Source organism: Eleginops maclovinus, chromosome 12 (assembly GCF_036324505.1).
Source record: "Eleginops maclovinus isolate JMC-PN-2008 ecotype Puerto Natales chromosome 12, JC_Emac_rtc_rv5, whole genome shotgun sequence".
Lineage (NCBI taxonomy): Eukaryota > Metazoa > Chordata > Actinopteri > Perciformes > Eleginopidae > Eleginops > Eleginops maclovinus.
In genome coordinates, this window is record NC_086360.1 from 20,787,084 (window position 1) to 20,907,867 (window position 120,784).

General features: G+C 39.9%; 9 protein-coding genes and 1 long non-coding RNA gene across 17 annotated transcripts; 7 read left to right on the forward strand and 3 right to left on the reverse strand.

Annotated features, from left to right (window-relative positions):
- The first annotated feature begins 9,146 nt into the window (after nucleotides 1–9,146).
- LOC134874279 (arrestin domain-containing protein 3-like) lies at nucleotides 9,147–14,032 on the forward strand. The gene is made up of 6 exons (XM_063898355.1): nucleotides 9,147–9,528; nucleotides 11,335–11,392; nucleotides 11,577–11,724; nucleotides 12,123–12,219; nucleotides 12,616–12,872; nucleotides 12,971–14,032. Exons 1-6 carry the CDS (start codon nucleotides 9,273–9,275, stop codon nucleotides 13,616–13,618), a joined length of 1,464 nt encoding a protein of 487 aa, XP_063754425.1. The 5' UTR covers nucleotides 9,147–9,272; the 3' UTR covers nucleotides 13,619–14,032.
- A 916-nt stretch (nucleotides 14,033–14,948) lies between these two features.
- Nucleotides 14,949–18,535, forward strand: LOC134872998 (arrestin domain-containing protein 3-like). The gene is made up of 6 exons (XM_063896379.1): nucleotides 14,949–15,298; nucleotides 15,882–15,932; nucleotides 16,014–16,161; nucleotides 16,598–16,679; nucleotides 16,788–17,044; nucleotides 17,365–18,535. The coding sequence occupies exons 1-6, from the start codon at nucleotides 15,039–15,041 to the stop codon at nucleotides 17,800–17,802; spliced, it is 1,236 nt and encodes a 411-aa protein (XP_063752449.1). The 5' UTR covers nucleotides 14,949–15,038; the 3' UTR covers nucleotides 17,803–18,535.
- A 1,492-nt stretch (nucleotides 18,536–20,027) lies between these two features.
- si:dkey-245n4.2 (uncharacterized) lies at nucleotides 20,028–27,403 on the forward strand. Its single transcript, XM_063898375.1, has 6 exons — nucleotides 20,028–20,158; nucleotides 21,227–21,630; nucleotides 21,770–21,926; nucleotides 24,496–24,615; nucleotides 25,639–25,729; nucleotides 26,298–27,403. Exons 1-6 carry the CDS (start codon nucleotides 20,104–20,106, stop codon nucleotides 26,494–26,496), a joined length of 1,026 nt encoding a protein of 341 aa, XP_063754445.1. The 5' UTR covers nucleotides 20,028–20,103; the 3' UTR covers nucleotides 26,497–27,403.
- A 5,921-nt stretch (nucleotides 27,404–33,324) lies between these two features.
- On the reverse strand, nucleotides 33,325–39,330 carry aqp3a (aquaporin 3a). The gene is made up of 6 exons (XM_063897701.1): nucleotides 39,095–39,330; nucleotides 35,573–35,699; nucleotides 35,209–35,346; nucleotides 34,921–35,036; nucleotides 34,586–34,803; nucleotides 33,325–34,444 (listed from the first exon to the last, which is right to left on the reverse strand). The coding sequence occupies exons 1-6, from the start codon at nucleotides 39,200–39,202 to the stop codon at nucleotides 34,243–34,245; spliced, it is 909 nt and encodes a 302-aa protein (XP_063753771.1). The 5' UTR covers nucleotides 39,203–39,330; the 3' UTR covers nucleotides 33,325–34,242.
- Nucleotides 39,331–43,160: 3,830 nt separating this feature from the next.
- Nucleotides 43,161–57,693, reverse strand: nol6 (nucleolar protein 6 (RNA-associated)). Its single transcript, XM_063897782.1, has 26 exons — nucleotides 57,562–57,693; nucleotides 57,009–57,218; nucleotides 56,770–56,886; nucleotides 56,487–56,666; nucleotides 56,166–56,334; nucleotides 55,904–56,038; nucleotides 55,623–55,786; nucleotides 55,389–55,509; nucleotides 55,203–55,261; nucleotides 55,004–55,105; nucleotides 54,797–54,912; nucleotides 54,337–54,514; nucleotides 53,946–54,068; nucleotides 53,473–53,621; nucleotides 49,713–49,788; nucleotides 49,237–49,377; nucleotides 48,973–49,090; nucleotides 48,519–48,673; nucleotides 48,210–48,373; nucleotides 47,804–47,956; nucleotides 47,582–47,679; nucleotides 47,308–47,432; nucleotides 44,813–44,902; nucleotides 44,499–44,699; nucleotides 43,674–43,775; nucleotides 43,161–43,521 (listed from the first exon to the last, which is right to left on the reverse strand). Exons 1-26 carry the CDS (start codon nucleotides 57,598–57,600, stop codon nucleotides 43,372–43,374), a joined length of 3,435 nt encoding a protein of 1,144 aa, XP_063753852.1. The 5' UTR covers nucleotides 57,601–57,693; the 3' UTR covers nucleotides 43,161–43,371.
- On the forward strand, nucleotides 46,597–48,652 carry LOC134873882 (uncharacterized). Its single transcript, XR_010166998.1, has 3 exons — nucleotides 46,597–46,652; nucleotides 46,785–46,868; nucleotides 47,791–48,652. It is a non-coding gene; the product is annotated as an uncharacterized LOC134873882 (long non-coding RNA).
- On the forward strand, nucleotides 49,618–53,697 carry LOC134873881 (E3 SUMO-protein ligase ZBED1-like). Its single transcript, XM_063897783.1, has 2 exons — nucleotides 49,618–51,529; nucleotides 51,675–53,697. Exons 1-2 carry the CDS (start codon nucleotides 50,027–50,029, stop codon nucleotides 52,224–52,226), a joined length of 2,055 nt encoding a protein of 684 aa, XP_063753853.1. The 5' UTR covers nucleotides 49,618–50,026; the 3' UTR covers nucleotides 52,227–53,697.
- A 119-nt stretch (nucleotides 57,694–57,812) lies between the features above and the next one.
- wdr54 (WD repeat domain 54) lies at nucleotides 57,813–65,452 on the forward strand. 4 transcript variants are annotated; one of them, XM_063896463.1, is made up of 11 exons: nucleotides 57,813–58,033; nucleotides 61,266–61,465; nucleotides 61,709–61,933; nucleotides 62,376–62,438; nucleotides 62,610–62,676; nucleotides 63,096–63,152; nucleotides 63,752–63,879; nucleotides 64,070–64,170; nucleotides 64,475–64,637; nucleotides 64,822–64,896; nucleotides 65,036–65,452. In XM_063896463.1, the coding sequence occupies exons 3-11, from the start codon at nucleotides 61,709–61,711 to the stop codon at nucleotides 65,165–65,167; spliced, it is 1,011 nt and encodes a 336-aa protein (XP_063752533.1). In that variant the 5' UTR covers nucleotides 57,813–58,033; nucleotides 61,266–61,465; the 3' UTR covers nucleotides 65,168–65,452. The 4 variants fall into 4 exon arrangements, with proteins under 4 accessions (XP_063752533.1, XP_063752532.1, XP_063752534.1 ...); XM_063896462.1 differs by having other exon boundaries at nucleotides 61,266–61,369; nucleotides 61,663–61,933; XM_063896464.1 differs by having other exon boundaries at nucleotides 61,266–61,369.
- Nucleotides 58,724–61,253, reverse strand: LOC134873067 (uncharacterized). The gene is given in 5 exon segments (XM_063896460.1): nucleotides 58,724–59,178; nucleotides 59,180–59,722; nucleotides 59,801–59,968; nucleotides 60,127–60,552; nucleotides 61,234–61,253. Coding segments are annotated over 4 exon segments (1,239 nt in total). The 5' UTR covers nucleotides 60,340–60,552; nucleotides 61,234–61,253; the 3' UTR covers nucleotides 58,724–58,863.
- A 3,681-nt stretch (nucleotides 65,453–69,133) lies between the features above and the next one.
- rhobtb4 (Rho related BTB domain containing 4) lies at nucleotides 69,134–115,247 on the forward strand. Of its 5 annotated transcripts, none has more exons than XM_063897065.1 (12): nucleotides 69,134–69,231; nucleotides 76,340–76,475; nucleotides 97,600–97,801; nucleotides 98,100–98,203; nucleotides 102,313–102,498; nucleotides 102,906–103,725; nucleotides 103,871–104,090; nucleotides 105,109–105,227; nucleotides 108,430–108,580; nucleotides 108,831–108,919; nucleotides 109,048–109,153; nucleotides 109,686–115,247. In XM_063897065.1, the coding sequence occupies exons 3-12, from the start codon at nucleotides 97,610–97,612 to the stop codon at nucleotides 109,862–109,864; spliced, it is 2,166 nt and encodes a 721-aa protein (XP_063753135.1). In that variant the 5' UTR covers nucleotides 69,134–69,231; nucleotides 76,340–76,475; nucleotides 97,600–97,609; the 3' UTR covers nucleotides 109,865–115,247. The 5 variants fall into 5 exon arrangements, with proteins under 5 accessions (XP_063753135.1, XP_063753133.1, XP_063753134.1 ...); XM_063897063.1 differs by lacking the exon at nucleotides 69,134–69,231 and adding an exon at nucleotides 75,519–75,642; XM_063897064.1 differs by lacking the exon at nucleotides 69,134–69,231 and adding an exon at nucleotides 76,063–76,269.
- Nucleotides 115,248–120,784: the final 5,537 nt, after the last annotated feature.

The following is a 120,784-nucleotide window of genomic DNA, read 5'->3' on the forward strand; positions in this document are numbered from 1 at the left end:
GGACAACCCCTTGGAAAGTTAATTAGAAGGAAACAAGCACAGGAAAAAGCAGGAAACGAGAAATGACCCAGCTGCCAAAAGTAATAACGTTTTCATTATTTATTTCATTATTCATTTGTGGATGTGTTCAGACAGAATTAATAATAGAAATCCCCCAGAGAAAATGTTTGTGCTGGAACCCTATTACGAGCAGGCCAAGTCCGGTGGCACAGTTAGTTAACATGCACAGATGTACTGCCCCTGACAAATAACATATCAAGTGGAGTCCTGGATTATTTTGTTCTCCCAAACCTCTCTTTCAATTTTCAGCTTTTCATTTAATTGTTTCAGTCAGGGTTAAGGTTGCTACTCCTTGCATGGAAAAATAATGCAATTAAAGAAAAAGCTACAGCCAGCAAGCATTCATCTGCTGCCAAATAGTGTGAGACCTGTATTGCCATAATCACAACGACATCCATTTAAATGTGTATTGCTCTGTTTTTTATAATAAGATAAGCTGTCCATTTCCCCCGCAGAACACTAGTAATGAAGAACAGAATCAATTAGCAGTCCCTTTGGAGAGTGGAATATGTGATGTTCCATTACACAACTCGTCTTTTTAGTCCAAACATTTCTCTGCATGGTATTCCCTGATCTGGCCTGTGTTTGCTTTCTCTCACTGTTTACTGCAACACTTCCAGGCCAACTCACATTTGATTTTCCCCACTGAGATTCCAAATGCACTCCCAATACACGCTCTGGAGAAAATGAGGCCGGAAAAGAGTAGTGGCGAATCATTCAAGGCTGTCCAAAGATCTATATTACAAACACAGATTTTATGTTCACTTCCAACAAGGACATGTCTGATAAAAAGCATGTCAAAGGCAACTGGGATGACTGGCTTTTCTCTTGGCAAATTATTTTTTCACTTATCAAATGTGTTTTCCTTACCAGCCTCCCAACCACAACCTACCCACCCAGTTCCTGGCTTTACTATATTAAGGAAAATTGAGAACGGATGGGACAGAGTGTCTCATTGGATTAATCTATCTATAGAAGATTAGGTTGAGTTAGTGTGTGCAGAGGCAGGAAGGGAGGGAAAATAAAATATATATATAAGAAAAAGAGCCTTGGCCATGTGTCAGTTGAGCATTTTACATTAGCCATACGTAAGGCATTTCTTTCTTCCTCTCCTATTTGACGCTCAAAGCACCAGGGCCACAGCCATGTGTGAATAATCACACAGAGGGCCTCAGAGGTGCCCTCGCCGCCTTACAAGAGGCTGAGTGCAAGGGCAGATGGGGGAGGCGCAGGTTGAAGGAGTCGAGAGATGGGGGGGACGTAAACGTTAACACGTTGAGGATTTGGATATCCTCACAAGCTTGTCTCATTAGCTGCTAATTGGCAAGACTTTCCCCCATCTTTTGTTCTGCATAACGTTTGTGTTTTTTCGGGGGGGGGGGAGGCTTTAGGCAAAGCAAAAAGAGGATGGTGAACTACATATTTTAAGTGCTGCATGCTTTGCTGAGAGTTAAGCCCATATTACAGCAACATAAACACTCCTGTCCTACGGTTAACCTTAAAAAGCAACCGAGTGCAAAACTAAACGCTCAACCGTATTAGCCCAGCGATCAAGGCGGAGAGCGAGAGAGCAACAATAGAGTGAGAAAACAGTATGTGAGAAAGAGGGCAAGAAAAGGATAGGGGTTATTTTTCTGCTCATTTAACTTTTCCAACTGGGAAATCTTAGAAACACATCAACACAGCTAACAGCAAATTATTACCAAAGCTCTCCTCTTTGCCGGGTCCAAAGCAGACATATTGGAGTTGTCATGCAGGGGGATGGCCAATACTTTCTAGAATTATTCTGAGGATTGCACTCTTTGACAAACATTAAACAAGACAATAAAATATATAGGTGAAGGTGTATCTGCCTACAGGCCAGGATGGTTTGAAAAACAGACAGGAAGAGAAAATGGGAAAATAGTTCTCCGTATTAACAGCGCAGCTTACAGACAGTCCAAGTGAATTATACATTTACAGAAGTAGCCACTCAAGTCTTCATGAACCCTATCCTCAAGGCAGAACCTGGCTGATTTGAATGGGAGAGTCATGTGTGCCCCTTGAGGATTTTTTTTCTGCTATTGTGACTGACTTTGTCTACATCTTTCCCTCTCTCTCTGCCTGCCTATATATTTCACGTTCCCTACTCCTTTGATTCTACAGAGATGTAAGTGTGCCCTGAATGCCAATAAAAAACAGGTAGCTGGTATGTAAATTGTCCATTCCTGTTTCTTTAGAAGATCTTTTTTTATTTTTAAAAGATATTGGATTTCAGGACAAAGTAATTTAAATTAAACAATGCCTGCTGTAATCTATTTTAATGGACATCATTAAACTGAACAGACAGGGCTATACGTCTCTGTTTGCCGAAGGATTTTTATGAGTCGTTGAAGAAAAGAGGATGTATCAGTACTTACTGACAAGAGGTTTAATATTATGCACTTTAAAAATACCTGGCGGTGTTCTTTATTATTACCAGGTGCATGTTGTCATTGTAGTACAACAATTTATGTTTTTAAAGATGTTTTGAGTTGAGGAAGGAATGATGTGTTCACAGTTAAAGAATGACGGTAGCATCCAAGGAATGCTTTGCTCATGAATGGGTAAATGCTGAACGAAAGCATGCCGTTGGAAAAACTGTGGAAATGTAGCATGATGTTTATAATTATGGAGAGAGTGAAGGCTTTGTTTTATGTTAAGAGAGATGTCAGAGAGGAAGGAGGGTGAGAAAACCGGGTCATAGCCCTCATATGCTGTTTAACACCTGACACCAAGGCCTAACCAAGGTTCATATCTCATAAGCAAAGAGGAGAACATAAACAGGGACATAAAAAAGAAAAAAGCCCCCAGCTCAGTCTTTTTTTTGGCATAGTATACAAACTTTCTCTCAAAACTCCTTAACAGTCTTATCAATTCAAAGTTTAAGAACCATTATATATACAAAAAGGAATATTTAGCATCTTCTTAAACACTTCCAAAAACCTAAATCAAACTAACCATGTATGACCAAAGACTTCTAACAATCCATGGGAATACAAAAGCAAGGCCTGCAATTGAAAATCAGGGTAGGTCACAAACGGCTAGCACACGAGTCTTTGGCTTCATCCAACATCCAGCAGATCAAGGGCCTCGAACTAAAGCAGGACTGACACTGACCTCACTGAGACCCAGCAACTGGAACAGCCCTAACAAGGTATTAGCAGGCACCTCTGTATACCCTCGAACTCTCGGCCCGGGTCTAAAGAAACACAGCTGCACGGGGTGTTTTCCAGGGCGGAGGGCAAACCTGCAAGCAACGTGGTGCTCCTGGCTAAGCTCAAAAGGTGCAGCTGGAAGGTCAAGAATTCAAAGCAATGGGGGCAAAGTTTACAGAGATTATTATTTTTTTAAAGGCACTTTTTTTTCTCTCTAGACAAAGCTCAGTTGCTACATTCAATTTTTATATCAATTTATAATCATCGCCACCACACACAGGTAATCATGCCCGTTTCTCCATGATATCTATTTAATGTATACACTTAAAATACATGCATTTCCTGCTGTAATGGAAAGAGTTTAGTTTGTCCTCTATAGCCGTGTGGGTTTTTGTGTGTATGCATGTGCAAGCACGTATGGCGGTCGTCTCTGTGTGACTGTGGGCGTCTGGAGGAGAGAGAAGCCTCATCTGTTACCAGCCCCAGCCCGGCCGGCCCGCCGCGTGAAGTAGAACGACAGGGTGTCACCGCCGACGACATTGATGGATGCCCTAAATTCTGTAGGCAACTTGGGCAATTGGACACATTAACAACAGGCACCTGCTTTCCCCCGTACAAATCTATTAAAAGATAACAGCAATGGCGGCTCCCACACTATTAGTAAATTATAGCTCTGTCTGAGTGTGGGGTAAGTGTGGACCTCCTTTCTCCCACCTACCCCCCCTACTCTCCTCTGCAACAGTCTTATTGCCAGTCTAATAGTGCCACCGTGTGGCAGCAAATTGATAGTGCTTTTCAGAAATTTAGAGCAATTCTTGGATACGAACAAAGAAGTCAGTGGAAGACTAAATTAACTCAAAGATATCCATTTCACCCTTACCCAAGGGTGTTAATCACAATCGATAATTTGCATATAATAAACAATTAGATTAGTGAAATGTATGATCAAAAATACATAATAGACTATAATATATCAAATCCATCGTGTTTGCATCAAGTGCACGTGTTTAGTTGTTTTTCACCCTTTTGTGCAACTTATCAATGTTTCTTAGCAAGCTATTTTTCCATTAACAACCCTTCCCTTAGAGAGGCCAAATGGCCCGATATCGGGGAAAATGTAGATGATATAAAACCATTATGACCTACTCAAAACCTCCTCTATTAAAACATTAACAGCAGATGACACTATTATGACATGTGTTGGACTAGAGCTCAGGTACACCACATAAACGTGTGTCACATAAATTTGCTGTGGGTAAATATTTCTCTGTCTGTAAGGGGGGTATGTGCTGGCCAAGAATAAAGGGAGGACAAGACCAGTAAATACTTTTACAGCAGGCAATTTGTCAGGATGTGTAAATGTCTCCAATTCCCAACAGCACTGGAGTAAAATTTACAGTCACTCGGGAAGTGACAATGCAGAAAAAAGGACCACTTTTTACTCTCTCTCATACCACTAAAACCTTCCCATAAATCTCCTCTGGTCTCCCCAGATGTCTGCAGTTGTCAGATATCATGCCTTGACAATGCCTTCCACCATCATTGTCTTGACAGAAATATGATATGTGAAACTGCAATGTCACATCACTTAACATGATTTAGCCTAAGCTAGCCTGCACCATTTTAATCAATCAAAAATGTCACCTTTTTCCCTGTAATGATGGTAGAGGTATAGGATCTCTGTGTTGGGGTGATCTATAAGACTTATCCAGGCTACTGATTTATGACTACTGCCAGCTAATGTACAAAAGGATCCTCCTCCATTCCTGCCATCAGGGTTTCTATCAAATTGGCAAATAAGTAGGCCAGTTTTACCTCATAGGCAGGGGGGCAAAACACTTCATGTTGTGTATAAATCCAAGGTGTATGACATGAAAAGAAAAAGGTTAACTGCACCAACAGATCAAATATTTTCCACATCCAGTGGCTGCGGCTGATTTCTGAGTCAGTGAAACAGCAAACTAAGTGAACATGCATACAAGGAATTTGACTCCAGTATTTTGTTGATTTCAATGTAAATAAACTGAAGTAAAATAAATGTGGATATACTCTTGGTACTGCAACCTAGTTCGGACTTTGGACAAATCATACAGCACATGTACATGCAAAGCCGTTTGTTTTTGTTTTAAAATACATTTTTACGCAGCTATGCGATAGATTTTTATGCTTGTAAAAATAATGAAAGTGGAAAAAAAAGGTCACGTAATTATAAGTATAACCATTGATGGGTGAATAAATAAGACAGGGTTCTGTGGACATTCCCTACCAGTCATAACTGAATAAAAACTGAAGCTATAGATCAAAGTATTCCTCATTTAGCAGCTTTGGTTCCTCCGTCTTTGCATCTCTTGCTCGCACTTACCAAAATAACAAGCATTGTCTGTAGATGCATTTCAGACTAAAGTAAACAATAATTATTCTACTACGACTATAACAACATGAAAAATGAGGGAACTGGGACCTGTACCTGTAACACGATGGTGTGACTGGATCCACACATTAGCTTCACTCTGCCCAGCCTTGCCTTTGTGAACTTTGTGGGGTGGGCCTTCTCTGGCTCGATGTCCTCTGGTCTTGTAGTCTGCCCAAGCTCCCAGGACCCCGTACGGCAGATGCATATCTCACACACACTGTATGTCAAGGGAACACAGAGAGAGAAGAAGCATGAGTTTTAGCAACATACGAAAGTGAAACAAACTTTCCTTGGTATTTTTTTCAACTTTAAACAAATATTTGTAGGTTCATAAGTGATACTGGAGTTATAATCAGCAGCTAAACTTGCATACTGTGTGGTGAACATAGTTTGAATTGTTACCTTTCAAAAAATATGTTTACAAATACTGGTCTGCTGGTGAGCATTAAGCTTGCATAAAACCAAACTGAATTTCCCAGCCTCATTCCTACTGAACTGATCTGATGCAGATCACCAATATTCTCAACATGTCTATTTACAATCTGTCCTCTGTGCTAATTAGAATGTAACCCTGCACACACATGCAAACACACATGGAGGCTTGATGCATGGATTTATACACACACCTCACAGCAATATTACCAGCACAATCCCATCCGACTGCTATCGGAATTTTCCGAAAGAGCAAACCAATAGATAACGTATTACAAAACTATAAGAGATCAATAGCTAATTTCTTTGCATTGATTAGCACTTGGACATTTAACATGCGCCCTGCGGCCACAATGTGTGTTCCACAAGCTTAGATCCCCATTGGCCCTCATGAGTATTAAAATTATCGATTCAGACAGAGGACTAAAAATGTCAAGCTGTTCATTAATCTTAATAAAGACTGGACTTGACCAAGGCACCCTTTTTCCCAATGCAGGGATACAACCTATCCAACTAGGGGCATATACACGGCATAGATTAATGAGCTTCTACTGAGGGATGGGATTTAAGTTTTTGCCATTAATAGATCAATTACCAAAGAACAAGTATTTATAGGTTGCTTATTTTGAACCTTATGTGCAGCTAAACACATTTCAAATTGTATATTGACTCAAAAAAGTTATTTACTGAGAATAATAACAAACGTTTAAAAAGAAGCCTGTAATGGAGAGATATTAAAGACCAATGTTATCCACTTTTATCTCTATCTAATGTAGATGAGTTTCAAAGCATGCAGAGCTGTCCTTAACTTAGTAAGGGCCCAAAGCATGCTTTGATTTGCAATCTATGAAACCCCAGGCAGAGTTGAAGAACTTGTATTCTGAGTTTTGACATGACATGTAATGTCATTTCTATTATGCTCCACAAACAGTAAAATGAGAAATGTAGCTGATACGCATTTATGGTAAATTCATTTGGAAAGATCTCCAGACATATTCCACTTACAAAGAAAACTCTTCGACTTAAAGCCAAAGGGGTATAACAGGCTTTCAGCCTCAAGTTGTACTTAAAGTAAACAATACAAATTCACACTGGACACGCATACACATCTTTTTTAGGCAAACACCGCAAAGTATTTGCTGGCCAACAGTTATTTGAGTTTGTCCACTACAAATGAGGTGACTAGTTGTAAAAAAAATAAAACGTTTAAATTGAGATTGTGAAGACCAGTGTCGGCTTGCACTTCTGAATGCCAAACATACACAATAACAATGACACAATAAAAAAGAAACCCACTTAGTAGCACAATGCTACCATAAACTAACCTGTGTCAATGGTTAAAAGACAAGAGCTTTTCATTTCATCATCCTCTTTTCTGTTGTTGTTCCCTTTTGTTTTTGCACATTGGGATACATTATGTTATCTATGGCCCCCTTCCCACCTCTCTTCATTGCCCTCACCACAACTGTGTCTAAACCACATTGGAGCTTTCAAAAACAGAGTTTTCTTATTTATTGAAAACGGAGCGACCGTGCAGGAATCCAGAAGGCACAGAGCTTTACCCAAATAAGTATCCAGACATAACACTTCTCTAACGCGGGCAAGTCGTTAACCTAGGAATTTTGACCGTCAATCTATTTATGTGTTAAACGAAGCATTTACCAAAGTAATGGTTACACTTCCGGTAAAGAGTTTCCCGTGCCACTCTACCAGGCACCGGTGGATGTACAGGTCGGAGTTCAACTTCAACCAAGTGTTTATTAGCCTTAGCTCGCCAGTCTGACCTTTTTGCCGCTTTCACCATAAACGCGGCGTGCGAGGCCCTCACGCACCTGCATGCTAGAGTTTAATTGCTACTCACTAACTTATACGCCCAAAACATTTTCGGATAGCATATAGTCAACACCACATGTTCAAGTTTTAAAGCATTAAATTCAGCTATAGACTTGTCAAATCTCAAGTGCTATCTATGGTGTCAATGTCTAAAGGATTTAACTAATATTAACAAGTTGATTTCCAGAGGCTTAGCTAGCTGGGTTGACAAACTATAAGGGTAAAATGGTATGGCTATGTGTGTCTACAAAAGGGTACCTCAAATTATAAAACTACTGAAAATAAAATAGCTTAATAAGACTCACTGAAGCCGGTTATAAATTGTTGGACAGACACTGACTACAGTTGGTTCTGTAATATCGCTGCACGCGGCGAAAAGGGCCCTCCATCTTGATCGTGGTCTCTGACACGCGAATTAGCTACCAATCAAATCTCTTCAGCCAGGGATTTCTTCGTATTATAATTATCTGATTATGCATTTGTAAATTATGTAGAATCATCACGAGCACAGAATAATTCTAAATAAAATGTAACTGTTGCAAATAAAACGTTTAATTAATTTACTGGTAAATGTAATAAAAGTAACATCCAATAAAAGTAATCAACGTTAGAAGTACGCATATTTCTTATCATTTATTTCCAAGCAATACTTCCGGAATAGGCGTTGTGCTTTCAGAATAAAAGCAGGAGGTTGTAATAATGTTTCTTTTTTGAGTGACAATGGAATTTTGCTAGCTGGTTTGAAAGTGTGTAACATTTAAGATAATCTATATAATGTATGTGCTTGTAGTAATTAAGATAGGAAAACAATATTTAATTAGTTTTTTTAACAGATTGGCAAAATTTCATAAATTGCTAAATTGGTAATAATGTAAAGATTAATACATGTGTACTTATGGGATAGATACCAATAACTGTAATACTCCTTGGCTTGTTCACAGGTAGTGATATTGTTGTGTTTATATGACAATTGTTGTGCCACCCTTTTATTGTAAAGAAAGACATTTAATTTGTTTAACTTTTTTTCCATTGTGATTTGACAAAATACCTGACAAAGACCCCATTATTTCCTGTGATTGACCTCCAGGGGGCTCTATATGGTTATTTTTTGAAGGATTTCAATGCACTTTTCCCATAGTGGTCTTCACTGGTTTACTTTGAGTCGACATTATCTCCTTTGTACATTGGATGGCGATAGAGATCTTTAAGACTGACGAAGGGCGGGTCTTCCACAGACCGGACGCCATCAGTCCCCCACATCATACCGTTCAGAGAAAGTGTTTGGAAACGAGAAGTTGGATCGATCATATGGTTTTATTTATTGTACTTGTTTAATCTTACTGACGCTCGCAACGACAATGCCTTCGATTCAAAGTTTAACTTTGACTTATGACGCGCTGAATGAGCACAGGACGTTTTCGGAGGGTGACACTATCTCCGGGAAAGTAACACTGGCCTTGTTAAAGCAAGTCACAGTAGATAGCTTTTTTATTAAAGCAACAGGAGACGCTGACGTACATTGGACGCAAAAGAGCGGCGATAAGACCCATTCATACTCTGCACATAAGAGATATTTCAAACTAAAGCAGTTTTTCATCCCAGAGGCCTCCAAGGGTAGGCACTATATTTCTTGTCAGTTATGCATGCCTTAACCCAGTGTTTTCTATAACGGGGGTTCTAGGACGCCTATGGGATACTTGGAGTCCTGCAGGGGGGACTACGCCTCTTAGATGAGGCCTGCCTCTGTATGAATGTGTGTGAATGATGACTTGCGCTTTGATGAGTCGTAAAGACTGGTTAAATGATAAATGAACTTCTTCACCGTTTATCCGTTTATCCATATGTATATATGTTCTCTGAAGTCCTTAATTCCGTTTTTTGTCTAAACAGATACTTACCTGTACATCATTTAAATCATTTTATTTTTGTTTTATTATCCTGTGTGAACCACACGGTCCTGTTTTTCACTCTTATTCTGTTGCTGCTTAAACCACTGAATTTCCCCACGGGGATTAATAAAGGTATCTCTTATCTTATCTTATCAGCGGTGGGAGAAGTACTCAGATCTTGTACTTAAGTAAAAGAAGAAGTACTAGAGTGTAAGAAATAGTCTTGTTACTCAACTAAAAGTTAAAAAGTATTAACATCAAAATATACTTAAAGTACAAAAATGTAAAGTATGTGTTCTGAAAATTGGTCAATTTCAGAATAATATATATTATATGTTTTGATTATAATTATTGTTGTATTAAATTGTCATCAAACCTGGTAAAGGTGCAGCTAGTTTGAATGATTTTGTATACTGCAGGGTAGATTGTGGATTTACCCTAGGTGTAACTAAAATCTTATTTAAGTGTTGTTTATCTTTCATATCATTAATTCAAATCTACAAAGTAACTAAATGTACAAAATAAATGTAGTAGAGTAAAAGTACACAATTTACTTCTGAATAGAATAGAATTACTTTATTGATCCCAATTTGGGAAATGTGTACGTTGCAGCAGCCTGAAAACAAGGCAATGTAGTTACAATACAATAAAATTAAATACGTTAAAATTTAAAAATAATAATATTTTAAAAATAAATATATGTTTGTGACAAAAAATGAACAGAAAATATTAACAAAAACAAAATAGAAAGCAGGATGTAATATGAACTATAAGTATGAGAGGTGTGGAATATTAATTGTAGTGGAGTAGAAGTACAAAGTAGCATAAAAAGGAAATACTAAAGTAAAGTTTGTCAAAATTGTACTGTAAAAAGTACAGTACTTGAGTAAATGTAATAGTTACTTCCCACCTCTGCGTTTATGTTTTACAATAACATGTATTTAAAGGTTGTTGTTGTTGTTGTTGTTTGTAAAGGGGGTCTTTTTCTTCAAATGTTGTTATATGCTCTATTGTAACTATTTATGCTTGTTTTTTTTTCTCAAAATGTTTTAGTTGATCGGGGCTACAAAATAAAGGTGGGAAACATGTTGAGAAAAGTTTAGGATAGTCTGCCGTATGCAGTTTGCTCTTTCTTTTTGTCCATTGATATTCATGGTCGATAGTTCAGTGATGTTAAAATATTCATAGCTATAAAAATAAAAAAGTTCGTCAAAATTAAAGCAAGTTAATCAAAGTTAGTTTAGCTACATTTTAAAACATGGAATATGTAAAATAACGTAGTTGGTTGATTGGGATCTCATTTTAACTATGACGATTGCATAATAGGGCAAAGTGACAACTTAGCTAAATGAAATAATGAAGTACTCAATAGAAATAAAACGTATTTGAGTACAAGTATTTAATGGCAGTTCTAAGATAAAGTTCATGTGTTATTTTCCAACAATCTGTTCATTACTAACACATTTATATTAGCTACGAATGGCAGGATTACCATTGTAAATATTAACGCTTAAATCCATTTTCCTTTTAGACACTATAATTCCCAAAGGAATCCATGTCTACAGATTCAGTTTGAGCATTCCACAAGGGTAAGTACACAGGACAGTCAACCAAAACCGGATGTTTGCACTTAAACAGTGTTTTTATTTTTGCAAAGAGGAACAAATAGCCAATCTCTGCACATTGTGTTGACCGAATTTAATTCAATTTATATTATTGTTGTTAATTCATTTCAGATTATATAACAATTACTCAGCTGGTTCTCTATTTCAGAAACTTCCCTTCATCCTTCAAGGGAACTCATGGAAAGATTGTCTACAAGCTGGAAGCCAAGCTGTCCAGGAGTTGGAGGATGGACCAATCAGTGGAACAGAAAATACTGTTTGTCTCCAGGTGTTATCCTAACCTTCATTCTCTGATGGTGTGTAACATATTAATACATAGCTACACAAATATCAGGTATTCTTATTGGCGTCGAAACTGAAAAGATGTCACAGTGAACAAAAATGTTCTCAAACACAGCACTTGTCATGTGGGGGTTGAAACCGAGATAAAACAAATGTATAGGTATTACACAACATTCAATTTGTCCTGCTTCAATTTAAATTAAAAGAAAATGTTTTTGGAACGTTTTTACGTAAGTTCTTTGTGCGTGTACAGCAAACAAATAAGATCCACAGGAAAGGTGAGTGATACACCGTCCAGTTCCCAAGGACTTACTGTAGGATTCTTATTCTGCCCCACAACTGAAACACTAAGTCATTCACTGTATTGGAAGTGGATAAAACATTTACATCTTCTCTGTTTATTGTGTTCTAGTTGCCCCAAATTGGTGCAACAAAGAAAGAGCTTGGACTTTTCTCCAAAGGAAAAGCAGACATGGAGGTCAAGATCGACAGGATGGCCTATGCCCCAGGTAATAAACAATCCTCTTCAAACATGGCAGGTTCAAATCATGGAAAGTATTCCTCTGCTGAAGGAAGATGCCAAAAACCATTCATCACAGTCTTGAAAAACTAGAATACAGGTGATATTATAGTTTAATTGACATATCCTATGTATTACTATTGCCAACAAGAACAATATTCAGGGTTTTGTACATGCTTGTTTCATAACAGACATGTTGACATGTAATTCCAGGAGTGGGATGGGTTTAACCTTTGAACGCTGATGATATAAAATGGATAAGTTGTGTCTGAAAGGAATAACAATAAACTGCCTTCATATGAAACACACTCTTTAGCCTACTGCACTGTTCTATTTGGCAATGAATACAAAATTAACAATACATGATATGTTGTTTTCCTCATAGGTGAAACTATCACAGTTTTTGCCAAAATTAACAATGCTTCATCCAGTGAGATGACACCAAAGTTCAGTTTAGGCAAGAAGGTGCTTTTCCGTGCCAGAGGTAGTACCAAACATGAGGAGTGCACTATCATCAAAGTGGTGGAAAACCGTGTTAAAGCCTATACACAGCTGGAAATCAGGTGTGGAATGAAGATTCCTCTCGATCAGGTAACAACTATCCAGAACTGTGACATCCTCTCAGTGGAATATCATTTAAAGGTATGCAACAGTGTATCTTTATTTTAAAGCATAGCAAGCTGCCTCAAGAAATACTGTATGCAATGAAGTCCTAATGAAGCTGTCATATTTTTTCATAGGCTTATCTGGACATCAGCTTTTCCTTCGATCCAAAGGTCCTCTTCCCAGTGGTCATTGTTCCTTTAGACTTTGTTCCTGCCCCTCAGCCTGTTGTGGCTACAAGTCCCTATCCAGCAAGGGCTGCTGGGGGCCCGAGCAACAGCGACTTCCCTCCCCCTGCGGTGTCAAGTCATCCTTATCCTGTATTCCCATCCTCAGGCAGTTATGGAGACCCAGGAGCCCAAATGTATTCAGCACCACCACCTGTGTACCCCGGTTACCCAACAGTGTTTCCTTGTCCACCAGCTGTTTACCCTGCTCAGTCCGCAAATGTGAGTGGGGGATACAACAACCAAGTGCCTCAGGTGCCTTTTCCATATGGTACTCCATTTTCATGTTCATCATCGTCTTCTGTGCTTCACCCTCCACCTACTGCCCCAACATTACAAACATCCCAATCTGCCCCAGCGATCCAGCCACCCCCATCTCTCCCAGCGACCCACCAAACCCCTCCTTATTCATCGTTCAATGTGTCCCCAAGTGCTCCACCGTCCACGCTGCCTTCTGCACCAATGATGAATACAGACTTCCTGGGTCAACAGGATGAAGCTCCTCCAGCATATACATTCCTTTTCCCCTCCTCTGCTTCTAACTCAGATGCAAACTAATAGTCTGATTACTCAATGACTGGATTGGTTTATTAATCATGATGTAAGAAAAAAAGCATGGATATGAAATTTAAAAGGCATTGTGTGGAACATTCACTTTTTGCATGTAGAAAAGTATACCCAAAGTATCACATATGCATTGTATGTGATAGTGGTGTTGTGGCCAATACAGATTGATCATTAGTTTTGTTCAGCTGTTAACATACTCAAACTCCTGCCTTCAGTACACACTGTGTATTTCACGTGTTTAACTCAGGTGTCTTTAACTGATCAATGTTTCAGTTTTGTTAATAGGCTACATACTATCTACCTCACTTATGTTTGAAAGCTATTTGAAGAGACTGGATAGCTGAGAGGTAAAATATACTGCCATTTTTTCCCCTGTAGATTTCAATAAAGACTTTTACATATTCAGTGTGAACAGTTCTGTTCTATGTTTTCAAGTCTAAGCCACAAGGCAGCACAACTCTTCGCAGATGATCTCCTGCATCAGCATTTCTTAACAAGACATACCTAGTTTTGGATGTATAAATACATCATTTGAAATATCGCTTGTTCTCATTTTCAAACATCATTTATTTGTATTTAGTAATAGTGTACAGTGCTCTATAAACCTTTAGACACTACTACAACAGCAAATTGAACTATAAATGCAATAACTTAAAAATGGGTTGATTAAAATCAGCTCTTTTCTCTCTTTTTGACCTCAAACACATTGCCCTTGTCTGCCCATCACTTTTAATATAATTTAATCTTAACATTCTCTCAGGACCACATCAAAACATATTACATGGCAATGTGCAATGCAATGCGCCCGGCATCACAAAAAGCACCTCATTATGTGTAACAACCCTTATATCCAAATAGCAATATTTGAAATCAATCAGTAGAGAATATGAAATATAGCTTGTATGCCTTCCAAGAATAGGAAGGGTAAAAAGGGGAGGATAATGGAAGCCTCAGTACTATGTTCCTTGCTACTATAGCTACTCCGTTTTTTCTTAAGGTCTAGACCCAAAGGATCCTCTTAACTCCTTTGAGTATCATGCAATTGAAGTTATCTATATGAGGTTGCCTGAATCTATGGATTTTTTCTTCTTGTTTTTTTCAATTCCAGTTTTGTAATTTCACGAATACTATTTAAATAGCCTAATCATTATAACGATACTAATATTTGTTTACCTATATGTTAAGATAACGTTATTTATAAGCCACTTACGTGGTGCAAAACCTGAATATCTGGTTGTATGTTGTAATATCTTGTTTGCTTAACAGTATGTTGCATTAAAGGTTTTAACGTCATATCCTGTGTGTGGAGCCGCACCTTTAAAGCACCTGTAGAGTTTAAACCAAGGGAACACTATACAATCCATCCTGCAGCTACACTTGGGGAAAGCAGAGCGCGTCGGACCGATCAAAAATGTCTCCAATAAAGGACTTTCATGTGTCTTACGAAGCTCTCAACCAAAAAGGCATTTTTTCTCAAGGGGATACTATCGCAGGCACAGTCACTTTCACTTTGACAAAAGAAACCCAAGTGAAGGTGCTGGTGGTGAAAGCCAAAGGGAACGCTCATGTACACTGGACAGAAGGCACCGGAGATCGACGGAAATCTCACAGTGCGCACAGGAGATACCTCAAACTCAAAGAGTACTTAGTGCCAGAGAATGACAAAGGTAAGCAAAAGAAATGACTTTGCCCTTTCATTTTCGGAACTTATCTTAACACTTGGATGTAATTTATATTATTTTAATATTATCGGTGTTAGGTTGATAAGATGGATCTATGTGTTAGGGTTGGTATGCTGGCCTACCTGTATTGCTTTCAATATCGGTACTCTCTGCACTTATTGCGTCTTGTATGACTTATTTACCTGCAAAACACACGCCTTTTACTTAAATAGATAGGCCAAAGCTGTTTAAGAAAATATAAAAAACTGCTCATAGCCCTACTTTTTCTTTCATTGAAATGACAGGTAGGCTGAAAACACGTAAACTGCATCTTGAATGAATGTTGTCTTCTTATATGTGCACCATATATTATGCTATATATTTTATACATGTATAAACACATTTGGACCTACTGCAAATAAAATGTAAATGATAGGGCTTCACAGGAACTACCTGGTACCACCCAAATCTCCCAATCTAATGAGCATGTAACACAAAGTAAATATGCTCAGCTGAGAAAATAAAGCCTCTGTCTTTTGTCAGGTCTCTACAAAAACTTTAAATCAATCTCACTTATTTTGCAGGCACTGTAGCCTCCCTTTTGGAGCCAATTGTTTTAAGTTCCGGTTCACAATCCCACAGGAGTGAGTACACATTACTAGCATCTAACATACTGTGTCATTGTTTGCTTTTAACCAATTACTGCATCTGGTTCTGTCTTTAAGGGACATGCCGTCATCCTTCAAGGGGTTTCATGGAAATATTGTCTACATGCTTGAAGCAAAGATGTCCAGGAGCTGGCGGCCATCTTCTGTAGTACAGAAAGAGCTCAAGTTTGTGTCAAAGTCCTTATCACACCCTGGCCATGTAATGGTAATTTGAACACGAATAAAACGTGTTGTAAATTTGATCCACTATATACACTTTCTAGATTAATATAAATTTGGATTTCTTTAGCACGCTATATAGTTGCTTAAACCTTTTAATAAAAAAAAACAAACGTACAAAAGCAGTCGGCCTTAACCAAAAGAATATAATAGAGGGTCGTGGGAAAAGGAAACAAGAGTAACATGTAAATTATGTTTTCTACAGAATATTTCAAACGTAGTTTAATGAAGTCTGGAATGGAGAAAATTCAGTTTAATATATTATGGAGAGTTTAAACAATATGGTGTGTAACATTTGAGGAATCAGAATGGCCTAATTTAAAGGGAAACAGCAAGATGACCTTCCTCCTGAACTTTGAATTTCCACCGTATGAGCCATTCAGTTGATATGATATCATGTTTGTTTGTATTATTTGTTCCAGTGTCCCCAGTCTGGTTCAGTTGATAAAGACAAAGGAAAGGTGCAAATGTCTGCTACTGTTAACATGAAGGTTTGCTCTCCAGGTAAAATCACCCAGCTTAATATAATATGTGTGTAATTGTTATTATGTGGTCATCTTATTTCAGAAAGGAACATTTGCATAATCAGATGTTATGATTTGTTTTCGAAAGGTGACACTATAACTGTTGTTGCCGAAATTTGCAACTCTTCTTCCAAAAAATTGAAGCCCAAAGTCGGTTTACAGCAGAAAACCGTTTACCGAGCCGGAGCCTCCTTTGATATCAGAGAGCAAAATCTGTACAAAATGGAGGGGAATACTATAACACCGTGCTCAAAGGAAACCTTTTCCTGCCAATTGAAGATTCCTGCCGATGCAAATTGCACCATCCAAAACTGTGAAATCCTCTCAGTTGAGCATTACGTCAAGGTGTGTAAAATGTAAGAGTTGTACTTAACTGAATTGCTGTTGTTTGCAAATATCGGTGGTTAAGTAAGTCGAGCACTATCAATTCCTGTCTAACATCAGACTCTCCAACAACATTAGAAATGTTAAACAACACAACAGCACAACAGCTAAAAACAGTATACAGTAAGATGCTATACATATTTATAGTATAATCCAATAATAATGATTTTTGTCAGTCAGACTGCATGATCAACTTAATTAATAGTTCCATAAACCGCTTTTTTATTCAAAAACTCTCTGATCTCTCATACTTTACTTCTTGTTGTGTTTCCGTTACCAAGGTGTACTTGGACATCAGTTTTGCCATTGACCCAACGATTAAGTTTCCACTGGTCATCATTCCTTCAAGCTTGGCTGCCCTTCAATCTGATCAGACTGTGGAGCCTTACCCAGCTGGAGCTTTTGGGGCCCCAACTTACACCGACTTCCCTCCCACTGCCTTCCCTCCCCCTGCCTTTCCTCCCCCTGCCTTCCCACTGGGACCCTACCCTGTACTTGCAGGTTCAGGTGCTTATGTGTACCAAGCCCCAGATCCCAGTCAATATGCAAACATGACAAGTGGATATAATAACCAGTGGCCACAACCGGCTGCTCCATACGGTTTTCTAAGTGCTGCTCCACCCTCGTTTCAGCAGGGAATAGAACCTCCACCAGACATGTCCCTTTTCCCCCCTCCTCAGGACGCCATTCGTAGGACTGTCTCCGATTATAAAAGCTAAGCTTCAAAAAGAAAACAACAAAACTAGTCAAACAATACTGACATCTCAGTATATCTATTCTTTAGAGTTGTAGATGTAAAAAATGGGATGGAAAGTTCTGAAGCAATGGAGTCAAAACAATGAGAACACAGGAGAGCTGGAGCTTGATGGCAAACACTGAAGGTTTCTTATGAAGTTCACAGCCGGAGAATTGACAAGACATTTGCTGAACACAATGGTTGCCCGACCAATTCTGAAGATCTCTTCTCCAGTCAGAGGTTTTAAATAGTTCAGAGTGTAGAGTATAATCAACATTCCTCATTAGCTAGATTAAACAAGTATGGATCCTAAATCTAGCTAAAGCTGTCATCGATGGCAAAAGAATGTACGTTAGAGAACCTACGTTCGAGATAACAAAGGCTCTAGATGTCCCTAAACAATAGATTATCTTATGTCAGCTTGTGCTCGGTCAGAAACAAGGACCCAGTCAACAACAAAGCGCACAAGCTGCCCCTCAAAGGAGATTACAGCACCCCAAGGCCGTTAGCCTATGCCATGGGAAAACAGTCAGAAGAAGGAGAAAATGATGAACGGTGTCAAAGGTTAAATAATATTCATTAACAAAAAACTATATCATTTGTAGAATTTGTTCTAATGTACAGTAGAACCAGAATAACCTGTGTTTTGAATAGCTCGAATGTATTCCTGCACTAAATGTAATGCTCATAGCAACAATAAAGCTTTCTAACTTTAACCATTGTGGGACTACAGTATCTGTGAATTGTCCAGTCATGGATGGTGATTTTCCATGTGTTGCATGCAAAAAGGGAAGTATTGTATGTGTGTTGGCCTTTGATTTGCTTTGTCATATGAACAGTAGACACTTCGTCCAAATCAATTATTTCTATGCTGTTTAAAAATGTGGTTATTGTTTTCTTCTGCATTTGACTACAAGTAAGTACAATACCAGGAATGAGAAGTTTTGTTTTGAAACAGAATTTTCAACTGAGCAATGTTGGTGTTCAAAACACTGACTTACAGGCAAACAGGAAACTCCAGTTTTATGCTGGCATTTCAATGGCCTTGAACTGTTTAATGTTATTTACTTCCTTTTTGATGTATTTAATATTTATTGCATAATAATAAATATTGTTAGTTATTTTATTTTTATGATTCTAAGTTCACTGAATGTGTTTATTTGGATTAAGGTTTACCACATGCTCTGTGGTGCATCATTATAGAGAAAAACATCATGTGACCATGCCGCCCTGAAAGCTGTCCCATTCCACACAGTGACAAATGGGCAATCCTATTCAGCCTGGGACAATGTTTTCTTCTTATAACAGATTTATGCTCTTAAATCTAATTGGTAGTCCATGGAGTCGTACCACACTGGTTTAAACACATTTCTTTCCTGCCATAGTGGAAAACAAGGAATTTCTATGAGTTGTGTATGTTAGTTGTTGATCTAAAAAAAAGACAGTAACGGAATATGCAAAACAGCAAAATGATTTGCACAAACTGTGGAGCCGAGGAATGTATTTTTCAAAACCATGTACAGGTGAAAAGTAGAAATAAAAGTTATGTTTTGTATACATTTTTTAAAATAAGAATACATTCAAAGTAAAAGTATTTGGTAAAATATTATTTAAAAGTACATAAGTTCTATCATCTTAGTGTACACAAGTATCAAAAGTAAAAATACAGATCTTGCAGGATGGTTCTATAGAATGTTGTATCATTCTGTTTTTATTATTAGAACAAATTTGAAAAATACTACTGTAATTTGTTGGATACTTTGTGTACTACTGATTGGACTAGTGGTGTGTATATATAAGACTTCAGTTACACCCTGAATATATCCACAATTCACCCTGCAGTATACAAAGTCATTAAGACTAGCTGCACCTCTACTTCTTCCACCTCTGGCCTACTTCAACACAATTTTCCCCATGTATTTAAGTAGCGATAAATCCACTCACTATACATATATACACATTTTCCCCCACACTATACTTCTGTACAGTACTTGAGTAAATGTACTTCTACATTCCACCACTGAATATTAACAATGCATTCTCCCTGGACAATAACAGACTATTTCAAAGGAATTCTCCATGTCCCCCAAAGACTGTGATGTCCCTCTGAAGAGTTATGAGGAGGAAGGCACGGATCCTCTATGCATCTATCCAAGTGATGGACGCATAGAGGGAGGTTGCACAAACCTTTGTTCCCGCCCACTTGCACTTGCTACTGTTGCTGAATATGTGAAGGCTGTATTGCCACTGGAGACCTGTGAGATCTGTTCCTGTGATCGCCATCATGGAAAGAATGCTGCTGATGTGTGTCTATTTGCTCGTCTTTGTCATTAACAAAGGTAATGTTAAGATAGTTAACCTTTAGCTTGCAGCTATTACTGAACTTTTTAGCGCAGTTGGTTGTGTGATTTCTACATTTCTAAAACTGAGTAGAACGCGATTCCAATCCAAGGAATACGGCCCTTTTCATCAGCAGTCGAAATAGTTGCGTAGTGTTTATCGTGTCAACACTTTCCAAGTCTAAGCTAACGTAAATTAGCTAGAGTTATCTTTGTTGACGCTAAAAAAATACAACAAACTTAAGCGGTTCAGCCTAACTTTAAATCGTGTGTCCTGTATCTTTCACAAGAATAATATAGTTGTGACGTTGGTGAGCTAAGAGTGGATTTGTCGCTACTTAAATACATGGGGACAAGTTGTGTTGAAGTAGGCCAGAGGTGGAAGAAGTTCTCAATCTCCACTACTAATGTGTTTATCACAGCTCGTAAAAGTGCAGCTATCCTTAATCACTTTGTATACTGTAGGGTGGCATGTGGATTTATTCAGGGTGTGACTAAAGTGTTATTTAATTCTTCTAATTATATTTCATATCATTAATCCAAATCTGCAAAGTAACTAAAGGTTTAACGATAACATAGGGGAGTACAAGTGCATCATTTACCTCTTAATTGTAGTGGGATAGAAATATGAAGTATCAAGAAACTGAAATACTCAAGTCAAGTACTAGTATCTACAAATTCTACTTAAGTAAAATGTTTTAGTAAATGTACTTAGTTATTTCCCACCACTGAATTAGGCCTATAGAAAATCATTTTTTCTTTTCAAACTTAAGTATTGGAAAACTCACTAGCATATTATGCGCAATATAAACACATATCTTATCTTAGAAATGTTATGCCAATTTAAGATATTACCTGTGAGATACTAGGCTAGATATGCACAAAAATAAAATATCTGATAAATGTTGCCAAAGAGCTATAATTGTGTGATTGTTTTATTAATTTAAATTGTAAAATGTAGCCTAAGTTAATTTTACAATCCATCCCCAGAGAAATCAGCTGAGAGGAAGCCGATAGAGTTATGATACAAGTTTAAACAATGCCCTTGTTTTAATGTCCCTTCCACAGAAGCGTCTGGATTGAAAATTCAGAACAAGCTGCTCAGTAAATGTCTGCAAGTTCAGGAAGGATCTTCGGGAGGGAGAGTATCCCTGGGTGAATGTAGCCCATCTTCAGCCTTACAGGAATGGCGCTGGCTCCCAGAGAGCCAGGCTCTAAGTAATCACCACACCGGGGAGTGTCTGACTGCACCGGGAGAGCAGTATGAAGGGGTGAGCTTGCAGTTGTGCGTCCTTCACGCTGAAGGTGGCAAAACTTCTACTGGACAGGAAGTGGAGGATATAGGGAGAGTGGCAAGCCGCCAGTCATGGTCCTGTTCCAAGAAGGGCCACCTCACTTTAATGGGGAGGGGGCTGCACTTGAGTGCCCGACAAGAATCCACTTTGGTCTTTCTTTCAAGGGAACATAAGCAGGTAAGAAGTAGTACATTAATCAGATTACTTATTGCAAACTGGGAAAACATGTTTATATCTTATTTAAATAAAACTCTTTATACCAAGAGAGTAAACTAATGCTAGCTCGATTTATCTCCTACCTAATCTTATTTACAAGACAGGCAGCAGGTGGCGGACACTTGACAACCAGACATTGTGCAAAGGTAGAGACAGCATACACGACCAACACCAATCTCACCACAACCTGGGGAAATCATTGGAAGCTGGGATCGTTCCAAGCGCCATGTCTGATATACGCAGACAGGCTGAACCATGTAAGGACCTAATAGTATTTCACTAACAGTAGTTTAGAGAACATATGTGACTAATTAAACTAGCAGAAATGTCCTTAATGAGATGACCAGTGGCTAGATAATACCCTCCTTTGTTACTAATTTTGTAAATAAACTACTTGACACTATTGTCAACCATTTTCAATGATATGAGTTCAGAGTGTTAGGGAATATTCTGCTTAGGTGTTTAACCTTTGACACAGTTCATCATCTTCTCCTTCCTCTGTCTGCTTTTCCCATGGCATAGGTTTTCAGCCTTGGGGTTGCTGTAAACCCCCTTTAAGGAGGGGCAGCTTGGGCGCTTTGTTGTTGACAATTTCTGACCAAGCACAAGCTGACAGGAGATAGTTTATTGTTTAGGGACATCTAGAGCCCTTCTTATCTGGAACGTAGGTTCTCGCACGTACATTCTTTTGCCATGGACGACAGCTGTAGTTGAATTTAGGATCCGTATTTGTTTAGTCTCGCTAATGAGGAATGTTGATTATACACTCTGAAGTAGTTGAAACTAGGGCTGAACGATTAATTGCATTTGCGATAATATCGCAATATGACAAAACGAGATTTTCCAACCGCAAAGGCTACGATTTGACTGGTCACGTGATCTGGTCACGTGACTTGCGAGCGAGCCGAGCTGAGCAGAGCAGGCAGGGAAAGAAGTCAACGCTGCGCTTGAACCTGTTGCACAATGGCCTCAGGCTCGTCAGAAGAGTGCACGGCTGGAAGGTTGGTACCAAAGAGGGGCGGCACGTCAGTTGTGTGGAATTATTTTGGCTTTAAAAAGGAAGATGCTGCGCAAAGTCAGGTATTGTGCAGAACGTGCCTCGCTACTGTTGCTACCTCACGAGGTTCACGATTGTAATCACGATTGATTTATTGCTTGTGTTTGTTGAAAAATACATGAGAAGAGGACCTTGAAAAAATAATCGCATATTAAATCGCAATTGCAATATTGAGGAAAAAAATCGCAATTAGATTATTTTCCAAAATCGTTCAGCCCTAGTTGAAACCTTGGACTACAGAAGAGATCTTCAGAATTGGTCAGGCAACCGCTGTGTCAACTCGTGGCTGCAGCAAATGTCTGGTTTGCAATCAAGTTCCAGCTCTCCCCGTGTCTCTCTGAGTTTCGTCTCTATCTAAGTTTCCATCACACAGAGGTCAGGAATACTTTGCAGCTAGAAATTGTAATCAGTCATGCCAGTATGATTTATATTGATGGTCTATTTTTTAAATTAATTAATAGTAAAAAACAGTACATTTGTTTTGTTTGTCTGGTTGCAAAATCATTGACCATTTCCAAGCTTAGTGGTGCTTTCATGGACCCGTTGGCATCAAAGCATTTACACTTAAAAGGTATTTTTTGACAAATTGTAATGTCAAAACTCAAACAAAGAAAACACTAAATTGAAAGGGATAATGAATTTGGTAATTGTTCTTACATCGGAAAGGTTGTTGTTCATCAAAGCTTTTTTCACTTTATTTATTCAGCAAGGGCTTTCACTTAATGAGGGCAGTGCTCTCTTTTTCAGCAACACCCTGATCACATTTGTATAACACACATACACACCTGGAAGCAGTCCAGTACAAGCTGGCCATTGAGTGGAAGCCTTTCGCGGATAGCCCTCTTCCCAGTTCTTTTGATGTGTTAATTCTGTCAAAAGTTTTGAAATATTTGCAAGTGTAAACCTTTTTGAGCAATGATTAGCATTTAAAAGAATGTGTGCAAACAGTAGTCCATGGGCAAAACATTCAAACTACACATACCTTTTTGTCACTGGGGGGTAAGGAAGACAGGACCCAAACGTAGTATAAAACGGGATGGAGGTATAAGCGTGTAACAAAAGGCAAGCTTAAACACTAACTGGCAGAGCAGGCAAGGGCAAACAAAAACTAGCATGACTTAGAAGACACAGGATGGGAGACAAGGGACATCTAGAACATGCAGACCAGGAACCAAACCAAGGACACAAAGAACTGACAGAGAACACTTGGGAATACCGGTCTAAATACAGACAATCACCAAGACAAGACACAGCTGGGGAGGGGAGGTCAAACACAAAGGGCAGCAGGTGAACACAATCAGGCACATGAGTGAAAACACAGGATGTAAAACCAGACAAGACACAAAGAGGAAATACACATCAAAATAAAACAGAAATCTATGAGCACAAAAACTAAGATCATGACACTTTTTTCAAGATATTCCATGTTCTATATCTGATGTATTTTGCAAAGGCCTGCAGATTGTATTACAACATGCCTACTTGTAGCCTAAGGATCAGATTTATTCACATGCATTCTTGACCGATCAATATTTCCCTAATGAAAGGCAGCTAGGCAGGCCATGAAATAGCGTCATTGAAATGTGATCCATCTTGTCTCTACATCGAGCTAGTCCTGGATTGACTGATTTCTGTCTCCCTACTAAAGATGGACAAAAGCTTCTTTGGTCAAAAGGCATATCAATTCAACCCTAGGATGTTCATTTTTAGTTCTTGCTTTTAATTGAGTTGATTGGTTGTAACTCATTCCTTTTTTTCTCCACTTCCAGTTGAAGGTTTAATGGCTGTTGAGGTTTCGCAAACATATCCTGTAATGGATGTGCCTCATTCGTCCCTTAGCACCAAATCTCCCAAAGATCCCACCATGATCTTCTTCAGTATGGATTATGGTAAGTTTAGTAAACAGAAATTAATACAATATAATGAATCCCCCATATGTCCAATCTTATCAGTGGAAAGATTTGAAAACACATCATTTAATGTAGGGTGACATAGAGGCATATAAGACGCTGAGGTCATTAGTCCATTTAGCTTAGGAAGATTTCCTAACTGGGTGAAATGCCCCAGGAGTGGTAACCATGATAAAAACCCTATCAAATGAACTAAATGTCAAGAAAAGGTCCATCAATGCTGCCTTTCTTATCTCCTTTAGCATAGGGAACTCTGGACCAAAGAAAATAACATAATGCCGACTTTGATTACACCACGACTCAATTGAATCATACTTCTTAGATGTGATTTTATTTTGGACAGGAATCAGAATCAAGTTTATTGCCAGGTACGTTTACACATACAAGGAATATGCTTGTGGTGCGAACATAAACAATCAAAAAAAAAAGTTGCAATAGTAGGTCAAACATATAATGATAATTAAAACAAGTATTTTTAAGTCACTAGTTAACACTACAAAAATAACAAAGACGAGTGTTTACACCAAATTGAAATGTAAACATACAAAAAGCTTAAAAGGATAATAAATATATGACAACATCTGGCCAACTACATTGTATTATATTTGAGGGCTGTGCAGACATGTGTGCAGAAGTATGCAAAATAGAGAGCTGAGCATGACCATGGCTCACAGTACTAAGAAAAAAAAGAAAAAGATCTGTGTTATAAAAAAACTTGCCCAAAAACATAGGCTGTCACATAATGTTAGTGCGGTCTGATTCTCTTTGCACTGAGGTTGTAATTTCCTTATTCAGTAAAGATGTAGTTGTTTTTCACCTCTAGGTGGAGATGGATGACTGTTAAATGGAGAGCAAAGTTTATAGTGGATGTGTTGCAGTCTTTGTAAAGGAGTTTCAATGGGCCTTTATTTGCAGTTTTGACAGAAATGTTAACAAATGCATTAACAATGCAATGTGGGTTGTGTAAAATGAGTGATGTGTGGTCTTTGTAAATGTTTATAGGAATGGGCTGGAAGATAACCATGTTGGTACTAAGCTCTTTGGCTCTGGTGCTTGGGACTGTCATTCTTATCCTTAATGTTTACTCCAATAGGTGAGTTCTAAACACACACACACACACACACACACACACACACACACACACACACACACACACACACACACACACACTTACAAACACACACCACACTTACAATGGATTTTCTCAAATGTATGTTGATTCACTTTGGAAATACTGTGTGGATTAATTAACCAGTTAACCATCATAACATAAATGTATTATATTTTTGCATATCCATTATAATTAAATGGTAAATTAGAAAAACATTTGACCTGTAACAGTTTCTCTGAAGCTTAAAATGCTTCTCTTTCTACTTTCACATCATTGAGATACATTTGAGTTGAATTGGTCCAAGTCAGAAGTAAGCAACTATAGGACACTTTGGTCTCTGGTAATGTTTCAGTAGACATTTTAGGGTAATGCATATAAAATAAAGATGATAATACTCAATAATTAATCATATAATATACTGTATATGCCAAAAAAAGACATAGGAAAAAATGTTGATTAATATAGGGCAACATATTCGAAAGAGCTCTGGTACAAAGCATCATGTTGTACCACTGACAACTTTCTGTCTGCTTCTATCTTGCTGTGCCAGAAGGAAGAAGGTGGTGTGTGTTTTGAAGTCATACACACCGAGGCCAGAGGCGAGTGTCCCTGGGTCCCCGGTGCTCAGTGAAAGAGCCCCGCTCACACAGCATGCCAGTCGCCTCCCACACTCCACCCCCAATTTAACACGTGGAGAAATCCTGATTGAGTGGAAGGATGGCACTGTTACTCCACTGTACGAAGCCTGAAGGTTGTCTGTGAAGTATGTTTCAGCATGGTTCTGTCTGTGCAAGCATTGTTTCTCATGTGAGTTTATTATCTTCCGAATGTTTCTGAAAGGGTTCAAAGAAAAGAGAACATTTTCTCACAATGTTGACATCAAAATGGAATCAAACAAAATGTTTAATAAAATGAAAGTTCAAGGTTCAGTATCTGCCATTTCTGTGATGCTTGCCAAAAGGAAGATAAAAGCCGTTGTGAAGCTGCCAGAAAAGAGTTGAATAACTAACTTCTCCTGTGTGAGATTAAGGAGATAGCTTATTGGATGAAATAAATGTACAATTTGTTTTTAAGAAAACCATTGTTTGCAAGCTTAATAAAACTACAATTCAAGCACTCAACAAAGTAACCAATAGCTTCGACCTTTAGTTGGAATAATGCTATGGAAACTTATGTTTGTTCTGCATATATTTGCTTGAGGTTCATTGCTCCTGAGACTCAAACCCTTCATTTTCGGAATTAGCTTGTACTCTTTATCCTTAATATATAGAGTTATTGAGATATTTCAGAAGAAAATCATAACCTAGTTTACATAAGTAATGTCAATAGTCTGGCAGCCTAATCCTGTACTGTAATGCACTAAAGTGTTAAAGGAGGAGTACTTAATACTAAAATTGCATTTGAGCTAATACTTGCCATTATTCTGAGCACTTTTGGGATTTGCATCCTTAAAAGTTCCCTGTGAAGATCCTATGAAAGGGGTGAAAGCTCCAGAACAGCTTTTGGGTGGAGATTGTTTCTTCAACTATCATTTACCTTTTGCATTTGATATGGCTACCTGGCAGACCGATAATTAGTGGCAAATATATTGGTTATTTTTTTACTAAAAATTATTTTCATATTGTAAACTATCTAATAAAATCATATGTACATATACAGATGACTTGTGTTGTTTTTTATGAATACATAGTATTGTGATAGCATGTTCTTCTGTGTTTGTTGTTTATCAGACAACTCATTCCCATAGTAGTTTATTTTATCCTGAGTTAGGGGGAATGGGAATGGGCTCTGGCAAAAGCACCACTTTGTAATCATTTCTTCAGAAAGTCTAGGAGTGGCAGTATTCGCAGATATTTCATTTAAGTTAATGACGTTGATGATGCTTCCAGAGAACATGGAATCCCCTGTGGCATGGAAACTGCCCAGCAGGAGGAGTGTGTTTACAGCCGTAAACCAAAGGCTGTTGTACTGTTGTTTTCCTTGGAGGCCTTGGTGTTGTTTGCTAGGTGAATATTATCGCTCCAATTTAATTTAAAATGAACTAAACGTGTTTGGACAAAACTGCCTGAAGAACTTGTTCTGCATATTAACATGATTCTCTGTTAAAAGTGCATTAGCAATCAGTACACTTTTCCTCTGGTGTATGTGCTTTTAATGGACATTTTTGTACACCAAACCTAGAGCTTGACACCCGTCTCCCCTGCTGGTAGTGTTTGGACTAATGAGAGGGCACAACGTTTAATGAACAGCACGCAGCACCCTGGAAATGAAATGGCGTCCCACACCCTCACAAACCACATCCACATGCCTGATGCCTGGAAAAAAACCAGCTTACTTTGTTTTTTTGATTTAATTTTGCAAACAAATCATTTAGCTTTCACACATCATATTTATGGTTGATTGGCCAGTACATTTGATCATCAGACAATAGGTTCATCATACTCTAAACTTTTTACTTGAAAGTAAAACATTTTATTTTATGTTTTGTTTCATTGGATTTAAAATGAAATGCCTATGAGGGTACCTTTAAGCTCCAATATAATTTCACTGTTTGGTGTTTACATACACATTGGATGAAGAGTGTAAGCACTGTAACCCTATCATTGACCTCCTCTGCAATGGACTGCAGTGTCAAAACAACACCCTTTGACCCATTTGCTGTGCGTGTCAGAACAAAATAGAGCCGGTTTCCCTTTCCAAGTACTGAAGCTGCTGTGTATGTGCACTAACATGTTTGGGTTGCAGGTGAGGCAGAAGGGGATGGGAGTGATACCTGTATGAATAAGGGGTGTGTATGAAAGGACTGACTCAGCACTATGTATACCTGTCAAATCATATTTCCTGTTTCACAGTCTCCTTACAGTGGTTTGCTCAAATTTACAATACTATTCTTATACAACTTTTAATTATGTTTCTGCTTGCTTATTTATATTTCAAGTACCGTGATTCAAGCTTTGAAGTTATTCAATAGCACTCTATTGTCTGTATTGCTGTCCTTTTAGGGCGGCAGTGGCTTAGTCTGTAAGGGCTTGGACTGGGATCCAAAGGGTCGCCAGTTCACGTCCTGACTGGACCAAAAAAAAATGGAGTGAGCTGGAGAGGTGCCAGCTCTCCTCCTGAGCCACTGCCAAAGTGCCCTTGAGCAAGGCACCAAACCCTAAAACTGCTCACTGGCGCCTGGTACCTGGCAGCCTCCTTGCTCTGCATGTTTGTGCATGTATATCATCTTCTTCTTCTCTTTTGTTTTTGTTTACCTCAAGTTCATGTTTTTGTTCGCAGAACAATCGTTTCTTAGAAACTGGAGACTAACCACAGGTATATCCTGCTCATCCCTAAAGATCATACCACGAGAGTTACCATGTGAAGCAGTTGAACATATGACCAGAAAGTACATTGTTTTCTATATAAATACCAGCCAACCAACTTTAGGAAAAACAAGCTATTTACATTGTGAAGTGGTGTGGACAACATTTTAATTTGAGACTCAGATGAAAGGGGATCAACAGGAGGAAGGCACAGAAGCAACTTTAAACAGATGTGTTCTAAGGACTCTGAGATTTCAGAGCTTCCTCTACTTCCTCCTAAACATTGCATGATGGATAATCTTCAATTCATTTCCAAATTCCAGAACAAAAAATGGTAACATCTTTGGAGCATGTGTTATGTGTTTTTGTTGAATCAGTTTTAAACACATACATAGGTTGACACTCACTGCATACAACACATTTCACCCACACATGAGCATTCTTTCTGTTACACAGTAGCAATGGTTGTTACTGCACATTTTTCGCTTTTAGCAAGCTTTTTGGAAGTCTTGTCTGAAATGAGTAAAAACATTTTAGAACCCAATTATAACTGAAATCTGCTAATGAGATGCATACCTTCTTTTCCACTAATGAACGAATAAAATGCAGTCTCATTTTGTAGGTTTGTTGGACAGAGTTTGGCTTCAATTACACATTGCATTCGATAATGATGGCAGTTTATGTCATATAATAAGAACCAATTACAACATTTGGTGAATAAACATTCTGGATTAATTAATGTTGGTTAAAAAAATCAGGAAAAAAATAATTGTATTTAGTTTGGAAGTTATGAGTTATGAATGGTGTGTGCTTGTCATGTGGAAAATGGAGACTATTCATGCCATAAGGACATTTTTTATTAAATACTGCTAACAGACACGAAAATTGACCAAAAACAAAACATTCTTTGTGTAGGTTTAATATAAGATGTTGCATTCTTCATGCACCAGCTACTAAACAACAGCCTAAAAGAAAGACAATTGATACTTTAAAACCTTAACTGCATGCATCTATCTAAGTAAGGATGTGTTTATTTTGTTATGTGTGAATGTGAAACATATAGTTGAAACAATTCAAAGAATTTATAGTATTTTCTACCATGTTTAACAACAAAGCATTTAACAATAAAGTCTCCATGTGTATGTCCATGCATGTATCCATAATATCATTGTTGGCAGAGGTAGGAAGGGTCCATTCACTGCCTCTCAGGTTGTGTCAATCTATTGTAAATCTGGCTGACACAAGGTTGGATTTTCCCAAAAAGATTCTAAATGGATAGGAATAAATCAAGTCCCTCATAGTTTCCGTTTTGATGTAGCTGTCTATTTTCTGGATTCACTGCAGCTTCTCAAAACTGTCCACACATGGCCTACACATGGTACTAACTCTTCCCTCAGGTGTTTTATGTGATGCATAAAAGAAACAGGCCATTAGAGTGCCAGCCTGAACCAGACACACAACTGTGTGATATACATTTTATTGGTCTGTAAAAATACATGTCGAAAGTTCTTTGAAGTTCTTACAGCCTTTCACCTTATTGAGTAACATTTTTTCCTGTCTTTTTCCGTTCTTTCTTTGTAGGACAGCTGATGTTTTCCTCATAACTATCAGCTTGTTTTTCCTGTGAAAGTGTTTTATGCAATGCTGAAATATTGCCAGTCGCAAATACTTTGATAAGACTCTGGCAAGAGGAACCATGCCTTTGGGGATTTAATGGAGATTTTTTTAGGTGTACCAGGTAGCAGACACTCTAAAAAGGAATATACTTGGTATGCGGGATGCTATATTGAGCGCATAATACAGGTTTAACATGAAAGCATTCTCTTATGGGGGCCTTTTTGTAAACCCGGTATGCCTCTTGCAACAGGATATAATGTTAAAAGCTTTGCGTTCCAGATTGCTATGAACCTCCGCATACATTTTTATTGTAAAGCTGTGTGCCCTTTTAAACAAGCATTTCATTTAATTGCATTACATTTTTGTGTCTGGGTACAACATGTTGTCTTATAATTGTTAGATTGTTGCCAAACGTTGGATATCATATTTTAAAGCTTTGATTCCCCAGCATGTCTGTGCAATTAAAATAATCGGTATGCACCAATGCGAATGATCAATACTTAACAAATGTTTTTATGCGGTTAAATAAGGTGAGATAAATATGGCAAAGGCTGGGTGCTACATCTGGAGCTAAGTGAATCCTGTGAACCTCAAAATAATGATTCAATAATATAAAGGGCACAGATTTATTGAAACAATATCTTACAGAGCCATAATACATCAAACCTGGTCCAATGTTAAAATTCCATCATAGCCTCTGGCGGGATACTGTGGGCTACCTTGCAAGGCAGTTGAAGATAGAAAACACATGTCCACAGCCACAAGGTTGGTGAGTGCTGCTCGTATCAGCTTTCAACCATGCTGGCAGGTTTGCACGTTTTAGTCTATTGACTGCAAATTGTGTACTATAATCCTTACATGATTCCATGGCCCATTTAAGATATTTTCGAAGAATTCCTTAATTCAAGGAAACCATTAGGTCTTGTTTATTTCATTGTGGCTTTTGGTTTCACTGCTATCTCGTTGCAGAAACTTGAAACTTCTATATCATTCCCTTTTACGAGGAGAGTCAATATCACTGTGAAGTGCCTTTGGTGTCCTCATCAGCATCACTCAGTCATCATGAAAATGTAGCAGAATAATGAAACTCTGAGGTCTTATTATAAATTGTCAAACATTTACACACATATTAGTACAATGATAAGTCTCTTGAAATGTGTTTCCTTCATTTTATACCATTTTTTTCATTGGATGTATGTGATTTTGGCATATCCCACACACTGCTCTGCGAACTACACTGTGTGTAATAAGTGGTTAAATGAGAGTACATTTTTTTAAATGGTATTGTTTTATTGTCCACAACAAGTTATTTGATAAAAGGAAAAGTCATTTTGATCATGTATATTCTATTTTCGTAATCATATTGAACATGTTGCATGTGTCCCTGAAATTCCTGTCCACCCTGTCATTATGGGGTAACTGCCACTTTAAGTAACCCCCTGATGTCTTCAGTGACATTACTACCATTGTGTTGTCTTTCTTCATTGGAGGCTGAAACAGTGGCTAGTTGCAAAGTATTTACACTTATATTTCGTAATTTTCATCATATTATGTGTGTAGTCGGATGTTGTCAAGCTTGACATGTCCACTCTGTCATAGTGAAATATCAATTCATATAAAAACCTTTCAGAAATTCAAAATATATTTGTAAAACAGTACACAGTCACCTTGCTAACTGAATCATGGACATATTCTGCTGTTTGCATGAACATTGTTCATTTATAAAAAGTGTTGGAGCTTGACCAACATGCATTTCTAACAGCATAACATCTACTTAATAAAATGAATATGAATGTCACTGGAAAATCTCAGCTTTGTTTTTGGAAATGGGTAAGTCTGTTTTGAATATTCTTCCTCCTGTGTTCTAAGATGATCTAAGAGTTTCAATTAAAGATTTATACCACTCTTATTTCTGTGTGGTATGGTTGTGGGATCAGGGTTTGAATAGCTTTGCATAACATCAAGACTGGGATCAGGGGAAAGTAGCCTTCCAAACCTTCACTGCTGAATTTTGGCAAACCTGTCAATAGCAGTGACAACAGCCGTCCTTTTAACAACCTATTGAACCTTAGTACGTTTTCCCTCTTAATACCTTTTGGTTACTCTCAAAGCCAACAGCATTAACAATATCTTTACATTTCCAATAATATTTGACTTGTAATAATACGGGAGATTATGTTTTGCCCTCTGGCTAAGGCTTGGTTATGCACTGCAAGGAGTGGAGATTTGATCATTTCTGGGAATCATTCCTGTTGTTTTTATACACAAAAGCATTTTTAAAAGCAAAAGCACTGGATTAGCACCGTATTAGTCATTTGGATTCACTGTGATTTCAATGAACATTATTGTTTTGAAATGAACTGCTTTTAATCTACTTTACTCATGCAAGTGACCTGTTCAGACCAGTTCTGGTTTTTGGATACTGAGGTTTGCTTGGAAATAAAGTGAAGCCTTTAAATAGCTGTGCAAAGTACTGCTTTGCAGTGCATAATAAGGGAGCAGTTCTCCTTTGGGAAACTTGAAATCATTATTAGAGCACAGCTGAGTGACCGCTGTGTTTCCTGCTTTGCTCCTAACTGTCGACCCGGCTGGTTCATTCACCTAACTGTCATTTTTGTTGTAAATGCACGACACAAGAACGTAACATGATCCACATTCATGCAACAATCAAAAACATAACTTTATTGTATCAGTTCAAAGGCATATCCCCTTAACCTACATAGAATCTACCAAGGTGCTCCCAGTCATTTTAAGGAATATCAAGGAAGAAAGATGTCAATAGGTAAAAACTTCATAAGAATGTAGTGACAGTCATTTGTTAATACATATATTTTCAAGCATGAGATTAGAAAGCTAAACTGATTCTTGTGATTACATTTAAGCCATACAACAGTTAATGTTTTCTAGCTGATGTATCACAATAAGTCTAAGCTTGTTTAACAATTCCTGGTTATGCCTTTTACAGTGAAAAGAGAGTGCCAATTAAATAAGGCTGCTATAGTGTGAAGAATTTCGTGGGAAGGTTTTATGACTATCATATGTAAATGTAAACAAAAAAATGACTTTGAAGTAGCACAGGGAGTCTTTCACTAGCTTTTTTCCCCAAAAAATAATGACTATGAGTCATCTATTAACTTTTAGGTTGAAGTTTGAAAAATGTTATTTCCCAATTTCCTGACAACTTCCCTGAATTCAAATGTTAACATTGAAAGGTTATGGACGGAAAAATGTCTATAAAAAAAAATTGTTATAATGCATACAATACTGTTAAAACTGGAGAGCTATAGACGATAAGATTCAAAAGTTCATCTCCTTAAAGAATTAATGTAATTCTGTATTTGTGAAGTTGTGTTTCTCTCCTCTACCCTCGCACACAATGGTTCTCTGCAATATAATACAATAAAAAGACAATGAAAAGAGAATGACCTGTTTGCCCAAACACAGCTAATTTGAGAAATACCTAATCAGCTGTTAAGAGTGTTTTTAAAAGAACAATTGTGGTCAGAAAGAAAGATTGTGGTGTGTTGGTATTTACAGAATGCGCATAGTTAGCTGTGTAGCTCTCTCAAACGCTCAGAGAACTTCTTTGCTAGTGTTTTTTGTTTTGTCATTGGTGTTGATATTGGTGAGTCGGACATTCTCCTCTTCCCGCTCTTTCCGATCACGAACTTCTCCCTCCGTATGAAAGCCGACCATTGTCTGGTAGATTATCACTCCAACAATGGTGCCGATGAAAGGGGCAAAAACAGGCACAAGAAACCAGCCGTTTCTAACCCTATGGAGTGACAAAGAAAGAGTTAATTATTTTTAAAATCCCTCTGTGCTGAAATAACAAGGTCAATGGTTAGTGAGTACTGGGTCATAAGTTTACATAAAGATGAACAATTGTAAAAAAAAAAAACCTCTTTGCACTTACGTGAAAACCTCACTTCCCCAGCCAGCCATAGCGGTGAAAAGACGCGGTCCAAGATCTCTGGCAGGATTTACAGCATAGCCAGAGTTGAAGCCCATGGACAATCCAATGACCAGAACCACAAATCCCACAGTGAAGGCCTCCAGCCCCTGGGGGATGGGGTTGTTGTATGGATCCACAATAGCCAGAATGCAAACAATCAGCGCTGCTGTGCCGATTATCTATGTAGCGGGAGGGGAACATGTAAGAGGAAATTGTTAGTTGGACGTCTGAGTTGTATAACCTATATTTGTAAAGTTTCCGTGTATTAGAGCTGTTTTCACATTTTAAATGGGTACCTGATCAAAGAAGCCATTGACAAGGGTGAGATGTTTCCCAGGGTATGTAGCAAAAATACCAGCAGTGGCTTTAGGTCCAGTCACATTAAAACATCCAGGAATGTCCCACAGGGCATCTAAAATTATACAGACAACAAAACAAAGCAGAACGTTTTTTTAATTGGACTGCTGTTTAAATGTCGTAGATGTTACATAACCTGAAACACTCATATGTTTATACTGTATATATATGGTCGTAACAAGAGTTATATATTGAAATGACACTCCATCTCTAAAGTCAGCACTTACCGTAGTACATGCCGAATATGATAGCAGCACCAAAGTAAGCACCGATTGTCTGAAAGAGGAAGTACATGGGGAACTTTCTCCAGCGCTCTCTTCCGAGCAGGCACAGGGCAAAGGTCACTGCTGGATTCAAATGGCCCCCTGCAAATGAACATTATGACAGTAAGTCAGTGCATATTATAAACCAGTAATATATAAGGCAACAACATTACCTAAATATAAAACAAATTCCCCAAACTGGTTGAAAAAGGTTACATTTTTCTGAGAAATGTTCTGATTTGGAGTGTTCTTGCCATGCAACAAGAACTAGACCAATTGAGACAAGCAATTTAACTTCAATCATTTTTTTTCATTTTATTGTGTGTACCTGATATCTGGCCACAGATCAGAATGCCTAACATGGCAGCAAAGCCGAAGGCAAAGTTGACTGTGAGGAACATGCCATGGGAACCATCGCTCAACACCTGCTGGGCCAAAGCACCACAGCCGAACATCTGAAAGAGAGGAAAAAAAAAAAAGTGGTTTATGTTGGTGTCTTGTGCACATAACAGCGGTTTCCAAAGTGCTTTCCTTTGTAGGGACTTGTAATCTGATGATGTGTGTGATATTGAGGTGTTATTTGGAAGAAAAACAAAGGGTGAATATCTAGTCCACATTTTCCTCAAACACACACCAACCATGACCAATAAAAAAAACCATAAATACTGTACATTTAGTGCTTAGTCAGGTCATCAAGGTCAAGCCAAGAAGTAAAATTAGACAATGTGATGTTAATCAGTGAAACCTTTAGAACAAAGACCCAATAAATCAGCTCTTCTTAGAATTAAATGAGCTCCATTGTGTTTGTAATGGCACACAAGAGTATAGTATGTCGTTGCCACTGCTACTGCCCAGCTGATTTTTCTTGGAAGCGGAAAATACAGTTCTGTTTCTAGTTGAGGGATAAGGGAAAAGAGAAAAACATATGTTTAAGGGCAACGGGACTAATTCTGTCAGAATGAAGAAGGATTTAAGAACATGTTGCCTTTAGATGTAGGAACAGTACTGCCAAACAGGTGCCATACTGTTTATTCTGCACATTGTGTGATTATGTGTGTGTGTGTGTGTGTGTGTGTGTGTGTGTGTGTGTGTGTGTGTGTGTGTGTGTGTGTGTGTGTGTGTGTGTGTGTGTGTGTGTGTGTGTGTGTGTGTGTGTGTGTGTGTGTGTGTGTGTGTGTGTGTGTGTGTGTGTGTCATCATATGTGTTTAGCAAGAGTAATATGTGTGGTCCATGTCTAGGCTTCTGCTCTGCCCCCTGATGAGGATGCTTTTCCGTCAAACCGCAGGACTCAAATGTTGAGGTTGGTTGAGGGGAACCACACTCAGAAGGACTGGCGCCTGAGGGGAGATCATCATCACTGGGCTCAGTCTAAACTCTTTTCCAACCCTTATGAAGCCAGACATTACTTCATAAATATTAAAATGTGCTTAGCTTAGTTTTTGGGGAGCGTGGAGGAAATTCGTCACGATGTTTTGCCTTGATAGGCTCGTGGGATGTGACAATAACAATTAAAATACTCAGGGCTTTCACTTCAGAGGATTTTTTTTATGTCAAAGACATCTGATTAGAAGATGGTCCATTAGCTTGCAAGAGCCAGCTTACTTTCTTAGATCACATTCCTCTAAAAAGGTCTGAAGGAAATCTCTGAATCTGTGAGCCAACAGTATTATCTTAACTCTGCAGTGCTCATTCACTAATGTGTGTTCCCTCTGTTGAATTATTCCAACAACTTGCTGTGTTGCTGTTATAATGCTATAGTTAGTTAACTGCACCCCAGCGCCTCCTCAGCTTGCACGCATCCATGCAGCTACTCCCAGCTTTTATCACAGCGGGGAGCTTATAAAAGAAAACCCCACAGCGGCCAGTCTACTCAAACACATATTTGGCAATTGTTTAGGAGTTGAAGTCAAAACAAAAAGAATTTGCTAGCCTGGAACCAATCTCTAAAACTGTGTGATGCTGAAGAGCCTAAGAACCCCCCAACGGCTACTCAAGGCAGGGACATTGGTTTGAAGTGAAAAATGAAGCACATGTTGTGAGAGTGCATTGAGGGGTTAACAAAACAGTCACAGCAAGATAACCAAAGACAATAACTGCCTATAGGTGACCTTCAAGGACATGCTTTCAAAGCCCCTTTATAGTGACCTATACCGAACTAGACAAACCACTATACTGACATCAGCCTGTAGGCACACGATGTCTTCAGCATGAGCCGAGTCAGAGACATCCTGTTTAATGCACCCAACGAGTTGCTAGGAGATAGTGACACATGCCAAGAATGCCAAATCAATGCTTTCAAAGAGTTGAACAGAGCTACTGTACACACACTCTCACACGCCATCTATCCGTGAACACCATCCTACACTAGTAGCTGATTTCCAAATTAGCAGTTGGATTAGTTTAGTGTGTCCCTAGTAAAACAAATATTTTGACACGCTGATATTTTGGAGAGAGAGGATATTCAACATTTCATTTCAAAGTGAGAGAAGGAGAATCGTGTCAGTCATGCCTGTGATATGCTGCCTTTTGTTCTGCCATTGACTCACCCAGTACTGCCATCAACATGTGTCACCATTAAATTACTAGGCCACACCTTTCTGTCACAGCATTCATAATACATGCTAAATGTCTGACTAACAACATTTAAAAACAAATGGCAGTCCTTAGCTCTTATAAAGTAAGAAGTTGAACTTTACACATCTGTGTTCACTGTGTTTATGTATCCATTTATATAACATATCGTGCTAATTGAAAATGTGTCCAAGGTGCACTGGAGGGGAAATGACATACTGTATCTTTTAAAGAAATTGTTAACATTCACTTTCATTTAAAAGTACTACGCCTTTAGAAATGGCTTTGTTTATCCCTGAAAATGAGTCACTAAATTCACCACAGACGCACTTTAATGTTAAACCATTACAAGAGCCTTTAGGTTGACCACTAACCTGGTGTATTTAAAGTATTTATATTAAATGATACGTTTCTTCCAACCCAGGGTTAGTAAAAAATAATTGTAATCGAAGAGCAGCCTTTGTTTATCAGTGTAGATTACCCTGCCTCTGGATCTGTTTACTTCATTAACAAAGCAGGTGTCTGTTTATGCTACAGTGCACCAATGTTCATATGATATGATCCAACACAAATGGCTTTTATACTGTATACAAATATGGCTAACAAGCAATTACTGATGATACTGAATATTATTTTTCTTTGACATGAATATGCACTTTGACAACACACAAAAACTTAAAAAATAATAGGATGTCATGAGGTCTTGGCTCCGGGATCAAATCTTCCAGGCAAATATTGTGGGTTCATCTTAACCTTTTTTTGTCAACAAAGCGACAAGTCCTGATCAACCTGTTACTTACTTTGTTTGTTCTGAATTCAGTTTGTCAATTTAAGTAACACTCCATGTACACTCTGTCTCTGTTTGAAGTCTATCAATGTTTTATAAATTCCATGTTTCTTTTGCAATCATTAATCACTCTTCAAACACGATGCATAAGAATGCGGTCATGTGAAGTGTTATTGATCATATTGCAACATCAGAAGAACATTGAAATGGTGAAGGTACCTAAAGAAAAGAAAGCACTCAAAGAGCGGACAAAGTTCAGCTATTATAAACATACGTATACAGAATGTTGATAGTATAACCATTGTAACCACTTCATTAAAGCTTAATAGCTTTCTAAAAGTGTCAGTTTTTCATAACAATCTATTTAAGTCATGCACACACACACACACACACACACACACACACACACACACACACACACACACACACACACACACACACACACACACACACACACACACACACACACACACACACACACACATACTTACCACAAGGATGAGGGTTCCAAGACACTCGGCCAGGGCCTGGCGCAGCAGCTTGTTACGGATCTGAAAGAACCGGGATAGTTTTTCCAAATAGAACTTTTGTCTGCCCATGTTTTCTTGCTGGAGGCTGATAGGACTTTGAGAAGCGGTAGGTGGATGTTGTGTCTGTGTGACTGTGAAGCTGGGAGGACTTGGCTCCTCTTATAGAGGCAAGACAGGCTTGGATTAGGGGCCCCACCCTCTGCCCTACACCTCCCTTTTTGTCACAGGGTGATTCAAACTGGTATTCTCACTGGTACACTTTCTCCCTCTCTTTCCTGCACGCACGTACGTACGCACGTACGCACACACATGTGTACACACACACACACACACACACACACACACACACACACACACACACACACACACACACACACACACACACACACACACACACACACACACACACACACACACACACACAGGATATTTCAGCTTCTTTCCAAAACATCCCTTTTCAAAACCCTATAGCTTCCCTAAGTGTAATCTGATTATCAGCAGCTGCAGAAACAGAAATCAGATTATTTCTGATGTTTCTTCTTTCTCACTCGAATATTAGATTTGTTTTTAAAAATCTCTTTATAATAGGTGCTCTTTGTGTATAAGTGCATTTGATTATGATGATATACAATAAAGATCAAGTTTACTTGTGTTATTTTTGCATACTGTTAGCATTAGATACTCTAAATCCTAAATGTAACTTTTCTATATCAGGTCAGTACCTAAGATCAGTCTCTCATTATGCAAATGAGTAATATAGTAAAAGATAAGGAGAACCGCCTGCATAGCAAAATCCTGTAAACACTAAATGGAGCTTTGATCAACCTTAATCCGACAAACTGCCTTTACATATGTTTTTATCATAATACTCATAATCACTAGTCTAACTTTAACCCAAATTCCAGTCTTAAAATACCCCCTTTGAAATATGCCAGAGGCCCAATTTCACATCATTATGAATATATTTTGGTCTTCATAAGAGTAGAAAAGAACACATACAGTAAGTATAATGCATATTTGTTTGACCAGGTTTATTCCCACCCGCTCACATACATCTTTATCTTTTCCAGTTCACTCCCTCACCTCATTTTCTCTGTCCTCTTCTTTTGTCCCCGCGTGAAACTTCATCACTACATATTATACCTTCTTTGTCTGCTTTCAAAAGAGGTGTGAGAACATGTCCAGTTTTAAAATCCCACAGAAATCCCTTTTCTACCGTAGCGGTTCCTGGGCCAATTCGAGGCCAGTGCACGATTGGGGACCAGTTTTTCCTGTTTCCACTGCAGCGAGTCCAGCTCTCGGCCCTTAAACCTGGTTTGCATATGGAACCAAAAATCTGCTGGGTAAGTAAAAATACCTATTTTGTTGTGATGGTTACATTATCAACGTTCATTACCTTAACATTAACCCTCTGTGAGCACATCTGTATATATACACATGCCACAGAGCTTTATTTATTTGAAGTTTTCAATTGAAAGAATATCCCTGCTACCTATTAAAACTGTCAAAATTGCTAAGTAAATGAATATAGTTTGAATATCTGTGAGAATATTCCAGTTCCCAGGCATGCAGAATGTTTTATTATGAGAGCATGGTCAGACTCATGCTTCATAAACCTAAGGCCATTGTATGCAACATATTTCATCATTTAAGGACCCTGAGGCATTCTGAGTCAAGCGTCAAACCTACATGCGTAATGGATGTTGCACAACTTTCTGGGTAAAACTGGGTCAATGCAGTCTGGATAGAGAAGGGAGGGGCTGAAGGAGGTGACAGGTTCATCAAAAATATTATTCCCATATGTATCATACAGGGATGTTTACTGGAATTTGGATACAAATAATGGATGCGGTCCAAGTCGACGACAGTAATACATTTGAAAATTTAACAAGAATTAGACGAAACTTTGTGGTGCTTTAGAGTTTCTCAGTTTGACAGGGGTTATCACTGCATACCAGTGCATAACCATGAATAAGCATTATTTTCTATTAAACTTTTTTCAGTTATACTTCATTATCCCATTATCCTGGGGTTCATATTTGTTGTCAACCCCTAAATTCCTCTGGTATTGGCTCAAAAATGTACTCGTCATTTTCACGTAGAATTTTTAACCTGGCCAGTGCTTCCATGTTCTACAAAGATAGATTGAGGAGAGTGCTTTTTTTTTATTCTACTTTGCTTTTTTGTTTTTGATTCAGTCAACCTACTCAGGCCTCCAGAAGGAATCACATCTCAAATGCCAGAGAAGCTGCATTTTTGGGCCACATGGTTTTGAATCACTTTTCCTGGAATGGTTTGGCTCAGAGGCAGGACAGTAAATTGGAAAGTAAAAGAAATGATGGTACCCACAAACACAAGGGAAAGCTATAAAACCAAGATGAATATCTATCCATTTTCTCAAATAACAATTCTTTTTTTTGTTTGAAAAATGTCTGTTTTTACAAGTCCGAAGTCCTTAGGAAATTGCACTGATCACTGTTTTTGCTGTTTGTGAGTGATGTCCTTATGTCAACCAGATGTGTTTGTCTTCAGTAGGAGTGCCAGTTGTTTTCCATTAGATGCTGGAAGACAGCTCAAGCACAGACAGGTGAAGAAAGATTTATATCTCTCAGCCAGATTGAGCAGGGGGCATTGCGGGCAAAGATGATGTTAGCAACAACTGCACACTGAAATTAAAGGTAATAGCACATGAAAATCTCCAGTTCATGGTAGAGCAAAAACCCCCATGGCATCAATCACAAGTGTGTGATAGACAAATCTCTAGTCATGTCAGGTCATGAAATAAATACCTGACTAACGCCTAAGTTTCTTGGTATCTTGGTATCCGGTATGGTTTCGTATCTTGTCTCAAATCATATTCCCAAGAAAATTTAGACAAATGATCGGTGAATCACTCCATGGAGTTTATGCAAATTTTGGTTTGCTTACGGACAATACCAAAGAAGTGGCAACATTTAATGATACTGAGAAAAGCATATTATTTATCATTTGATTGTCAAGAATACGCAACTTGATTTATAGCACACTCCTTGTTTTTCAAAGAGTCCTGTGTGTGTGAAAGTTGTCACTGGTATATTGCTACTTCCTCTATAATCACGATAGACAGCAATTGAAACAACATGCTTTGTCTTTCAACAGCTGTAGACATAAAACTCATACACATCCTATGACAGCTGAATGTGTCATCTTGGCATTTTAGAAAGTTGATATGCTGTGCAATTCACAGCTATACTTTGACAGTGAAGTGACAAACAGAATGTGTATCCATACTGTACTTTTGACTTTTCAATAGAACATTATTCCTGAATGTATTCATTTAAAGACAAATGGTTAGGTCATTCTTTTCAGTAAGAAAGTCGCTCAGGTTAAATGAAACCTTTTGCATACTGGATTACATTAAGGACTCATTTGTTCCAAACATAATGTTTCAGGGACATCGCTTCTGTCCCTCTTTGACCACATTTTATAGCTGTGTTAAACAGCTCCCTCACCTGCATCTCAGATTGTATTGCCTTTCAGTGACAGGAGCTATTATAACCTGAAATCTTAGACAAACCTTGCAGAGGGAGTAAGGGATTAGCACGCAACGAGCAGACTTTAAGTAACAAAAGGCCTACCTGCAGCCAGGTTATTACAGATTTTAACACACAAGTCCCTTAACATGACTTACGGTCAAACCAAGGAATAAAATCAGTTTAACTGAATATGAATGTAACTATTGTGTTCTGTACATATATTCTATAGTCACAGGCTGCGAATAACCAGCAAAAATGTTATTGTTGCATCAATGTTGGGAAGGCTAACAACATCTGTTTCATGATCGTAATAAACAGAAACGACAAGCACAGACATAATGCAGTCTAGTCTACCAAATAAACAGATGGAGTGCTCCAATTTCTGGAACATAAGAGGAGCTTGCAAATTTCCAGAACAAATTTTGAGAGCTAAAAGTCAGTCCGATCTGTTATCAATACCTTCTATCAAATGTCAACTACTTTAATTTAAAAAAAGGCAAAGGGATCAAATATGAATCAAAAGGTGTAGAGAAGCATTTATTAGACATGATATTGCATCACCAGAACAATCACGTGGCTCATCTTTAACAGCAAACGTATTAACATATCATATTGTTAACAAAATGTCCAAGATGTCTTTATGTTTCCATTCTTTGAAGTTTTAAAGCACAAACAAAACAAAGATATTGTAATTTGTTCATGTACCTGGAGAAAATGGTGTGCCTAAAATGACCATTTTTCAGTCCTGGCTTCCATTGATTTGATCAAACCCTTTCCCATGACCTGGAAGTCCTCCAGTATTGCGTCGATGTTAGGAATGGTTTTTGCCTCATCTCCAGTCACTTCCACGCTCCTTGCTGATAGCTGTGATGTCTTTGAGAAAGGGAAAAGTAAAACATCATTTTAGAGTGGTTGATGCTGATGTGCGTGAGACGAGGAGGATGGCGGCATAAGAGACACTTGATGCAACAAAGCAAGCTGTTGGCAGGCAAACATTAGTTTACTTTGACATATCTGAGGCTTACCTTAAAGGGTGTTGGCATGAAGGCCTTTGGTTTCCATAAAACTGCAATCACTGTTCCACCATGGGGGTCACAGAAGAAGAGGGCTAGGTCTTCGAAAGCTTCCTGAAATAAATTAGGTAAGCTGATAGAGTAGACATTCAGGACAAAAGTGAGACAGAAACTCATTTGTTGCGATAGCCAAAGGTCTATTGATGACATCAGTTGAGGTTTTTTCAAAACAGAACCAAAAAAACATGAGAAAAATCAACTCCTCAGTTAAGTTTAAAGTTTACTTTCTCCACAAGTTGTAACACTTTTACTTCTTCTGGATAAACTAGGCCATCATCTACGGTCATGACTCCTCATAATTGGCTAAGTGTAGACTTTTTCATACACTGCAAAAAATAAGACATGTATTAGCTTCACAACATAGCCTGTGTCCTATTTATCACACTAGCATAGGAGAAATAAAGAAAGAGAAAGGCCATATTTATTCAGATTGGTTAACAACAAGGCAAGACCCTGGCCATGAAACATCCTTAGTGGGTTATGTGAACCAGAGTGTAAGGAGAAGTTGAAGGACATGATCATTAACTGCAGTTGAGACTAATGTTGACTTTGTTTCTAAGAAATCCATAACTTTTGTGAACAATGCAAGCCTGGGTATTTCGCTTCACTCTATTTGATTTTTAATGTCAGGAAGCTGCTGGACGTCACATAGAATTTAACTTTGTTCTTAAATAGCCTAGGTGCGACTTGCGTGCACAAATTCTGCTGCACAGCTTCCACATCCTGTGTCAACAAGGTATCATTAACACAAGATTATCCCCAATAGACAACACTCACTCTGAGCTCTGCCAAGTAGAGGGACACAGGGTTGTAATCAACAACAGGCAGGGCTCCTCCAGACTGGGACATACTGCCAGCCACGGCGCCCCTGCGGAAAGTGACAGTGGGGGGGTCCACTGCCTGAACGAGTAAGGGAACCTGCTTGGGGTTCAGGTGAATCAGCACGTCGTAGGCATCCAGCGGTGGACGCATGACCACCTGCACAATCACAGACAAATGCATCAAAAGGCTTAAATATGTAATCCTAATTAGATAGTAGGATTTTTATGAAGATAACAGTAAATGAGACATTTAAACTGCTCTCTACTAACCCTGACATCTTGTATCTCGTTGCTGTCCATCAACTGATGTTCCAGCAATTTAAGACTCTCTGCTGCCACCATCACCACACGCTGCAGCATCTGAAGACAAACACACACAAATTACAGCCCTTTAATGGTTATTCTCGGAAGCACTTTAGATATTCTGAAAGGTGATTTAATATATAACCCCTTTATTTGTGGTTTTACAGCAATCTTTCCGGGTGTTATGAGCACTTTACAATTACATATTACCGTATTAGACATTCAACACATTCATATTGCAATTTCAGGCCCAAGGACACAACGGCGGTCAAGGCGGGGTTTGACCTGGTGTTCAACGCATTAGACCACTGCACTACAGCCGCCCCTATATATAGATATATAGAGCGATATCCAGCAATTGTTGTATTACAAAGAGCCGCCTACTGTATTTTGTCAAAACGTTTGATGAAAGCACAGCCATATGTTTTTTGTATTAGTGCAAACACTTACTTACATATACAGCTGGAACAAAACAAGGTGGTATATGGTCATGTGCCAGTGATTGTGACTTGAAGAAGTAAATGAATGTAGGTAAAGGGCTAAACTGAATACTGGCTACACACAGTGCACATTAATCTGTGCCTTACATGGATCTAATGTTTAAGGCTTTCCATTATACAGCAAGAGACCCCTGAGCATTAGCAGTTTTTCTGGTTTTACTATTTGTAGGTAAAACTTTGAGTTAAATTATTTATTTATTTTACACATGATTGTATTCTATAAACTACTGAAAGCATTTCTCTGTGTTGGAATTCAACAAACACTGGAATGGCTGCCATGCATGTAGAGATAGAGATTTAAGAAAAATGTGGGGAGTTTTTGTTATTTTTGACAATATAAAATCAATGCACGAGTTGTACAATTATTGTTCCTTATGAAATTCAACCTCGTTCCTATTCCATTTGCAGTATTTTAAGCTACTTTTGGGTCTCAATCTCCTTAGGCTTTGGTTAAAAGGTACTTAAGTAGTTAAAGCGACTTTCTTCCTACTGAAAGGTTTTCCTAAAATCCATTTTTCCCCCAACGATTTAAACTAGTTAGACTCTTACGCTAAGAACTTTTACAAAATAGTTGTTTTTTGGTTTACAGTTACGAGAATAAAACCCATTATCGTTCATCATGGAAATGTTAAATGCAATTTTTAAAACCTACTATGATCTATTTGTGGTTCAGTTATAAAGCATGATATGTGCAGAGCTAAGAAACATATCTGAAGTCATTGTCATGCAAGTTCTTTTCTTGGTAGAAATCATATTGTGTGTTTAAGAAGGAACCCAAATGTTGTGTTTTCCAACTCCGTCTGCTCCCTAGTGGCCGTTCAGAGGTATTGAGACAACAATAATAACACACTGAGCCAGGATCATTCACTCACCTCAGCTATTTGTTTTAAAAACATTTTTGGTAGTCCTTGAAGTTTTTTTGTGTATTCAAAAAGAACTGATATATGCATCCTGAGCAACCAGATCAATTACAATTGAAATGATCCTGAAAATTGAGAGTAAATATTGATGTCTCTGGGAGGACGTCACAGACCACAAAGTTCCTGTTCCCCGCCGCCGGTATAAAGGAGGCTGCTGGGGAAGGCTCAGAGTTAAAGTCGGGCTTGCAGAGCGAGTGAGGTGGTATACCACAGGAAGTTTATCTGGGTCAACTACGCAAGATGGGAAGCTGCCGTGTTCACCTTTTCTGTACACTACTGTGTGCCACAGGACTCTTCTACAGCCATGGTCTCATCCAAACAGGGGGCTACAAATCCAAACACTTAACTTATTTCACTACGACAGGGGACAACAATGAAAGGGAACTGGTGAGCTACCTCCCGCTAGTCTCCCAAAGCACAACTGATAGTCAAAATTCTTCAAAATGCTGTTTTTTATGTGATGTTCTGGTGGTATTCTCAAATTCCTTCAAGTAATTCATACCATTTCTGCCTTTTCAGATCAGTGATTTACATGGAGTTTTGGAAAGACTACAGAACAATCAATTTCCAACTCTAAGAAAAAAGCATGGCGATCTGCCTGTGGTATGTAATGCAACAACTCAGTCCATTTCCAATTATCTAAATCACTTTTTAAAAAAAAATTTAATCAACCTATTCAGTCCGTTTAGGTGCTTATTATCTTTCAGTTAAACAATATCTTTTGGTGTCATATATTTTCAGTGTGATCCAGGAGACCAGTGTGCACTCAGAAAAGGCTCCAGGATAGGGAAACTATGTGACTGCTATCTGCCGAGAACATGCAACTCTTTTTTACTCCGTTGTTTGTGATTCTCTTTGTGTTACTCCATGAAACAAACAGGGTAAAATAAATCTATAAACTTGTGATTTATTTGATGGCATATTAGTATTGGATTTGATCTTTTCTTCTGCAATATGCATTTTTTCAAATTCAGTAGAAAGTCCTTTTATCTATTAAATGTGTTGTCGTGTGAGTTGTGTGTTTGTGTTTAGTTCCACTGACCTGTACAGTGGGTCCTTTCTTGGTCCACATGGATTGTTTTTTCTCTTTAGGCGTAGCTATAAACATGACAGGCAGAGACTCCCTGGAGGCCAAGAAGTCATTCTTGACCTCTGTGTAGTCGCTGACTGCACGTAACAGATGTGTACAACAATTTAACATTGCATTAAAGTATTTCGGGTGTGTATATAAAAATAAGTCAGATGGGTATTTGTTTGCGCCACACCGAGGGAAAGGAGGTTTGTGTGTGTGTGTGTGTGTGTGTGTAAGAGCTTGCCTGCAAGCTGATTGTTGAGGTTGACTATCAGCGGGTTGTTCCTCCAGTCAAAAGAGGCGAGCAGATGAAGGAAACGAAGGAAGCCAACCTGGGGAGAACTGAGAGACAGAAAATATATTTACATGACCTACTGAACGAACAAAGGGAGGGGAAAAAAACCTTGTGTCCACAAATGAGACTAATGAGTTTGACTGTTTGTTAAAAAGTAGAACTGGTAGTTACCCAGGAGGAGTAAAGGGTGCTGGCTGCAGGAAGAGCGACGCCACCAGCAGGTCTGCTGTGTCCTCCGTGATGTCTTCACTGAAGAGCTGAGCCCCCAGCCAACGCTTGGCCAAGCGACAAACTGCCCCGAAAGACGGGTGCTCCTGCTGGAGACTAACAACACCAACATGATATGTATAAGTTGGAGCAAGAAAGATGCGTGCAGCGCAAGCTAAATAGAACAGGAAAGAGGCAAAAATATATTGACAAAGGTTGAATGAAGTGAAAATATAGAACCAATAAAAATGTATTATTATATCAGCAACATGGAAGGTTAAAAATACTGTGGTAACCTGTAAGAGCACAACAACCCTGCTTTCCAAAACAAACAGACAGATATTACTTTGTGTTACTGTTTTAGTTTTACCCATGCAATGTGCTGGTGAGTAGAGGCTTGTGAATGGTGGTCATCTCCAGAGCCTGAGCCTCCTCACTGTCCCTTACAACCAGCAGCCCCTCTGCATTTACACTCTCCCTCAGCACTTGAGGCTCCCGATGGTAAGCAACCTGGATGCGGAACACCAAGCCATCCTGGATGCATAAAAATAATGGGATTAGCTAGCATAAATAAATGAATGCGTAAAAATACACTATGACAGCAACTTTCCTAGACTAAAAAAAACACAGTCAAGTTTACAAACAAGTTTGCAACCTGTACACAAACTCAAAAATATACCTTCCAGACATCTAGGTGTGTAGGGCAGGGCTTGCATGTATAATTATGGTGCTTCTTGAGTAACTCTCCCATGCGGATGTGGAAGGCAGTTCGGATGTAGCGAATGGCTAAGCGGTCATGTGGCCACTTTCCACTCCCCTCCATGTGACAGATCACTGCAAAAGCAGAGTTACCAATATTAGTTTGTATAGCAACATGAGTTCCAACAGCTTAATATCTATCGTTAAGGAGCAATGGGTATTCCTACATTGAATACATGGGGTGTCATTTAGGAATTTTGAAATCAGCAGGTAAAAAAAAAAAAAGAAATGAAAGAAAGTTTGAGTGAAAATTTCCTTAAACTTTTTCAATTGCAGACAATGCAGCAATTACTTTAAAGTAAAGATGAAGACTTAAACTGATTCAACAAGAGTTAAAACTCCTAAAGAAGTTGATAGTAGTGGTAGGTCTTTACCTTTGATAGGGGTGATATAAGCAGGACAGGGTTTGCCTTCTTTTGGCATCAATGATCTTGAAGTCTTTTCTCTGTCAAAGAAGGAATAGTCCAGCTTGAGTGGCACAGGAGGAAATACCTGCAAGGCACAAATGAAATGTTAGATCAGTCCAAACGTCAAAATCATAATTGGCTATATTAATTCAAATGATGAAAAATTGCTTTTATTTCAATACTACTACCATAAGAGCAGTATATGTAGATGTTAAGAAACAAGAACTTTACCTGTGTGTATCTGAGTGCAGGGTGGGCTCCTTGCACTGCTGTGACGGACAGAGGCAGACCTTCCAGCCTCCACAGTTTTCTGCTCAGGTCATCATAGGACTGAACAACCAGTAAACTCTCCTCCTCTCCAGTACTAGGCACCTGAAGAACACAATACACGTCAGTAACTTGATGTATGACACATGATTATTACTATATCATGAAACAGCAACAACAATATCCCTTCTGGTGGACTATACCATTAAAAAAATAATCAAGAAACTCCATAATATACATGTAGTATACAATATATAAAATATACTCCATCAAAAACAAAAACATTAATTAACAATACTTAATTAAATACAAATAAAATACATTTAAAAAAAGATGCAGGATATCCTTTTGGATAGACACAGCACAACAAATGAAAAACTGCATTCAGCATGTGTTTAATGAATAACAATGTTTTCTAAGCCGAAGCGATTTGGCATTACCTCACTTCCCGTTTTAATGACGTCATCCAACAGCGCCCCCAAATACCGAATAGCGCTTTCGGGGATATCTGCATGCCTGGTGGATAATAAGTATATTATTTTCTTTAAAAAAAACGAGGTTGCAGGAAATGCATACACACACTCGCATCACTTTAAATCTGTTAGGACGATGCCGTAGTGAAACTGGTCGCATGTTGGGTTATTATTAGCCCAAAGACCGATATTTGCGAGTAGAGGTGGTGCTAAAATTAGCTAACGCTAGCTTGCTAACGTAATATGCATTTTCAGACATTAGACCTCTGACTGAATAAACAATGAAGCGTGCAAACAGGAGACGGAGCTCTGTGTGGGACTGCTTTGAACAAGAGGGAAACTTTGTCCGCTGCATGAAATGTGACGCTAAATTGAAGTACTGCGGCGGAGCCACCAGCACCATGATGAGCCACATGAGCAGGCACCATGCGTCCACCGCATCACCGGACGAAGACGAGAAACCGGTCATATGCAGTGTTCAGAGCATCGAGGAGGAGAGCACTGCTAATTCGGACATAATGCAGGTTGCCATTATGTCACCCAACATAAATATCATGACTGCCAACCCAACGGAGCGTGACTATGGAGAGAGGAAGCGCCTGAAGAGGAGCTCTGTGTGGGACATTTTCGTCAGAGTAAACGACGAGGTTCACTGCACGATGTGCGAAACGAAGCTAAAGTACAGGAGCAGCACCACCAACATGATGTACCACATCAGAAACAAGCACCCGGACACTCTGTCCAATGATGGTGGGTCAGTCGCAGCACACACAGAGGTAACTGAGCTCATCTCCAGAATGATTGAGAAGGACATGCTTCCCATCAGCGTGCTAAGTGGTGATGGTTTCCGTGAGCTACTTGCATACACTGTGCAAAACTATAAAATGCCATGTGCTGGAGATATCACACGCCTTATAGAAGGACATTTCCAGGAGAAGGCGGAGGAGCTTCTGGTGCAGCTGGGTAAAGTTGAGAAAGTGGCTCTCACTGCTGACTTCTGGACAGCCCTCCCATTTCAGAGATACATTACAGTTTTCTGTTCATTCATAACTGAAGACTGGCAGGGCAGGTCAGTTGTACTGCAGACACAGAAGCTATCATCTGACAGCCACACTACTACAGACAGTGTCACAGAAAGGCTTTTTAACACTGTGCAGTCCTGGGGTATTGCTGGGAAAGTGACTGCATGTGTTCATAACAACACACAAGGCATTTTGTCAGCCCATGCGTGTCCCCGTGTCACATGGGATTATGCTACTTGCTTTGCTACTACATTGCAGCTGGCAGTCAGTGAAGGGCTGAGTGAGGATCTGGTCCGCATCATCGTTGCTGCCGGGAAGCTTGTCAAACACTTCAATCACAACTTGCAGGCATATGAAGCCTTGGAGCAAAAGCAAGTTCAGATGTGCCTGCCACAGCACAAGCTTATTCAGTCAAGCAAGGCTAGATGGGACTCAATCTGTGATATGTTTGAACGATTACTCGAGCAACGGTGGGCAATCAAAGCGGTGCTCTCTGATCGTGCTGTCACCAACAGACAGGAAGCCCAGATGCTTGAGATTGAAGATGATTGCTGGCAAATAATTGAAAATTTCACACCTGTGCTTGCAACTCTAAAATGGGCGACAACAGTGATATCTGCTGAGACAGAAGTGTCCATTTCAAACATTTATCCGATCACATTCAGCCTTATTCAGACCCATCTGGTGCCAAAAGAAAACGATGTGGAACAAGTCTCAGAGTTCAAGCTGAAGGTTCAAAAGTTACTTCAAGATCACATGGAGGTAGGCATACACTAATCATATTTTACTGACTGAAATATATTTTGCAATAACTTTAGCATAACAGGTGCTGAATAACAACAACATTATGATAAACTATTTGCATTCCATCTAAATAACTAGATACATTTCATTGTATTGTTCGCAGGTTGACTCTAACGGCCTCGCCTCCAAACCAGCTCTGATTGCCTCTATGCTGGACCCTCGTCACAAACATCTCAGCTTTCTGACGCCAACAGGGAGACTGTCGGCAAAGGTGAAGCTGCACGAACTTGTTTCAAACTTAGATGTGATAACTACTACTGTGGGCCTAAAGGATGAACAGCAAGACATCCTGGTCACACCCAATATTAGCCAGGTGGCAGCTATGCCCTCCCAACAGAGAAGTGACACCAAAAACACCATGATGTTGCTCCTTGGAGACAACTACAGTTCCTCCTATGCCACAGACTCTGAGGCTCAGGTAGATTACTATTTGAGAGACATTGCGCCCTCATTGGACATAAACCCTCTTGACTGGTGGAGGGTAAATGGACCAAGATTCCCCAAACTGGCTACTCTGGCGAGACACTATTTGTGCGTACCTGGGGTATCACTGCCGTCTTTATTGTCCGAGTCTGGGCAAACATTTGCAGAAATGCGTACAAGACTGGGCCCAGAGCATATTGACATGATGATCTTTGTAAACAGAAATGCATAACTTTATGACAGCCTATATAAATGATAGAGTATGGTTACTGTATGGCAGTGTTAGGTTGACTCCTTGATTACCGTATTTTCCGGACTATAAGGCGCACTTAAAAGCCTTACATTTTCTCAAAAAACAACAGTGCGTCTTATAATCCAGTGCGCCTTATATATGGATTACGGTAATTCTGGTTGTGCTTACTGACCTCGAAGTGATTTTGTGTGGTACACAGCTCTCACGGCGCTCTGTCAAAATGTTTTAGTACGACTTTGGTAAACTACAAAGCCGCACCGCTTGCAGCATTACGGCTACCGTAGTCAGGAGCGTCGTGGAGTTGCACCAAATGGCACCCGTCAAGAGACACGCTTACGACGCGGACTTCAAACTCGAGGCTATCAGTCACGCAGTAGAACATGGGAATAGAGCAGCTGGGAGAGAATTCAACATTAATGAATCAATGATACGTATTTTACGTGTTATAACTGAACTCATTACTGACTTATCTGACTGTTTTGTTTCTGTTATATAATTAATAATTATATAATATGTATCCGTTTTACGGCATGTAGAAAAGGAGTGTGTAGGAGAGCGACATGCGGGGTGGGCGTGTGTGTGCGGAAGAAGTAGTTTTGGGAAAGTGAAGATGTTGCCAGGTTGGCTGCGTTGTCGGCGAAGACAATAAAAAAGGATTACTCCAGCTCCGCTGTTTCCCCCTCCTCTTTGCTCAGAGTGTCACATACCCAGCTGCTCTTCACTACGGTATAGAGCATAACAACGCTGGAGGTAACAACATTTCGCTTAATGCGCCTTATAGTCCGGTGCGCCTTATATATGAAAACATTTCGAAAATAGACCATTCATTGACAGTGCGCCTTATAATCCAGTGCGCCCTATAGTCCGGAAAATACGGTAGATATTTCATGAGTATGTCAGAAGGAGCTGGTAGGTACTTTTCCACTGTTGATGTGTTATATTGTAGGTGTAAAAGACATGAATGTTCTTGAGTCGACAAGTAGCGGGTAATATGTTTTGTACATTGCCGTTAAGAACACATATTTCAAATATATTGCCTGACAATAGCTTACAAATCAAGTTGAACTTCAATTAAAAAACAAATGAAGAATGAAAAGCACTGGTACCTTCCTTTGTACCAACATAATATGTGCAAGCTAGAAACTGACTGACCAAACTAACCACTATTATTAACAGAACAAATGTGTCTATTGTGTCTCATGTTAAGAAAAAATAAAATACATACAGCTGTAGCAGGTGTGTAATGATCTGTCTGGGGACCAGTCGTTTTTGGCACATGCTCTCTCCATCCCACAGCACCGCTTCAGTGATGGCACCGTCCTGGAATCGACGCAGCTCGGAGCGAGAACCCCACAGCTGACGGAACTCGGCCGACTAGCAGAAGAAGCACTGTTATTGTTAACCATAAAAGAAGCCTTGCAACAAAAAAAATGATAAAACACGATAGAGAAAGTTTATATTCTAGCCACATCAAACAATTGCAAGTTGTAAATGAAAAGTACAATAGTATTGCATTTATAAACTTTTCGAACAACCATGCTAGATTAAGCATATGTGAAAACTTTAATCCAAGGTATTCAGTAATCAAATACACTGTATGGTCAGCACAATGTAGCACAGAGTACAGATACAATACAGATGGACTTTGCAGCATCTCTGATAATAAGACATGCACAAAAAAAAGACAGGTGAGGATACCTTAGGGCTGTCTGCAGGTGGGCCTCTTTCCAGGACAGAGGCTGCCAGCTCTGGCCTTAAGAGCAAACCGAAGCAGAGGGGAGGTTGGGCTTTGTGTTTTGGGGCTTCACTTTCCACAGACCACTGTGATAAAACAAAAACAAAGCATGCTAAATTCAGTCATTTATGATTTTAAGTTATGTTTACATGTTTTTTTTTACTGCCTTTTGTAAGGCATGTTCAAACAGCTTGAGTTAAAAACCTTAGTGTTAAACTAGTAGTATTAGTGCTGATTCAATCAACAAGTGTGCCTGTTCTGCCAGTCGAGTAGGGATCAGAATCTTTTAAGTTCCCATCCCTACAAGTGGATTAAGCCAGAATTTGGTAAACACTGAATGAAAAGGTTTCGTACCTCAGGGTCAGGAGAGAGGGAGTGGGTGAGGAGGCTGATCCTTTGGCCCAGTCCTTGCTGCAGCAGTGACAGAATAAAGGGGAGCGCAGTGTGGACATAATTCCCACTGTGGTCCATCAACTCACTGAGGAGGTCCAGTTTCTTACAGCTGGACTGAAGCTTTACCAGCTCACACAACCTGAGTAAAAGATGAAAAACACAAAACAGATGATGTGACCGGAAAACTAACTTTGGTAATGAAAGCAAGCAGTATTTGTCCAAAACGACATTATTACCCAACATTGAGGTGATAGCAGGGTTTGAACTATCTTTACACAGATACAACAAAGGAGTAGTTAACACATGATAAACAGTGGCTAATGAAGTCTGCGTGTGAGAATGTGTAAAATAAAAAAAACTTCTCATTTAGTAAATAGAATAGTAACTGGATTTAAATTGGAGTTATTTTAAAGATCCATACTGGAACACATGGTCGCTTGTCCTTATCATGGGTTTGGGGGTCATGAGGAGGCCGTGGAACCCATCCACCGTGGGGTTGTCCCAGAACTGCATCGACACAGATGCCTCGTGCTGCAGCTGAAAACCAAATTATAAATAGTCAATAAAGTGCTGTTTAATCTCACTAGGGTTAAAATGATCTAAACCCATTTGTTTTTACAGTACTTACCTGTTTGTAGGTACAAGCGGTCATGTCAGCACACATGTTGAGATGTCCTGAAGGGTCCACAAACACCACTTGGAAAACATTGTGGAAATCTGCCATAGATGGCTGTAGGGAAAAGAATAATAAGAGGGGGAAATTATGATTAATTGAGGATGTTAACAAAAGTGTGGAAAAACTACATGCAATGGTTTATAAGCCTTACAGCAGAAGAGTCAGGATCTTTGGCGAGGCTAATTCCATTCACTGTCAGGTCCGTAGTAGCTGAGGGTTAGAATTAGGAGTTGGGTAAGTTGAAAGATAGTCCAAAGAGTAATAAGCTAATTGCTCTAGGTTGAACTACTGAATATCATAACGTGTATCATGTTTAGCTGGTTTTAAATCGTCTTACCCAGGAAGTTCAAGGTGTTTCGAAGCAGCTGATAGGCTGTCATGGAGTTACTGATTCTGTGAGAGTTCAGCAGATAAGCCAACAACATTGAAGCCAGGAATCCATTGAAACAACCAGTGCCCTACAAGTCATTAAGAGAGTAATACACAGGTGAGGTCAGAGCATTGGTGTCAGAATACATATAATAATGTAAAAAGATCTCAACAGGTCAGAGAACCCTTTCAAGCCTCCTACCTGGTCGAGCTCTCTTTGTCGAAGCCAGACTTTGAGCAAGGCCACCCCATCTGTGAATGCAGAGCACTGGGAGCCAACAGCAGAAAGAAACTGGAGGTGAGGCCTGGGCAGTAAATCCCCCAAAACAGAGCTATTGTAATGTGGAGTGGGAGGTTCGGTGCCCTCTGCAACAAAGAGGACAAATATTTTTTAATTTGGATTGTTGCTGAAAATGCAATCCTGAATAAACGTATGACCATTATGATTGAAGGGGACGATTACATTTAGATGAACAATCTTACCAGACTGAGAGGTCTGCAGTCCAGTGTACCACTCTGTCCGGATATTGTTCCTCTGCGGGTGGAAACGGCTGGGCTTGAAGAATCCAGGAGGTGGACAGGCATGAACATGTACAGTGAAGCTGGAGGAGTCTTTACCTGAAATATCAAACACCAAACAACATATATCATCACAACTCCAACTTTAAAATACTCTAAGCAAAGAAAATGTACTCCTGGTTAAATCGACACAATAAAAAACTAAATTGAGATAAAAGATAAATACCTGGAGGTGTCAGCAGCAAAACAGGTCGGAGTCGATTGCCATGGAGACAGGAATAACGCATGCTTCCAATTTCTGAGGAAGATGCAAGATACTGTGCCAGGCCTGCCAGGTAGAGAGCCCTTTTCCTCGGATACCTCTGGTTCACAACATCCTTTGGATGGAGGACATCCTAATAACAGAAAGACGAGGCGCCAGAAAACATCAGTCTCTCTTTCATTATAATGACTTTATTGTTATATTGCATTCAGTACTTGGTAAGAGCACATTGCTTTCAAGGCTTCAAGTGATGTATTAAAATAAAAAAGGGGGCAGGAGACTTACAGCTGGGATTGTGACAGCCAGGTCTACCCTGATGCGTGGTTTGGTGCAGGTGCCCAAGGGGTAGCTGCCGATCAGATCCACAGAAGCAGGAGGCACCATGTGGAACTTGCCCTTCGTTGCTTTGGGCACCAGAAGGAAAGGGACCTTAACTTCACTGGACAGCCATGACAGGTCACTTACCTGAACACATAGGGAGATTAAGTAATAAATAAGGTTACATGTTTATGTGTGGGAAGTTTTGCCTTTTCACTAAGCTTTGTTTTTAAGTTGAAATACTACATACCTCAACCTCTGGTGATTCTGGTACAGTCTGGATCAGCATGGTGACTGTCTGAATGAAGGAATCTATTTGCTGTTTCTTGCGCTCACTCAGGGCGACCTCTTTCAGCAACTCTTCCATCTGTTATTGGTGATAGATTAAAGACACAAGAGTGAGAAACATTGTGTGTTATTGGTTGACATGAGGGACAACAGGCTTCACTTTAGTCATAACCTCATCCCTTTCCATGTCAGAGGTCTTACCTGCATCTTAAGCAGGCTGCAGTGAAACAGGCTTTCTGCCTCTTTCAGCTGGTTCAGTTCCTCTGCTGAGGGAGGTCTGTACAGATCACTCCGGGACAGCTTAACCGGGTGATAGACCATCTCCTCCCCTCCAGCGTCTTCAGGTTTGCTCCTTTTAGCTTTACAGGGAGCATCGTTTTCCTCCTCCTCATGACTCTCTGAGGGAACCATCTGTAAAACAACAACATGCAGTGGCATCAACACCAGCTCGATTTTATCCAACTTTTAATTTTATAACCAGTAAGGAATAATAATCAGGGTATAACATAAGAACTGGGCCTATTAACTAGTCGTTATTGGAGCGTTAATCCTGTTGTTTCCAACTTCCAGAAGCACTGAATTTCTATTATTAGAAAGTGCATATTTTAGTCTCAACAATAGAACGTAGTTGCCAATATGTAGGCAAAGCATGCAAGCAACACCCGTGTAGCCCTAGGTAAAATGCCTCGTTTGTTAACCAAACGGTAGTTAGCCACCTAGCAGCTAAAATCATGGCACATGTCGGCAGTCTTACCTCTGCTGGCTCGTCGGCAACTGTAAGCTTCTTTTTCATGTCTGACCTGATTCCAATGTGAAGAAAAATCCGGTATTTTGAAGTTTTGATCAACACTGCTTTCCCTTCATAGCGCTCTCACATGTGCACAGGGTCAGTCATACATGCTACAAAGAAAAATATTTCCCTGATTGGTGGAAGAGTGGCGGGGGTGAATTGTGATTGGCTCGCTGTACGGCAAGCGTGGTTCAACGTCTTTCCGGCCTCAACAAGATAGGTTGCACGAACAGTCTTCTTGTGGCACTGATGTACAAAAAATGTCGTACGCAGAAAATCACTTATTTATTTATATTTATATCCTAAATTAAGTTGCTTTTTTCTGAGTCAAATACCTACAGATCCATGGCAGATGTTTGCGGCCGCAGAAGACTATGATTGGTGTGCATGCATGTAATGTAAATAAGCCTACAATCAATCCTGACCCACCATTAAGGTTAGTTGAGTGTTTGTTGGATCTGTTGATTCAAAGCATGGTCTTTTTTGAGAAAGTTTTCGGTAATGCTGTTGAACTGTATTGTATTATACAAAGAAGTGTTTCTCTTATACCTTCATTGATAAAAATGTGATGAACCAAATAGTAGAAACCTCTGTAATATGTGGTATCTGCAGTAATGAACAACAGATGTTTATGAAGGCACAACAAATGAATTAGTAATTACACATGCACAAAACATATTTAATGTATTCATTGTTTGGAGTTTTAGATAACAGTAAAAAAAAAAAGTGGTTAAAAGACAATATGGATCCACACTAAGTGTTTATCTGCATATGACGAGATGCACACGAGTGAAAAAAGGAAGCCTGCAGTCTTAATTATTAAAACTAAAAAGAAGCCTACTTGCATCACAGTGTTGCAGTTTTAATTTTGAGGAACGTATATTTAACTTAATCTGAGGCAATTATAGAACTCAAAGCTTTCCTTTGATAGATACAACTATCATACAAATGTCAATGGATATATTGTATAAAGTGTGTTTTGGTACTAAAAAAATAAGAATATAAATATAAATAAATAAAATACATTATTATTTTAATACTTTAGTTTTTACTGTAGCTTCCATGTGCACAGCGCATTTCACCACTGAATTGCAAACAAATACAGACAGGGAAATGTATATTGAGTCAGAATCTTTACCACATGTAAAAAAATGTCCCACCTAAGCCTACAACAGCAATAACATACAGTGTTCTTGTGATACAAGTAACTTTTTTCCATTTATATATGCTCTTAATACAACTACAAACATTTATCACTTAGTTTTTCTATGAGTTGTCAGGGCTCTTGGACTTCAGCAATGGTATAACCCGAGCTGGTTGACCTGTTGTAAACTGATCAACTGAAAACATTGGCGTAGCTGCAACACTTTGTATCGGCCTCAGCTTGGTGGAATAAGTAGGAGGGTTACATCTGGGGTGGTTTCCTCCAGCGGCCTGGGGATCCACGAGGAAAACTCCTTTGGCCAAAACCATTGTGTCCAGCCTCAGAGGCCTAGAGGAGACCATCCTTTCCTTTCCTTGTATAGGGGGAGGCAGTTTCTTCAGCCAGACCTCTGCTGCCTCATTTCGCCCCTTAGCTGGCCTGATCCTTGGAACTGTTTAGTTGCCTTGGTACTGTTTTTGTGCACTCACTCTGCTGCTTGACATATCTTGGTTCAAGTTTGGATAGTCCACTTGTTTTCTTGCCGTTGGGTTTTGTATCATTGTCGTCAATAATCTCATACTTAGGAATGATGCAATGTCGAGGCAGGCTGATTTGATCAAGTTTTGTTACGGGTTTCTTGTTATTATGCTGATATAATGATTCAGTCGAGTAGTTACAAATAGAATGTGTCCAGTCTTTCCGCTCTTTACTCACTTCCTTTTTTTCTGCAGAATAGGGCAGGGGTGGCAGTATTTTGGCCGGAACAGGCTTAGAAATCAAATTAACCTGCTGCTTTTTCTTTAGATCAATTGTTGGTGGGGGGTGAGGACTAAGCACTTCATAGCACTTGTTACTGACAGGTTTCCTGGGAGTTGTTTCTTTTTCAGATAGCTTTGGCGAAGTGTTGGTTTGGGCCACAACATTACACACCTGGTTGACTCTTGGCTCTGTTTGTACTGGAATCTGGTCAATGTCAGCCTCCTAATAGAAACAAATAAAGAGATATAGATTTACAACTAACTCTGTGGTTAGGCGGGGTAAAGTTGAGGGGGTACTTACAACTGGCACACATCCTTGAACCCAGGCATCTAGAGTTGCTGGTATAGGCTCAGAGTCTTCTGTTCTCACTGATTCCTCTGGTTCTTCTCCGTCATCTGGGCACAGAATTTGACTCTCTAGAATCTGTGTGAGGTAGCTTTTGGCCCAGGATGCTGTGAAAGGTACTAGCTTAAGGGCAGAAACATGCAACATCATAAATGCTATAAGTACGTGTGGATGAAATTGATGACAGCTCAATAAATATTTTCATTAGTTTCTCCATTGGTTTAGCTCAGTAAGCAGATGTTCACATTTGTGGGGAATCAAAATAAAAAGTGCTGTTTTACCTGTCTTTCAATGTCCACTTTCAAACAGCCTTCCATGACCTTGCTCATCAGCTCCACCATGCTTTCTGCCACTGTCTCGTCTGCATGCTCCTTGCTCAACATTTCCATCAATTGGGACTGAGCTGGAGTTGGAGGTGGCAAGCAACCTTCCATGACCTTGCTCTTCAGCTCTTCCACTGTCTCATCTGCATCCTCCTTGCTCAACATGTCCATCAATGGTGACTGAGCTGGAGGTGGAGTTATTGGAGGGGTGTTCACTTGGATACACAGCCTACGCACTCGCTTATCAGCTTGGGACTTGACTGCAGAGCGGGGTATTGCGGCTCAGATGCTGGTGTGAGACATGATACACAAATTCTAGGGGGAAAAACTTTGATGAGAAAATCAAAAACCCAATTGGTTTAGGATGGTGAGGAGTTTATTTACCTGGGGGAAAAAAATCAACAAATTAACAGTGAACAACCAACAACATTAGAACGTCAGTTGGCATGTTGCTGTGAAATGTCAGTTGGTAAAAAATTAGCGCCATCCGGTGGTGGTAGTCAAACATGACAGGTTTAATTTAATCTTGGGAATTTTGATGTAAAAATATAATACTATCAATCATAACTTAACTACTATTTGCAAAGCATCACTAGTATTTAAAAAGCATCACAATGCTCCTGATTACTTACTTACAATAATTTCGTGCATTTTAAATTTTAAACAAACACATTTGGACAACAATGTCTGAGAGCTATAATCTAAAGATGTGTTATAAGTAAATAGCTTGTGTAAATCTATAGTTATATTTAAATGACATGTTCTGCCGTGATTCCCCTATTAAATCAACAAAATCTTAATTGTCATGTCAAATATGTTGACCATTTCCTAATACTATTTATTTTACTCTATCAGAAATAAGTCATACACAATCAAGCTAGCTAACATTATTATCAGTTAGTTCTGACAGTACTGGGCGGTAAAGTGTCATTTTATTAAAGGTAAGTTATTTGATAGCTAGACGGATACAATGATTAACGATACATCGCTGCATATAGCTTGCTGCTTACGAATCATCCAAATGATAACGTTACGATGTAAAGTCTGTTTAGTAGCTCACCATACCTTCTTCTTTTTTGTACCCCTTTTCCGTGTAGTGTACGGTTGCTCGGCAACCGAGGACGCAGAGATGACGTTTTACGTAGAGGTGTATCTATGGCTGCGGACGACGCGTTGGTAATCCTGTTGCGATCAAGAAGAGGTAGAGAAGTGCTTCGTTTATGATAACTTAACGTAATGGTGGATTACAAAATACCCAAAGACTGCTGGGCCCACTGTAACGTAATCTAAAGGAAGAGTAAGTGCAGCACAGAAAGCAAACAGCGTCCTTTAATTACCCTGCGATGTTTTGTATGGTTTTTAGCTAACACAGATTAGCTTGCTGCTAATGTTAAGTGCTTAGTGCTGCCAATTGCTACCAAATAAAGCTGCATTTTAAATGAAACTGCTTATCTAATTAAAGCACACTCTGATCCCCTTTTTTTATTATGTTAGATTTATACCGGATCGCCTACTCATTTGTTTAAACTTCGCTGCTAAGATGTATCACAAAGAGAAGAGCATCCAGATCAAAAACAGCGCCTCAGCACTGTACAACAACCTCGGCGTGCTACGTATCGCCCCGAGGAGCCTCACCTACTTCACGGTGGTCCATGCTAACGTGGTTAACATGGTCAGTGCGTCCTGGGACGGCCTCAACTATTCACACCGCCAGCTGCAGTCCAAGGAGCCAAATGTTGCCACAAGCACATCGCTCATCATGCAGGTCAGGCAGCTCATCATGCATCATCTGCAGCGAGGCATAATACTAATAATGAATTGATATCCCATTTGTTTAGTTCCTCAATTTTAGGGGACAGAAATTGATTGCTAAATGAGGGAACCACATACATCTGCAGACTGATACTGCTTGAGGGAATCACTAGTCTTAACAAAGTATTGTTTGTCTTCTATGTATATTTAAGATCATTGCTCTACTGCATGTCCTAGGACTTTGTGTAAAGAGGGGAAAACATATTGTACTGTTTGCCATTAAGGATCAATATACATCCTCAATGTGAAATCTCTGAAATGCATTATTCCATAGGTTGCTGGCAAACATAACACTATGTAGTTTTTTACATTGGCTCATTTTATCTTTTGCTCTGGCATATTATGCATTTGACTGTATCATAAACATAAACAAATCCTGTGTTTTTTGTTTTCAGGCTGCGTTTTGTGCTCTGCCCTCTCGTGATCTGCTGGTGGTGACCTCTCAGAAAGGCATCCAGGTGAGTTTTCTTTTCTCTGCTCTTTGGTGAAAATCTGTCATTGGGAGACTCTATGTCGGGACTGAAGTCTGTCATTGAGTGTTTGTTTTTTTTATTTACGTCTAAACATAAACACAAGTATTAATGTATGTGTTTTACAGCCTTTTATTTGAATATATATCCACTTTTTAGATTTATGAATCTGATGGCTCCACCATGGTGTACTGGCATGCACTGGATACTCCGGAAACACCTACAGGTACATTTCATCTAAACTGTGGATTTGGATGCAGATGCATTCACTCAGTATGTCAGCTATTTGCATTAACACTTTGAAAAGATTCAATAAATATGATGTAGTTTAATAGTGTGAGATAAGGTATGTAAACAAATGTACTTTGTTGTTCTGTGGAAATGTGTCAGTGTATGGGATCCATCCTCACAACACAAACATAATTAAAAACATCAGTGAGAGGACCTGATTATTATAATTAAATTAACATTTTCCAGACATCTACAGCTACCTAATTATATCGGAACAATCACAAATGGCAGGGTCTGCTTGTCAGGGTTACCTATGATACCACTTAACACACATCCACACATAAGTTCATGCATATTTGTGCACAATCATGTGTGGAATATAAAGCGTTAATCCAGAACTTAATTGTATTCCAGATCAGGCAGTGTTTGCTCGGGGGATATCAGCAGTGGGCAAAAGTTATATATGTGTGGGTAAGTAACAGAAATGGAAGTCATTGTTTTGCAAGTCACAAGTAAGTCTCAAGTCATTGACCTCATGTACCATGCCAAATCTCAAGTCCAGACAGGCAAGTCCAAAGTGAAGACTGCGTAAAGTCCCAAGTCATTAACTATGTTTTTAAATCTTAAACAGCTCAAAATGCACTCTTTAATGTAATTTCCAACCAGCAGGATTTGCATATTGCAGTCTGTTTTTGTTGAACACTAACACCAACACACAAAGACTAAGTTTGTTTTTCTCTCGGCAGTACAGTAAAGTAAACTTGGTTCTTAAGTGGCAACTTGTTTGGAATGACGTGTGAAAACATAAAATGAATGAAATTTATAAATTAATTCGATGGACATGCAATTTAATATTTGGGCTTTGGAAGTGTCAAGTATTTTCAAGTCAAAGTGCTCAAGTCCTAATCAGGTTGCAAGTCCATTTTGATTTTGTTGTGCCTAAACTAATGAAATTTGTGACTTTGTGATACGCAAGTCCACACCGCTATTTTGTACAGAGTGAAAAATATTTATACACCGTTTATTCAAACTCAGGGCCAACTCTCCATCTTCTCTTTCACTCTCTCTAGGTGATTCATGTGGTGCAATTCTAGTATTTGATGTTCCCAGTAAAGGCAGTAATATTACTCTGTCAGATGTACTGAAGGGGCACAAGAAGTCCATCACTGACATTGCCTCAGAGTGCTCAGGCAGCCAGGTATGGTGTGTGTGTGTGTGTGTGTGTGTGTGTGTGTGTGTGTGTGTGTGTGTGTGTGTGTGTGCTAGTTTTTTGGTTGAATTGGAACATCTCTCTTTTGCCATGAATGACAGACAAACAGTACATACAACTAATTGACCTGTTTTAGTTCATGATCCTATCCATTCTGTTGCTGTCTTTATTGCCTCAGGAGTGCATAGCTGATCTCATCAGTGCGGATGATGGGGGCAACCTGTGTGTGTGGAAGTCTGGGGAGACATTTCAGCGGTTCAACAACATCCCTGGCTTTGAGTAAGCACTTAATTGCATTAAATTATTATTATATTATAATATTGCATATTATATTGTCGTTTGAGTGGTAAAAGATCGAGCTTTGATAAGGTGATCTACGGTAAAACTCCATCATCACTCGTCTCCTACTCTTTCCTTCTCATCTTTTTTTATGCATTGTTGTATTTGTCTACTCCACATTATGTTCTGTTGCACTGTCCATTGTTTCTTATTAATTTTCCCTCCTGGCTCTAATCTAATGTCCATTATCTTTTCCCTGAACTCCCTAATTGCAATCATCCTCTATCCACCTCACTGTTCTCAGTATAAGCTGCACATCGGTCAAATTATGGAAAGGTACAGCCGTGGCAGGTTATGGCACAGGCCAGATTCGTCTCTATGAAGCAGTGACGGGAATCCTGCACGCTGAGGTCAATGCCCACGCTCGCTGGATATACTCTCTGGACATTGCACCTTTTTCCGGGCTGGTGAGTTGTATAAATCAAATGTATAAAGGTTTTAAAGTAGTTTAGGGATAATAAGAAAAAGCTTTTATGCTTTTTAGATGTGTTAGTTAAAAAGAATAATTACTTAAATGACCAACATTATTTAGATCGTAAGCGCTTAAGTGTTTGGGCATATCGCCTGACACTTGCTTTTCTTTTGCTCTAGCTTCTGTCTGCGGCTGAGGACTCTCTGGTCAGGGTGTGGCACCTGTCAATAAAACCAGAGTCCCTAAGCGTAGAGGTAACTGGACTTGACACAGAATACCAACATTTTTTTTTGAATACATTCACAATCAAGACACACATTTATGGTCGATCTCTCCATGTTTAAGCAAAACATACTCTCAAAACAACCCTGTGTTTTCTTCATTTCCTTTTAGGTGGCCCATTTGCACAATGAGTGTGTGACGGACACACAAATCTGTGGCGCCAAGTTCTGTGACGGCGATGGTTACGCCTTTGCAGTGACGGGGTATGACCTAAGTGAGATTATTCGGTACACCCAGTCGTAGGACTTTGCTGTAGTTGACGTATATGAATGTGAATTTGGTAAATTGGAGAATTTCCTGAAAGAAATCATGACCTAGAAGAGACTTAAGCTTAAGGTCAGGTAGACATTCTGCAAGGATTGTGGTAAAATCTTGTTTCATGATATTTTTGTCTATAAAGGTTTAGAGAAAATTACAAATAATGTGTACATGTGAAGCTATAAAAGTTATAAAATATTATATTGTTCTTTCTGAAAAAAAGTATGTTTTAAATAACTGTACCCATTAAACATTTTTATAAAGAAGAAATGTTATTCGGTTGATTTAATTCTGCACTTCACAAATGTCCCACTAGATGGGGCTGTTGTTTTTTTTGTTGTTTTTAACAGGCCAACGACAGTTTAGTGCAAACAGACTTCACTTTAGGACAAGGTGGAGTGGCCTAAAATTTGTCCACTAAAGTGAACTATCTGAAAAACCATAACAGTGTGATTTTATTCTGTGTGCGGCCCCACAGGCCACTCGTACCCAGCAGGGCACTTTGCAGAGGGAGGTCATCTGTTTGAGACGTTTGTCTTCTCTCTTTCTCTATGCAACATTTCTTCTCTTCCAGTCATGTTCAAAGACTAACATGTGGCAGACTCAATTTTATAATTAAGGTTGTATTCCATTTTTTCCCCTTCCATTATTGTTATTTACTTTTAAGGGGCAAGACATCTACATTTACGGCAAGTGCACTTTTTCTCCAATCATGTCTATGATCTCTATGATGTAAAGTATATGTTTACCTTGCTTTCTTGTTTTAATAGGTCACAGACATTTACATTTTCTACATTTTCACTAGTTACAGTGAAAAGAAGGTCTTTCTGTTTCCTACTAAATGACATGAAAAACTAGAACAGCTTTTATTCAAAAAGCAACCTACTTCCTACCATAATCAATGTTTCAGAATTACTGTGCAGAACCAACTCAAGACACAACATCCAAAGTACAACAGATATATTGTGTTTCTAGGATCTGTTAAGATAAGCTTAAAAATGACTTAACTGAAAACACATATTGCTATCTCAGCTTTAAAACCTGGTCTTGTTCATCACATATCATGGGAGTTTTAAAAAAAGTTCACATCAGGCAACCAAATAATCCTACCAACCTTATCGTGACAAGATAAGAGTGAATCAGGTCAACGAGGAATTGAGTGCTGTTTGTCAGTTTATGGCAACGTGTATAGAATCCTCATACTAGTGTTATCTGGTTTGCAGTCAACACCGGTCTCATAACATCAACTGACAAGAGTGTTTTGAACCCACACACAAGGCATGTGATGTCACTCAAAGTTGGTAGGTACCAACTGACTGTCAGGTAATGCTGATGACTGTACACCAGTAACACGAAAACACAGTCCTCATGAAATCAATCATTTTCAGTATGTTGTGTCATGCTTCCCAGGTCCCTGAACTGGGCTAACTAACTATACTGGCTGGAGAACTAAGTTGTCGATATTCGGTCACTAATGACACTATAGTGAGATTACATAACTAACTGGAACAAAAGAAAGGGAGGTTTGGTCAAAAGTGATACATGGAATAAGCAAAGGATTTAAAAAACATTCTAATATAAATGGTTGTGAGTATAGAGGCAGAAATGTTTTACAGAAATGTCAAAAGAAACATGGATTCAAACAACAGCATTCATCTATTTCTTGTTAACTAAGTCAATAGTTCTGTGTGACGCTCTAGTCCCATACACAGCCCCGGGGCCGCTCATGCTGTGTACTGCTACAATACTTGTCAATAGTCAGATCTTAGGTGATACACACAGCTGAGCACACAATGTTGGGGGGATCAGACCTCAACATGAACTGATCTCAGATATGATGTGATTCTGCTGTGTATTCATGCGTGTATGTGTGTCAAGAATCAATTGTAGTACAGCAACATCCTTCTAGTCATATTCCCCGGTAGATGCGTATATTCTATTAATGTGAGGCGCAAGTCAGAAATGTATTTTGCGAGGCCCCCCAGTGGTCAGAGGTGTCTTTCTTTTATAAATCAAAGATAAACGCACTATGCATATAATATCCGTGAGATGTCATTATGGCACTTTAATGGTACTGGCTTCTTTTTCAGCTGTGCAGCTATTAAGAGATAACAAAGTTTTACATTCTTATTAAATATCGTTAATTGAACAACAAGAAAAGCTTGTCCAGCAAACAACTGTACATTAGGTATCGGCCAAGCCCAGTTTGTCAAATTCCAGTTACAATACAAGTCCATCCACCAAGGCCAGTTATGACCTTACACGTTTGTGGGTGTGAAAGGTATCTATATGTGAAACCACAGCATGCGTATCTTTAAGGCTGTTTCTTTGTGTGTTTCTTCATTATTGTGGTGGAGAAAGAGCATTTTATCCCATGCCCAGACAGCCTTGTGGCAGCTGCCTAGGCCTGTGCTAAGCCTACGGGGATTGAGACTCACCGGGGGGGGGGTGAAGAGTCTAAAGCCTCTCCAGGCTGCTGCCACAGACAGCCCAGCTCTCTGATGAAGCAACCACCAAACCAGCCCCAATAAATATGCTGTATAAATAGATATTTAATTTTAAACACACTGAAATGGAAAGGGTAGAGGGGTACTACACACTGACAGAGCAGAAAGGCTGTCAATGCTGACTGACAGATGATTAGACATTTGGGTGCAAACCACAAACAAGTCAAATTACAATCACAAATGATCAGAAAATATCTTTATATATACCATCAAAGTAAAGCAAAGTGACAATGTCTTGTATGTTGTTCAAAACACTGAACATGTTACAGTACTAATATCTTCCCTTTATTTGTTCCATATGTAGGACTGGGTTTTACTGGGTTTTACTGGATTTCTGTATTTTCTTTTCAACTGGCTGGAATATATCAGCAGCATTGAAAAATGGCACAACATTGAAAAAGAACAACAAGCTGGTAATAAAGGCTTCATGAAATTCTTATTGCTGTTAAACTTTAGCAGTTTGACACAAATTGTGGATCAATTGATAAATCTTTACTTTTAAAGTTGATTTGGTGAACTTGTTAGCAAACTATTGTTTATCACAGATCTAGTGGAGCAACATGATCGTTTATCTGGGGTTGGGTTTCGGGCCATCTGGCAAAGATGTCCCATTATCATACTCTTTGGCTCTGTCTTGACTCTCTTTCAATCCCTGAGGAAAATACTTGGTTATTTGTCTGCTAATTGCTCCACTATATTATTAAATAAGGAAGTTTAGAGTGAAGTTTAAGTACTTTCATGCTGAAGCTGCAGCAAAAAATTGCATTATTAGAGCATTGACCATAGAGTTACAGACGAGGCAAATTGGTTAAGTATTGCTTTAAAGGTCTGTCAGCTAAGTGGACCTGCAGATCTACGTTTCAGTTCTTGAAAGGTTCATAACTCTGAGCCAGCCTGTAAGTATTGCCTAATCGTTTCACTCTGTGATTTGATTTGGTTACATAAAAAATATGGATTATAGGTACTTCAAATCATAATTTTGATCATTTAAACTGTTTTAGTTGCAGCCAACCTTGTAAGATTTGCAGTTAAGGATGGTTACATTCAATGATTTGTTTCGTATGAACTTTAATGGTTTTGTTCGACTGAATTTCGATGGAACAGGTTAGGGAGAATAAGAAAGGGCGTTTAAATGACTACTATCTTGTAATGGTTATAATGATAATTGGAATGTGGAGTGACTAAACAGGCCTGACTAGTTGGGCAACTCACCCTGTCTGCAAACATGCACAAATTGCAGAAATGAGATGATTGTGGTTTAGATATGTTTCAACCAACTACCATTATTACCAACTGCATTATACTTAAACAATGCCAACCCACTGCCACGGCCACAGCGCCTGTAAATCATTAAGCAGTACCATGGAAAACCACACCCACGCATGTCATGGCAGGACAATCCACCCCTTCTGTTATAAAATGGCCTCTGATTTAGGGGCAAAATGTCTGAAAATACAGAATTGACTGACTCAGTGTTGCAAAACTTCTCTGGTAATCTCGGCTCATGAGAACACACGTTCAGGCTCCTCTGATGAAAGAAAGGTAAGGGCCCATCTACTATGTTGAGAGATTTGTTTGGCAGTAAAATCATTGAGAATTTTTGGTTTGCAACACATTTGGGTGCAAGCAAAGTCTTAAAAGTTGTGAATACAGGGGAAAGTGAACACTGACTCTTTAGCTGACTACAAGCTAACACTAACATAACCCCAGTAACGTCATTTAGAAGGCATGGGTAGGCATTGGGACTTCACTAGATTAGAGTAAAATAAACATGATCAGAGCCATCTGCACAGGGATGGCACAGTTGCCTAGCACTGGGCACTGTTTGAATTGTCTGACGTTGATGTGCTGACTGTGAAGTGTGTGCCCATGTGTGTGTGCCCGTGTGTGTGCGTGTGTGTTCATGTATATATGTGTATGTGGCCTTATGTGCAGATGGTACCAGTAAAATCATGATGAATGATGGATTTATTTTCTTGACAGGCTCCCAAATTAATTCATCCCTAATTTGAATCAGTGTGTCAGTGCACGACTGTGTGTGTGTTCTTTACTTCTCATTAGTTTTCAGATTTGTTGTTTTATAATTGTTCATATGTTCAGTGATAATTTGTTTTCACACACTTCCTTGTTCTGTTCTGTGTTGATTATTCCAGTACGACAGTAAATAATGTAATATAGCCTAATATAATATCATATAAGGGATCACTGGTAACGCTCTATCCAACTGAACAAAATATATTTTTTCATTCCCATCAACTCTTTTTATCACACTTAAATACCCCTGTCATTAACTAATAGAGTTATTGAGTCTCAAAATAGAGTCACAGTAATAACAACAACAGCAATATCCTGGCAACCCATATCAGTGTGCTCTGTCAGTGAGCCTGCTAATAGGGTTAATGTGAAGGAGATGAATGGGTGTCTTCAGGGCAAAACCTTAATTTGAAATACATAAACATTCCGTCAAGAGTCCGTTCTTTTCTTTTCTCTGCATGGGCTCATACAGATGAACTGAGTAAGAGAAATGCAGAGTTGACCAACTTGGAATTTACTTAAGTGAACATGCATCATTTCTCATTGGCAGCCTTGGAGAAAACCCAACTAACACTGCAGAACCAACATATAGAAGTTATCTGCTATTCATCAATAGAAAGAGATACTGAACAAATAATCATTTTTACTATCTCATCATCAAGATCAATTATCTATCCATCTAAATATGTGGTAAAAAAAATCACTAAAATTGCTTTTCAAAGGTTATTTTTAATGCAATTGAAAAAAGAATTGATTTCTTTTGTAGCATAAAAGCATTACCACGGTGAGGGCAGCTTCTTATAGCACCTGCTGTGTTTCCACAGAGGGTCTTCAGTTCAACTCTAGTATGCATGTGTTGTGTGTGAGTGCATCTGCTTGTTAGTGGTAGCATTGGAGTTGATTAGTAATCAAGGCAGCATTTGTTCTGAAAAGTCGAGCTAAGCTCATCTATGAAACTACAGTCCAATGAAGAAAGACTATATTGTAGCAGAAATAGATATTATTCATCAGAGATTATTGTTTATAATGGTCAAGTAAGCTCTAGTTGAATAGCAAACTAGAAGTAACCTTTTCCTTTCTAGTGGTATAGTAACTCAGCTCATTTCTAGCAACGCTCTGCCACACATTCACAAAAGACTGCATCTTAGTTTGAGTTTGAGCTTCATGTAGTATTTTACAGTTAGACACTGTATTGGTATATCAATATAGCATATATTACATAAGATAATACTAAAACCTTTCTTTTTTAAGGACCTGAACACACAAGTTATCATACTAGAACAGATAAGATGGAGTGGCGCACTACTGACCCCCTTACCCAACACATTCCCCAGCTGCTCTGTCACTCAGCAGTACTGTGCATGCACCACCAACACACACCAATTAACTGTGTGCCCTCATACTATATCCTTATACAAAGATGACCCATATAGGTATTCAGAGTGGTTTGAACTGTAACCGATTGAATTAGTGCTAAATTATTTAGATTTTTGCTCAATTCACTGGGAATGAATTCAACACTTCTGTGAGTGAGATATAAATGACTCCTTGAGAAGTGTTTTTCTTAGTATCAGGTAAACAAGGTGTGAGTATGCCTCTGGTTCTGTTTTTACATTGATCTGCCTATTACAGTAAAAAGCTTCAATAGATGACTGCAGTTCTTTTGATTGAGCTGATAAGAACAATGCTTGTGATGCGGAATCTCAAATAGGTTTTGGCCAAATTGTAATATATGTAATCATAATGACAAGGCTAAGCAAAAACAGGATAAGATGGAGAGAAGGGGGATTGTCATTGGTTTGCTATAAGTATGTGGAAATATAAAGCATTGGAACCAATCATCTCAGGAGATTAAAACACTGTAAAACCTTGATACCAGGCATAGGATGCACCTGCTGAGTAAAGCCTCTCTTTTAGTTGTGTTTTATTTACTTAGTACCTGTCCCCTCTACCCATCTGGTCTCCGGCCCTAGCCAGGACATAGTAAATGATGTTTGGTAAATGGAGCAGAAGTACAAACACTGCAATCTGCTCATTTGTCCTGAGAAAGCTGTCGGACCTCCGTGCAAACGCAGTGAACCACACAAATTTCTATTAAGGCCAGTCACTCACACACTGCATGCCTCTGTGAATGGAGGGAGAGGAACATAGAGAGAATATTGTTATGATAGGAAGTAATTGCAAGTACGCAAAAACTTGTTGACCAAGACCTTGAATAAATACAATATGATCAGCTAATGGGTCCGTTCTTGTATTTGTCATTTGAGCAATGACAACGACAATGGCAAAGACCTTCATGAATATAAAGCCTCTTGGATTGAATATCGAACCTCCAGTAACCTGCTGAGCATCGTAAGTCATGTAAACAAGAGACAGAAAAACTAAGAGAGAAAGACCACAAAAAATGATCTGGAAAGGAAGTCAGTAAGAAATCAAGAGAGAAAGAGAGATATCAGTTTGTCTGAAAAACACAACCATTGAAAGTCAGGGCAGAGGTAGCTGTGCTCATCCCTGTTTCCATGGTGACCCAAATGTGCTGTCGGTGCAGTGACGCCAGTAAGAAGCATTGCGTTGCGGCTCTGCTGACATGAGCCACACTTGCCAATGCCCAGCTGACAGCACTGAGCATACGCCAGCGTCTATTCATAGCAACTAAGTGTCACCCGAGAGGGACATAGGCAGCCCGGAGGGTGGACCAAAGAAGCTAGGTGCCCAAAACTAGGTGGGCACTGGACTAGATGGAACCTCTTAATGGAGGCGGATGGTATAGGTTATATCATCTTTTCTCTGATCTCTGTCCACACTGAAAAAGTGACATCTGGCCTCTCAGTTGCCACAAAGCTGCCTGCTTTTTTAAGGTCTCTAAACATGTGCATGAAAAACATACTCACTAATAGGAAAAGTAATCTACACCATCCTTGTGGGGTGATGATGGGTCAAACAGTTTAGGGTTCAAGTTTGGCTTTATTTTGGTGCACTAGTTTTGGGATAGGCTTTTTTCTTTCAAAAACTGCCAGTTCCTGCTGGAATAAATCAGGAGTTTGTAGTTTATTCATTTCTTAGGACTCTGTTGGCCTATCACTTCCTGTCTCAGCAGAATCATGGGTTGGGAGTCTTTGTTGATTCTCTGTTCTCTGGCTCACAGTCATTGCTATTTAACTTTAGTCATATTTCCTGTTTTGTTCTGGTATGTCTTTTGTATTTGAGTTCAATTGTAGTTCATTGGATGACATTTTATTCTGTGTAAGTCTAAATGTACATTTTGATGCCCCTCTTCAGATCAAAGCAGACTAAATAAAAGTAGAACATTACACGTTAGTGGTATTTCATATTATAGATATATCTAAAGCAGAGTCTCACACTGTTCTGTACTATTTCAATCAATCGGAAAACTTTGACTTCAGCAAGTTAATTGTTATCATCTTTCTGAGCAGGGTAGCGTATGATACCCATTTGACTTCACACTACACTGCCCAATATGTGGTACAGTTGGCAAGGGGGTTTGGAAACACCAAGTCAGTGCCTCCTTTGTCAGCGATTGTTCAAGCTCAATTGGTACTTCTGTAACACTGCTTTGTCTGTGAGATCAGGCAGAAGAATAACAGAGGCTCTCAGGCGTAGAGAGGCCCATTGTGGTTGGTCATGGCTGGTGTCAAAGGCCATTGTCGCTCCTAACATGCCACAGTGGAGAGTACAGAGTTGCTGAGTGAAATTGATCTGAACGGGGACAAAGATCATCGTTTTGTGTATGTGTGTCAGTGAGTTTTGCATTGTTTATTTATGTCTGTGTTGAGTGCTGTGTCCTGTGTTTGTTTGTAGAAATCTAGCCGACGCAGGCCTTTCACACCCCTGGAATCAGCAGTTTGCCCCCTCAGAAGAGAGACTGACAGAGATAGAGGTGAACCAGTTGCAAGCACCCATTATGCCCCTATTGTGCCCATTTGGCTGCATCAATAGTGCAATAGCACAGGACACTGGCAATGGAAAATTGCTGTTCAAGACACTTTGAGATAAAGGTCCAGTACACCTGTGTGCTCCATAAAGAAGAGAGGGGACACACAGCCTAATGATTGCAGAGAAGTGGACTAAATACACACACACACACACACACACACACACACACACACACACACACACACACACACACACACACACACACACACACACACACACACACACACACACACACACACACACACACACAGTCATATGACCTTCAGTGTGTACTGAGTGTCAGCAGAACACAGGACACAGAATATATAGAATAGAACTGAAGCAATCACATTAGTGGTTCAGCCAAACGGTATCCATCTTATGGCGACAGCATGATGTTCCTGGTTAGCGTGCATTGGTGTGTATGTGTGATGTCTCCTATGCATGCCTGCTGGACAAAGCATGAGGACGGTTGCCTAGGACTTGCATGCACATTGAGGTAGGAGCAAGCCTGGGCAGGTCGCTCCATTCCCTTCACAGGACAATGGCTGTTTCAGATGCTTGGCTGAGCAGGAGTCTTAGAGAATCTGTGAGACACAGGGGGCCTCTCACAGCCCCTGCCTGACATTTATACTTTTGCCAATCCCAAGACAGAGTAAATGCATACACAGGGAACAGCATTTTTGTCTTTTAGAAACGCTGATGAAGGATTTTCTGGCAGCTCAGAGAAACAAGTTGACACTGTAGGCTGAATTAAAGGCCAGTGTTTTTTTTTATGTTGTGTCATTTTGCTCAGAGGGGTTATTTGACCTCTTGCCCCTGCTTGTTTTCTAAGGGGAAGTTTGATACTTTATAATTAGATATGTGACAACTGATTACATCATTCAAAAGAGATGCTGATGTTTCTCTGGGCATAATATCACTGACAGTGTCAGAAAGTGTTGAACAGGTTGCCCCAATGGCTCACTTGTAGAGTGCCTCATGTCCTAATGAAATATATATTGCCCTTTGCTGCTTGTGGACCTCTTTGCTTTCTTTGGCTGTAGTAATAAAAGGAAAGAAAAATAAATAACAAAAGCTAAACTAAAAAGAGAAGAGTTGGCCAGTAGTGGATGATTTCAAAACAACAAAACTTACTTTAATTTATAGAAATGTTTACATATTTATAGCAACGAGACATAATTAGTGTTTCTTCTGTACTCCTCAGTATCTGTATTGAACAATGGCTATGGGCAGAATCGTCCCTGAGGTTGGGAACCTGCTGTACTACACAATAGTGCTTTGCTAGACGTGTTCATCCACCCAAATAGTTTCGATGTGAGTAGTTGTAAGGAGAGAAAACAAAGGTTTAAAAATGCTTTTAAAAAACCTTGCACAAACACAGTGAGACAGACAAGGAGAGCGTGAGCACCAGCCCTCCTGAATTGTGCTTGAACAATATTTCACATTAAAGAAGCCTATGTAAACGTGTGTTGATATCACAAGACAATAACAGTCACATTCAATTGGGAAAAAAATATTTTCAAAATTCACAATTATTCTCTTATTTGATCTTGAACTTGATCTGAAATGTCAGATTGCTAATTCAGTTTCCAAAAGCCTAAGGTTATATCCTTGTGGATTTCTTAAGATGGAAGTCATAACGTGTGGCAACAGATGCTTATATGACACCAAAGTACGTTAAAGATAGCATACCATGTAAAATGTCCCTATAGGAATATGATGCAGTATTTCGCCTGGAGGCTGGCCTCTACTTTATGAATGGATGGGTGTGGCACTGTGGTGACTAGCAATGATGCTGTCGTCACTGTGCTCGTTGATAGGCGCTGGCGCAGGCTGCTGTGGGTGAAGGCTGGTCTAGAGTGAAACATAACTGGGCTCTGCCACCGCCTGGGACAGACAGCGAGAGAAGGATAGGGGAGGAGAGGAGAGACAACAGCTTCAGCTCATTCCTCTGAGAGAACTTAACTTCTGGCGAGACATTTGGTGAGATAGGATACCAAAATACGTTTGTTGTAGAAGAAAAAAAATGGCTTTTTAAACAAGATGTGCAGTTTTTTTTCTAAATATGGGAAGTAGACAAATTAAATAAAAGCATTAGAAATTAGACAGATGCGATAGTGATGAAAATGTGATGAAATGCATGCGAGCTGATAACACAATCGTCAAAAAAAATTCTTTCCTACATGTGTGAGTCGATTCATTATAAGAATACTCATCATGCCATTACGAGTAGCACTGGTAACAAGACAGACAAAAGAAAGTCGAGGATTTAGGATCCCCTCCTCCATGTGCTCCCTCCTTGAAGGTCTGACAGAGACAACAAAGGGACGTGGAAAAAACTCGCATCAGGACCACAGGCGGACACCAGCCCAGACAGATCGCAGAGCACAATAGCGGGGGCCTGCAAACAAGAGCATGTCTGCTGCTTTTGCATTATGCAGCAGTCTACATGTAATTACATTCCTCCTGGCGTCTCTAGGCTTCAACAGTCGGGAACATTTTTCTTCTGTCAGTTTTGGCAGATCTTCACCAAACACGCGCATTTAGAAACGAACCCGTTCGTTTGAGGACGTTCAAGTCCGGGCTGAAACGGAACGGGTGTTAAAACATGTGAGTTAGGGTAAGATGTTGTCATACAGAGGAGTGCTCTGAAGTGATCGCATGTGTTTGTGCCTTGCAGTTTATTTGGGAGAAGCAAAGACGAGCCCTGCCCAGAATAAACTGAAGGGAAAAGAGCAGCGGAGAAGTGTGAATTGAGAGTGGACGACGAGAGGAGAGAGACCTGAACTGATTCCAGAGGTGAATGTCTTTCAAAGGTAAGAGCCACTGAATATAACAAATACTATGTTTAAACTTGTAAACTGGAAAATATAGCACATTCAGGGCAGACCACATGTGGACAGGCAGGCTATAGGATTACATAACGGTTCAACAGGGTTGTTCACACTGTTGTTCTGCACTTATGGACGAACTTATGGTTGAGCTGATTTTAACTTCTTCACCGGGCAGTTCTGGGGAAAACACCCCAAAAAAGACGTCGTAATGCATCTTGTATTTTGAGTGCCTTTTGCCAGACGCCCACAGTTGCAAAATGTTATGAAGTTATAAAATACATCTTATCTTTGTTTAATGTTAGGACAATAATGAAAACTAAACTTTAAGAAATCAATACATTTATGTAAAGTCAAGACTCAAATCAGCACAACATTGAGACAAATCACGAGGCTTCTAATCTAAAGGGGATGTTGTATTTATTGGCAAGTCAACTTGTTTTGCCTGTTCGGTTTTGAGACTTTGTTTCTTCTTCAAGAAGGGAGATATTGAGTGAAAATGACGTACACAGAAAAGGATTTTCAAAGGATAGAACACAATATCTCAATGTGAAGAAGTAATATGATTTTCGAAAATGGGAATCTAACTTTGATATGATATCTTTTAATGAAAATGTTTTATCATTATTTTATGATGCAAGTATTAAAATACAGTAAACACAGTCAACTTTATAGTTGTTCAATGACATCAAAATAATTTAATTGGCATAATCTCAATATCATATCACCGTAAACTATCCCTGTATTTCCCTGTGGGTATATTTAAACAAGGCTACATTACATAACTTTATTTGGCTAAGCCTAGATCTGCTGTATCTTAATTAGGTTCTCTTTGGAGATACAGTAATGCATCAGTGAGTAAGTCTGTGATTTTTTGTAAGTTCAGTTTGCTTGGCTTGGTCAAGCACAGCATCAGATATCTCCGCCACCTGCAGCCCAGAGCAGTGACCCCAGGTTAAATGCATAGCTGAGGAGTGGAGTCACTCGGAGCCAAACAGTGGCTGTTCTATGCTAAAACACACAGGTCAAAGCCTGGCAGGACACCTGGTATCTCCGACAACAGCCAACCTAGCATCCAGTTATCAGCTACACCAACAATGGCTACAAGAGTAGAATATTTCCAAATGTTTTTTGTTCCTTCCTCTTCATTTTTCCTACACTGAGCAGAGAACAGATGGTGGGTGTGGGGGGATGGTTGATAGAGCTGACATCAGTTCCTCTGCTCTGTCCCACTCCTCTGTGTTTTTCTATCAGCTGTGGAATTTGAACCATTCTTCCTTTGGGGTGAGGCCCATCCCTCTGTCTGCCCCTGCTCAGAGGAGTAGGTTGTCTCCAGAGGAGGCTGAGAGAGAGTCAGTGTGTGTGTGGGTAACTGGGGCTTTCCAGTGGAGTTGCACACCAAACATTCCTGGCTGCTGGATGGCTGTCTAGTGGGCCAAGTCCACACAGCTGGGAGTCATATAAGAAGCTGTGTCTTTGTGTGAGTTAAGCAATATCACACACATCTGATCACATGCACACACATGCTTGCACTCAGAAACATACACACAAGTCCCCACGTCCCTTCAACTGGTTTCAGTGTGACTGGGGGCATTGACATGTGTGCATGGGAAATGTTGTATTGTTTTTATGTGCATGGATATATGCCTGAATGTATGTAGACAAAGATGGAGAGTTGGAATTGAAGTTTTAAAGCAATCTTTATTGAAAGACACACATCCCGGATGCCAACACAAACATTCATAGAAAAGGAACAAAAAATCACCATACAACATGTCCTCTTTTTTAACCAGCACCACATGATATTTGTCCTCTTAAGTTTTGGAGAGAGAGAAAACATGGTGGAAAGGGGGGGAGTAAGAGAGATAGAGAAAAACCAAGAGGTATACAGAAGCAAGTGATTGTGCTAGTGATGGCAACTGTACAGTTTGTTTCTCTCTTATTGGCTGCCTTTTTGGTTGTTTTTTAAACTGTGCCAGTGAGCAAAGAATGTGTTTGCAAGAGCAGAAAGCAGAGCGAGGGGAAAGTTAAGGAACGTGTCACTTTATGTGCTTGAGTAAAGGAGAGAAGAGAATAGAAGAGAAACAAATATTGGGTTGACTAAAAAAGAAATTAGCTAGGAAGCTGAAAGAATAGAGGAAAAAGGAGTGTAGATCCTGTGGAAGAGGGACACGAAAGGGGCTTTTTCTTAGGAAAACTAGAGTAGGGCAGGCTAAGGGAGTGAGAGGGATTGAGAAAGAGAGCAAGTAAGAAAGATCATGTCAGCTGCTATACTGCATGACTATCAACATACAAAATGTGATGACAAACCTCACATCTTTTCCCCACTTCCTCTTCCTTTAAGACTGAACATTTTAAGGAAAGGATTTTAGAAATGTAAATAGAAACAGATAAAGTTTCTTAGTCTATGTCCTGGTCGATAACTTTTACAAAATAATGCCTTAACTATTTCATAACTCATTCCACTTTAATCTCCTTTGAACATCTGTCTAAACTTCCTCTTGTGAGGTTTTCCACTGCACTGTCTCTGTTTTTACTCTGTGTGTGTGAGACTAGATGTGGTTAGCTTTATATGCCCCTTTATAGACCAGTGAGCAAATACATGTCTATAGTTTGGTCTCCAAACACAAATACATTCAATTTTTACTTAAAATCAAACATTCCTGCAACAGTTTTTTATACAGTACATACTCCCAATTTCATGTATGTGGGAAGTAAAACATACCTTTACAAGGCTTGACAGCTCATAGGTGAGGTAAAGAGCTGTTTGTGTGTGGTGAGAGACTTGGATAAGAAGGTGTCGTGTAGCCAGCGAGGACAGGAGAGTGCCAGGTCAGACCAAAAGTGCGAGAGGAGATAAGATAGAATTCAGTGAGCGCGTCTTCTTTGGGTCAGGGCCACTTACAGCTCTGGGCTGGGCCGAGGCCAGGGTCTGACAGGGGGTTGTGTGCAGAGATCTAGAATGGCTGCCCTGATATAGAGGCGTGTTACACAATCTCACTGTTGACACAATATAAGGACAGAGTTCAGTACCAACTTTTTGGTATGATCAGTGCTTTATGCCTGTAAAACTATGTAATTTGTAGTGTCTATGTATGTGCTTCAGCTGCTAGGTCACTTTTCGTACACCGTCACCTGTAGAACACTGTGCCTGCTTACATGATCACATTTTGACATTTGATGGCTTCAGAATGACAAATCATCGAAGGCTTTGTAGAGTCATGGTCAGGAGCTGAAGATTAATGAGTATATATGCTGGAAACTCACATTTACCAATCTGCCCAGACACTCTTTTAATTATTGATAGCACACAAAGGCTTCTTATTCCTCTCCTTAACTGACACACACACACACACACACACACACACACACACACACACACACACACACACACACACACACACACACACACACACACACACACACACACACACACACACACACACACACACACACACACTGCTTTGTGAAAGTCCAGGCATCTCACTGGGAAACATTTAAGTTGGCATTAATATCATAATCAGGGGTCTGCTTATTCTCAGATGGACATTGTGCAGTTAAACACAGAGCAACACACCACACACACACACACACACACACACACACACACACACACACACACACACACACACACACACACACACACACACACACACACACACACACACACACACACACACACAGTTCATGTCTGAGGGTCTGTGTGTGTGTTCAGAAAGAGACAGCGTGTTATGCCACAGACAGAAAGAGGCACAGCTTGGTTGCTTGGCTGTAGCTCCTCTCTATTTATGTTCTTGCTTGTGTTTGTGTGCTTCTCTGTATCGTGGTGTGTGGATGTATCACTGCAACAAATATATCCTCCTTTGTATCTACGTGTCATTATGCATGCATAGTTTTGTACGGGTGCATCTCTTTATGCAATTTGATCCCGGGCTGTCTTTTTCTTTAGCATCTGGTCCTCATGTTTGTGGCAGAAAGCCAATCCCCTTGGGCGGATTGGCTCCAAAGTCATATGACTAATGATATGCCAAATAGGTACTGAAGTGGATGTGTGTGTTTTTCACTCAAAGATTTCACCCCATAGGAGGTTTTCTGAGGGCTTTTTAAATATAGTTGTGTGTATATTGTGTGCTTCAAGCGTTGTGGGACGAGTGAGGTTGTCCTTGCATCTCATACAGGAATTCGTAAGCCGACCCATGCACTAACCACTTCCCTGGTCTGTATATGACCAAACAGCCCCATATGTCTGGCTTCTGTGTTGTTCACACACATAATCTCTCGCCTCTCTCATTTTCAATGCCTGCAAGTCTCGTCTGTTCGTCTCTTTGTCTTCCTGTTTGTTTTCACATCTTGTCTTCCTGTCTATCCACCTGCCTTCCTGTAATAACACGCATCCCATCACACACAATATTCAGCAGTCGTGGCTTTCATTATTAGATAATTAAGAAACCTAAATTAGCACCCAGAGCAACATTGGTGTTTGGCTGGGAGAAATAGAGTTTGTTCACAGTTAATTTTCTTGTTGGTCCAAAAAACAAATTGAGAGAAAGTGAATGTACTGGAGTTGCCATTGCATGTTTAATGTCAGATAGATATTGGCCTTTATGTCATTTTAGTACTGACTGCTGGTGATAATTGGACACAAATGTGATGGAGAGCGTTGGGGAAACTATTTTTAAAATGTTTTTTGAACCCTTTATTGTACCCTTTTTGACATCATTCATTTTTTCCTGCTCCACACCCCAACAGCATTACAAGCATGCATCCATCTTCCAACACACCCAAACCCATACATACAAACACAATGACTCACACAGAGGAACACTTTTTATCCCGAACCCACAACACCTTAATATAGACATAAACACATTGACACATGCATATGCTGTCTGCCTGTCATTGTGCTTGTAAGAGCTGGAGGCTTTAAACTAATTAGTAGTGCGAGAAACGCCCAAGGGTGCCTTTCTTGCTAATCAGGGTCAGACCAGTTTCATTGTTATCCGAGCAACTCATGAACGAGAGAATTTTAATCTGTAATTGTGTCAGTGTGTCTGTGTTTGCGTGTGTCTAAAGTTTAAGGTGTTTCCCTTTATCTATGTTTATATATTGTTGTCTTTGCACTTGTAACTGACATGTGACATTAGTTTTTTGCAGCTTCAGAAGACTGATGAAACCTGACTGACACTATCTTTCTCATACAAACACAGGACCATGCAAACACAGGACATACGCAAGGATGAATTAGATTTGCTAACTGAGGGTAGCAAGTTGTAGATGATAGCTCTGTCATCAGTGTTTCTCTGACTGCATTTCTGTGGTTGGCCCCATTATAATCTGCTATTGACTCATCACGTATTATGTGGTTTGGTTAATCCAGTTTCAGCTTGGATCTATTTTTATCCAATGCATACTTCAGGAAACTTAACCATAATTATAAACACATTGAAGGGAGGACAAAAAAGTTAAGAGCAAAAAGGTCATATCTTTTTTCTTCCTTTTTTTGGAAAAATAGATTAAAAAGTATTATGATATCTAAATGAATCATATTTTTTTAGATAACTTTGTGGGTTGTCATGGCAGAATGAGCTCCTCGAGACACCCTCTCTACAGAAGCAGTTTGGAGAACTTTGATGCCATTTGTTTGCATATCTGTGCACTGCCCACTTTTTGCCCCGGTCCTGATTTGGCGTTGCAGGTGATATGAACCTATCACTCGAAAGTCTGTAGTATTAAGTGAGTTTTAGCTCATATATAGATTAATCTAGATAGTACATTACTCTGTAAATCAATCATGGTCATCTAAGGACAGACGATTTTTACATTTGAATACAATCTGGCAATAAAATAATCTCTTTTTCTCTATTTCTCTTGCTCTCTCTCTCTCTGTCTCTGACTAAAATATATCACACTCACTTCTACATACATTTTTAATCATTACAATCAATATATTCCTATTTAATACCATGTGCTAAATACTGATGCATTTCTCAACAGAGTAATATCGACTTCCTGGATGTTGTTATGCTCCATTATGGCTGTTATGGTTTTTGGTTGAATTGCTTTTCCCCTTTGCTGCAATGATCGATAATACAATAATAATAATTTATCTAAAATAAAAGCCATATTTATGGGACATTTTGAGATATGTAGATGTTACATTTTGTTTATAAAAAATCCTAGGTTATGTCAGTGCATCTCATTTGAATATTTCTCCTGTCTGAATGACCACAGTATTAATTTGGTACAGAATTAACAGTAAGGAGACATCCAAAAGAACTTCAACCCTGTAGCCCATTGATCTTATTCGTATGATTAAAGCATGTGTGGTGTTGCTGCAGCTTGGCAATGTATGCCATGTGGTCACAGTGTGAGATGTCAATTGTATGCCGGTTGTATCACCAGGGCCCTCTGTAGCAGTGCGGAAATAACCAGACACCAGTATAGATTTTTCCATCACACTATTTTAGGATGCCTCCTGTGCATACTGTATCAGTTGTGAGCTACAATGTACGTGCATGCATGTTTCACCTTGGTTAACGGGGTCCAGAAATTGTAGATGCCCGTTAACCTCTATTTGACAGAATTAAGCAGTATGTAGGGCATTGCATTACATTGCTTTGAGGCAAAATCATATCACTATATTTGGGGATTTTTGTGGCCAGCTGAAGGATTACATGAGTCCTCTACTATCTGAGAAAATGCTTTGACCTCTTCGGGTTATAAAATCCCACTCCAAGCCTGATTGGATAAAATGAAAACTGCATTGCCATTCAGATGAATGCATGGCTGTTTTACTCTGTCGGTGAGAGGTTTTCAATTCCACACAGGTTTGTTTTTGTTTGTGCAAGTGCGATACAATATGAGGAACTCTAACTACAAAATGGATAAACAACATGCAATTGCTATTTGAAGTACACACAAAAAAGGACCTTCCTGTTATGCCTCAGATCTCTATGTGGTTTATTTGGCTGTCTGCGTCTCAGTCTGTCTGCGATTTTTAGACTCCTGTATTCTCCCTCCCCTCCATTTCCTCCTCTCTATTTATGGATCTTTGAGCAACAGTTTTTTTTTAAATACAGGCAGATATTTAGGATTTGTCGTGTTGAAAAATGGACAACATATTGGTAAATATTAAAGTTTAAATTGACACACTTGTTATACATTTGACATGCAGCAATATGGATGCATTGTAACTTATCAGCTAGTAAAAGCAGCAAAATTAGTGAATAATTGCAGGTCCTTCAGCCTCTAAGTTATTCATTTAAAGCATAAATAACTCTTTTGTTTAATTGATTACCACTGGTGGACATATGCTACCTGTGACGATACGTTCCAGGTAGAATTTGCTTCATTTTAACACAGTCACAGGCCCAAAAGGCGCTGAATCTCTGCTTTACAGTATTATGCAGAGTGTTCTGGGTTGCTGAACTGACTGTGTAGAGTGTGATCTCTGCTTGTCTGTGCCAGACTGAAGTCCAGAGGTGTTTGGTTTGGCTTCAGTCTCTGTTTGATCAGGCTGTTTCTGGAATACTGACTGACCTGTTCCGAGCCAAATGCATCTCTCCCCGAACACACTAGCATTTATCCTTGCTGCTACGTGACCTTTTTCCTGGTTACCATCACATTAGATAGAATTCCGCACCAATATACTCACTTTTAGATATTTTTACAGAATTATAAATGTAACAATATTGCTTTTTTTATCCATGCATTATCAGATGAGTGCAATCTAAACATGCAAAGAATATGTATCTTTTTTTGTTCAATGTTTGAAAGCCGTGAGAGTTCCTTTACCCTCCCTAACCTTTTCCTGTTTGTTTTCTGATCTGAACCACAGTCCAAAGTTTAAACTGATACATCCTCACCAGAGTGTGAGCTTCTGCAGACATGTCTGAGGTTCAGAGAGGTTAACAACATTCCCAACATCACCACAGGTAGCAGTGGGGTGTCAGCACCCAGCAATAGATTGTATGCATTGTTGGAAAACCTCCTGGCAGGTGACAAATTACAGTACTGTGTTGTTGACCACCCATTGATCTGCAATAATGGGCTGGCCAATAATGCTCTTAAAGGAACCTTATGGTATATACATGTAAAGCTTAGAGCATGATGTAAGTGAACATGGTAACCTACACTGAAACAGAAACATATCTGCTGTCTGTTGGATCAGTTGAGGCTAAATTATAGGAACATTCACAACAGCAATTTAAGATGTATCTTGTGTTTTGAAGTTTTTATGGATTATTCTCTTATTTCTTCTAATGCATAGCCATAGTTATGTGTGGACAGTTATGCAATGACTATAAATGGGGTGTGCAAATTGAAGTTTAATTGCAAATTGTTTTTCAGTTGCTTAAAGTCATCAGCTAACACCAGGCTTATGTCCCAAAGCGTTCTGTCCCTTTAATAAAAGATTTGGAACATTTTTGTACTGTTATGCGGAAAAGTAAATAAATCATAGAATTATCTATTTTATATTTAAGCAAATGCCACAAAAGGCCACACTAAAGAAAACTACAAGAGGTAGAACAGATGAGGAACATCGAAATTCAATGGTGTTTTTTTACACAAGTTAAAGTATTATTATATGCCACGAATTGACCTCTTTCCACACTGCACTAAAGAGCTCTAGGGACAAAATATTGAAGGCACTTTGCAGGTAGTCCATGATAAGCTCCCTTCTTATCCTTGTGGATTTGCTGAAAGGAATATTAAGACCTTACAGGTGAATTTATCTGGTAGATTATATGTAAATCACTTTCAAACTGACTGATAATACACTGTCCGGCCAAAAAAAAAGGTCACAAGCCTGTGGGGGGCAGTGCTATGATCTGGGGTTGCTGCAGTTGGTCTGGTCTAGGTTCAGAAATGTTGTGTGTCAAAAGAATGAGGTCAGCTGACTACCTGAATATACTGAAGGACCAGGTTATTCCGTCAATGGATTTGTTCTTCCCTGATGGCACGGACATGTTCCAAGGTGACAATCCCAGGATCCATCGGGCTCACATTGTGAAAGAGTGGTTCAGGGAGCATGAGACATCATTTTCACACATGGATTGGCCCCCACAGAGTCCAGACCTGAACCCGATTGAGAATCTTTGGGATGTGCTGGAGAAGACTTTGCGCAATGGTCCGAATCTCCCGTCATCAATACAAGATCTTGGCGAAAAATGTATGCACGACAGAAATAAATGGTGTGACATTGCAGAAGCTTGTGGAAACGACGCCACAGCGAATGCGTGCCGTATTCAAAGCTAAAGGCGGTCCAACGAATATTAGAGTGTGTGACTTTTTTTTGGCCAGGCAGTGTATAATCAGATGTGGCATAAAGATCATGTGCGGTGGATTACACTTGCTAAACTTGTAAAAGGCATGATATAACAGAGGTTGTTTTGCCCTTGTTGAGTCAAAATTCAGCCATCAATTACTAATCCTGGGTCTATTTTTTATTCAGTGTTCATTGCAATGCTTTGTCTTTGACATTATTTCTGGTCATACCTTTGACTAAAGCAAACCTTCATCACTATGGCCTGCACAGCCACTGAATCCTCCAAGTGTCCCAACAGGCTTAGCACTCACTCCAAGGTAATTAAAGTAATCTTTCACTTTGCTGGAGCATTAGCCACATCACTTAGTGCTTGTGTTTCCTTATGATTCAACAGACACTGTATAAATCACCATCCCTTTTTGTTTGCAATTTTTGAGACTATTGTCTAGTGTAGATCCCATAATAGCCTACATAAAATGCTGTCTTTACAGCTTTTGAGATATAATTAGATGTCAAATGTCATCATTTTCCAGCCAGGTGAACATTCACTTTAAGAGCTTGGACCCACAGCTGAAGAGAGCCTTAATAAGATTAGCCCTGCCGTTTGACAGCCAGAGCTTAAAAGGCACCACTACTGACCTGTGTGTCTCTCTCCAGCAGAGATTGTGCACCTGTATTTGTTTGCACATTTATGTGCTATAAATTGTTTGTTAGTGGGTGAGCTTTTTTATTTATGCTTGCTTATGATTGATTTAAGGCAAAACCAGACTATATTGTGAGTATGTGTCTGCATGTCTGTACATGAAACCTTAGAATAACAAGACAAGAAACACATGCCTGTGCAGCCTCAGTCCCCTCAAGTCAGAATGCAGAGTGTACATTATGTCTGCGTTATGCACAGTTTGTCTTAATCATCTTTGTGCCACTCAAGAATTTAGAGTATCCACCCAACCCTTGAAACTTTCAAAACCCCCTGTCCACCTCCATATCATACTGCTTGAGGCTCTACCTAGGAAACGGTTGCAACATGAAGGCAGATGGTGGCAGATATGCTGCTATTGTTGGTGGTTTGGCACCCTAGATGCCACATGACTCTAAATGGGCAATCTGAGGGCAGCTAGTTATGGACATTGAGGAATATGCAGCACTGTCTTTTTCACCCCAGCCACTGCTTTGTGAAAGCCAGGCATCTCACTGGGAAACATTTAAGTTGGCATTAATATCATAATCAGAGGTCTGCTTATTCTCAGATGGACACACACACACACACACACACACACACACACACACACACACACACACACACACACACACACATACACACATACACACACACACACACACACACACACACACACACACACACACACACACACACACACACACACTCACACACTCACACACACACACACACACACACACACACACACACACACACACATACACACACACGCACGCACGCGCACGCACGCACGCACGCACGCACGCACGCACGCACACACACACACACACACACACACACACACACACACACACACACACTAACACAATCACTCATTCCACGCTCCAAGCTTCCCTTAGGCTCAGCTATTCCCACTTGTATCCAGGTCCAGGAACTCAAGGCACTTCACATTCCCGACATATTCCAACATCATGGCCCATCATCACCAGCACAGACTTGATCTGCTTGTACCTCAGTTTTACATTCAGTATACAAAGACTCACAAAATGACATAACACTTTCTGCATCTGGAACAAACAAAACTATGACAAGTATTTCCTCATAAATTGCTCTTTTCTTTGTGTACCTCATAAATCTTAAACAGACTTTTTATTTGAATCCATGATGGGTTTTGAGGGCATATCTGACGCAACATAACAACTGCCTGCACATCGAACCCACCTTTAAAATGAATAATGAATTCGTTTTCATATTTTTTTCAGAATTCTGCGAGTCGATAATAGTTGGTAAATGTGTTGATTTTGATATGTTTGACGGTCTTTGGTCTTCCAGAAAGACAACAACCAAGAACACAAGAGTTAGTTATGTGGTAATGAATAGATATTTTATAATTAAATAAATTAAGCATGCATAAAGAGGTTTTCAAATTGAGTCTTTTTTAACCACAATTAAAAGTTTTATGCACACTATCTCTCCTGAAAACAAAAAACAACATTAATTTAAGAATGATGACTTTCAAAAGCTCCTGACTAATTCTCTGTAGCCTTTTACTCCATTCTAATGTTTTTGTAAGCAATGGAGTGACATGTCTTCATTAGGATATAATGAAGCAACAACAGCTGCTCACATACACAAAGTTTACCAACTGACTGTAGATAAGACAATCTACTGATAACTTAGAGTGTTAACAATCCCCGCCTCTCCCGCTTGCACTAGTCTCTCTCCTTCTGTACTTTCTCTCAGGCCTTATCTAACATTGAATGTTTTTACTTAAACTCACACTCTAACATGGCCATCACCCGTCGCCAAATAGGCCGGCTGTTACAAAACACTCTGTTTGATGCCAGGGGCTGGATTTACAGCACAACATCTCAGCCACCTCTCTGTGTCAAAGTGTGTGTTTGTGTGGTTCACTGATTGAAATAGATGTGTGTTTCTGTTTGTTTGTCAGTCTTCCATTTTCTTATACAACTGCTCATTTAGGAATGCCAGATTTCCCAAGGCTTGTTTCTTTAGCCTCCAGTCATTTCAATCTTACCTTTGACTTCAAACCAAATTATGTTAGACTATAGTCTCTCTCTCTCTCTCTCTCTCTCTCTCTCTCTCTCTCTCTCTCTCTCTCTCTCTCTCTCTGTCTCTCTCTCTGTGTGTGTCCTGGATGCAGGTAGAACTTAATCTTTGATACTGTTATCAGTATCATGATGCTGGGGGCCTGTTGGGAAGACCCACCGCAGCTCTGACCTACTTATATTAGTGCACAGGGCTGCATGTATATGTTTTAGCATTGTTTGTGCATTTGAGTTTGCGTGTGCATGTGTGTTTGTTTTATAGTGCTTGGGACTGTGTGTGTTTGAGGAAAACTCTCTATGGACGTGGGTAGTGTGAGAAGCTGGGTGTTTTGACAGCTTTAGAACAGTTCCAGTACAGTGCTGAGGCAGGGGGTGTGCAGGCCTGTTGGGTATTTGGGCGAGCTGTAGGGGTGAGTTTAGGGTCAGTGGAGGAGTGGACAAGAGGGAATGAGATGAGGGGAAAAGTTTTATTTCAAAGTGCTCTACGACCATTAAAATGATACCTGATATCCATTGCTTAGAACTTCTCTATAGGAATTCCGAGCACATCTATTATTGAGGCAATGCCTCGCAGTTATCGGTGCAAGCAGTGCAAAGACCTGCAACTGAGCTAAAACCTGGTCGGGAACAGTTATCAGCGGTAAGTGCTTTATTAATTCCCCTAATGTCGTCCCCAAATGTTGTGTATCAAAATGTTCATATAACAAAAACTCATGATGTCCTCTGTAATCAACCTATTTGAGTCAAACGTTTCTCCATAATGTAAACAAGTATTTTACTGAGCTGACATAGTTCTGTTAAAACAGGTCTCTCATACTTTAAATGGTGGATCATGGATGGCATGATGGGTGAATGATGGCATTTACAGAGATAATATAAAAGTATTGCAGAAGGGAATCAGGATACCACCTTGTTATTTACTGAACTGGAAAAAAATGTTTTCATCAAAAAAAACTAATTCAATCTTTCCAAAAGACTTGAGGAACATTGGATGGCGATGCATATACTGCAGACTCAACTGAGTATTTGTCCAAGCAGCAGGACACTCCTTGTTGAGGTAGTTATGCCAAAGAATGATCTCAGCTCATTCTCCCAACTTTAATCTCACCAAAGTGTAAAAGCAATGGGAGTAGACTTCCCACACACTTAATAAAAGAGCGATAAAGCTCCTAAACAAAGCCTCTATGTCCTTTTTGTACTACTGTAGCTGGAAAGGCCAGACATAAAATCAGCCTGCTGCTTGAGAGTTCTCTCCCAAGTTTACCTCTCAAACAAAGGGGCCACCTCTCCCCATTTATATGCCCTCTCAGTGCCAGCGCTGTTGAACCCCTGCTTTCCTCAGCAGCATTCCAGCCCATCTTTCATGCTGTTTCATTCTGGCCATGCCAGCCAGGTCAGGGGCCAGAGCTTTCTCAGGGCTTGAAGACAACTCTTGACAAAAATATTTTAAAAAATACATCTCCACTTGGTTGCAGATTGAACTTTTGTTCACTTTATTGTGTTAATGTTTTGTTATGCATGTATGCTTTGTCAAAAAACACATAAAAACAAAACTCTATGAGATGTGGGGATAGATTACGGAGCAAAAGGGTCAAGATAGTAGATTTGTGGTTTTCTATAGCTTTATTCTGCTTCATGAAAATGATTCACTGTATGCTTATAGTCTGTCAGCCACTGCTGATATATGATATGGATCTGTCACAAAGGTGTATTCTATTGGTGTAGTGGCCACTGACATATTCTAGCTGAGTGCTTATACCTTTGATTCAGAGAGGCCAGTACTAAATTCTACCAGTAGATGGCTGTCTTCAGTCTTCCACAGTAAGGATAGGAAGTTGGTAGATCAGATGGTCACCACATGGCCTTACACTGCAACAATGTCAAAAATGAATTAGATCTAATGCAATCAAATTCTAAAACCCACATCTTATCTCAAATTCCAGGCATGGCTATAATGAAAGGCAGATGACTCAGAAGAAGGGTTCTTTCCTAAAAACATGCCCGGACAAAGTCTTTCGCTGGATAACATCACATTTACAATAGTTGAAAGTGAAAATTGTTTTGCTGGCAGAATAATAAGGTATTTTTACCTACTGGCAACATGGCAGCATTTTCCCTCTCTGGTACAGCTTAACATTCCTGAAATGAATTCCCAGACATTGAGATCTTGGAAAAATGTGAAGGGTAGAAGGCTGTGTATTATCCACAGCAATCCATGGTCTGCCTTTTTTCTTGGCTCCTGCATTGGCTTTTGTTGCAACACACAAGTGTTGCTATGTGGTAGCTAGTTGCTATGCCTGAACACCCAGAATAAACATAGAACAAATATTCTCTCATCTACCCTTGACACATCTACACAATTGAATATGTATCTGTATTGAAGTTGGGATTGACAATGACTAACATGTATGAGCAAGGATTCAAGGAGAAATTATTTATTGTCATTACTATGATGGATATTTTAGTTTTCCTTTTTTGGTAAATAGTCGCCATGCCTTTTTTGTACCCATCCCTCGTGTTTAAAAAATAATGAGAGACATAATGACAGAGAGTCTACAACCAGTACAGTCATCGAAGTGAATGCTCCACTAACAAACGGCAACGTGCTTTGCGGCATGTATTGAGTTAACAGGACGGAAAGAGCAAAGTTTCGGGGCGGGAATACTATCATCTTTGAAGGATATGATTGGCTCCTGTGTCCTAATCTCTTATGAGACGTTTAGGTGGTCAATATCAGCTCCAAAATCCAATGTCTCAAGTCTTCAATCTAACTTGTTTTGTTCAACCACTTTTATCGAGTGATTTTTATGTCGAAGTAAACTACTTGATGGCTGTCTCCAGTGCCAAGTCACACGGCACAGCAACACTGACAATGCAAGAGTACACTTAAACGCTAGGGTTAGATTTGTATCGAAATTAATGCAAAATCATTGTTTATTTTTCTCATCATTAATGTCTTCTATGCTTTCTAATCTACTCCAAAATACTACGTCCGTGTATCGGTAGTAACTATTACAGTAGGGATGATTTAGCGGCGAAATTGAACATGAAACGTACTTTTTCTGACCGCACCTGAACACAACACAAGATGAGCAGGGCTACTTGTGTCGTGACGCGCAGTCGTGGAGGCGTGACTGAGGAAATCAGCTGGGGAAACAACAACAGAAAAGGAGGTGACTCAGACCAGACATATATTTAGTCCGGTCATGTTTACATTTTATTGTAAAAATCTTCCCGATTAAAAATAACAACAGCATCTTATCAGGTCTGCAGCAGCGAGTCAGTACTTGCTTAGGTCTGTGAGACGCCGGATTACAGAGGCAGCGAGGGGAAGTAAAAGATAGAGGATGTGACAGGGCAGAGGTCCTGCAGTTATATGAGCTCTTTGACAAGCAGCTGGACCACTGCGACCACTGCGACCACTTCTGCATTCTCTGCGCGTATTTGTCCGGTGTCACAGACCGGCTAAACCCCCTGCAGAGTGGCATGTGGGTCAACTCCGGAACCGTCGGAAGGTAGGCACCCTTCCTGCAGAAATACTGGGTCACATGCTCCCAATGCGATTCTCGATGTGCACAATGCAATCCACACACCATTTGCAATGTCCTTATCCCTAAAGATACCGAAATCATTATCTGTAGACCAATTCATTAATTGTGACTTCATCGTACTTAATGGGCTTTTAAGCCCCTCTATAAAGTCCCTGTAGTCGTCTCAAGAGCTCTTATTGAAATGTTTAACATTATTTAAGCAGCCAGATATATCAATGGCAAGCAATACTTTAAAACCCACGCGTGTACACTGCTGCTTCAGACCGTTTCGATTCAGTAGTGCAGCGGATGGGCTTGGCACATTACGCAAGAACCGCATAATTTGGGAAGTAGGCTGAAATCCACCTGCATTTTACAACATATGTCAAATGCTTATTAGCCACGGCGCTGGATGCCAAGTGTAGTATACGCTGCTTTTTATTCCTCCACACAGGGATGACAAATACAATAGATTGTCTGATTTGATGAATTGGTTTCCCAAAAAAATATGAATGAGCCAGGTGGTTATGAATGACTGCGGGACAAGGGAGCGCACGAGGTGCTTTTCATTGATGAGTCTAGTGATGCTTCAGCACAGGAAAAGCAACAAGATTATAACTGTGACAAATTAAATAATGACAAAATATAACGTGCAGAATATCAGTTTGAAAGTACGCATCTGCACTCGTGAACGCACGCGCATGGTGAATACATGGACTCACACGCACACCCACTGTAATGCTTATCCCGTGGCGATGACGTCATCAGAGAGCTTGTATTACGCAGGTGGCTGTGGCTGGTGAAGAAGACTTTCACTTTACCTGGATATATATAAAGTAATAATAGATGTTATATTCCTTTCCATTTATAAGCTATTAATCTTATCCGCAGGGTTGCATAAACAATGTGGCATAACTGTCTTGCATATTGTGCAATCTTTGTCTTTTGGCCAACACATGTATCTCCTCAAAAGATGCCTATTTTTGCAACCCCTCTGTGGCCCATCCTTTTGCTAAAGAAAACAAAAAAAACTGTAAATGTCTTACATTTTTAGCATCACTTTATTCTTTCCACATCCTGGTACAAATACTTTTTTTGTTTTGGTTTTAGACCTTCTATCACTACTAGTGTTAATGAATAAGGGATCTGGACTGTCATTGTGTATAACGTCAGATGGATCTGGGACAGAGCTATTTATTGTCCTGGTTAGGCCCTATGCCCAACGCTGTGTCAACAGCTTTGAGATAACAGTGCAGCACTGACAGACCCACATGGAATAGTCCACCAGCATTTTATGGTTGCCTTGAAAGTTCTGGCCCCTGTTACAGGCTGTGGCAAAAGGTACAAAGGGAAATAGACCATGCAGTTGTGTGTATATGTTATGCTTTATGTGCGCTCTCCCTTGTACTGAACCCAGTTATTACATGGAGCGTACAGCATTGGTAAAAGGTCTAGGGAGGAAAATATAACAAATGTGAGAAATACTGAGAGAAAAAAAGAACATTGTAGATATTGAACAGAAACATTTTAAGCGTTGAAGAAGATAATGGAAAAAAGACAAACAAGTTGAGACACCGAGAGAGACAGAGAGAAAGAGTAGGTGGAAAATACGGACAAGGGAGGAGGAAGATGGGGAGGGATAAAGGAAATTAGGGCACAGGAGCCTTCCTGTGTATACAAAGTTTTGTTGCAGCAGAGAAAGGAAGAGAGGAGGATGGCTTTCTCAAGCAGGCTGACATGCTGCTCCCAAAGACCCTCTCATTCATTAGGATTGATGTGTACATTTTGCCGTCTCCTACGGGCCATGCAGTAATAACAGTACCATCTGCAGTGGGTCAGGCAAGTACATGCCGACATGCATGTGTGTATGCATGTCTGTGCTGGTGTTTGTGACTGAGGTCTACTGTTGTCAGCCATCCAGGGAGTCAAGCAGAGGCTACAGACCAGGTTATGTAACTATTCTGTGCCAGCTGAGCCTGTGGCAGTCTCAATCCCTCACATAACACCCACATTTTCACACATGCACACCTGAAAGCATGCAGAAGTACAAATAGGTACACATTTTCTTTCATGTAAGCAGACTTTTGATAAAACACAAATGTAAAAGAATTAGGTTGCATACATGACTGCACATATAGCCATCGTTTCTTCCAACAATTACACATGGACACTTTGACTATGCAGTCAAGCCTATGATAGTGTAAACCCCATAGCTCTGTGTGAGTGCACAAGTGTCGGTCCATGTATAAAGTGGGTTATTTGGGTCATTTTTTTGCAAGGCAGGCTGGAGGGAGCAGAGAGGCAGGCGGCTCAGCCAGGGTTTTGGTATAAACTCTTGCCCCAAGGAAGAGGACAAAAAAGGCGGATGGGGGTTGCGGAGGGCTTCACGATGAGCGGTGGCTGCTAGTGGATCACTAAAGGTGTTGCATAACTGAGGAAAAGAGACAGACGGGGAAGCAAACTGGATGTGGGGCAGCTGTCTGCTTAATGCTGCTCCTTGATTTCTATCCAGAAAAGAGTGAAAGTAATAGCTGGATAGACGGATAGAAAGATGACTAAAAGGAGAGAGGAGAGGATAACTTGGTGTGGTTTAGTGGGCACATCTGGGAATAAAGCATACAGAGCTAGAAAAACAGAAGAATTATTATTTACAAAGGAAGTGTTTTTAAAAAACAAACAAGTAAAGATGACAGGAACTGTGCAAGGAAGTAGAGCTGTAAGCCATCTCCCTATGAATCCCCCTCTGGCTTTAAAGCAAAGCCGTACTGGGACGCAAACTATCCGAATTATGCATGAGCTTCTTTGTCTGTCTGGACCTGCTGCTCCAAACACACACACACGCGCACACACAGGCACGTGCACGCGCACACGCACACAAAGACACTGACTCAATTTGTGACAATGCAGATTTAACCAGAAGGTCGGCGTATGTGTGTTGAGTGGGTGTTTGAGTTCCTGTCACAGCGTTCCTAGCACTGTGGTCTTGCCTACACCCATCAATATGTCATTATAAGAGTCAGAAATACATGCAAAAAAACTGGGACAGAAACTCATCCTTTCTTCACGCACATCCTTTGATGTTACAAGCCAACAATAATTTGCCCTTGCAGCTTCCTGTGCTGCCTTGTTTGGAAAATGACACTGGCCAGCATATGAAGTCTAGACGTCTGTGTACAGTTTACTATAGGGCCTTCGGCTAAAAATGAAACCTGAGCTTTGTGGCTTGTCTTTCCGCTCCTCTGAGCTGCACCGCTCTGCTCTCACAGACTCTGGCTCCTGCTCATCCCTCAGTCAGGCAATTAAAAAAACATTGTTGAAAGTTTTTGAAAGCTCATACTGATTAAATATAAACCTGAGAGCAGGTGCATATCTTGTAGGTGCAGTGATGTGTAACAAAATAATTGTGTTATGGTAGTTGACTGACACATGACCACACTCTGGCTCGAGCCCGATGCGGAGCCTCAGATGGAGGATGATATCTGGGAGCTTGGTACTGTTGATCCCCCTGAGAAACTCTCCACACCACCAACGCCGCCTCCTGGTTACATCACTGCTAACATCATTCCATGCCTCACAGACCGGCCCTAAGCTCATTACCAGAATATGTACACACACACACACACACACACACACACACACACACACACACACACACACACACACACACACACACACACACACACACACACACACACACACACACACACACACACACACACACACACACACACACACACACACAGACTGACTGACCGACTCCCTCGGGTCAGTGGTATAGTATGTTAAACTGTCCTCTGCTCTCTTGTATGTATCTCTTAGAGAGCCACACATTAGAGAGAAGCAGCATCAGCAGCAACAACAGGAAAAGCTGTAATATTTTCCCCTGGGCAGCATTTGTTATTGTCACTCTTGCCCTTTTGATCCCAGTAGCATGACAGACTGATTCTAATGCTGGGTTGAGAGTCCCTCTCTTTCTCTCTAAGACTCCAATAATCCCCTCCCTGCCTCGTCTCTATTGCAATCCCTTTTGCTGATCTACTGTTGCATTGGAAGTGCTCGGATTAATACTGTGCATCCTCCCCCTTTACTACATATTGTGGATGTTGCTGAACCATGTGTGTATTATGTCAGGATTCATACCTCATACCCTTCAGCTTTTGGCTGTTTTCCTAGTGTAGCACTACAGCCTGCTACTTTTGCGGTGACCATCAAGCAGATAGCTGCTAGATAAGTGCAAGGTGGTTGTAACATTTTATTGCTTCTTCTATCTCTTTACTCCTGCAGAACGTGTTTCTGAAGGTGTTGCAGCCAGGCAGGGGGCAAGGGGAAACAAGTATTTATAACTAAAAAGGGCACAGTTGCATATGGACCATTCAGGAAACGGCCTCCTTGACAGACTCTTTTCTTCAGCTCAGATAAACAAAGGTAGGCTCAGATAGACAAAGGTAGGTGTCTGTGCTGTACTTCCTGGCTGACATAATTGGGACTACTTTTAACAGGATAGATGTTGTGGTTGACAGGGGAAATCATTGCCTGAGGTCTCTGTGGCAGAAATATGTTCTATAGAAGCAGCATTAGCATTATGAGGTCTGAGGGATCTGGACAGCAGGTCATGGCTGTTAAGCAGGGTGCACACATGGCTCATGTGACCTATTATGAATAGATGCCATTTTTAGCTGCTGGTGTCTGTCAGTGCTGGACTTAAGTGTTGCACATCAATGGAATAGCAAGTGAAGGCCTTTATGAATGTTTCAGATGCTCTATTTATGGGGCCTTGGGGTGGGTCTTTGAACTAGCTGCAAGAACGGATGGACTGGTTAGATGGCTACAGGTCTTACTGTGTTTGTTTGTGTCCTTGTGTGTTGGGGGGGTTGGTCTGCTTTTAAAAAAAGGGTATTAACATGTGTTTTGACATGTCAGAAATGTTTGTAAGCAGTTTATAGAAAGGGGATTTTGATAAGCTTTCACAGGGTTGTATGTTTTTAAAAGAGGAAGTCAGTTGTACATAGCCACATAACCAATTCTGTCTTGGTTAAGTCTGGAGTTGAAAGGTTCTCTGCCTACAGTAAATGTAGTTGACCCAACAGATGACGCACAGCTCTTCTTGGGCTCCTGAATGACCTCCAAAATTATTAAAAATATCTTTATTAGGGATTGTATTGCCTATTTGTTCATGCATGGGATGCCAGCCAGAATATATGGACGGAAAAGCTGACAAGAAGAGGAAAGGACAGTGAGCTCATGGGAAGTCTCTCTCTTTTTTGTCTTTCTCTCTCTCTGTGCTGTTACAGAAATAGCTCTGCAGTCCCTCTATTCCTCAGCCTGTAAACCTTGTGTTCTGTTGAGGAGTTTGGCAGAAGCTTCTGTACACTGGTCAGTACAGCTATGGGGGCTTAGAGCCTTAACAAAGCTTCTCTGTGCTGGACTGCAAAAGAGTTAAAAGCATTGTGCCGAAATGCAGTGTGATCCTCCTGGGAATGCATGATCAATTATATTTTAATTGTCCATGAATATTGAATTAACCTCCTTCCTTTCTCTCTGTATTTTTTCTACTCTCCAGGGCCCTCTCCATGGATATAGACACAGACTATGAGCGGCCCAATGTGGAAACCATAAAATGTGTGGTGGTAGGGGATAACGCAGTGGGCAAGACCAGGCTAATCTGTGCCCGGGCCTGCAACGCCACCCTCACACAGTATCAGCTGCTTGCCACCCACGTGCCAACCGTCTGGGCCATCGACCAGTACCGTGTATGCCAGGAGGTGGGTGTGCACATAGACACGAACACACAGCCAAACACAGTATGGAAAGAATCACATATAGACAAACTCTGGCACACATTTTGACCCAGTACTGTGGCAAATTGTGTTTATTGCATTTAAGAACATCTCTTTTCAGGCCTTTGAAATACAACTTTAAATGTTTACCATGCAGTTTGACATTGTCAATATGTTTTTTCTCCTTCCAAAGGACTTGCATAACTACTTCAATTCCACAAAAAATCACACATCACATCAAGACCTTTTGACCTGCTTACAGTGATATCTGTCTGTGTTGCAGGTGTTAGAGAGATCTCGTGATGTAGTGGATGAAGTCAGTGTGTCCCTACGGCTGTGGGACACATTTGGGGATCATCACAAAGACAGAAGATTTGCCTATGGCAGGTGAGCAGAAACACATATAGAAGCAGGCACAAAAACAGTTTCAAACATTTTAGCATCCAGAATCTAATTGACCACCTTAAAACATGTGCCAAAACATAGCGTTGTCTTGGCTGAAGAATTTGTTAGGTATATACACAATTTCACTATTTGACTAAATTAATTGTTGTCCGAATTAGGAGAAGAAAGTTACACTGAGAACGGATCTAATCCATCACACCTACGTAAACATGCACAACATTTACTTACCCAGAAGTTGTTTTTTTGTGTAATCCAGCTGCCACGCTTTTTAGTTGAACTCTGCCCTCAAGCTGTTACATCCTTCCTCCACCAGGCATGATTGGATCATCGCTCTATCCTCTTACTCCCTGTCCCTTCATGAAATCGCCTTTATTGGCATGAAATGCAAAGTACTTATTCCAAAAGCAAAATCAGCAAAAAACAATCCCAACGACAGAGACCAAGCTTGACCACACGACGGTGACATTGAAAAGTGAAAATACATTTTATACATTAGTAAAACATTGCTGAGGCTTTAAAACATATTTTTAAAGTAAAGTAACACTCACTTTTACTTTCTTAATGTCACCCATCTACGATGCCATTGTATCTATTTTAAGCTACCCTTCATAATTTAATGAGTCTCTTAGGATTGTGATATGCCATTACCAGACGTTCAACATCCATACGCATGTACACATCATACTGTGCAATCTGTGAGTTCTCTCAAGGGTGGGGGGAAGCACTTTGTGTAACATGTCATCCTGTCACCTTTTGGTGGGTGCATTTGCGTAACAGAGGGTGACTTTGCACATTTGAAGGTTACATGTTCAGTTTTGGGATCAAATTCCCTCCCCTCTGTTGTGTTCTCCCACCTCTTAGTTTCTGTACTTTTACCCAGTAAGCTGTGTCTGTTGTGTGTTTTGATGTGTGTGCGTGTCTGTCTGCATGTCCTGTATTCTTTGACAGCCTGCAGTCAGCTGATAAAGACAAAGTGCTAGCTCAGCTGTTTTATGCCTGCCTGCCTGCCTCCCTGCCTCCCTGGCGTCTGCAGCTCCAGGCATCGCACTCCTCCTCTTCCTCCTCCTCCTCCTTCTCTTCCAACATGCTACTTCACCACATCCCACCTCCTATCTCCCTCATCACTGCTTAACTCAACTCCCTTCATTAGCCTCCTGTGTACCCTTGACACTTTGCTGCACCTAAACCGTCTCTGCACCTGCCTTCGCTCTGAAGCCTTTTGTTGACATATAAACTTAAAACATCACACTGTTAAACAATACCTACTGTCACATGCTTTGTTAGGTGAACAACACTCTAGCAAACAAACTCAGCCTGAAAACATTTATTCAAATCTAACTTATCTGAACTATTTTCTTTCAGTCAGCATAAATGTGTTTAGAAATCAAATCCTGTTGCTTAACCTAATAAGTAAAACACTTGCATATTGTACTTGTTAGCATTCTCGTAGGCTGTTTTTATCATACTGTCACAGACTCAGTGACTGATGAGGGTTGTGGTGCCAGGCTGTGTTGGAAGAGTTATACAAATGTTTGCATGAGACCCATTCAATCTATAAAGGAGATCTGATGATGTGGAACATCTGTGCTGTATTTGTGTTCCTGTGTCCATACAGTAAATGTTTCTTATATAATCTGACAGCTGATGACCTTTGTAGTTCCGATCCATTACAGACATGCATGCACGAATGAGCTGTAAAACCAGCCGCTGGTGGAGATATTTATTATACATTAGTTGGGGTGGTAAATCATTGGTGCTACATTTATACTTTCTCATTCAGACAAACCTGCATTCAGTATAAATACACATCTTCAGTGAAGCAAACATTCAATGTTAGTCCAAATAGGGTATCCTATCCAGATTGTAGAAAGGCATACAGTATACATGCAAGAACAATTTGTAGGTCATCTGGGTTGAGCCGCAGGTTGAACTTGAAAATAGCTCTGTGGTGCAAAGCAGCAGAACTAATGGGTTATTCTGGTACTCATTTTTAATGACCTCACCCTTACTTTTAGGCATTCAAACAGGTGATTTTGAAAGATAGGTCAATACTGGACAGGTTTAAAGCCTTCTTGTGCTCTTATTAACGAACAGCTTATGCTTACATAGAGGCATGGCAAAGGTTGAAAAAAAAAAATTTGACCACATGAACAGAAGCACGCACACATAACATGACCTCAAACACACTAAGCCATTATAATGATCCTTTGACAAAGTGCTAATGTGCATTCCTGTGTGTGTGTGTGTGTGTGTGTGTGTGTGTGTGTGTGTGTGTGTGTGTGTGTGTGTGTGTGTGTGTGTGTGTGTGTGTGTGTGTGTGTGTGTGTGTGTGTGTGTGTGTGTGTGTGTGTGTGTGTGTGTGTGTGTGTGTGTGTGTGTGTGTGTATGAGAGGAATAAGAAGCCTTTGTGTGCTATCAATAATTAAAACAGTGTCTGGGCAGATTGGTAAATGTGAGTTTCCAGCATATATACTCATTAAACAAAGCCTTCGATGATTTGTCATTCTGAAGCCATCCAATGTCAAAATGTGATCATGTAAGCAGGCACAGTGTTCTACAGGTGACGGTGTACTAACCAGCAGTTTTTGGTGTCTGTCTCTCCACTCCTCCTCTTCCTCCACCTCCTCCTCCCCCAGGGAAGCAGGCAGGAGGTGGGAAGCAGAAGCGAAGCCATTGTGAAGGGGAAGCCACTGGCCTCTTCCTGTTATGAGAGGAAATGCATACAAATGTGCTTCCTGTGCATCCGCCCCTCTCTTCTCCCTCCACTCTTTCTCTCTCCCCTCTCACCAATGTGGCAGAGAATCAGCCACTATCCCTCCTTTCTCCTCGTCCCTCTGTTTATCCTCTGCGTTTTTTTTCCCATTTGGCCATAAGAAATGTGACAGGTCAATTGTGCATATCACAACAGATTTTTTCCTTCATTTTTTATAATTATTTTTTCTTCTGATCTTTCTCTAGCTATAGCATACGTAATACATAAAAAAATCATTTTCATTCATCATTCATATGGGGAAAGAAAAATATATAGAAAGCAAAAAGGATAAACGTGTTAAATAACATTTTACAATAGAGAGGCATATGCTCTGAAAGGATATGTGACGATAACAAGTTTAGGTGTCTACATGGGTGTGTGTCTGAATGCATTTGTGTGTGCATGTGTCTGAATCTCCCTTGGGATGTTGTGGAGGAGGTTAGGGGTGAACGAATAAGGCTGGTGTGTTAGTGTGAGTGTACAGTGTATGTTCACCATGCTATGAATGCCTAGGCCGGATTGCCAAAATACATTTGATATATACTAGAAAGTGTAACAGAAATTATAATAAAGAATAATTATACCAAATTGAAATTTCACATGAACACAGCGACAGTCCTGGAAACATAGAATGACAGTTTAAAAGTTAAGCATCCTTACATGACATGGTTTAGTCTTTACCTCAACAAATACAAAAAATAGGGCTGTGTGTGTGTGTGTGTGTGTGTGTGTGTGTGTGTGTGTGTGTGTGTGTGTGTGTGTGTGTGTGTGTGTGTGTGTGTGTGTGTGTGTGTGTGTGTGTGTGTGTGTGTGTGTGTGTGTGTGTGTGTGTGTGTGTATCCTGATCTATTCTTAGCCTTCTTTTTGTGGTCCATGTAGCCTTGGAGGGCTTAGGGATATTTATGTAAGAGAGAGAGAGAGATTGGCCACCCATATCACTAGCCCAGAGGCACACACACACACACACACACACACACACACACACACACACACACACACACACACACACACACACACACACTTGTGACCCCAGCTTGCATGATGGCACTGTCCAAACTTCCACATTGCCTTGCAGCAGATGAACAAGCTTCTTTCATACACATATCACACATATTTTAACAAAAACTGACAAGATTTGCAGTGACTCAGGACTGACCCCCTTTTTCTCTTCTCTCTTCTCCTTTACTCCATCAAAGACCACACGTCTTCTCCCTACTGACATCTCTTGCTCACAACAAATCAGCTCTCTTCTGCTTTTTTTGTCCCACCTTATATATGATCTATGTTAGTTTGTAAGTACACGAAATCAAGACATGTTTCTCTTCCTCCTTTGTTGTAGGTCTGATGTTGTGGTGCTTTGCTTCTCTCTGGCAAATCCCAATTCCCTGCGCCATGTACGCACCATGTGGTTCCCGGAGATCAAGCACTTTTGTCCCCGGACACCCATCATTCTGGTTGGCTGCCAGCTGGATCTGCGCTATGCCGACCTGGATGCAGTTAACCGTGCACGACGACCACTAGCCAAGTGAGACGCCTTCTTCATCAGGCATTAACAGGCATATTTAGATGAGGGTTGCATGTGTGATTGCTCCAGTATTTCTTGATAGGTAAAAGCTTTGTAACCGAAGCTTATCACTGCAAATAAGACAGTGACAGTTGCTCTGCCTCTCATCATGATTGATGTTGTAAAGCTTTTTTAAAGTAGTCTTTTTCTATCGGTGAATAATTTCATTAATTACCTTTCATCCTAATTTTTCCATCATATGAACAAAGTACAGATACATATTGTTAAAATGAGTAATGAGATGAAGACATTACAGTCTTGCTTTATGCAAATTGTTTAGAAGATACTCACTTCCTGTTGTCTTCTACTTGTGCATGTCTATCTTGACACTGCCTTCTTTTACATCATTATCTCTTCCTGTCCCACAGACCCATCAAACCTACTGATATCCTTCCCCCGGAGAGAGGCCATGAAGTGGCAAAGGAACTTGGGATTCCTTACTATGAGACCAGCATTGTTGCCCAGTTTGGAGTCAAAGATGTTTTTGACAATGCCATCCGAGCCGCCCTCATCTCCCGTCGTCACCTGCAGTTCTGGAAGTCCCATCTGAAAAAGGTCCAGAGGCCTCTTCTCCAGGCACCCTTCCTGCCTCCTCGCCCACCTCGCCCCATCGTTGGCATCCCAGACCCCCCTCCGATAGACGGGGAAGGCCCAGATTCCCTTTTCTCCCATCCACTCTGTACAGATGTTCTTTTTCTTCTGCATGGTGGTGCCACTCGCGTATTTGCACACAAAGTATATCTGGCTACTTCCTGCTCAAAGTTTAATGACCTCTTTACTCTTGATCTGGGTGGGTCCTGCATGGTGTCACGGGGGGAGGAGCAGGAGAGCAAGGAAAACTTGGAGAGTGGGGAGGAAGATGAACAGAGCAGGAGAGGAGCCAAGGAGCAAGCTGGGCGCACAAAGAGCCTGGATATTGATAAAGACGGGGCTGATGGAGGGGTGCGGGGCCTGAATCGACCACAGCTGCTACAGCAGGGCTCTTTGAGGACTTCCCAGAGTGATAATGCACTCCCCTCTCGAGCCCACTACTCCCTGGGAGCACTAGGGACTGGTCGTGCACTTTCAGGATGGGGAAGGGGGTTCCTGAGTGTGTGTCTGGAGCATGTTGATGATCCCATGACTGGACGACCACGACTCATGACTGTTGTAGCCATGGATGCGCTTATACAGGAAGAACCATTCAAGGTGATAGACCTAAAGGCGACAAGATTACTAAGATATATTCATGCATTATTGGGTACAATAATATAAATCTGTTGATGTGATTATTAGAGACGCTTTTTGGTGTTTTCACAGTCGTTCCAAAGCTGTGTATGTGCTCTGGTTTCAGGCTGTGCTTCAGTACCTGTACACAGGCAGTCTGGACGAGGGCAGAGGGGATCTGATGCAGGTAGCCACCATCGCAGAGCTGCTTGAGGTCTTTGACCTCCGGATGATGGTTGCCAATGTCCTCAACAGAGAGAGCTTCATGAACCAGGAGATCACCAAGGCTTTCCACGTCCGCAGAGCCAACCGTATCAAGGAGTGTCTCACTAAAGGGATCTTTGCTGGTAAACCAGTGTGCCAACCATTCAGTGCATTAATACTTTCAATAGCATAAGTGTGTGTAGATGTTTTCCATACATGTATTATTAGGTGCGTGCATGCGTGGGTGTATGTGTGTGTGAATTGTGAAAGATTAGGAAAAACTGATGGAGCGAACGTGCAAGACAGTTTTTCTAATTTCCAGCATTCTCTTTAAGTCTCAGAAAATGTACACTCAGATTTTACTACATGTTGTGTACATTTAGATCATTTATTTGACATTGAATATTTGCTATAAAATATGAACTGTTTATGTTGTGGTTTGCTTGTTTTTTACGTCCTTTTAAAATCATTAGCTGATTTAATGAGCGTCGTTCAGTTTGCTCATTTGTCCGCTCTTGTGTGCTTCCTGTGTCTTGTGTTTGTGTGGTATTGGCTGTCCCACTAAGCTGTTATGAATGCATGTTTTCACAGTATTTGCGGGCAGAGCCAGACATCAGCTGCCTCAAAACAAAGCCTGTCTCACATTCACTTCTCTCTGTACTTTCTCTGTTCATCTTTATGGTGTTAACAATGGGATTTTTTCTTTGAAATGTGTATAGGAAATTACAAAGATATCAGAACAATTCTAATATGAGATCTGCTTTATCCAAACTTTATTTAAGGTATGAATAAAAACTATATATCATTTTTGCTGGCAGATTTAGCCCATTACAACATTTTTACAATAACAAGATTGTTTGCTATCAACATTTTCTCTTCCAAAGCTCTAATCCAGAGTCCACACAAGATTTTCTGCTTGACCTACTACCCTACACCTCCTTTCCTTCCCTTACTCTGTGTCAAAAGCTGTTCTGTCCTTCTGTCAATTTATCTCTCTGTCTGTCTACCTGTGTCTATGTCTCTGTGTGTCTGTCTCTCTGTGCGGCTTTCTGCCTGCCTGTGTGTGTGTCTGGACGTCTGCCTTGTCTGTCTTTCCCCCTCTGTAGCTTGGGCTTCTGTGGCACTCCACGAGATGAATGCTCTTTTCCACCCCGGTTTTAGATGTGGTGTTTCGCCTGGATGATGGCTGCCTCCCGGCTCACAAGCCCCTGCTCATCTCCAGCTGCAACTGGATGGCTGCCATGTTCCGTGGCTCTTTTATGGAAAGCTACATTGAGGAGGTGAGTTCAGACACACCCAAAATAATTTGGCAAGTTAACTTTAACTTTTGAGCAGGGATTTAGTTTTCTGTGTCCTTAATCTTTGGAAGAAAACTCAGTCAGTCTTTGGGGGAATCTAGTCGCACAGTAACAGCTAATAAAAGAAGAGATTAGGCAAAGGTGAATGGGATAAGGTTGTACTATGGCAATGACTGACCTTCAAAGGAGTGTATAACCTGCACATGTGTACTTCTGGTATGTAGACGTTTACTGCCTGTTATCAGATTAACCTACAAACCATTGTTTTACCTGCAAATGTTGTTATTTCTCTGCAATTACTAGACACCAGGAGGTCATACCCACACACTTAGAACATATTGAATGTACCTACAGGATAATGTACATGTAAAAACAGACATACTTTTTCACAACACCCATGATAGCAGAACTAGGATGTTTCACTAAGCTTATCTCAGTACTCAAAGTAGGCCCAGAATATTACTTCTTTTGAGATCAGAATCCTCTAAGTGGCAGGTCTGGTTACTTCAGGTGTGCTTTCACCTGAGGATAAGCTTCAGGTCGCCTTCTGCCTCCTGCAAGGCAAGTGCCTGTGCACCGGACCTGACCTTGTCATAGAGGAAGTTCATGTCTCTGTCTGTCTTTAAGTTGGAGCTCCCCGGACTGTGTTGCAGAACAAGATTCCCTGGGGTATGGTTACTTTCGAGGTCAGCAGGATTTAGGTTACATAGATTCAGGCCCTCAGAGGGATTGGAAGTAATCAGAGAGAGACAGTCAAGTAACACATTGTTGCATGCTCAGTTTAAGTTTAAAGCTAAAAGGTATAGAAGGCATGTGATAAGAAATAAACCATTTGTTTTCATGTGGATGGCATGGATGGTTTTTCTAAAACACACCATGCAAGTGGGTGTGAGAAAAGCAATTGCGCCTATTGTGGACGATAGTGAAAACAGGACATCAGCATCAGTGAGGGGGCACAGTGTTTGCTGCCGGTGGGCTGCCGGTGTCTATGGTTACTCTAAATGCTTCATGTCAGTGACTATTGTATCATTGTTTATGGCATGAGGCTGGCAAAGAAGGCAGGTGCCCTCGAGACAAAGACTGAAAGGCAGACTGCACAACAACATGTGGGTACTAGTATGTATGAGGAATAGTTCTAATGCATTTTTGCTCTTACAAAGCTTTAAATGGCTAATTAGTGAATGGGATTTTATTTGTAAACCAAATAAATACCAGATTAACTGAATGTCTGCTGGCTCTGACAGTTACTACATTCCTGGTGTTGGTAATGCACCTTTGCATTTTCAAATCTTCCATGCTCTTGAATGAATATGTATAATTTCCCCTATCAGGCGCTCATCTCATAAACCAGAGCCATGATTTAAATTATTGTTTTACTTGGATTGGAATCATGTCTAAATCAGTGGTTTTGCTTTTACTTGAGGTTATATGTATCTTCCTCAGTGAACAAGCACTTCTCTTCAGTTTTTTGTTATTGACTATCGACTTTATTCAGGGGGATTTTCTTAGAACTATTCAAAATAGAAAAAAGATTTCCATTTCCATAGAATTTATCAAATTTAACTGGGCTGTTTCGGTCATTGTAAGATGAAGAATAGAAAGTAAAAGTAGTTTAATGTTTCACATTGTTTGATGTATATGAAGGATCCCAACAATAATAACACTGTTACCTTAGGTTCAGGAAGATTGTTATTTAAATCAATTATACAGAAAATTAAAAGGACCTGTAACTATAACTGTGAAAGTAGCATGTGATCCGCCAGCGATATGCTATTTCCATGCTCATGTCACACTTCCTTCTCTGTATTTCTAGGCTCACACATTTCAGTGTTCATGCCATTGTGTGATAACAAGACCAAATCTAGTTTTGTGCAGAACGGCATTGAGATAAGTGTTCGAAAGCAGGATTATTAGCAGAATATATTGTATTTTGTTAAGTATTAGCAACACTACACGTTACAAAATAAGCACGTTTGTGAATATCAGTCGTAGTTAAAAATGGGTTGACTGTTGTACAGTCTCACCACAGAGTGTGTCATGGTACACCCCTGGATTATGTTCCAGGTGTGTGGTTTTGTGTTCATCACTGAAGTATGCGTCCCAGTGGAGTGTTACAATTTGAGAAGTCTGTTCATTTTTTATCTGCTCAAGAACAGAATAAGTCTCATTCTCATTCTTACTCATAAAACGTTGTACCATCCTTATCTCTAGTGGTGGCTGTGTGACTATGCTTCTCTCTCACCCACACATTATTCAGTATTTTGACTATAATGTATTGTTTGCTTATTACATCTCCGAATGTTCAATTGCGTTGAGTTCAGGTAACCCTAATTCTAACCCTAACCCTAAAGCCAACAGATGTCCTTGAAGGGCTAATCTATTGTATCTGTTGTTATGCAAATAAAGGAACTTGCACTAAACTATTTAATGAGCTCTGGTACAGCAGACTAAGAGAACAAAAGAACACCTGTCAGCACAGCTCATTGGTGTTATCCATAAATATCCTTTCAATGTGAATGTATCCACTCACTATTGCTTCCTGGCCTCAGCTGGGGCTTCATGCTCCAGAGACCACCCTTGTCTTGGTGTTGTGACTTTTCAGTCATAACGAGAGGTCGCGCCAGCTGACATTCTCCTAATTGGCTATGGTAATGGAAGTTGAAGAGCGTCCCTGTGGGGACACTCAGAGAGCTCCTGGAGTGGCCGGGTCATCACTTGCATCAGCATTAACCTTCCTTCCACCCTTCCAGGGGTTAGACTACATTACCTGTTGCTGAATTGCTGTTTGTCTGACTTTCAGTCATTAGGCCCATATGAAGGTCTAGTTTTTTTTTATTCTTGTAAGTTTATAACTACCACATGGAAAAGGAAGGCAAACAAAAGAGAAACATGACCAGTGCCTTAGTAGCTGGTCTAATTGATGTATGGTGACATCTAGAGGTTGTTGCCTGTGATTGCTTTTATGTGGACTCGAGTTTGGCACTTTTTAACCAGAACATGTCATCTGCCCTTTACCTCCAATGACCCACTGCACTTCTTTCATAGATAGTACTTAGTTGAACCCTACTCGATTTGTAGCCATTACATTAAGGCCCACATTCAAGTCCATTATTACCCCATTAAACTACAGCCCTTCCTTACTCTTAGTTTTTGTTTTATTTTATCTTGATCTTGTCATTTTCAGGTATCCATCCCTAACACCAGTGCAGCCTGTATGCGCGGGGTGCTGGAGTTCCTGTACTGCAGTCTCCTGACACCCTCTCCTGGGCTGGATTCCATGGAGTTAATTATTCTCGCCAACCGTCTGTGTTTGCCCCGCCTTGTCGCACTCACAGGTAAAGAATGCATCTGCAGTGATAGAAATGTTGCAAAGGGAACTACCTGTTTATCTGTCTTTTTATAACAACATGTGGGAAGACATGGTTTTGAAAGAGCTTTTTTTTTGTTAGCACAAAATGCCTTTTTTATCAATGGCTCAAAAATATTGAAAGTGCCTGGAATGACTGGAAGATAAACACTTCTCATGTCAGCGGTGCATGTAATCAGTAATATTGACATGATTGTGAACATTTTGTGCGTTTTCAGAACAGCACGCTGTAGATGAGCTGCTCCAATTGGCAGCAAAAGGAGGTGACATCGATGGACAAGTGTTGGCTTACCTCGAGCTTGCACAGGTTTGTTCTTTAAAAAACTATCTTTTCATCCCATTGATCTCAAGATCTTCAATAGTTTTTTCTTATCTTTTTAAAGGCCTCTACTTGTACAGCTGTAAAATAACATATATTTTCTTCTGTTTTTGCAGCTCCACAATGCCAAGCAACTATCAGCTTGGTGTCTCCATCACATCTGCACAAATTACAACAGCATCTGCCGCAAGTTTCCCAAAGACATGAAGGTCATGTCTCCAGGTACAGTCACTTCCCCACTGCCTTTTACACATTCAGCTTTCCCCTCAGTCAAACTCTTAAACATTTTGAAACCTCGTTGAAGCATTTGGTTGGAGTGGGAAGGATGAAAGGAAGACGTAATAAAAATAAATGAAGAATGACCTGAATCTCTCCTGCATCAGGTACATTATAGGAAACATCAAATCAAACATTTCATTAAGGTGTGAATACATTTTACTGTTAGGTTGTAATGTGACCACAAGGACGCACAACTACTGCTAGAAAGAAAAACTCTTTGGTATCATGGGTTTAATGTGTAAAACAATCTTTAGTGGCCTCACCTCCTTCACTTGTCCTCACACCTTTATTGCTGTTGTTTCTTTGTCTCATCTTTATTATGACATTATTATTCTTTAGAGCTTTTATAATTTTCTAATGTAGTGGTTCTTTCATCCACTCTGTTATGGTATCAATGGATTATTGAAATGACACCTGAAGTCATTCATCTTTTTGATCACCTTATCTGTACATGTCTTTTTTCTTCACTCTGTAGATAACCAGAGGCACTTTGAGAAGCAGCGCTGGCCTCCTGTGTGGTTCCTGAAGGAGGAGGACCGCTATCTGCGCTCACAGAAGGAGCGCGAGCGTGAGGAGGAGATCTTGCGCAAGCAACACACCAAACGGGGCTGGTGTTTCTGGAGACATCCGTCCTCTTCTCCACACGTCTCCTAAATGGTTTCCCCGATACTATTCTTCACCCTGACCCGGATCATCCTACCCCTGAATAACTAACCCCCCTGAAACACATATAGAGGACGCGGCTTTGAATCCTCTGACAGTGGCGAGATGAGACTCTCAGTGCTACTACACCTGAATGTCAGCATGTTTCGGGGAATGTATGTGCCTCTTTATAATTGTGGGTGACTTCATGAGTGCATTTTGGTAAGCTTGTGTGACAAGTGTGGATTTAACTAAAGGGTATGTGCGTTGATGTGTGAATGTATGTTTGCGGTTGGTATGATTGAGTAATGCTTCCGAGTTGTGTGCTTCCCAGACGCCCTGATCTATAAGGGCAGCAGCGTTGCATTGCAGCCCCTTTTCCCCTTCACAAGAGCTCTGCCCCTCCACCAGCACTCACAGTGTCCCAGCCTTTGAGTGATTGGACAGGGACCAAGGGCTCTTTATCTCTCTCAGTCTCCTTCCTTCACATTGACCTTAATGACTATTACACATTAACCACTGCTGCTTCTCTCGGGAAGCTTACCTCGGCCTTTACTTCTACGCAGACTGTTAGCTTGCACACGCAGACTGGTGCAAAAGATCCTGCCCTCTAATAACCAGCACTGGAATCCCAGGAACAGACACCTAACAATGTAATTATTATAATTTTGATATTATTTCATCTTTTTATCTGCACCTTCTTGGACATTTATCAGGGGAAATGACACACACTACTCCCAGGAAGTCAACCTTGATTACCATTACAACGATGGGACTGTTAATCTGGAGTTTAAGTTTGGTAACCCTAAACCTGTGGGCAAGCTGGGACTTTCCAGTCAGATGCTTGATCATAGCTATTAGCCTCCAGTCTAGTATTGAAGTGGTCCTTGGTGTCCATCATCCACCCCTGCAACTCCCACCGCCTCCTCCTGCACACCACATGCGCAAAAAAGCTAAACACAAGCTCTCCTCGGTTGGATTCACCAATCTGCACTTCAGAGACATTCAAAGTGACCACTCTATAGCAATCATGGGGTTAAAGAGGGCTAGCCTTACTTGATGCCTCTGCCATTGAGGAATGATGGATGCAGTATTAAACTAATGTGCGTGTTACGTCCATTGCATTAAAGCACCTCAGCCAGCCAGCCTGCCTTTACACCCCTACACCACTAGGGGCAGCACTGCTCAGGGCCCCGGCACTAACCTTCACAGTAACAGGAGTTGTTGTGCCTGCGCGTGCTTCACTCCAGTTGAAGTTGTTCGGTTTAACTTACATCCAGCAGAGTGTTGAGAGAAGGCTAAAGCCCAGTGTTAATAGTGCATTTTAAAAACGGAGTTAATGTGATTATTCATTTTCACGTTACTCTGAAAACCAAAGCTGTGATTCTTTTGATCGTTTTCTTTCTCACTTCCCTCTTCTGATTCCCTGCTTCCTATTGGGATGGAGGAGAAAAGAGAAAGTGGCTTGTTGGGGATGGAGGCAGTACGATATTTTAATCCCTCCTCGTAGTGTTTCAGCCTGTGGTGTCAGGAGAAATGTATAACTGCTGGACATTGCCTTCCATTTCTCTTGCTTGAAAAATGGTGCTTAAGACACAATAAGACAGTGTGCACATGAACAAACAAAGATGGGATTTTTTGTTCACAGTCTCTAGTTGTTTAGTGTTTACCTGCGATTAACTGGCAAAATATTAATGATGGTATTCAACTTTGACATTTGTTTGACCTTACTTTTTCTTCTCCAAATGCTAACAGTCTGTAAGAGGTCTTTCTTCAGTTTACATACAGTGGTAACAACTTTATTTAAAAAAAAATCCTACTGCATTAAAAAACAACGGTGTAATCAGTTATGCTTTATAGGAAAATGATATTACTTTAGATTGAATTTGAAATTGTGAGTTTTGTCTCCAAGGATTTGATCTGCAGATGAAAGCAAATCTGATTTTCTCGTTAAGGGTGCTAATTTCTTTGGGCTTTATCTCTGAATGTGAAAATGAGACTTTGCAGCGACAAGTTTTCCATTAGCATCTCGTTCTATTTGTGGGTTTGCACCCCTCAGCTTTAGCCAGGCAACTGTAGGAGATAGAGAGATTGTGTGAGACATGTGGTGCGATATGCCGTTCACCATGGGAGGTGTGTTAAAGTCATTGTCGGCTACAGAAATAGAAGTCAGACAGGATCTCAAGAGACCTAAGTGAGATTGAGCTGATTCCTCTCAGAAAAGAGTGAAAGGGGAGGAAAAATTGAACAAGTCTCATTCAGCATTATGCAACCTACATATTTTGGAATTACTACTCTTTCAAATTCATCCCATTGTAGTACTTTGGGAATTAAGAAATAAACTAGAATAAAGGTTTGGACAGCTTCTGATTGACTTCCATGGGCACCTTTTAGTTTCTCATCGAAGGGTTGGCTATTAGCTTTGTCTTATGATGGTTGGTATGAGCCCTTAAGACTCTTCTTGTGGTCAGTGTGCCTTATAGTTGGACAAAACTAAAAACTAGATTGGGATTTTAGCAAGATCCTGGTTTAAACACGCAGACAGGTGCTGCAGTGTTTGACATGATGGATACAGTAGACAATGATCATGATAGTGTAAGAGCTGCAAAATGGATTACGGTGTTGCTTTATGCACTCTAAGCCATTATACTTCCTGAGGGGATTTTTGAGTCAACTAGAGCCATGCCTGTGGAGAATAATCAGGCCTGCTGCTGGTTTTAATGCAGACAAATGACCTTAAATGAAACTCTTTGTAGAGTAAAGTACATTAGGTTCCACTAGTCATATAGCCTTGAATAAGCATGTTTTCTAGATTGGTAATTATGTGGATGTACAAGGACACCATGGTTGGAAATGTTCCCTTTTGATTGAGAGGTAATGGTAACAATTGACTTACAGATTGATTCCTATACTGTAAATTCAAAACCACTGACTTTGAGAAAGCAAAGCTTTTTAATGAGCACTGGCTGGCCTGTGTGCTAAAAAAGTGCTACTACTTTTAAATTGTGGTTAATTTGCATGGTGGCCTCACTTTTTCATTATAATGGCACTTGGTGTTGGAATGCACTTTCTTCTTTTTTGTATATGACTACAACTTTCTGTGCTTAGCATGAATTGTTCCTTGTGTAAGATTGTTTTGAAACCTGATGATTGTAGCATGATATTTCCACTTAAGTCTTTCAGAATTTCCCACAATTTGCTAAATAACACGACAATGTCCTGCTTCTTTACTCTAGTAGTTGGTAACAAACCCCACAGTAGCTGTGGCTTTATGCACAACTCAGTTTTAAGAAATATACTCAGCACAGCTCAAGGTAGCATCACTAATTATACAACTATATGATTTGCTGGGACATTTGCTTGAAAAAAAGTAATGCAGAGGATCTGTTGCTGCTGTGCAGCTGTCCCCATTATGCTGTTACTGTATTTACTGCAATCAATTAAGCATGTTCTTGTGATTTGTAAGATATTGGGTACAGGGCCTAACCTGAAAAACCATCAAAAGCAACATTTAAATTGAAATCCAGCTCTGTTGTGCAAATATTTGAAAGAATGTCCCAAATGGCTAAAGGCCTGGTGTAATGTCTGGGTTTAGCCTGTATGTAATGACAGATGAATGGGGTAAAGCATGATGTATGTTTCTGCTGTTGGACAGAAGCACGAGTATATACAGCATGGTCTCTTAACCTTTGGGTCATGACCCTATTTGAGGTCAATTGGTATGCATTTGGTGTAGTGGGGAAATTAAACTAAATCATAATCATAATCACTCTGATATTTCTATTTGGAGATGTTAACCTCCAGTTCATACCATCTTGAGAATTCTCTAATAATATTGTACATTCAAGATTTTGGGATACAGGGATTGGGTCATGGGCCAGAAAAGGTTAAGAAACCCTGATATACAGAGGAAGAAACAGAGATTCAACATTTCAATTTTTTTAACCTTGTTGGCTTTATTCAGCCCTCAGTGTATGCTCCACACTGACCCCTAAAGGCTAAGTCACACTGAGACGTGGGAGATATGGTTTTGGTATTCATGTGGACTGTCTGGTTTTATCCTATCACATCCCTCTTTACTGTCACATACTCCTCATTTATTTTAAGTGGAGCTTTTCTTCCTTCACCACAGGCCTGGGCTTCCTTTTTAAATGCCAGGCCCAGTGACTGAGAGATCACCTTGTTTTTAGTCTTTATTGCATCCTTTCCTGTGCCTTCGGTGAAATCTCACTCTTTTGGCTCTGTGCAGGCTGGTGGCACTGCACCTGCAGCCTCTTGAGCTCAAAATAAAGTTGATCAAGCCTAGAAATACCCACCTAAGCACAGAAATAAAAGTAGGCAGCTTTCTTTAATGTACATTATCTTAGCACTGGCTACTTGGGTCTTAGTGAAAACTTACAATTATGACACAGAAAATGGAGCTTTACAAGATAAGTATGGTATTTCATCTATGCTAAAGCTGCGCGACTTAAATTATAAAATGACCAAGAAACCTAGCAAACCAGCAGTTTTAAAATAATGTTTTTCACTCTTTCAGGTGCCTGCACTTTATATTATGTAGCTTAATACATCATTTTTGATAAGTATTCTAGGTCTTTATATTTAGCAGGTTTTCTTTATCCAAGTAAAAACATCTTATTTCCTTTCCTCTTATGTGTGATATATTTCTCTCTAAGCCAAATGTAATAGTTTACCTTAATGCTTCCACTATTTAGCAGCAATGTATTAAGTTGCAATCAGTTGGGGATAATATGTGGACTACTGGTTGGATAAAAGGCAGATATTAGCTGTGACAACTATATATATTATGCTTTTATTATGATAGTTGTTATCCAAAGTACACTGTTGTAATTTTGAGTCACAGCTGGATTCAACCGTTCACCTTATAACTGCCACCACACTGTATTGATATACTAAGCTAGTGCATACTGTACATACTGCAGTATTGTAAGCACAGAAAGGCCCGGGGGGAAGAGGGAGTGTTTGTATGGACACACGACATGTGATTAATCCCCGGTCTATACTGTCATTCTCAAGTGGAACGTGCATACTGTATGTATTGTTACGAACTTTAGTTTCCATTGGCTCATCCATTGAGTTGTATTAACATTTACTGATATATAGTTGTGTGTATGACAACAACAACAACAACAGGCAAAAGAAAGAGCACACCACACTCACACACTAATAAGGGCTTTTAAGAAAACATACAACAATCAGAATGTTTTGCTGCTGTTGCAAAATTGTTTTGAAACTAAAAATTTGTAATATTTTTGAACCACTGTGATTTGTACAAAATTGGAAAAAAAAAATAATTTAGAAAAAAGTTGTTTTCCTTTTATGCCATTTCAGTATTTTGATGTTTGACATGGATTTTATTAAACTGTTAATCTTTTGAACTTGTCCGATGTATTTGTTTTTATTATGTTTTTATGCATAATTTATGTCTTTCTGATATCAACGTCTGTTTTTTTCGGAGCTTAATAATACTCAATTTCAGTATTCAAGTGCATCATTTAACCTTTATTAGATTAAGACCCATTGAGGCTGAGGCTTCCTTCTAGTTGGTGCTGAGGTCTCAGTGTTGTTGGTGATCATTCTATCGTTACAGAACAATATAAAACATTTACATCCAAAATAACATCAACAATCAACTCTCACCTCCTACATACACTGTTTTAAAACAAAACATCATCAATAATCAATTGTAATATTTGACTGATATATCATAAGGAATAACTTTTTTAAGCATTCACAGATCTCACCATCACATTTATTCATAAAGGAGGACATTTGAATTGATAAAAGTAAATAGAAAGAAAAGTAAGATAAGTTCCTGTGCAAGTGATGGTGGATTTTTGGCAAAACGATATTGCAGAAAATGTCTCTTACTCGTTCAACATATCAAAGTCTAAAATATTGGAAAGGAAAACCGAAACAACTGGAGATCCCACTACTGTGATTTTCTTTTGTCATCCTCAACCCCAAGTCTCCCACAATGCATGCAAACTTACAAACAACTCAAGTGTGATGCAACTGTGCCCCCTAGTGGACATAAACACAATGTGCTATGATTCATGTAATAAAATATTTTTGGGGAATAGATCGAAAACCTATATTCTATATCTCACAGTAAGACGTTTATATTGAGACTAATCCAACCAGATACATAATAAGCTATTGTAGTTTTTCATTTTCATGAAAACCCTGTCGTATATCTTTCAGGGTCTCACATTTTATATTGTTTTTTGTGACTAAAATTTAAAAAAGTATCATAAAACATTTAAGGTTGCATTGAAACCCAGGGCATAGCAGTTAAAGGTCTTCTGCAATCTCTCTACGATAAGTAGGGGATTGTTTGAATGATTAACAATACCCAAAATAAGGTTTAGGCCCTTGCACATGCCCAAAAGAAAGAGATGGTAAATTGACAAGTAAGTTCCCAGAATTATTTCCTGTTGAGATGTAGATGTAAATATGCATTTACATCTACATCCTTTATTGATTTTGATTGTAATTCAAATACAATTTGGAAAAACAAGCCAAAATCATCCTCTGCCCTTTCATCAATGCATTATTTGCTCAGTGGTAATATTAAAAGATGTCCTCCAAATGTTGTTGGAATTATACTTGTTTATATGTTTATTGTCTTTTGAAATTTACTTGAAATTGAATCAGACTGAATCAGCAACTCTCATGCAGGGGCTCCTTCAGCACATGCATCATCAAGATCAACATGCTGTGAGCAGAGACTTTTAATAGAACAAGTCTGCCAAGGGATCCCAGAAAGCCACAGAAACATGGGGGAGTGGGCCGAGTGTTGCCATGGTGATGTTTAGTGATGTGGCTGATGATGAGAAACTTTTGTAGGGTGATGAGGTAGGATGGCGGTTGTGGGAAATGGAACATGTGTGTCCATATGCCATCACAACACATGTGTTTGCATGTGTGTTACAATCACACTCCCGGGAAAGCACAGCAGTAAACCTGCATTAAAACGCCTTAACAACCAATGACGCACACCACTTTCCCTCTTATTCTCTAGTAAATTGAGACATTTACTAGAGGGTGTTCTGCAGCGGAGACCTCAGCATCATCCATGGTCATGAGCATCAGTTTGAACACTGATTACAGACCTTTATGCTGGGTCAGCTGTTTGATCTTTAAGCTGTGTTCAAGTTTCCCAACAACCTTGCCCCTCCTCTCGCACCGCAGCATCGTAGAACACAGTTAAAGATTCACAGACACGGGCTGACATCACAACATCTGGCCCTCATTTACCAGGTCTCCCCTGGGAGTAGATCAGAAGATCTGAATCTAAAAGCAAAAGACAAAACACTGTCTAATAGCACAGATTGTGAATGAGTCAGGCATCTTCATTGGCCATACAGATAGGATAGAAGCTAAAAATAAATGAATCTTGAGGCCTTGTAGAATATGATGGAGGATTGGGAAGACACTTTTAATATCAGACAGGATGTTTGAGCACAGCACATTAAGTAATGTTCATAGACTTAGCTGATCAAGGGCAGGATTGTATTTTCAGAGCTTCAAAGCTTCCATGGCTACAATCACAAACTCACACACATACAAAATCACAGACTCCATGGACATTTTGTATAAAAGTTGACCAAAAAGTGATCCTAAACTTAGAAATGAGGTCACTTGGTTAAGGAGTGACTGACACATTCCTACCCTTTTTTACTTCTTATAAGTGTTGTCTAATCTCATCTACTTGCTGTTGGTCCAGACCTCCCGAAGCTCTAATCCATAAACAAAGCTGTCTGCCCCCCCCACACGCACACATGCACACACCTCTAAATCAAGGCCTCTAAGAGTAAAGTTTATGAATACTTTATCATCCTGACACCATGGTCTAATTTAAGGCCTGTTTCGTAATGGAGGCGGACGTGGAGTTCCTTTTTTAACAAAGATTTGTGGTCTCTTTTTATTTCTGCATAACCCTGCCATTTGTTATTACTTGTCATATTTCACTTTTTGCAAGGCAACCTGAAAAACCTGAGGTGATAACAAGGTTATGTTTATTAAGTTTGAATCAGTCAAGGTGAGAGTTAAGCAGAATGCCTTTTTTTCAGTACCAGTGTTCATGTTTACAAAGAATGTGCACAAACTGCACAAATTTCACACATGCAAATAAAGACTCTCTCTCTCTCTCTCACACACACACACACACACACACACACACACACACACACACACACACACACACACACACACACACACACACACACACACACACACACACACACACACACACACACACACACACACACACACTGAGGCTCAAGGGAAAGATATCTCAAATGTGTTGTGAAGGCGCATAGCTGAGTAGTGATCTCACCTGGAACCCGATGAGAAGACACCCAGATTCAAAGAAAATGTGCAGACCTCTCTCTCTCTCTGTCACACACACACACACACATGCTCACAAAAAGAGTATGTTTGACCGTGATGTGTATTAGTTCATTGTGTCTTTTTTTTCTCTTTCCTACAAGTGCCTTTGTTTCCAACTTTGCCTATTGTCTCTGATGCTTCTCTGGCTTTTTATCGAGCAAATATCATCTGCTGGTATGTTTCAGGTATGCATCTGCTGGTATGTTTCAGCTTTCAGATAAATGAGTGCAAAACACTCGTGACAAACTCCCACTCACTTGTATCATTGCCAATTGGTAACCTCACCAACATTCATAGTTTTGAAAGATTTGTCAGGCAAGTCGAACACTTTTTACTAAGTTACATCATATTGCAAACATACATTTTCTGATGATTGAAAAAAGATTTACTTCCTACGACAAAGCTTTATTCCTTAATTCTTGAAATCATTAATGAAAAAAGCAGGAAGGAAGAAAAATGTACATATGAGTGATAAAACATGAAATAGTTGAAGTGCCTTTTGTGGTTTACACAAGCGACATTGCTTGATGGTTTCCATGGGATGAATAAATAGCACGATATGCAGCAAAGTCTGACTTGTTTGAAATACAACTGGCACATAAGGTACTTAAAAGGTAGGACACATTCCAGCTGTTCAGGCTGTAAAACAGCACATTTACAAGACGATGGGATAAGTCATAGGAAAGGCTGTATTTATGACAACTTGAACAGAAGATTACAACTGTTCATACACGCAAATATGAAAGCACATGCTCACACATAAAAAGAAGGTCGATACTGGCCTTTCATGCAGAGGGGCGAAGTTGAGAACATGTTATTAGAGAAGTATTGGACAACAAGGGGACAAAGCTCAAGCTGTGACCCCTCAACCCAAACACATCTCTGACCTTTTGACTCCAGCCATTATGTCTGAGCACACATAAACCTGCCATGCAAGCCATGCCGCATGGAAAACAGGATTTGGACCAATTCATGCCTAAGTGGTTAGTTCAGAGGCAAAAGTGTATTCAGAGGCTAAATGTTATTTTGTAGAGATGGAGGGCGAGAATTTGTTGTATGTTATGTAATGCCAAGCTTTATTAGAGCAACAGTCACATGAAAAATAACTTGTTAAAGTGAATTGTATGAATGAATTGTCTCAGGGACTTGCTGAAGAGTGGAGATTTAAAAGCGGTCTTAGAGACGGTGAGAGGATGTTGCGTGTGACTGGGCCACTCAACACTTTGTGACCCACACTCTGTTAGTTTAGACTATGTCAGGAAGGCAGGATGCTGAACAAAAAGCCTGTGGCAATTAGAAGAGTTTCAGTAAATAAGGAGAAAATCCCCACTAGCACACAAAACACACACATCTCCAAATCCCCACTGGACATACAATCATTCCCACATTTAGACCCCATCTCCAACAACAGCTGCCACCGCACCCCAGCAAAGGAAATGCCAAAGTCCTCTGAAGTGGAGCATAACAGCACTGCAGTTCACATCCACTGTGAAGAGCTAAGAGGCTGGAAGGGCAGGAGATCCTCTAATAGCAGGAAGTTGTAAGAATAATAGCGGCATGGGGATGTCATGCCCCCTGTCCCTTTGGCATGCAAGCTTTGGCCCAAACACAAGAATCTGTGTGCTTGCTTACACAACTAGTGCGACATTTTTCACACAACTTACAATATAAGGGTTTACCAGACATGAGCTTTAAGGATAAAAATGTATACTTTTTCCAAACAAAAGAAGCTTGGCCTGACATTGTGCCAGAGTTGTGTCACTATTTTTACATCTTCGAAAAATAATGTTACTTTTATTTTTTGCTTCCCTTCTCTAATCGAATTAATACAATTATGCTTAAATAATGCTTTTTATTTGCAGTCTATACTCTATACGAAACCGTTGCAATCTTAAAGATGAATAATATTCCCAAGGAAGATGACTACAAATGAAATGGAAACTCTTTGCCTTAAAAGGAAATAGTTATTTTCACAAGTGATAGTGCCGAGTGACTGAGTCAATCCAATATTCACCAGAGGATTACTCATCAGCCACTGTGAACTGTTTTCAGATCAATCGTAGCAATGCAAAGCATGGCATTGTGTTTGAAATTATAGAAAAAGAGATCTGAATTCAAATGTCATTAGGCTAAATACAGCCAGAGCCTGGCACACCAGAAAATACAAACCTGTGACTTTTATCCCCTACATCTGTCCTGGATTATCTAAGAATGGCTGTTAAGTAAATTACAGAGCTCAGGAACATTCCCATAATCCAAGATCTTAAGCCCCCATGCCACTGACCCTCAGTCCAACATCAGTGTCAGTGTGTGCTTGCGTGTGTATAGTGCATGTGTGTGTGTTTGTGTGTGTGCTTGTGTGAGCAAGCCTGTGGCAGTTAGTATGTATGTGTCACTCTTGGGCAGCCATTGAACAGACCCCCAGCCGTTCTCAAACACTGAAACAGCCCTGTTTTTATGTGCAGTCTGCTTCAGACTCAGTTCCCATGAAGTCGGTCCATCTCTGTCTGGTTCAGA

Bases quoted from the DNA above. Each gene is read 5' to 3' on its own strand.
- nol6 (XM_063897782.1), bottom strand. From the start codon at position 57,600: ATGAAAAAGAAGCTTACAGTTGCCGACGAGCCAGCAGAG. The intron at 56,039-56,165 runs GTATTTATCTTT...TTGATATTTCAG, and splicing joins TTTGCTGCTGACACCTCCAG to GTAAAGACTCCTCCAGCTTC. The intron at 55,262-55,388 runs GTAAGACGATTT...TCTAACCCTCAG, and splicing joins AAACACCTTGAACTTCCTGG to CTACTACGGACCTGACAGTG.
- LOC134873881 (XM_063897783.1), top strand. From the start codon at position 50,027: ATGAAGCGTGCAAACAGGAGACGGAGCTCTGTGTGGGACTGCTTTGAA. The intron at 51,530-51,674 runs GTAGGCATACAC...TATTGTTCGCAG, and splicing joins TACTTCAAGATCACATGGAG to GTTGACTCTAACGGCCTCGC.
- si:dkey-245n4.2 (XM_063898375.1), top strand. From the start codon at position 20,104: ATGGAAAGAATGCTGCTGATGTGTGTCTATTTGCTCGTCTTTGTCATT. The intron at 20,159-21,226 runs GTAATGTTAAGA...TCCCTTCCACAG, and splicing joins CGTCTTTGTCATTAACAAAG to AAGCGTCTGGATTGAAAATT. The intron at 21,927-24,495 runs GTAAGGACCTAA...CTCCACTTCCAG, and splicing joins ACGCAGACAGGCTGAACCAT to TTGAAGGTTTAATGGCTGTT.
- wdr54 (XM_063896463.1), top strand. From the start codon at position 61,709: ATGTATCACAAAGAGAAGAGCATCCAGATCAAAAACAGCGCCTCAGCA. The intron at 64,638-64,821 runs GTGAGTTGTATA...CTTTTGCTCTAG, and splicing joins TTGCACCTTTTTCCGGGCTG to CTTCTGTCTGCGGCTGAGGA. The intron at 64,897-65,035 runs GTAACTGGACTT...ATTTCCTTTTAG, and splicing joins CAGAGTCCCTAAGCGTAGAG to GTGGCCCATTTGCACAATGA.
- LOC134872998 (XM_063896379.1), top strand. From the start codon at position 15,039: ATGTCTCCAATAAAGGACTTTCATGTGTCTTACGAAGCTCTCAACCAA. The intron at 15,933-16,013 runs GTGAGTACACAT...TCTGTCTTTAAG, and splicing joins CGGTTCACAATCCCACAGGA to GGACATGCCGTCATCCTTCA. The intron at 16,162-16,597 runs GTAATTTGAACA...TATTTGTTCCAG, and splicing joins CACACCCTGGCCATGTAATG to TGTCCCCAGTCTGGTTCAGT.
- LOC134874279 (XM_063898355.1), top strand. From the start codon at position 9,273: ATGCCTTCGATTCAAAGTTTAACTTTGACTTATGACGCGCTGAATGAG. The intron at 9,529-11,334 runs GTAGGCACTATA...TTTTCCTTTTAG, and splicing joins CATCCCAGAGGCCTCCAAGG to ACACTATAATTCCCAAAGGA. The intron at 12,220-12,615 runs GTAATAAACAAT...TTTTCCTCATAG, and splicing joins CAGGATGGCCTATGCCCCAG to GTGAAACTATCACAGTTTTT.
- aqp3a (XM_063897701.1), bottom strand. From the start codon at position 39,202: ATGGGCAGACAAAAGTTCTATTTGGAAAAACTATCCCGGTTCTTTCAG. The intron at 35,347-35,572 runs GTACACACAATA...GTTCATTTGCAG, and splicing joins GATCTGTGGCCAGATATCAG to GGGGCCATTTGAATCCAGCA. The intron at 34,445-34,585 runs GTAAGTGCAAAG...GTCACTCCATAG, and splicing joins TGGGGAAGTGAGGTTTTCAC to GGTTAGAAACGGCTGGTTTC.
- rhobtb4 (XM_063897062.1), top strand. From the start codon at position 91,996: ATGTGGGTCAACTCCGGAACCGTCGGAAG. The intron at 97,802-98,099 runs GTGGGTGTGCAC...TCTGTGTTGCAG, and splicing joins AGTACCGTGTATGCCAGGAG to GTGTTAGAGAGATCTCGTGA. The intron at 109,154-109,685 runs GTACAGTCACTT...TTCACTCTGTAG, and splicing joins CATGAAGGTCATGTCTCCAG to ATAACCAGAGGCACTTTGAG.